General features: G+C 57.4%; 4 protein-coding genes across 10 annotated transcripts; 1 reads left to right on the top strand and 3 right to left on the bottom strand.

The window, feature by feature from the left end:
- The first annotated feature begins 35,309 nt into the window (after positions 1–35,309).
- On the top strand, positions 35,310–68,324 carry COL6A2 (collagen type VI alpha 2 chain). 3 transcript variants are annotated; one of them, XM_082719766.1, is made up of 28 exons: positions 35,310–35,444; positions 52,004–52,139; positions 52,297–52,892; positions 53,088–53,108; positions 53,456–53,521; positions 54,203–54,256; positions 54,342–54,386; positions 54,646–54,672; positions 54,875–54,901; positions 54,984–55,028; positions 55,492–55,545; positions 55,918–55,980; positions 56,511–56,573; positions 56,846–56,935; positions 57,547–57,609; positions 58,336–58,398; positions 58,554–58,616; positions 58,995–59,057; positions 59,321–59,371; positions 59,702–59,737; positions 60,014–60,076; positions 60,170–60,232; positions 60,426–60,461; positions 60,638–60,683; positions 60,881–61,033; positions 61,243–61,695; positions 61,847–61,885; positions 67,164–68,324. In XM_082719766.1, the coding sequence occupies exons 2-28, from the start codon at positions 52,013–52,015 to the stop codon at positions 67,760–67,762; spliced, it is 3,069 nt and encodes a 1,022-aa protein (XP_082575892.1). In that variant the 5' UTR covers positions 35,310–35,444; positions 52,004–52,012; the 3' UTR covers positions 67,763–68,324. The 3 variants fall into 3 exon arrangements, with proteins under 3 accessions (XP_082575892.1, XP_082575891.1, XP_082575893.1); XM_082719765.1 differs by having other exon boundaries at positions 52,255–52,892; XM_082719767.1 differs by lacking the exon at positions 67,164–68,324 and adding an exon at positions 64,899–66,009.
- Positions 68,325–72,138: 3,814 nt separating this feature from the next.
- On the bottom strand, positions 72,139–89,163 carry FTCD (formimidoyltransferase cyclodeaminase). 2 transcript variants are annotated; one of them, XM_082740141.1, is made up of 14 exons: positions 89,045–89,163; positions 88,123–88,306; positions 87,303–87,431; positions 86,481–86,569; positions 86,167–86,346; positions 85,069–85,206; positions 84,770–84,901; positions 78,853–78,914; positions 78,332–78,461; positions 78,083–78,244; positions 74,833–74,876; positions 74,474–74,612; positions 73,488–73,583; positions 72,139–72,400 (listed from the first exon to the last, which is right to left on the bottom strand). In XM_082740141.1, exons 1-14 carry the CDS (start codon positions 89,096–89,098, stop codon positions 72,314–72,316), a joined length of 1,626 nt encoding a protein of 541 aa, XP_082596267.1. In that variant the 5' UTR covers positions 89,099–89,163; the 3' UTR covers positions 72,139–72,313. The 2 variants fall into 2 exon arrangements, with proteins under 2 accessions (XP_082596267.1, XP_082596268.1); XM_082740142.1 differs by having other exon boundaries at positions 72,139–72,380.
- Positions 89,164–91,442: 2,279 nt separating this feature from the next.
- On the bottom strand, positions 91,443–110,204 carry SPATC1L (spermatogenesis and centriole associated 1 like). Of its 3 annotated transcripts, none has more exons than XM_082720227.1 (4): positions 106,483–110,204; positions 99,382–99,732; positions 92,455–92,606; positions 91,443–92,020 (listed from the first exon to the last, which is right to left on the bottom strand). In XM_082720227.1, the coding sequence occupies exons 1-4, from the start codon at positions 106,682–106,684 to the stop codon at positions 91,694–91,696; spliced, it is 1,032 nt and encodes a 343-aa protein (XP_082576353.1). In that variant the 5' UTR covers positions 106,685–110,204; the 3' UTR covers positions 91,443–91,693. The 3 variants fall into 3 exon arrangements, with proteins under 3 accessions (XP_082576353.1, XP_082576351.1, XP_082576352.1); XM_082720225.1 differs by lacking the exon at positions 106,483–110,204 and adding an exon at positions 101,133–102,314 and having other exon boundaries at positions 92,455–92,624; XM_082720226.1 differs by lacking the exon at positions 106,483–110,204 and adding an exon at positions 101,133–102,314.
- A 507-nt stretch (positions 110,205–110,711) lies between these two features.
- LSS (lanosterol synthase) lies at positions 110,712–137,814 on the bottom strand. 2 transcript variants are annotated; one of them, XM_082719890.1, is made up of 22 exons: positions 137,701–137,814; positions 137,336–137,504; positions 136,972–137,110; positions 134,474–134,582; positions 133,453–133,574; positions 133,087–133,183; positions 131,155–131,290; positions 130,773–130,881; positions 130,105–130,223; positions 129,182–129,279; positions 128,626–128,653; positions 126,795–126,851; positions 126,069–126,140; positions 125,700–125,750; positions 125,029–125,178; positions 124,320–124,416; positions 123,188–123,293; positions 116,280–116,345; positions 115,702–115,782; positions 114,997–115,167; positions 113,968–114,046; positions 110,712–113,425 (listed from the first exon to the last, which is right to left on the bottom strand). In XM_082719890.1, the coding sequence occupies exons 1-22, from the start codon at positions 137,712–137,714 to the stop codon at positions 113,294–113,296; spliced, it is 2,202 nt and encodes a 733-aa protein (XP_082576016.1). In that variant the 5' UTR covers positions 137,715–137,814; the 3' UTR covers positions 110,712–113,293. The 2 variants fall into 2 exon arrangements, with proteins under 2 accessions (XP_082576016.1, XP_082576017.1); XM_082719891.1 differs by having other exon boundaries at positions 125,029–125,091; positions 137,701–137,792.
- Positions 137,815–138,503: the final 689 nt, after the last annotated feature.

The following is a 138,503-nucleotide window of genomic DNA, read 5'->3' as shown; positions in this document are numbered from 1 at the left end:
CGATGTCTCACGCCCCCACGCGACTGCGAGTCTGTCCAGTCTGGGGAGGGGCAGACAGGGCAGGGTGGGGAGCCCCCCAGACTGGTACTGCCTGGGCCGAGGGAACCCTTGACGGGGCGCTGGGTGACCAGGGTGGTCCTGGACATCCGGAGGCCGGGAGAAGCAGAGCACACTCTGGAAACCAGCCCCCAAACCCCTGCACCTTCTTCGTGCCCTGAAACCTTGCTCCTGTCTCTTCTCCCCAGGGACCTCAGCCCTCAGGGACTGCTTCGTGCTCTGTGACTTGACCTTCCATGTGGCCCTCTCCTCCCTGCCCAGTGCTTGTCCAGGGCAGCAGAAGGCGTAGATAGGGCAGGAACCGTCCTCCACAGCCTGAACACCCAGGAAGGGGACTCAGGCCCAAGGAGTCTTCTGTCCTTCTCCAAGCTGTCAGCTAAAATGCAGCCAATTTTCTCCCTTTATGTTAAAGGAAGGCGTTCTTTCCTGGTCTCTCCATCTAGCTCCTAGACGGCACGCCGCACGAGAGCTGGGTCTTCTCCCTGAGCCAGATGCTCAGTCGCGGGGCGGGGCCGGCAGGGGAAGGACAGGGACAGCCTCACAGATTGATGCGCTTTTGAGCATCAGTCTCCTTCAGAGACTTACTTTTGTACCTAGAACCAACACTCCTTCCTGGAAAGAACAAAGCGTTCCTTTTTGGGGGCTTTCCTCATGGAAGTCTGACCTGCCGTGACCACCTGGTAAGTCCGTGTACCTCGGAGACATCCAGACGGCAGCTGGCAGGGCCCTCTCCACTGCAGGCTGCTTCGGGAGCTCCTGTGGCACCCGGCCACGTGGGCCGGCCGCTAGCATTGATCGCTGCCAAGGTCCCACACGGACTTCCACATTCTCCCTGTCGAAATATGGCTTTCAGAAAGTTAAAAACGTGCTTCTCACACAAGTATGGGGTGAAGACGAGGCAGAAATTCTCTCCAACCCATTCACGAGTAGCCAGGGAGATGGTAGGACCAGCTCCGATGGGCCTCAGAGGAGCGGGGACAGTCCACCCATCAGGAGGACTTTCTGAGGCAGGGTGCTGAGTCAGAGACAAGGTGTCCTGTCCCACAGAGGAGCCCGGTCATGACCTGTCCAGTTGTCCTTTCTGCCGGGCGGATTACTCCCGTATCTCCCAGGAACAGCCGACCAGCCAGCGTGGAGCTGCAGGGAAGCTGAGCCCTTAGGCCAGGGTGATGTCGAGCACAGTCCCCGTAATCCCTGGGTGGGCTGGCCCAGCCGTGCCCCAGGATGACGCAGAAACAGCATGTCGGTCACCTTTTGGTCTTAGTGCCAAGACTGAAATGACCAGAGGCTACAGGCGAGGCTGTTGGGCCATCCGGGTCTGCCTGACGTGCGTCTGTGGGGGCTTGTGCCTTGGCTCCTGTCTCCCTCCGTCCTCTCCCCGGCGGCCGTCTCAGACACACCGACATTGTGGTCATTCACAATGTTTGTCTGGCGCAGCTGGAGGTCGCGTTCTCTGAAATTTGAAAAACTAACAGAATGTCTTGTGTTTCTAATTAAAGGGAGTGTCTGATGGTGATCCGTTGAAAATCAGGTCTCCCCGACCCCCAAGCCCATCAAGGACACAGCAGGGCACAAACGGGCCCAGAGAGAGCAGAAGTGCCGCGAACTCTCTGAAGGTAGGAGGGGTCGCACGGCTAAAAGCATTTGTCAAGGGGTGCCTGGGTGGCTCAGTGGATTAAAGCCTCTACCTACGGCTCTGGTCATGATCCCAGGGTCCTGGGATGGAGCCCCATATTGGGCTCTCTGCTCGGCAGGAAGCCTGCTTCCCCCTCTCTCTCTGCCTGCCTCTCTGCCTACTTGTGATCTCTGCCTGTAAATAAATAAATAAAATCTTTTTAAAAATTTTAAAAAAATAAAAGCATTTGTCAAAAACTTGGTCACACTCAAGAACTCATTGTGACATGACGCTGTGGGAGAAGGAGCAGCTCCCTGCCCCTGATGTGCCGGCGCATGGCTGAGAAGGAAGAGAACCCGGTTCCAATCCCAGACTCACTGCCCACGGTCTCGTAGCCTGGGGCAAGTTCCCCACCCAGACTCCTATTCCCATTCGTCACGGGACCTGCTCTTCTATGAGAGAAGACAGAGGAAACTGTTTTATTTGAGGGGGAAGAGCCAGGCCGGGAATGCCACAGCATTGAGAGACCTGCCTTTCCCCTTCCAATTCCTTTTTTCCACCCTCAGAAGCGACTTGGCGAAGCTCCCTGTTTCCAGCTCACCCTTCTTTTAGCCGCTCTTTCAGGGATGAGGTGACCGTGGAAAAAAAGAAGCATCATGAGAAACCACTCAGCAAAGCTCACAGTGGAAAATGGGTCACAGGGTGACCACAGTGAGTCATTCTGGATGGGGTACAGCACACACACAACCACCCCACACTGCCTGGGTCCTTGGGAATTTCCAGTGGGAAGTCTCTGCTTCTGACCAAGACAGATGGGACAGCCTGTCGCAGTGGGAACACTTCAGGAAGTCAATGTTACTCAATTCAATTTAAAATAAACATTTATTGAGCTTTATGAATCCATCTTTGCCAAACACTGTGCTTTATCTCAAAAGGGGAGCCACATAAATCTGGGTGGGATCAGGAAAAGGCTGAGAAATCATTTTAGGTCTTGAAAGTTGGTTGAATTTGGATAGACAGAGACTGTAGGAGAGGCATTTCAAACATCAGGAAGAACCTAAGGGAACCCAGGGAGCGGGACTCGAGTACCATCCCTGGGGAGTGGAGAACATGTGCTGATGGGAAAAGTCCAGCCCTGGATGTCACCAGCTCTCAGATTTGGGCTGCTCTTGGGAGGGGGCCATCACCCCACAGTCTGCTCTTTGTGTCAATGCTCTCCCTCCTTCCTGACCCTCCTGGTTCTGCCCTGATTCTACCATAATCCTAGTCTCAGCCTCGGAGCCATCCGTCGGAGCTCAAACCATCACCCAGCTGTCAACAAAGACCCTGCCTCCGTGGGGCCGCTCATCCCCACCCCTTCTCCCTTCCCATGCCACGGTAGGCTCTCGGCATGACCCTCATGTTGGCTGTTGCAAGACATCCTCACATTTTTTTCCCAACTCGGGCAGGAAGTGCTCTAACTCCCAGCTGTCGTGATCACTACCAAAGACTCTGGCTCTGGCTTTCCAGAAAGGCACACTGTCTGAGAACTGGGTTTGAAGTTTGGGGCAGTGGGGGTGAAATGTGACAACTCAGCTCCTGGGCACCAGGGAAATGCAAGTGTCGCCTGTTTGGTGAACAGACGTGGTCCTGTAGACAAGATGTCCCCCCCCCTTTAAGTAGTCAGAGTGTGGCAAGTTCTAATGATGAAAGCTAGAGTGACATTCCGTCTTGTGCCTTCCCTCGGTCCCCTCTTTCCCCGCCACCTTCAAGCAGCATCTACAACAAAGGAAAATGAAAATTTGGAGGAAAAAGAACCAAGTGGAGCCAACAGTTCAGGAGTAAGAACCACTCATTGGTTGATGAAAGCGTCACTAATCCCGCTGCAAGAAGAGCACAGAGGAATGACCAGGCACTCGGAAACATGCCGAGTCCCTGGTTTAGGGGGTCTAAGTCTTCAAGGATAAACCCTTAGACCCCTTAGAAGCCACCAGCAACAGCCACGGCTCCTGTTTTCCGGCCGGCCTGCACAGCGCTGGTTGGACACGGGCCCTCCTCCTGGCCCAGTAGACGCTGCCTTTTCCTTTCCTCATTTTTTATAGCTTTAATGCCCTTTATTTTTTTCAATTATGCGTCGTAATGAGCCCCACATGGGCAACCCATCTCTACCCCGGGCTCCAGAGCAGGAAGTGGGCCGGCGTCTGGCCTGAGACTCTGGGACAGAGGCACCTGCTCCACGCCTGTCACCCAGCTTGGGACCCACGTGTCCCCGCCATGCCCCAGGACCTCCCATCCTAAATATGCTCCATATGAGGCCAAGAAAACAAGACCTCCCACCGGGATGGTGGGAGCCTCATCCCTGCAGCTCTCACGGGGAAGCCCAGTGTGTGTGCCCAACTGTGCCCAGTGGCGGCGGCAGTCCCACCCCTCCCCAGAAGGCACGTGGGTGCTGAGCAGGTGAGGTTCATTGGTCCGCACAGGGACTGCAGATTTGGAGGAGAAAGCCCCGTCCTGGAAGTCACATGGGCCTGAGCCGGGCAGCACCCCCACCACAAGTTCTACGGGTCTGGGACTGCGATTTCCTCGTTGCTGGCCGTGGCCCCTGCCGTGGGTGCCGAGAGTCCTGCCAGAGAGCTTATCCAGGATCCTTAGTGGGAACAAGAGCCCCACTCCCCATCTCTGCTTTCCCCCCACATGGAATGGGGTAGAGACACTCCTTTCTCAGGATTCTCGAAGAAAGCGGGGCCCTGGCAGCATCCGTCACATCAGTCAGAGAGGAGGAACAGCCCAAGAGCTCAGCGGAGGTCAAGTGGGTAAAGAAAATGTGGTATATCCATGCAGCGGAATATTAGCAGTTGTTAAAGGGTGACATACTGATACACACTGATACACACCACAACATGAGTAAACTCCGAAGCGCCACACGAAGAAAACCTGGATAGAAAAGGCACATGTTGTATGATCCCCTGTACATGGATTTCCCAGAATCCACCAATCCACAGCGATGGAGACCGGACTGGGGTGGGGTGCTGTGGGGAAGGGAGCTACTGCCTAATGGGTACCAGGTTTCTTTTGGGGGTGATGAAAGTGCTCCGGAACCACACAGGGGGTGGTTAGGCGACATTGTAAAGGTACTCGACGCAATGCACGGTGTACTTTAAAATCGTTAAAATTACAAATTTTATCCGCAAGTATGAAGTGGGCCACAGGGAGGGAGAGAGGGAGACGGGCCTCAGCAGTCTGTCTCCACAGTCCTGGGGTGAAGCCCGGGGGCATCGGAGTCTTTCTGAGGAGCACTCCCCTGCAGGGCATCAGGGACAGTGTTGGTGCAGAAGTGTGCAAAGTGCTGAGGCCCACAGGGGCCACTAGCCGCTTGACAGCCAGTCAGGAGCCCAGGGGCTGCCCAGGGTGACCAGCTAGCAGCCAGGCTGAGACCTGCTCGCGGGCACGCTTGCCTGGCACTCTGCTTTTGTGGTGCCCTTTACTCCAGGTCCTAATGAGGACGCGGTTCCCACCCTGTTCTGGGCCTCAGAGACAGCGTTGGCCAAGCCTGGCCTCTCCACTACTCTGCAAAGACCCAAAGCTGCAACAGGGCCGTCAGGACCTGTGGGAGGGATCGAGACACCCCCCTCCCCAGCCGGTTGCGTTTGGCTTGCTGCCTTTTCTTTAAGTTCACAGCCGCCTCCTTTCCGTCTCCTGATCCTCAGTGTTCAATAGCTAATAGCAATCCCTCCCTTCCTATTTATAACCACCTAATAATGCCCAGCGTCTCTCTGTGGCCCACTAACCCGCCCACTAACCCGACCGCTGACAGTCAGGGCAGTGTTTCTCCTGGGCCTGGCTGAGGCGGGCCTCCTGTGGCTGGCACAGAGACCGAGGGGCAGCCGCTCCCTGCCTGGAAAAACCAATTTTCTCTTCCACTTCCCGTGAGTGAGTGTGTGTACGCCCGGGCGTGGGTGGGTGTGGGCCGCCGGCCGGCACAGAGCACACCATTATTGGGACCCACTCCCCGCTCCCTGCACACAGACGTTCCTGAAGACAGTTTGAATTTTTGTGGAAAGTTCATTTTTTAATTTTTCCCTCTTGTTTCTCTGGTAACATCAAAAACAAACACACACAGCTGCGTCAAGCTGGCTCCCAGCTCCATCTTTCCAGCAGACACCTACGGCGGGAACGTCAGCAAGACTCCAGATCCTCCAACTGACTCTCGCTTAACCCCCTGCTGCCCACCTCGCTCTGTTCTCACCCCGCCGCAGAGCCCGCTGCTAACGCCCGTCTGCAGGGCACCAAGGAGAAAGGGCCGCGGCTTCCTTGCCCGCCGTAGGACAAGCTTCTTCTCAGACCTGCGTGGTGGGGAACATCTCTGCTCTGGCGTCCCAACTCTGCTCACGATTCTAACATAAGAACAACAACAACACTGCCTTTTCCTCATCTCTCAACCAGAGCTTCTGATGGCCGAACAGGCTCTCTGTGCCTTGAAGCCTGGGATTCCTTGTCTCGAGAAATCACAGAATTTGGTCGCTAGAAAAATATTGTTCCTTTATTCCCAGTGTTTCATTGTAAAATGAAGAAACCAAGGAGCTAATGGAAAGCCGCACAACAAATTAGTGGCAAAGGCAGAAGGAGGAACCCTCACTCCTCTGCCACAGGCCACCCTTCGCACCACTTGGCTGGTCCCCACTGGCCGCGAGCTGCTGTGCGGAGGGTGTGGAAGCCCCCCCGGCTTCCGAGAATTAGCTGCCTTACCAAGGCTGGTTTTTGCTGACTTGTTCTATTTTTGTTCAAAATAAGGAATTCCAAATCTCTGCCCAGTTTTGAAACTCAAATATGTAGTCTTGACAACACAGAAACTTTGCTAACATATATGAGCCTCTTAGTGAAATTCCCCCTTTTACTCATTGATTCGCCAAGGGTTTATTCAACACCTACTATGAGCAGAGCACCGTGCGGTGGCAACGGAGCGTGTAAAAGACCAGGTCTCCGCCCTCAAGGGCTGGAGCAGGTCCTGGCCTCCCAAGGCTGCAGACACGGCCGTGGACAGGCGGCCTGAGCCGTGCAGGCTGTGAGTGCAAACAACAGGTTCACGTGGAAATTTGCACCCCTTCTGCAAGATTTCACAGGGAAAGAGAATCTGTTGCTTTGGCTTCTTGGCAAAACAATTTATTTCTTACATTGCCTCAGCCACCTGGGTGGCTCAGTCGGTTGGGTATCTGCCCCTTCGGCTCGGGTCGTGATGCCAGGGCTCCCTGCTCATCGGAGAGCCTGCTTCTCCCTCTCCCTCTGCCCACCGCTTCCCCTGCTTGTGCTCACTCTCTCCGTCAAATAAATAAATAAAATCTTTTTTTAAAATGCTTACATTATTTTAGTCCTACCCGGAGGAAACAAAACAGTAAACCAATTATAAAAACTCCATGTTTTAAAATCCCTGGTGCAATCCCTGTTCCACGCCCCTCGCTAGGCCTGTCCAGTCGGACAAGAACAACAGGCTGTCAAGGTATCTGACTAAAGGTTTGCTAAAGGACCCCCGACCGGCACCTACCATACATTCAGTGGCGGTGTAGACCTAGACAAGGCCCGTGTAACTCTACTGTACAGCTGACAGCGAAGTTTGGGGAAAGAATTTCAAGCAAAAGAGTAATTTGAAAAGCACCGTCTGAGGCTCCCAGTCAGGAACCCTATAAAATATCTGGGCTCGAAATTCCCCACCCCCCTCAAAAATGTGTTCAGGCTGGAAGCCAAGGGAGGGGCTGGGCTGCTGCCGGGAGCCTGTTGTATGGACGGCAAGCCCGTCAGGACCAGCTGAGGCTCTCCTCCCGAGATGGGCCCAGGCCCAGGACCCAGGGCCAAGGAGGGCAGGCCTGGAGGAGCTAGGGGGCCGCGATGCCACCCAGGCTCTCCTATCTGTCCTATCAGCTGCGAGGGTGGCCCGGGACTGCTCCTGGACTAGCCGCCTGGCTGCACGCAGTTCCTGCTCCCTTCCAGAGCCCTCTGCCGCTTTTCCTGCTCTGGGTCTCCTCACGGGTCCGTAGTAAATCCTCCTCCCTTCATCCGGCTGCGAAGAAATTCCAGCAGGGCCTACGTCAGTCTCCACAGGCTCCATCCAGGTCCTGTGTGACCCTAAGCAATGAGCCACTTAAAAACTTCCTTTATAAACACCGAATAAGAAAATCATGGGCTCAATAAAAAATGTTACCATCATAAGAATGTCCTTCAAGAGGCAGATGTCCTGTCCCGGTACAGGCCCCCCATCAGTGCTCCGGGGGGCCCGGGGAGGGAGGTGTCGATCAATTCTGCTTCCCAGGCAGCACCCGGCCGGCGCTGCGTCAGCGTCGGTCTCCTCCAGGGTCAGCGGTGGGACCACCTAGGCAGGTCTCCATGATTTCCCAGAGCGTGACTCGAACCTTCATCCTGGAGGAGTGGCTGACGTCGAACCTGAGACCACATTCTGCAGGTGTTCTCCCACAGGGGGGGCGGGGGAAGGGGAGGCCTTGGGCACCCTGGGAACCTCCTGGGCTTCACGGGTGTCCTTCCCAGCCCCCCAAACCTCGAAGGCCATCCTACCTCCTGGCGATCAGAGCACTTGCCCCAGTAATCAGCAACTCCCCTTCTCCTCTGTCAGCCCCTGGACATGGGAGTCTACAGTCCTGTGTTGTCAGCGGTGACTTATGGTCCAGTGGGACCCTTCAGGGACCAGACCTTCAACCCTATAGAGCCCGGAGTTGCAGGAACAGGAAGCCCAGAACTCCCCATGGGCCACCGGGAGTGATGGAAGGTGGGACTCTTGGAGTCCTGGACCCATGTGGCTTTCTGCTGGGGATAGAGCAGCATCTCGGTGGCTCCCCCTACGGCAGCACAGCATTCTGCAGGGGGCACCTGCCTCGCGGCTTTGCCTCCTCACTGGGGCCTCAGATCTGCCTTTAAAAGAGGTGAGGCCGGGCGGCTCTGGTGCTCCAGGTATGACTCGCAGGCCCCGGTCACGAACCCGCTGCCACGCTCCTGCGCTGTGACGCGGACCCGTGGGACCCCGAGTTTGTGAGAGGCCGTGGCTGCGTGCCTGTGGGTCAGGCGTTCCGCAGCCCCGCAGGCTGAGGCTCCGTGGATGGTCCCCCTCTTCTGGAACATCTGTCCACCCAGCTCTTCCAGGGTAGCTGACTTGCCACCAGTGACCCAGCTGGTGTCCTTGAGGAGCGACGGGCTCAGTGCTGGTCTCTGCGGCTAAGCGTCCGGACACTCCAAGCCGGATCTTTCTTCGGTGGCAGTCCGTACGCTTGGACCCCTCGCTGCCGCCTCGGCCCCTCCGTTTAGATGTCCGTCGCGCCGGTCCTGGGCACTGGTCGTGCAGCCTGGCGGATATCCCTGGCCGAGACATTCTGTCAGCTTGGTGGTTTAGGGCCCTTCTGTGGTGAATGGTTCTCGCGTTAACAAGTGCTGAAAAGCATCTTTGTGTCCACTCACAAGTGCGCGCGCGCATGCCTCTCCCCCAGAATTCCTCTCCCGGAGCTTGTAGTTTTTCCGTCCAGCTCCCTGGCCACACAGCCGGGCCGGCCACGTCGCCCGCCCCCCCTTCCACACAGAGTGGGCGACCAGGTGCTCGACGCACTGCCCTGTGGGCAGCTTTGCTCCTTCGTGACTGTGGGCGGAGCGCGACAGCCGCCCGTTTCCAGCGTGTTCTCCTGGCAGGCTGAGCCCATCTATGAACCGAGCTCAAGGGCTTCCTCATGTATCTGGTCAGACCGAGCCTTCCGCATGGCCACATGTGAGCTGGGAGAGAGGCCACTGGTGTCACCATTCTGGTGACCAAGGGGTCCGGGCTACCAGCTTGTAGCTTCCTCACACACTCTTTTCCAGCGTTTGAAACACTGCTGCTGGACCTATGTGGCTTCATGACATGGTGAATCCAGAGGACTCTACCCCAAAATGGGGAGTTTCAGATATGTGGTCACTTGCTGTCCCTGGTCGATGCGCTGCCCATCAAGGCCCTGTTTGTCCAAGAGCCTGCGGTTCGCTGCTATGGAGGGCAGGGCTCGGTGCGGAGACCCTCTCCCTCCTCCCACCTGACCAGCATGAGACCAGCGCCGTGTTCCGAGCGATGTCCCGGCAGCCCAGATCTCCTTGGACTATATCATAACAGAAGAACCTGAGACGAAAATGTAAATATATATTTTAATCCATCCCACACAGTCGCAGACGGATTCCCATCGTCTTTCTAGTCCGAACAGAAGAGAACACATGCACCAAATCGTACATCCCATGTCCCCGAGCTCTTGCCTATCTGCTCTCTCAGCAATGCCGGATCCAGAGCAGCGGCTGCCTTTGACTTCCTGCTCGGTGACTCCTGCAGCAGGTCACAGTCACGCTTCAGGACACATGCAAGTGCTGACTGGGTGAATTTAGCAGTGCCATGGTAGGATCTACATATTTTGTGTTTTTAATGGCACTATTCTCTGTCATCCCTCCAGAACATGATACGGTTTCTGTTTTACTGTCTCACCTGGAGGGAGGGAGAAATTTCATCGGTTTCCAATATGGCCTCCCCATCGTTATCGCTTATAACCCACAGGTCCACAGTGTGGAGCCCACCCCATGCCAAGTGTATCCATCGCCATCCCCTCCTCCGGGAGCAAGGACATGACCACGAGGTGGGCTGGTGGTCCCAGGGACCCATGGTGAGCTGGAGGTCAGTCACAACTCTATTATCTGAAAACCCTCCACAGTCACAGTTTAGGTCTTTGAGTAATAATGTAAGCTCAGACTCTGTGCCCATTTGTCCTCAAAATATCTGAGCCTTTTCTATTTCCCAGTGTCCCAAGAAAATGGCTGTGAATGAACTTTCTTTCCACTCATCTGACTGCACGCACGCACGCACGCATGTGTGTATGTGAAGCTAAACTTGACTTCATACCAATGCCTCCGACTCCAACCCCATACTCCAGCGTTCATTCTAGTCTCCCTTTCTAATTTATCTAGAACTTCCACCCCCAAAGTAAGAAGAAATCTTGCTCCCACCACCCATCATCATTTACTTGTTTGTTCAATCCTAATATCCACCTAAAGCAGTTTCAGAATTGCTAACCTGTATCCTACGAGGGACAAATTCACCCAGGAAATGGACCTGGACTATATTCCATGGGATGACCAAGAGGACACCACATCCACCAAGGCCATCCTAAAGGAACGAATAAAGGGAACCTGTGCCACCCGAGTTCAGCGGTGGCTCCCTTCTGTGGGCCAGAGCAGAGAACATGATCACAGAGCTGGACTTGTTCATCCCCAGGGAATGGTGAAGTCCAAAATAATAGAGGCCAAGGGTCAGGCTGCAACTATTTGAATGACTAGAAAGGCTGTCATTGCAGTCAAAGTGCTCGAGTCACAGGGAACTAGGGAGGTGGCCAGTAGCACAAGGTGTCCCTCAGAGAGGTATCGCAGACGGGAAGGTCAAGAAAGTTGCAGGTGAGCTCAGAGGAAGAGGAATCTCATCCATGTTGCTCATTGATGTGTCTCCAGGGCCCAACACGGGCCCAGCCCGGAGCAGGTACTCAGTTATTGACTTTTGATTGTACGATAAATAAATATAACACAGGCATCAATAAATGTTTATTCATAAATTTAAAAAATCAAGTGACTGGAAAATTCATAGGCTTGTTGGCTCTCTGTGTGTTGGGAGATGGGTGATGGTTTGGGATATAGTTTCAGACATCAAAAATACTGGATTAATTGCATGAATGTGCCAAAGATTGATCCAGTGACTTTACTGAATGATGCCGAAAAGTGTTAGTAAGGGTTCCTTCAGAGCTCTGACTTTCTCTTGGCCACTCACATGAGATCTCAGTACCTCTAGAAGTCCCTGACAGTTTTGCATCTGCAACAGAAGGCTTGCTTGTTAATTGCCAACCTCTTTGAAAACAGAGTCTCCAACCATCTTTCAAAGGGGTCATTTATGGTCGTGTCTCCTTAGGTTGGCTTTGTCCCTCCTATTTAAGATACTTGTTGGTGGTGGTGGGAAATTAATAGTTTTAGGACTAGATGAGTTTGCACTTAAATAAAACTGTAGTGTGGGGTGTAAGAGGGTGCCAGGGCTACACAGGCTGATGAGGCCTCAGAGTGTGCTCTGTCACCCAACTAAAAGTCAACTGCCTTACCTGACACATGCCTGAGACCCATCATCCTCCCTGGGAATCCCCCTTAGTCCCCCTGGGGACTAAGGCACTGATAACATGTGCATCTATTTTCTGGGTGCAGTGACACACTTCTCCATTGTCTCACGTCAGCAAGAGACCCTGGGGGCCTAATACCTAGGATAGCAGGCCTAGGGTTGCAGGCCGTGGGGTCCAAGCTGAGTGTGGTAGTAAAGCCCCAAGGAGTCCAGAAAGCAGGAAGTCAAGTGCTTGGAGATAGGCCCCTGAAAGACAGAGGTGAGTGCGGTGGAGTAAGAGTCCGACTGTCGGGCTCTGCATGAGGCCCTGGAAACCTAAGCATCTGGTATCACAGCTGCTCCAGCTACTCAAAGGAATACAAACAAAGTTAAGAGAGTCCTAAAATCAGAGTGAGATGTACTGGGCTGTGGCCACAGGTCCGCCATTTATGGAAAAAAGGGAGAGGAATGGAAGTTACATTTAAAAAGAAACAAAGGCCTCAGCTGCAGCAGCTTCTTCCTAGGAACATCGCTAAAGGCAAGGGCAGCAAAGGCAAAAATGAACTATTGGGATTTCATCAAGATCAATAGCTTTTGCACAGCAAAGGAAACAGTTAACAAAACCAAGACAACTGACAGAATGGGAGAAGATATTTGCAAATGACATATCAGATAAAGGGCTAGTGTCCAAAATCTATAAAGAACTTACAAACTCAACACCCACAGAACAAATAATCCAATCAAGAAATGGGCAGAAGACATGGACAGACATTTCTGCAAAGAAGACATCCAGATGGCCAACAGACACATGAAAAAGTGCTCCAAATCACTCAGCACCAGGGAAATAGGAATCAAAACCACAAAGAGATACCACCTCACACCAGTCAGAATGGCTAAAATTAACCAGTCAAGAAAGGACAGATGCTGGCCAGGATGCGGAGAAAGGGGAAACCTCCTACACTGTTGGTGGGAATGCAAGCTGGTGCAATCACTCTGGAAAACAGCATGGAGGTTCCTCAAAAAGTTGAAAATAGAGCTACCTTATGACCCAGCAATTGCACTACTGGGTATTTACCCTAAAGATACAAACGTAGTGATCCAAAGGGGCACGTGCACCTGAATGTTTATAGCAGCAATGTCCACAATAGCCAAACTATGGAAAGAACCTAGATGTCCATCAACAGATGAATGGATAAAGAAGATGTGGTGTATATACACAATGGAATACTATGCAGCCATCAAAAGAAATGAAATCCAGGGGTGCCTGGCTGGCTCATTGAGTTAAGCCTCTGCCTTCAGCTCAGGTCATGATCTCAGGGTCCTGGGATCGAGCCCCGCATCGGGCTCTCTGCTCAGAAGGGAGCCTGCTTTCCTCTCTTTCTCTGCCTGCTGCTCTGCCTACTTGTGATCTCTCTCTCTCTGTCAAATGAATAAATAAAAGCTTTTAAAAAGAAAAGAAAAGAAATGAAATGAAATCTTGCCATCTGCAATGACGTGGATGAAACTAGAGGGTATAATGCTTAGCAAAATAAGCCAATTGGAGAAAGACAACTAGCATACGATCTCCCTGATATGTGGAAGTGGAGATGCAACGTGGGGGGTTTGAGGGGTAGGAAAAGAATAAAGGAAACAAGATGGGATCAGGAGGGAGACAAACCATAAGGGACTCTTAATGCCACAAAACAAACTGAGGGGGGCCAGGAGGGGGCAGGGTAGGGAGAGGGGGGTGGGGTTATGGACATTGGGGAGGGTATGTGCTATGGTGAGTGCTGTGAAGTGTGTAAACCTGGCGATTCACAGACCTGTACCCCTGGGGCTAATAATACATTATATGTTTAATTAAAATTTTTTTAAATTTAAAAAAAAAGGAAAAAGAAACAAAGGGAATTGCTAGAGCCAAAAATAAAATACCTGACATAAAAGATCATTGGTTGGTTTTTAAATAGATTGGGCATTAGAGATGAAAAGATCAGTGAAACAGAAGAAACAGGAATGGAAACCACAGACTGAAATACACAGAGGCAAACGCATAAGACAAAGAGCAGAGTGTCAGAGACCTAAGGGATGTTGTCAAATGAACAGGCATAGTTGTCACTGGAATTCTGGGATGAAGGAAATCCGAAAAATATTTGACAAAGCAGTTGATTTTTTTTTATTTGATAAAAACTATGAAGTTACAGATACAAGAAACTCAACAAGCACCAAACAGTATAAACAAAGGAAATCAATGCTAGGAACATCATAATCAAATTGCTTAAAAACAGCGGTAAAGAGAAATTCCTTAAAGCAGTAGTAGAGAAAAAGACAGTAACATTAAGGGCTGGGGGAGACGTCTTACATCCAGGGAAGCAGACTTCTCGACAGCAGCCATGCAAGCCGCTGACCATGGGACAAGATACTAACATTACTGAAGGGAAAATCATTAACCTAGAGGTCCATTATCAGCAAAATCAGCTTAAAAAGTGAAAGTGGAATACAGACATTTTCAAACAAACAAAAGCTAAGAGAATCCTTGTCTAGCAGAATTGCACCTACAAGAAATGATAAAGGAAGTTCTTTGGAAAGAAGGGAAATTGTACCAGATGGAAACGCAAAGCTACATAGAATAATAAGGCGTATTACAGACAGCTATGTAAGAGTTTGTCTCATTTTAAAATAACTTTGTAAGATAATGGTTTAAAATGAAAATAATACCAGTGTACTTTGGAGCTTATAACATATGTATAAATAAAACACGTAATAGCAATAGCACAAAGGATGGGAGAGAGCCATGGAAGTGCAATATCATAAGTTTATTAAATTTTATTTTATTTTACTTTTTATTTTTTTAAAATTTATTTTCAGCATAACAGTATTCATTGTTTTTGCACCACACCCAGTGTTCCATGCAATCCGTGCCCTCTCTAACACCCACCACCTGGTTCCCCCAACCTCCCACCCCCGCCCCTTCAAAACCCTCAGATTGTTTCTCAGAGTCCGTAGTCTCTCATGGTTCACCTCCCCTTCCAATTTCCCTCAACTCCCTTGAAATTTAAAAATTTATTAAAATACAGAAGTAGAATATTAGAAGAAAGTGAAGGATGTATCTTTTTTACCCTAGAGCAACCATTGGAAAATCAAAGCAAAGAGGTAGGGCTAATAAACAAGTAAAGGAGGTAAAATAGAACACTAAAAATACTTGATCCAAAATGGCGGAACAAAGTGGAGACAGAGCAAAACATAGGCGGGGCAAATGAAAGCAAGGAGCGGACCGGCGCATTGAGCCTGGATATGTGGGTGACCACCGTAAACAGGAATGGTCAAAGCACCCTTAGTGGAAGGCAGAGATGTCAGGACGTATGACAATGAAAGATCCAAAATATTTAAAGAAACATAGTTTAGGGCCACCTGGCTGGCTCAGCCTGTAGAGCACATGACTTTTGATCTCAGAGTCTTGAGTTCAAGCCCCACTTTGAGTATAGAGATTACTTAAAAATAAACATGGAGGACAAGGGGAGTTAGAGAGGAGAAGGGAGTTGGGGAAACTGGAAGGGGAGGTGAATCATGAGAGACTGTGGACTCTGAAAAACAATCTGAGGGTTTTGAAGTGGGGGGGGGGGGAGGTTGGGGTACCAGGTGGTGGGTATTATAGAGGGCACGGATTGCATGGAGCACTGGGTGTGGTGAAAAAGTAATGAATACTGTTTTTCTGAAAATAAATAAATTTAAAAAAATAAATAAATAAACCAAAAAAAAACAGACTTTAAATACAAAGACGCACAGGTAAAATCAGAATGATAAAAAAGATAAGCCATTTAAATGCTAATCCTAAGAAAGCTGGAGTGGCTACATTAAATCGGACAGAGTAGACTCCGGACAAGCAGTATCATGAAGAATAAAGAGGAGCATTGCTTCATGCTAAGGTTGTCGACTCATCAAGGAGACAATTTAAGTGGGCATTCACCTAGTAAAAGACTCTTCAAAACACATGAATCAAAAACATATGGAACCGAAGACAGAAATGACAAATACACAATTACAATGGAGACTTCAATGCTACTCTAAGTAACCAATAGAATATAGGCCAAAAAAAAAAAAAAATCAGTAAAGATGTAAAAGACTCAACCAATTTCCTAATTGACGTTTATAGAAATCTGCATTTAACCACAGTAGAACGAACACACTATTCAAGTGCATACGAAATATTCTGTAAAATAGACCATTTACTGGGCCATAAAATGAGTCTCAATAAATTTAAAAGGGACAAAATCATACAGAACATGTTCTAGGACCACAATGGAATGAATCTAGAAGTCAATAACAGAAGGTATGTGGACAATCCCCAAATACTCTGAAATTAAACAAAATTCTTCTATGTAATACTTCAGTCAAAGAAAAGATCAAAAGAAAGTAAGAAGATATTTTTTACTGAGTGAAAATGAAAACCCAGTATATGCAGTGGTGCGGCTAAAGCAGTGTGTAGAGGCAGATGTATACATAATGTCCTTATATTACAAAAAAAATCAGGAGCACCTGGGTGGCTCAGTCGTTAGGTGTCTGCCTTTGGCTCAGGTCATGATCTTAGGGTCCTGGGATCAAGCCCCATGTGGGGCTCCCTACTCAGTGGGAAGTCTGCTTCTCCTTCTGTTCCCCGCCCCCCACGACAAACTCATGTTTTCTCTCTCTCAAATAAATAATAAAATCTTTAAAAAAAAAAAAGGAAAGAAAAGAAAACAGACCTAAAATGAAAGATGTAGGTTTTTGTATTCAGAAGCTAGAAAAATTAAAAAGTAAGTTGATTGAAGAAAAATAAAAAGAAAAAAGTAGATATCAATGAAACCAAAACTGGTTTACTGAAAATATCAATAAAATTTCCAGAATTTATCTAGAAATATCCAGATAAACCGATTAAGTTAAAGAAGAAAAACCTCAAATTATCAACATCAGGAGTAAAACAGGAGGGCAAAACTAGAGATCTTACAGACATTAAAAGGACAGGGACTAGTATAAAGACCTTTATCTCCCCTAAGTTGACAACATAGAAGAAATGGAAAAACTCACCGAAAGACATGGATAACCAAAGTAAATCAAGAGGAAAAAAAGAAAATCAGATTATATGTATAGATTAGAGAAATTAAAATCATTTTCTAGAACCTTCCAAAATGGAAACTTCAGGCCCAGATGGCTGCTCTGGTGAATTATGCCACACATTTAAGGAAGTAGTATCACCAATCTTCACAGACTTTTAAAAAATAGAAAAGGTAAACATTACCAACTTGTGTTTTGATGCTAGTATTACCTTTGCATCCACAACAGATAAATAAATTATGAGGACTGAAATCTATAGGCCACTATCCCTCATGAGCACAGATGAAAACATCCTTAACCAAAATCAACTCCTTCAATGTTTTTTCAAATGCAAGTTATCAGACAGGATATATCCCAGAAAAGTTAGATTCATTTAACATCCACAAATCAAACAATTCAAGTCACCATATTAATTTTTTAAAGAAATTTGATTGTCTTAACCAATAGAATGTGAGAAGATATTACAAATGACTTATCAGATAGAGGGCTAGTGTCCAAAATCTATAAAGAACTTACCAAACTCAACACCCAAAAACAAATAATCTAATTAAGAAATGTGCAGAAGACATGAACAGGCATTTCTGCAAACAAGACATCCAGATGGCCAACAGACACATGAGAAAGTGCTCCACATCACTCGGCATCAGGGAAATACACATCAGAACCACAGTGAGACCCCACCTCACACGGGTCAGAACGGCTAAAATCAACACGTCAGGAAACGACAGGTGCTGGCGAGGATGCGGAGAGAGGGGAGCCTCCTGCACGGCTGGTGGGAAGGCAAGCTGGTGCCGCCGCTCTGGAAAACAGCACGGAGGGTCCTCGGGAAGTTGAAAATAGAGCTGCCCTACGACTCAGCAATCATACTGACGGGTATTTACCCCAAAGATGCAGAGGGAGTGATCCAGAGAGGCCCCTGCCCCCCAGTGTTCACAGCAGCGACGTCCACAACTGGCATCCACAGACTGCGGGAAGAGCCCGGATGTCCACTGGCTGATGAATGGGTAGAGAAGACGTGGTTCATATGTACAGTGAAGTATTACTCAGCCATCAGAAAATGAAATCTTGCCATTTACAATGATGTGGTGGATCTAGAGGGTATTATGCTAAGTGAAACAAGTCAATCAGAGAACGACAATTACATGATCTCTCTGATATTTGAAATTTAAAAAACAAAGCAGATGAACATAGAGGAAGGGAGGGATAAATACAACAAGACAAAATCAGAGAAGGCAACAAACAACAAGAGATTCTTAATCATGGGAAACAAACTGGGGGTGGCTGGAGGGGAGGCAGGTGGGGGACGGGGTAACTGGGTGACGGGCACGAAGTAGGGCACGTGATGGGACGAGCGCTGGGCGCTGGATAAGCCTGAAGCCTATCTCTGAAACTGATAATACACTATACGGTAATTAATTGAATTTAAAGAAATTTAAAAATTAATGAACTTTAAAATATTATTGTCTTTATAGATGTAGAAAAAGCATTTGTCAAAATTCAACTGCTATATGTAAATTGAAACTCTTAGAAATCAGGAATGGTGGGATTTTCTGAGACCTGGTGAGGGACGTTGACAGAAAATGTTATAGCTGATGTCAGTTTAATGTGAAAGGCTAAATGCAATCTTCGTAAGCAAAGGAGCGAGGCAAGAATGAGACGGCTGTGCTAGTCTGAGACGGAGGAGACCCACAGCGCCCACCCAACATGGCACTCAATGTGCTCGCCTACACGTGGCGCTACCATAAGCCTAGACGCGGAAGGCGTGCAGATCGGAAAGGAAACGTAAAATTGTCTCAGTGTACAGACAATGTGATTGCACACATAAGAAATCTTAAGGAATTTACTAAAAAGCTACTAGAGTTAACATGTGAATTTAATAGTCACAGAATGCAAGATCAATACACCCCCCCCCAAAATTAATTGTATTTCTAGATTCTGGCAACAAGTAACTGAACACTACAATTTTTAAATGTAATTTACAACAACATAAAAAGAGGAAGAAAAGCTTAGTGATACATTTAAGAAAATCTGTTTGAGACCCGTGCTCCTAAAACTACGAAACACTGCTGAGAGAAATTAAGACCTACATATGTGGAGAGGTTCACCATGTTTATGAACCAAAAAACACAATAATGTGAAAATAAAACTCTCCCAAGACAATCGACACTGACCGTGGGCCACCAAGCTACCCTGTGGCCTGAGCTGCCCATCAGTGGCTGGGTGTTAACCGACTCATAACGCCATGACATTGGCCCTGCACGGGAGCACGCCACCATCACACGGACGCAGTGTGCACGTGACCCACGCAGGCCCCACGGCACAAGCACACTAAGTGAACCAGTGGCCCAGATGCCCATGGCCCGCACTCCTGCTACACGGCCCTCTGTCTCCCAGGCTGCTGCTCTGCTCAGGGGGCGCCCTGAGACCAGCTGGTGGACGGAGAGAAGATTCAGCCTGGTTTACAGGTGGCTCTGCCCAAAGTACCGACTCCACTCAGAGCAGCAGCCGCCACATGGTGGCCCCGCTCTGGGACATCCCTGAAGGACAGCGGTGATGGGAAATCCTCCCAGAGGACAGAACTTGAGGCAACGCACCTGGCTGTCCACCTTACTTGGAAGTAGAAATGGCCTAATGTGCAATTATTCAATGAATGGGCTCTGGCCAGTGGCTTGGCTGGGTCATCAAGGACTTTGATTAGATTAGGACGTGATTACAAAATTGGGGACAAAGAAATTTGGAGAAGAGATTTGGGGACAGCCTTCTCTCTACAAAAGTGAGGATATCTGTGTCCCATATGAAGGTCCACCAGGGAGTGACCTCAGAAGAAGATTTTAATAATCAAGCAAGTGAGACACACTGTTCTGTGGCTTCTAGTCAGCCTCTTTCCCCAGCCACCCCTGTCATCATCCAATGGGCTCACGAACAACGCGGCCGTGGTGGCCGGGACGGAGGCCATGCATGGGCTCAGTGACAGGGACTCCCACTCACCGAGGCTGACCCGGCTGCGGCCCCCACCGCATGCCTGGTCTGCCAGCGGTAGAGACCACCGCGAAGACGGATGAGGCACTCTCCCTTGGGGAGTCAGCCAGCCCCCCGGGCCAGGCGATTACATTGACAACTTGGTCAGCCTTTTGCCCTCCCCGGAGTAGACACTTACTCTGGGTATGGGTTTGCTTTCCCTGCGCACACCGATTTAACAAAACCGCCGTCCCCGGACATACAGAAAGCCTTTCCAGGCATCACAGCATTCTGCACAGCGCGGTTTCCAATCCGGGAACTCATTTCCCAGTGAAAAGAGTGTGTCCGAGTGTGCCCATGGTCCCCGCTCATAAGACTCATTGGCCTCCCCATGCCCCCCCCACCCCATCCCAAAGCAGCTGTTTTGCTAGAACGGTGACACGGCCTTGGGAAGTCTCAGTCATGGTGCCGGCCAGGGCAGCAGCACCTTCCAGAGCCAGGGCGCGGCTGTTCCGAAGGTTGCGTGCGCTCTGGACCAGCATCCGGCTGTCGCGCCGTCTCTCCCGCAGTCAGGACTCAGGCGTCCAGGAACTGCGGGGTGGAAAAGGGGGCAGTGCCACCCACTGGCACCCACAGTGACCCAGCAACAGAAGCTTTGCTTCCTATTCCTGTGACTGTGTCCTGCGGGCCGAGCACCCTTAGTGCCAGAGGGAAGAGTGCTTCCCAGGAGCACGACTCCATCGAGTGGAAGTTAGGACCGTGCCCGGCCACTCTGCAGTCCTCACGCCTGTGTATCAAAGGCAAGGAAGGGGGTTCTGGTGCTGGCTGGGTGACTGCTCCCGGCCACCAAGGGGGGACCAGACTGCTCGTCCACAGTGGGGGTGCGGAAGAGTGTGTCCGGACACAGGAGATCCTTTAAGGCCTGTCTTGGTATCTCTGTGCCCTGGGATTCAGGTTGGTGGGCCAACCACAAGAGCCCAATGCAGGCAGGACCCAGAACGACCTATGGACCCTGAGGAGTGAGGTTCGGGCCACCCGACCAGGTAAAGAACCACGACGAGCTGAGGTGCTTGCTGAAGACAACGGAAGGCAGGAGGAGTAGAAGGTAGTTATAGACGCCAGCTACCGCGTGACCTGCCCCGTGGCTGCAGTCCCTGTTTCCTCCGTGCCCGGTGATGCGTACGTGTGCGCGCGCGCGCGTGTGAACACATATGTTAAGCAGATGTGTTGGTTTTCTTTCCCCTCTACTCCCTTATCATATCATACGGAAGGTTTCGGCTTCGCTTCAGCATTCAGTGCGTCAAGTGTCCACCGGAGGCTTTAAGCCACTGGGTGTCAAGGAGAGGGCCGCAGGCATCGCCGACGACCTCCCCCCTCTTCTGGAGAAGGGTTCATGCGTTTTCAGTTGTATGCAGGTGGTTGTGTCATGCTGGGCAAACTTCTATATGACTTTTTATCATCTTTATTGGAGGCTGAGTATGGTTTAAGGAGATACGCATGGGTACCAAGTAGACAAGGGGTAGACTCGTGGAGGTTGACCTTCTGTGTCAGCTTGCCAGGGGTCAGTGCGCCCTGATAGCTGGTAAGACATGATTTCTGGGTGTGTCTGTGGGGTGTCTGCAGAAGACGTTAGCGTTTGAACTGGTGGACAGACCAAAGATCCCCTTCCCCCGATGGTGGACTTCACCCAACCCTCTGAGGGCCCGGGTAGAACCAAAAGGAGGAAGAAAGGGCGAATTCTCTCCCCGTTCTTGAGCTGGGACACCCGTCTCATCCTGCGCTCACACAATGGAGCCCCCGGTTCTCGGGCCTTTGGACTTGGACTGACCAACACCACCCGCCTCCCTGGGCCCCCCGCTTGCCGACAGAGATCCTGGGGCCTCGGGCCGGCACAGCCCACGGAGCCCATCCCTGTAACCCATCTCCTCACACAGATCATAGAAGATGGTGGACAGATAGACAGACAAACAGGCAGAGCCAGTAACAGGTCAAGGCCCTCAGCCTCCTTCCTGATGCTCCCTGGACCAGAGCAAGGATCCCATGCCTCCCTCCTCCCTGACAGCCACCACACTGCCCTGATGGCCCCATTGGCAGGCAGAGGGCGGGGGGGGGGGGTCCTACCATTGTCCAAAGAGTCACCGATGGTTCCTGTGTGTTGCTGGCTCCTTGCTCCCCCAAACCCCCATTAGATGCACCTCCTGGCCCTCCTGCCTCCAATTAACACAGAAAACAGAGAAAATGGGCTTATTTTTACTTTTAAGTTTCAAAATCTTAGTCCCTGAGGGGCTAGAAGGACCTCAGGGAGTGGAGAGTTCCAGAAGATCCTGCATCAGAGGCTGACCCTGGAAGGCACCTGAGTGTGAGAAGTGTGAATGGCAAAAAGACAGGGTCTCCGGGGTGGGGAAGGGTCTCCGGGGTGGGGAAGGGTCTCCGGGGTGGGACAGGGTCTCCGGGGTGGGACAGGGTCTCCGGGGTGGGACAGGGTCTCCGGGGTGGGGAAGGGTCTCTGGGGTGGGGAAGGGTCTCCGGGGTGGGACAGGGTCTCCGGGGTGGGGAACGGTCTCTGGGGTGGGGAAGGGTCTCCGGGGTGGGGAAGGGTCTCCGGGGTGGGACAGGGTTTCCGGGGTGGGACAGGGTCTCCGGGGTGGGGAAGGGTCTCCGGGGTGGGGAAGGGTCTCCGGGGTGGGGAAGGGTCTCCGGGGTGGGACAGGGTCTCCGGGGTGGGGAAGGGTCTCCGGGGTGGGACAGGGTCTCCGGGGTGGGGAACGGTCTCCAGGGTGGGGAAGGGTCTCCGGGGTGGGACAGGGTCTCCGGGGTGGGGAACGGTCTCCAGGGTGGGGAAGGGTCTCCAGGATGGGCCAGGGTCTTCTGAGTCAGTGGGGTCTCTGGGGCAGGTCGGGGTCTCCAGGCCCACCACCTCCTGGGATTCCCACAGCCCGCCCCAGGCCCACGGAGAAAGGGCGTCTACAGACCCTGAGCAAACATGCTGACGGCTGGGGCCTGGGGGCTGAGGCAGGGGATGCTGCGGGCCGCGGGGGAGAGGACACGGGCCCCCACAGGGCCGGAGGAGCGCATGGGGCTTTGCGCCGCTGCTCTCCGATTCCAGCTTCCACACACGGCGGTCTCTGCGCCAGGGACGCGTAATTGGAAACAGACCCCGCGTGTGAGTCAGAGGAAGCCGGCGCCCCCTCCCCCTCCGGCGCGCACAGGCTCTCTGACAGCGGCTTTCCTTCCTGTGAGCTCCCGGCTCCATCTGGCTAACATGTGTGGGCCACACAGCTAATCCTAGCCAGCGGGCGTGTTCTAGAAGGTTCTGCTCCCAAGCATGTCTGCCCTGACTCCCACATACATATACAGAAAAACGCAGGTCCACGCACGCACACGTGCCCACATGCATGTGCGTGAGAGCACATACGCACACGCGTGGGCACGCTCATCGCGCACACGCGTGCCCACAAGCACACAGCTCGTGCCATCCGCTCCTCCAGGACGAGGGATCGGGCCCAGCCGCAGGGACCCCGGCCCGGCCCCGCCCGCTCCGAGATGCTCCCTCTGGAAAACGCAGCCCAGCAGCAGCCTTCACGGGGGAGGTGAGGGGCCGTGAGGGCCACTGCGTCCCTCCGACAAGCCACACCGCTCTCCCCCATCGAGAAGCAGCCCCGTGCTCGCAGCAGATCAGCCCCTGCTTCACGCGTGTGCAAGGCTTGATGTGCTGTGAGGCGTGTGCCGTGGCGCAGGTACCGTGGAGGGCACCGCGGGCCGGGGGCACCCCGGAGCGAATTCCTGGGGCTCCGCGCCTCTCAGGCTCCTTTCCTGCTTCCGCTCTGTGAGGGCTGGGCCACCCGGTCGCGCCCACCCCAGGCACGTCCCCCTGAGGTCAGCAGGTCCCCCTGAGGTCGGCAGGTCGGCTTCATCACACCTGCGGGCGCCACGTGGCGGCCCGGGGCGGCCGAGGGAGGGGCAAGACCCAGCTGCACACCAGGGCCGGGGGTGGGAGTGGTGCACACGCCCAGGCCCCCAGGGACCTCCGGGCATGCAGTGGCTTCTTCGGGACACAGGCGTGGGGGAGGGGACTCCCAGGCACCAGACTCGGAGGGTCCGTTAAGCCGCAGCCTGGGCCTTGTTCCCACAGTTACTCACCAACAGCCACATTTCTTTCTGATAAATTGGCTGTGACACATTCACCTGGACCGACCACCTTCGGAACATTTTCTCTGAGTGACTAATGCAGCTCAGCGCCTGACTCTGGAAAGTGTGTCATTCCAGGAATCGCCGCGGCCAACTTCACCGCTCGGCGGCGGGGGGGGGGACGGGACTGTGGCCACGTTTCCCCGAGCAGTGGGCTGGGGACAGAGGGGAGGCTTCCTCCAGGCCGCACAGGACCCCCAGGCCCCAGCACAGGGAACGGAGGGGCAGGCCCAGGGCAGGGGGGAGAGGAGCCCCGCCTTGGGGTCTCCGCTGTGCGCGGGGCCCGCGGGCCGGCCGGTCATCCCCTTTCTGGCGCCCAGGCTCCCCGCACTTCCGGGGCCACCAGCGGCCGGTTCAGAGCCCCAGCGCCTTCCAGCCCCAGATGGCGGGGACACCTGTGCTCGCGAGTGACACACATGCTACCTGACATCCAGGGGGCCATCAGAGGTCACTGTCGGCGCCACCTCGGTAACAGGAAGGAAGAGCCTCCCCAAGGACATTTCTGCAGGGTCCAGTGTGTCCGGGGAGGGTGGGGAGGCTGTGCACCCTGACCAGAATTAGAGCACTAAACGATAAGGCCTCCCGCTGGCCACACGCTGACTGGGGAGCCGTCTCTCCTGCTCTTCGCGGGGACGAGAGGACCGCTGCGCACAGCCAGGACCACCCGCTCCGCCTCTCAGTCTCATAGGACATGCTCGCCTACTGTACAAGTGGGGAAACTGAGACAACCAGGAAGCAAGCGGCCAGCCTCAGGTAGTGCAGCAGTTGGACGGGGCCCAAGCACCTGGCTTCCCAGGCGGCACCACGCGTGGGTGGAGAGCAGAGGGTGCAGGTACTTAGACTGGGCTGTGGGGAACCCTGGGAGGCTGCACTCAGTCCCGGAGCGACAGGCTGGACGGGGCGCCGACCGCTTCTCCCGTAGGGACTGACCTTCACCCACTTGCTCCAGACCCACCACCTCCACTTCCATGTCCACCATGGACAGGACCACCATGTCCTCCATGCCCACCAGCAGCCGCCTGCCCCTCTCACCCTTGTCTGACCTCCAGTCCAGGCCACCCAGCTCCCCAGAGACACTCTGCGCCCACCCCACTCGTAGGCCAGGCCCCAACGGCAAAGCCGGGCAAACCAGTGGGTCCTCTCACCTTGGGTCCCTGGTGCTGACCCCGGGACTGCTGCTGAAGGGGCATGTGGGGACGGGCAGGGAGAGAAGGCTCAGGAGGACCCAAGATCCAGGAGGACTCCACGGCCAGGGCCTCCACAGGCAGACCTCTGCGCCCACTCAGAGGGGAGGCTGTCAGCAGACACAGGCTGAGAGAGAGGCCGGGGACCAGGGTGCCCACCGACAAGGGTGTGATAAGGGGGTGGGATCTCAGAGCCGGCGGCAGGTGTGCTCCAGGAAGAGCCGGCCAGAGCGGGGATTTTGCCGTGGTCCAGGCTCAGACTTAGTGATGGGCACAGGCCAGGGTGCTGCTCCAAGGGGGGCGGGGCCGCCGGGCCCACGGCCCAACTCCCCGGGGGACACACAGGCAGGGACCCTCAGATGCTCACCAACAGGACCGGAGCTTGGAAAAAGTGACCTGAGGGCCGCTGGGCTTCTTCACCCGTCGGCCCCCCGGGCGGGAGAGTGTCGCCCCAGCTGAGGCTGCTCCCTCGGGAGACCCTGCCTCTCCTGCAGACTGTCCCTCCCGCACGGGCCGCCGTGTAGATGCTCGCGGGGGGTTAAGTGTGTGGCATAGTTGGGGGGGCGGGGGGGCAAGCGACACGTTGCTGGCCTCACCTCAGCCATGTCCACGCGGCCCTTGCTGGTGACCAGGCAGGGCGCACTCAGCCGCGGCTGGAGGCCATGCAGGGTGTGCAAGGGCGGGGAACGGCCACGACTGCGAGCCCCTCCTGGCCTGGGAGTCCCCAACCCCGAGGAGAAACTGACAGGGCTCTGCAGCCTTCCAGAAGATCCCACGCCGGGGTTACCCGGAACCCGGAGTCAAGGCTCCCCGGAAGCTCCCTCCAGCTCGCAGACCACAGCGCCAGCCCCGCGTGCGGGCCGGGCGGAATCCACCCGCACGGCTCCTTCTGGGTCTCGGGACCCTTAGTCTTCAGGTAAGTGGGTTCCGCTTCGGGCTTGATCTGTGAGACAGTTCAAAGTGTTCTGCTGGCCAGAGGAGGTCCGTCAAAGGGCAGTGACCCTCCTGTGGCTGGTGTTGAGAGCCTCCCTCCCAGCAGCCGCCCGCAGAGCAGGGGGGCGACCACAGGTTGTGTGAGTGCAAACCAGGGAGGGGTCCGTGGCTCCCACAGGGGAGTCAGCCTCCTTCAGAAGCACAGCAGGACACAGACCCCTGCTACAGCCCCCCTTCCTGACCACAGGGAGCCTTGCCCCAGTCCTGGTGTCCTGGCCAGGGTGAGGGGTTGTGCGATGGGCATCCCTCCCTAGGTGATTCCAAAGCCCCTTACCAGGAGGGTGATCCTAATCCCCAGGGAGCATTCCATTTATGGCCAGCTGCGTGCACCTGCTCCGGGCGCCCAGGGGGCCTCTGCTTCCCAACCCCTCCCCGCTGTGGGCACCTTAGCAGCAGCAACCAGACTCGCCATCTCTTCTCTGGGTCTGGACACACGCCAGGTCTCCTTTGGCCTCAGGTCTCAAACTCCAGCTCTGGCAGAGGACCCAGTGTCCTATCCTGAGCCTTGTGACATCCCCTCCCAACTGAAACTGGAACGAAGCTCGGACTGCCTAGGCTCCCACCACCCACAAGCAACGTGTCACCACTCTGCTGCACGGCCCTCCCTGTGGCCGCCAGCACTTCTGGGGCTTCTCGTGGGAGGTGGGGGCGCCATCCACTTCTGTGTTCCCGGTTCTCTGCATCTGCAGCCCTTTGCTGTTCTGGGGGGCCAGGCCAAAGCCACGTGGGAGGAGTGGGGGGCATGTGGCTACCACCCAGATGAGCCTCTGACCCTGAGGCTAACATAGCAGAGCTGGAGGGGGTCACGGACTCAGGAAGAAGAGCGGAGATAAGCCCCAGTGGGGACAAGTCCCATGCCAGGTGGGAAAATGAGGAACATATAGGAAAGCACCCCAGATTTTGCCACCAAGCGTGAGTGGACACTTCTAATAATGTGAGAATAAGTCCGCCAGAAATGGACATTAGGTGTTGTTCACGCAGTCTGGGCCCCTCTTCAGCCGCTGCCAGGTTTTCTCTTCTGGCCATATAAGACACTTGGACACTGCCCCGGATCCTGCTGGACAAAGTGTGCAAAGTGTGCACGTGATCGTGCCAGTGCACCTGTGTGATGCCTGAAAGCACGAGACACAGAGCATATCGTCCCCACCCTGGAACCCTGCAAAGTTCTTACGTGGGAGAGCTCACTTGGCAATATGCTACGAAGCCAGCATCCCAGAGCCCCAGTGTGAGCTCTGTGCCGCACCCTTTGCAAGGGGTCACTCGGTACCTTGAGAGCACCATCCCAACCGCTGTCATCACAGAGCAGCCAGGGGCACGGCTCTTCCCAGACAGACTGGCCAGGACTGGCTGGTGCCTGGTCATCATCCCAGATGGAGACAGGCCCTGCCACCCAGAGAAGTCAGGCAGAGATAACTTCATCTGGTTTGGGTACTGGAGTAGTACTGGCCTCATAAAATGTGCTGGGAAGTGTTCCCTTCTCCTCTGTCTTGTGAAAAAGTTTATACAGGATGGGTGTTAACTTCTTTCCTAAATGTCTGCTGGAGTTCTCCAGTGAAGCCTTCCCAGATAATCAATTCAACCCCTTTAATAAACATAGGACTATTTCTTCTCAGATTAGTTAGATAATTTGTGTATTTCAGGGCATTTGTTTATTTCATATAAGTTGTCTAAATATTGGCATAAAGTTGATCATCATATTCTTACTTAATTGACGAGAACACAAGGAACCATCAGCAAATCCAGCAGACCTGATGTTTGTTTTATTCCTGATTCTTGAACAATTCTATATGAAACATCCAAAAAAGGCAAACGTATAACGACAGAAAGTAGACTAGCGATTTCCTGGGATGGAGGATAGGAAAGGGGGTGAACTGTGAGGGCCACGAGGTGTCTTAGAAGGTAAAGAAAAAGTTCTACGACTGATTATGATTTTAAAAATTCAGTAAATTTACCAAAAATCATTCAATTACACACCTGAATAGGCTGAATTTTGTTAATCAAACTATAACTAAGTCTTTTTTTAAAAAAGCGTACCATGGGGCACCTGTGTGGCTCAGTCAGTTAAGTGTCTGACTTGACTTTTGGCTCAGGTCATGATCTCAAGGTTGTGAGGTCGAGCCCCCTGTTGGGCTCTGCACTCAGTGGGGAGTCTGCTTCTTCCCCCATCCCTCCTTCTCTGTTTATGCATGTGTATGCTCGCTCTCGCTCTCTAATAAAGAAATAAAATCTCAAAAAAAAAAAAAAAGCATAGCTTAGCTTTCACCATCTCTCCATGGTAGGGAGAGTAACACCTAGAATTCAAGACTGTCAAAGGAACGAAAGCCTTGATTAAACATAAGCATCTCTGGCTCTCAACTGGGTTCCTTCGAAGGTCATGTTCCAGGAGAAGGAAGGACTGGAAACAGCCCAGTCTTCACAGAGACAAACCTCGATTCGAATCATATCAACCCCTGACTGATCAAGAAATGGAACCACAGAGCTCTATGGGGAAAAAACAAGCAACAGAAACAGACCCACAGGTGGCCCTGAGTTTGGAGTTAGCATACACAGTGTTTAAAGTAAATGTGATTACTCTCTCGGGAGAGTGGAAATGAGGCCGACAGCTGAGTAAGAGAACTGCAGTCTGTAAGCTAAAGGGGAAATGGAAATGCTAAAAATAAAAAAAATGTAATAATTGATCGTTAAAATTCAAAGGATTTTGGATTACTAGCAGATTAAACAAACCAGAAGAGAGAATACGTTCATTGGAAAATAGGTCAGCAGAAATGGGCAAGATTGAAGGTCAAATCAAAAACAGATATTTTTTTAAAGATCTTATTTATGTATTTGACAGGCAGAGATCACAAGCAGGCAGAGAGGCAGGCAGAGAGAGAGGAGAAGCAGGCTCCCCGCTGAGCAGAGAGCCCGATGCGGGGCTTGATCCCAGGACCCTGAGATCATGACCTGAGCCGAAGGCAGAGGCTTAACCCACTGAGCCACCCAGGTGCCCCTAAAAACAGATATTTAATACAGAAAAGAGCTTAAGATATATATGGGGGTCTTCGACAATGTCTGACATATGTGAACTTTGAGGCCCAAATGGAGAATACCGAGAATGGAGTAGAGGCCGTACCTGAAGAGACTTTCTAAAGGATTTCGAAGACTGATAAAAGACATCTTTCCACAGGTTTGAAAGAGAAATGTACCCATGCCGAGCAGGACACACGCAGAGAGCACCGCGGGCAGCTACAGCACAGTAAACTCTCCCGCGCCAGAGAGAACGGGAAATCTTGGCAGCAACCAGAGAAGGAAGGCGCATCATCTTCAGTGGAATGAAGGAAAGACAGATTTCCACGACTCTGGACGCCAGAAGACAATGAAACGTCGCCTTTAGAGACTCAACAGAAAGTAATGACTAAGACAGAATTCTCCCCTCGGGAAGTACCCTGCAAACCTGAAGGCTACATGAAAAGTCGAGACGGGAATCCTGAAATCTGTACGGCCCCAGACCCACACTGACGAAATAATCAAGGGAATGATGGTCAGCAGTCTCGAACATGGCCTTCACGACATGACGTGGTGTGACCCCTCCCCTGGAGTGCCGGCTGGACCCCCAGACTCTCTTCCAACAAGCAGATCATGGCAAAAGTGATAGGTCAGTCCTGAGGTCAGCTTACAAAAAGGGGTTGGCTTCTCTCTTGATGGAACTCTGTCTCCTTCTCTTGCCGTCTCTCAAGGCCTCTTCCTCTGTCTCTCTCACCTCCCACTCCAAGGGAATTGAGCTGCCATGCTGGGGGGGGGGGGACTCTCCCAGGGGAAGGACTAATGTCTGCGGCCACAGGAGCTGAGACCCGCCACGGCCACGTGAATGAACGTGGACATGATTCTTCCTAGTCAGACCTTGCCGGCAGGCTGAGAGAGAAGTCTGCTTTTCACCCCGTGCACCGTGGGACCTTATGAATTTTGAACAATGAACATGCATTATCTGCTCCCCAAAAACTAAATATTACAGAAGTTTAATGCCAACCATTAGTAACATTTTAAAATTAGCAAAAACTTAAAAGGCAAAGAAAAGCAAGCGGAACTGACAAACGGCACTCTTGCAGGTGGCACCGTCCTGTGCGGCGTCAGAGCCCCCCTGCCTGCCTCACGACGGGACAGTCCCAGACGCCGGGACCTCTGCCCGCAGGTCTCCCGCAAGGGTTGGCGAGTGTGAGCCCAAGGACGGCCTTACCGCCTTTCCCATTCCACTACTTGCCGTCACGAATACGCCTTTTACCTTCGTCTGCAGACAAGACCTCTGAGCACAGAGACCAGATCTTCCTAAGATCCTAGCCCTGCAACAGCCACTGCCTGCCTGGGAGAGGAAGGGGGGGGGAGGTGGTGGCGGGGCACAGGGAGAGGGCAGGGGCTGTGGAGGCAGCGGGGTAGATGGGCGGTGGTCCCGTGATCCCGCAGCTCGCTCCATCCAGAGCCAGAGTCTAGGTCAACGTTCCCCGAGTCGTGGCTGACCTTCGTCTGGCTTCGACCCTCAGACTGTGGCCAAGCCATGGCGTCCCTCCTGAGCCCAGACCTCAAGAGCGCGAGCTTCGGTTCTCAGTCTGCGGGATGTTGCCTGCGCACCAGCGGGGCTGAGCTTCCAGACGCCACAGCACCGCCCGACCCGGAGCCGGCCCCGGGAGGTCTGTAGGCAAGAATGCCGTCCCAGATGGCCCCTTCCGCGACCCTTCCGCGGACCTGTGCCCCCTGAGTGAGCTCAGGGCACCCACTCGGAGAAGCTCAGCCCCAAGTGCCAAAAACGAGCCAACGAGGCAGTCGTTGTCTGCCCCACTGAATGTAGGGAGGGTTCTTTAAGAGAAACCCGTAACAGAGTGGGGCGGGGGTCACAAGGCGGACAGCCCCAACCTCTGAAGCCGCCACAGGAACGTCCAACAGTGTGATCTGTGTGCGTGTTGTGTCCCGGGTCACTGGAAATGTGTGACACGTCTGGAACCCTGCGTACCTTGGAGAATCCAGAGACCCCCCCGCCCCGCCCGGTCTCTTCCCAGGAAAGTGCGCACAGGCACGGTGTCACTGCGACCTGCGGGGTGGGGACCCTGCCTCCCGGGGTAGGGCTGCCCCGTGCTCTCACTCCGAGGAGGGCCAGCCCCTGAGGTGTGTCGGGGTGGCCCTCCTGTGCCAGCCGGGACGGAGGTGCGTGACGCTCTGGGGACCCTTTCCATTCAGCGACGGACAGCTGGGGACGAGAGCTTTCGGGGAGGCATAAATATTTTGAGACGTTTGGTAAACACGTTTCATGGAGTTTACATGAAACTTGTTTACAGCTGGAGGTGGCTGAGGCAACAAGCCACTTCCTGGGCCAGCAGCTCTTCCCCGTCTCCCCTGTGAGGCCCCCGTGTCCCGTGGGAGACTCACCCACAGGGGTCGGTCAGGTCAGGTGTGGGCGGGAAGCTTCACACGCTTCACCGGGAAAGCGGCTGCCCTCGAGTCGGGATGCCCGGCAGGGGTAGGGTGAGCCAAGGGCCCGTACCCCCTGCTGCTCAGAGCCACCCCACCTCGGCCCGCAGGAACACCAGGGCTGGACCGAGGGGACAGCGTGGGCACTGGTGTGGCGGTGGGCAGAGCCCTCCCCAGGGAAGGACGGCCTGAGGGGCCTGGGAGGGGGAGCTGCCCGAGCCCACCTGCAGCTGCAGAGTCAGCAGATCAAGGGAAGCTAATCTGTGGCGGACACGGGGAGGGCTCCTCAGGCCCAAGAGGCCTCAAGAGCAGCGTTCCCACCCTGCGGAGCCGTCTCAGTAAGGCCACAGCCGGGAGACCCTACTGGTTCTCATGGGGGAATGGACCATGGCTTGAGCCCAGGCGGCACCTCCCAGCATCTCAGTCCCCTCGTGATGCTCCACAGAACCACAGGGCCCTGTGGAGGCTGCACTTCAGAGGCCCTGCCGGGACCCACTCGCAGACTCAAAGACAGGGCGAGTCCTCCCCCCGGCGCCCGCCCCTCTGCCAGGGGGCCACGCGGTCCTGGAAAGGGAGCCGCCGCTCTCGGACCGTTTCCTCTACGGTTGAGGGCAATGGGGGGTTCCTGAGCCACAGAGGCAATGTCTGGCCTGTGACACGCTGGTCGGGAGGCGTGACGCTATTGTCATTACCACTTAGGGGGCAACCAGGAACTCAATATGGCGGGCGCCCCGGCTGACGGCCGCTGCGGAAGGACCCAGCACAGAGGGCAGGCCGTGTCCCAGCAAGGCCCCAGAGGGCCTCCGCAGGGCGTCTTTTCCCTCACAGGCATTTCCAGTACCACATGGTGCCAGTAGGGCTGCCTGCACCCAGCCTGGGCCTGCTGCATAGACATTTCCTGCTCCTAAGCCCCCCACCCCGCCCCCAGTGCCAAAGCAGGCTGAGATGTGTGTTGTGTCACCTGAGATGGGGGTCAGAGGGGTACTCCTGCGAGGGGGACGTACGGCCTTCAGAACCCAGAAGTCCTGCCAGGCCCGTTTTCTTCTTTGGGGCAGGAGAGACAACACGAGGCACCCTGTCTCTTCATTTCAGGGGGCTGTCCCGGCATGCCCTTGACCACTGGACCCCTAAAAACCTCCCGAAGTCCAGACCTCTGGGTTTTCCCAGGGCTCATGAGCTGCCTCCAGAGCACGCGTGTCTCGAGGCCTCCCGCACACCAGCCTCCACTCCCCAGACCAGCCCTGTCAGCATGGTGTCCTGTCCTGGGGCTGTCCAGGCTCAGCCTTCCAGACACATGAGGACAGAGGGTGGGGTAACGTGGCTGAGCCCAAACCACAGGTGTGTGTCATCGCCCCTTGCACTTGGACGCAAACTGCTCCTGCCTGTCCCTCCTAATCGGGGTGGAGAATAGTGCAGTCGTCAATTATTGGCCTTACTAATCTGCTATCACTGAATCCCAAGCCCAGCCCAGCCGGGGAGGTGGGGCTTGCTTAAGCCTCAGTGGTCTACAGACTCTCATCAGGACCTGTCAGCCTCTGGCCTCACGAGGCCCACCACCCCCACATCCTCCAGGTCTCGACCTCCAGGGACCTGAGACAGTCTGTGGTTTGCTCTCTGGGCGGGACAGGGGCAGCATCCAAGTTCTCCCTGGATTTCCCCACTGCCATGTCCTTGACCACACAGGCCGGATCCCAGTCACTCCGATGGCCAGTGCTGGGAGTTACGATAACCCACTGGGGACCCACTGTGACCGACACTTTAGCTAAGACCTCGTTTAGGACCTGGCCGCACGAACCTCCCTCCAACACGGAGGCCGTGATGGCACTCGGGGTGTGACTCCCTTCACACAAGGAAGTGCTGTAGGTCTCCTTGGGGGAAGACCGCCCCCAGGAGTGGTGCTGACAAGTGCACACAGATACACGCTCGCACACCCTCCCGATGGCCCTGCCTCAGGGCACCCGCTGCACAGAGGAGAAACACTGTGTTGGACGAGCAGAGAGACTGGTGCCACCTGGGGAATGCGTGGGAGGCAGAGTGGGCGAGGGCAGTGGCCAGACCAAGGGGGCTCTCAGAGCCAGGAGCAGGTGGCGGGTCATTTGCTGGGGACAGGGCACAACTTGCAGGCCCCCTGGACATGAGAGCAGGGGTGTCCTGTAGTGCAGCCTGGGGTGGCCTCTCCCTCCTCATAGGAGACATTGCTCCCTTCTGCTTGAACACTGTGGGTCTCGGGCTGGGCTCCCTGAAAACACAAAGATGCCTCCTTAGAACCCTGCCCTCGGCCTCCCTATAGCCTGGGCAGACCACGGGAGCTGCGTGCGTCAGACTCAGAGTGCAGAGGGAAGTGGTCGGAAAGATGGGAAGGCGTGCGTGCCAAGGGGCAGCCCCTGGGGCACACACAGGAGACTGCGGAGCTCTGCCATGTCTCTCCCCCTGCAGGGGGCGGGGGCTAAACCAGAGATTTGCAAAACTGCTCCTTTTAAGCTGGGGCCACCCCTCCCCACTGTCCCAGAGCCCAGGGACCTCTGCCCAGCCCTGCCGGCACTCCACCTGCATGAAGAACCTGGTCCTGGGGGTCTGCCGCTTTGGTTGGGGGGGTGGGCAGGGGTCCCCACCACAGCTCTGCCCCCCTCACCCCTCTCACCCTCTCCAAGGCTCTGCTCAGATAAGGACATCACAGTGGCCTCGGGGCCCAGCACCAGGCCCCTCTGTGCAGTTCTTGCGAGGAGCAGGCACCTCGGCTGCACCTCCTGACCCTCAGTCCTGCCCATGGTACCTGGGGCCCCCACTGTCCTGGTCCTCCTGCCCTTTCCCAGCCTGTCCCCAACTGACCTTGACCCTCTCAGGCCCAGGGGAGCAGGGAGCCCAGGGCCCAAAGTACATTCTTTTTTTTTTTTTTTTTTTTTTAAGATTTTATTTATTCACTTGACACAGAGAGAGATCATAAGTAGGCAGAGAGGCAGCAGAGAGAGAGCGGGAAGCAGGCTCCCAGCTGAGCAGAGAGCCTGATGCGGGGCTCGATCCCAAGACCCTGAGATCATGACCTGAGCTGAAGGCAGAGGCTTAACCCACTGAGCCACCCAGGTGTCCCCAAAGTACATTCTGACGTGCAGGGTCGCAGGGTTGGCCTGGGCAAGGGGCAGGAGGACCCGCGGCTCCACCCGGGGTCGAGTCCCAGGGGCACGAGCTCGCCAGTCCAGGCGCAGGGTGCGATGCCCAACATCCCAGGTCAGGTCTCCCTGGAAGCGGGGCAGGAGCAGCGGCCGGAACGCGGTGCAGGGAGACCCGATAGGAAGCGCGCGCCAAGGGCTGGGGGACCCGCGGCGGGACGCAGGACCCACTGCGGCCGGAGAAGTGGCAGCGCCCCGCTTGCCGAGCCTCCTCGTCCCGCCCGGTCCGGTCCCCGGCCGCGTCCCCCTCCGACCTCACCCCCCCCCCCCCGAGGTCGCGCTCGTCCTGGCGGCCTCCCTCCGTCCCCCGCACAGCGCGTCCGACCCGCCGCCCCATCCACCGCCCCCGCTTCCGCCCGGTCGCCCACCCCCGCACCCCGCCGCCCCACCCCCGCACCCCGCCCCTCCGCCCCGCCCCGGCGCCTCACTTTCCGCCCCGGCCCCTCGCCCCCTCCCGCCCCCGACGCGCCATCCGCGGGGCCGCAGCGCCTCCCGCTGGTCCCGGCTGTCGGGGCGCGGCCGGGGCGGGAGGCGGGCGCGGTATAAAGTGGGCGGCCCCCGCGGCGGCCCCCGCCCTCCTGCCCGCTCGGAGCCCGCGTCGCGGCCGCCCGGACCCTGCGCTCCCCGAGACGTGTCCGGCGAGGGCGCCCCGCGCGCTCCGGGGTCAGGTAAGCGCCGCCGGAGGCGCCCGGAGCCGCGGCCCGCGCTGCCGACGTGTGACCGCGCGGGGGTCTCCCTCGGCCGGGCCGGTGGTCTCCCCTGCGGCCGCGAGCTCCCCGCGGGGGGCGGGCGCGGGGTGGGGGGGGCACGCCGGCCTGGGGGCCCCGTGTCAGCCCCTGGCCCCCTCTCAGAGCGCCCGAGTCCGCTCCCGAGGGGCCGCGTAGGGACCGGGGCCGCCGAGTTAACGGTCCGGCCGCCCCTCCTTGGCCCCTTCTCGGGCAGGGCTGGGGCGGGGCGGGGCGGGGGAGGGGGGTCCTCCCTGTTCCTGGGCTCGGTGCGAAGGCTCTGCCGCTCTGGCTGTCTTACGGGACCGCTGGGGAGCCCTCGCGGTCACCGCCACCGCCACCGCCACCGCGGGTCACCAAGTGGCCTCGCGGGCCTGGGCGGTCACGTTCAGAGGGCGGAGGAGCCCGAGTCACCGCACGGGACGACCAGCCCTTTCCACGTGGAACTGGGCACAGGGTCTCCAGCGGTGCTGGCCCTGGGCTCTGGAGGGGAGGTGGTGCCCCCTCCTCCCGGGCAGAAGCCCCCGCTGGAGTGAGGTCACCAGGGCCGCCCAGGCACTCTTGGGGTGACAGAGGGTCTCTGACACCGTAGGGAGAGGATAGCTCACCCCCCACCTTACCCCCACCCGGGAATCAGCAGGCACCCCACTGTCCACCTTACCCCCACCCGGGAATCAGCAGGCACCCCACTGTCCCCCATTCCTCTGAGGCTGACAGTGGCCCACGGGGCATCACCCCCCAAAGTCTGGGGAGGGGGGTGAAGCAGGGGACGGTCTGGTGAGCATCCCGGTGAAGCAGGGGCCAGGCTGATGGGGCATGTGGGGGCTCCCCAGCTAGGCCAGACCCCACACCCTCCAGGCTCCCCACTCAGTCTAGCAGAAACCTGGGGGCCCAGCAACCTCAGAGCATGGCTTTGGGGTGGGAGCGGCTGGATCGCCCAGGAGAGGTCCCTGCTGATCCTAATAACGACGAGAAAGGCCTTTGGGGGCTATCCCAGGCTCATCTCACCACGGTCAGGAGGCAGGACGGCGTTGGGGACTCTAAGGAGAGACGCTGTCTGCCCGTCTTGCTGTCCTCCGTCCTGGCCCCATCCAGAGACGGGAGGGCCTGAGCCCCTAGCCTAGGTGACCGCAGACGGACCAGACTGGAGCGGGTGAGCACAAGGGGCCCAGAGGGTCCCTGCGGCAGGACTCAGGACTTGATGGGCCACTGAGCCCTTCTGGCCACCGTGAGGCTCCGCCCTCCGCGGAGGAAAGCTCCCTCGGTCGCCAGAGAAGCCCATGGGGGGGGGGGGGGGGCTGCTGCAGGGGTGTCTGCTGGGAAGCCACAGGGAGGGCAGCGTGCAGAGCCGGGACCGACCGCAGGGCCCCCCAGCTGGACAGAGCGCGGGCCCCTGCCGCGGGCAGGGCCTGTCACACCCAGGAGTGACTGCGTCGCTGGCCGGCGGGTCAGCTCTGTTTCCTGCGGAGCTGTGGGCCGCGGGGTGGCCTCCAGACGAGCTCCCTGGGGTGGGGGGCAGGTCAGAGAAGGGGCAGAGCTGGGTCCTGGCAAAGGGTGTGGCCCAGCCGGCACCTCCTCATCTCTGGAGCCGGGCCAGGTTACCCCACCGGCCCTTTCTACCTGCCAGTCCCGCTAAGGATCCCAAAAGGCACAGGGAAGGCCATGTTTGCACCCACAGAAAGCTTCATGACTCAGGAAAAACCCGAGTTCTTGTCATTTTTTTTTTGTAATTATTTTTTTTAGGATTTTTTTATTTATTTGACAGAGAGAGAGCACAAGCAGAGGGAGCAGCAGGCAGAGGGAGAGGCAGGCTCCCCACTGAATAAGGAGCCCGATGCGGGACTCGATTCCAGGACTCTGGGATCGTGACCTGAGCCCAAGGCAGATGCTTAACCTACGAGCCACCCAGGCACCCTTCTTGTGATTATTTTAAGAAAACCACAAATAGCTTGATTTTTTTCCGCATTTCAGTGGATCAGCCCTTTCTCTGGCTTCTTTCACACATTTGTGCAAAGCCGGTGGGGGGTGGGGGGGAGGCCTGGGGTGGGGCACACCTACAAAGAAGCCAGGGTCCCGGGATGCCGGGTCCGCCCCAGGGCTGGCATTGGTGTGGCGTTGGGCCATGTCATACAGCGACAGTCTCCGCGGACTCTCAGCACGCCCTCCCCGCGGACCTGAAACAGGTCAGCACTCCCCGCCACACAGGGGGTCAGCCTTGTGGTGGCCCATTGCAGTGGCTGGAATAAGCATGGGGGACAGACATCCAGCCGCGGGGGACCCCTACCGCTAGAAGGGCAGAGTCTGGGTCTAGAGCTCCAGGAAGTGTCACGCCTTCATGCCTGGGCAGACAGTCCCCCGAAGAGTGAAGGGGGGCGCTGGCACTCTCCACACGGGCCCTGCCGCAGTCTGCGGGTCCTTTCCTCTTTCTCGTGTGCCAGTGTCCTGGAAGAGGAATGGTTGGTCTGTTGGTCTGTCCACACGTCCTTGATTTTTGTGCATTCAGCGTTTTTTGCTCACTGACCATTTGCCTGCTTCTGATCTCCGCTGTGTTCCTAATGAGTGCTCAGTTGCAGTAATCTGTAAGAACTTTACCCCCCAGTTCTTAAAAATGGTGGTAAAATACAGGCAACATAAAATTTTTTTTTTAAGATTTTTTCTTTATTTATCTGACAGAGATCACAAGCAGGCAGAGAGGCAGGCAGAGAGAGAGGAGGAGGCAGGCTCCCTGCAGCGCAGAGAGCCCGATGTGGGGCTCGATCCCAGGACCCTGGGATCATGACCTGAGCCTAAGGCAGAGGCTTAACCCACTGAGCCACCCAGGTGCCCCCAGGCAACATAAAATTTATTATCTTAAGCATTTTTAAGTGTAGACCTCAGTGGTGTTCATGTTGTTGTGCTGCTATTTTGTCCATCTGCCTCTGAAATTCTTTTCATCTTAAAAAACGGAAACTCTGTACCCATGAAGCACTGACTCCCTGCTCCCTCCTCCCCCAGCCCCTGGCAGCTTCCATCCTACTTTCTCGCTTTCTGATCTTTTAGAGAGTCTCAGCATCTCATATGGTTTAAATGTCATGTGGTCTTTTTGTCACGGCTAATGTCACTGAGCCTCCCATCCCCAAGGCTCAGCCACACCGGGGCACGTGTCAGAACGTGCGTCCCCTTCGAGGTGAACCATACACCGACAGCCCAGTGGTCCGTCAGTGGACACTGGGACCCTTCCATGTTTTACTTGTTGCGAATAATCACTACTGGGAACAACGAAGATGGGTGTATAGATATCTCTTCGAGGTCTTGCTTTTAATTTGGGGGGTAAATAGCTAGAGGTGGAGTTGCTAGATCATATTGTAATTTTATTTTTGGTTTTTTTTTTTGAGGAACCACTGTACTGTTGTCCACAGAGCCCCTACCTTGGTACATGCCCACCAACACTCCCAATTTCTCCACATCCTCCAACTTGTTACTTCGTGTGTGTGTGTGTGTGTGAGAGAGAGAGAGAGAGAGAGAGTTGTATTAACCATCCTAATGAGTGTTAGGTGATATCCTTACAGTTTTGATTTGTTTTTCTCTAATAATTAGTCATGTTGAGCATCTTTTCATGCGTTTCTTGACCATTGGTGTGTCTTCTGTAGAGGAAGGTCTACTCAAGTCTTTTGTCCATTTTTGAATCAAGTTTTTGTTGTTGAGTTTTAGGAGTTCTCAAAAATTCCGGACACTAATCACTGATCACATCTGTGATTTGCAAAGACTTTCTCCCATTATATAGGGTTGTCTTTTGACTCTGGATAGTGTCTTTTCATACACAGAATATTTTATTTTTCATAAAGTTCAGTTTGCCTAATTTTTCTCTAGTTCCTTATGCTCTTGGTGTCATATCCAAGAAATCATTGCTAACTGCAGTGTTGTGAGGTTTTGCCCTACACTTCTTCTGAAAGTTTTATAGATTTAGGTCTTCCATTTAGATCATGGATCTACTTTGGTTTTTTGTTTGTTTTGTTTTGTTTGACTTTATTTTTTTAATTTTAATTTATTTTTAAAATTTCTTTTCAGTGTTCCAGAGTTCATTGTGTATGCACCACACCCAGTGCTGCATGCAATCCGTGCCCTCCACAATACCCACCACCAGGCTCACCCAACTCCCCCACCCCCTTCTCCTCCAAAACTCTGTTTGTTTCTCAGAGTCCACAGTCTCTCATGCTCTGTCTCCCCCTCCGATTTCCCCCCAACTGCCTTCTCCTCTTCATCTCCTAATGTCCTCCATGTTATTCCTTATGCTCCACAAGTAAGTGAAACCATATGATAACTGACTCTCTCTGCTTGACTTACTTCACTCAGCATAATCTCCTCCAGTCCCGTCCATGTTGCTACAAAAGTTGGGTATTCGTCCTTTCTGACGGAGGCATCATACTCCATAGTGTATATGGACCATATCTTCCTTATCCATTCGTCCGTTGAAGGGCATCTTGGTTCTTTCCAGTTTGGTGACTGTGGCCATTGCTGCTATGAACATTGGGCCCTTCTGTTCACTACATCTGTATCTTTGGGGTAAATACCCAGTAGTGCAATTGCAGGATCATAGGGTAGCTCTATTTTTAATTTCTTAAGGAATCTCCAAACTGTTTTCCAAAGTGGCTGCACCAACTTGCATTACACCAACAGTGTAAGAGGGTTCCCCTTTCTCCACATCCTCTCCAACGCACATTGTTCATGGTCTTGTTAATTTTTGCCATTCTAACTGGTGTAAGGTGGTATCTCAATGTGGTTTTGATTCGACTCTCCTGATGGCTAGTGATGATGCACATTTTTTCGTGTGTCTGATAGTCACTTGTATGTCTTCATTGGAGAAGTGTCTGTTCATGTCTTCTGCCCATTTTTGGACATGATTATCTGTTTTGTGTGTGTTGAGTTTGAGGAGTTCTTTATACATCTTGGATATCAGACCTTTTGAATTAATTTTTGGGTATGGTATGAGAAAGGGGTCCAACTTCATTCTTTTGCTTGTGGATACACAGTTTTCACCACACCATTTGTTCTAAAGAACGTCTTTTCCCCCACTGAATGATCACGACACATTTGTTGAAAAGTGCTTGAATGTATATGCAAGAGTTTATTTCTGGACTCTATTCAACTCCGCTGGTATATATATATATAAAAACAGATATATATATACGCTAGTACCACTTTTTTTCATTACTATTGCTTTGTATCAAGTTTTGAAATCAGGAAGTGTGAATCCTCCAGCTTTGGTCTTCTCTTTTAGGATTATTTATGCTATTCAGGGTCTCTTGAGATTTCTTATGAATTTTAGAGTGTCCTTTTCTATTTCTGTAGAAATCATCATTGGGATTTTCATAGACATTGAATTACACCTGTAAATCACATCGGGTGGTACTGACAGCCTGATCCTGTCTCATTCATGGATGTGGACTATCTTTCCATTTGTTTGTATCCTCTTTAATTCCTCTCAGAAAGATTTTCTAGTTTTCAGTGAATAAGTCTTTTGCCTCCTTGGTAAAGTTAATTCCTAAATGTTTTATTCTTTGGATGCTAATGTAAGTGTAATTGTTTTGTGATGTTCACTGTTAGTATATAGAAATGCAACAGATTTTTGTGTTTTGAGTTTGTATTCTACTACAAACTGCTCTGTTTGTGAATTCCAACAGTTCCTTTTATGGAATCTTTGGGGTTTTCTACATATAAAATTATATCATCTGTGAACAGGGATAATTTACTTCTTCCTTTCCACTTTTGAGTGCATTTTATGTCTTTTTCTTGCCTAATTGTTCTGGGTAGGACTCCCAGTATTATGTTGAACAGAAAGGATGAAAGTAGGCATCTTGGCTTTGTTCCTGATCTTAGAGGAAAAGATTTCAGTGTCTCACCATTGAGTATGATGTTTGCTGTGGAATTTCCATATATGACTTTTATTATATTGAGGTGGGTTCTTTCTATTACTACTTTTGGGGTGTTTTTATTATGAAAGGATGTTAAATTTTATCAAAAAAATTTTTTGAGCTCATGTTGATTATTTTACATTGATCAATTTTCATAAATTGAATCATCCTTGCATTCCAGGAATAAATGCCACTTGCTTGTGGTGTTTAATATTCTTTTTTTTTTAAGATTTTATTTATTTATTTCACAGACAGAGATCACAAGCAGGCAGAGAGGCAGAGACAGAGAGAGGGGGAAGCAGGCTCCCTGCTGAGCAGAGAGCCCGATGCGGGGCTCGATCCCAGGACCCTGGGATCACGACCTGAGCCGAAGGCAGAGGCTTTAACCCACTGAGCCACCCAGGCGCCCCGGTGTTTAATCTTTTTATCATCCTATTGAATTCTGTTTGCTAATATTTTGTTAAAGATGTTTGTGTCGGTGTTCAATAGGAATATTGGTCTGTAGTTTCTTTCCTTATAGTGTCTGTCTGACTTTGGCATTAGGGTAATGCTGACATCATAGAGTGAGTGAGGGAATATGCCCTCCTCTGCAACTTGTTTTGAAAAGTTTGAGAAGTATTGATGTTAGTTCTTTAAATGTTTGGTAGAATTCACCAGTGAAGCCATCAGATTTAGGGTTTGTTTTTGTTTTGTCAGGAGATTTTCCGTTACTGATTCAGTCTCCTTACTCGGTAGAGATCTGTCCAGAATTTCTCTTTTTTCATGGTTGGGAGGTTTTGCATTTCTAGGAATCTGTCTGTTTCACCTAAGTTACTTGTTGGTGTACAGTTGCTCAGAGTTCTCACTTATAATCCTGTCTATTTCTGTGGAATTAGTAGTAATGTTCCCACATTAATTTCTGATTTTGATCATTTGAGTCTTCCCTCTTTTTTTCCTAGTTCATCTCACTTAAAGTTTGTCAATGTTGTTGATTTTTTGAAAAACCAACTTTTGGTTTCTTTGATACTCTGTTGTTTTTGTCATATATTTCATGTAACTCTGCTCTAATCTTTATTATTCCCTCCATTCTGCTAGCTTTGAGTTTCATTTGTTCTTCTTTTTCCAGTTCCTTAAGCTGTACAATTAGGTTGTTGATTTGAGCTCTTTCTTGCTTTTTTAAAAAAAAATTTTAAAGAGATTTTAAAATTAGTTTAGAGAGAGAAAATGTGCACGCTGCACCTGTGTAGGAGCAGGGAGGGGGGCAAGGGAGAGAATTTCAAGCAGGCATCCTGCTGAGTGCAGAGCCCAACTCAGGGGTAAATTTCACAACCTTGAGATCATGACCTGAGTTGAAATCAAGAGTTGGACTCCTAACCACCCAGATACCCCTGAGCTCACTCTTATTTTTGTATGAAAACATGTATAGTTGTAAATTTCCTCCTAAACATGACTTTGACTGTGTTCCATACATTCTGGCATGTTTGTATTATTTCATTTTTATTGGTCTCTGAGTATTTTATAATTTCCCTTGTGATTTATTCTTTGATCTAGTGGTTCTTTAAAAGTGAGTCTTTAACTTCTGCGATTTTGTGAATGTTCCAGTTTTCCTTCTGTTTTGGACTTCTAACATCATCCCACTGTGATCAGAGAAGATGCTTTCTATAATATTTTCTTCTTAAATCCATGGAGGTTGCCATTTTTGTTTTACCTTCTCCCATTATTGCAAGCCTCTCCCTTTCTTCTCTGGCTGAATTTAATCCAGGAGATTTAAAGTATTGGCAGCCTCGTGCTCGCTTCGGCAGCTCATATACTAAAGTATTGGCAGCCTTTTTCCCTATTCATTTTTATCTTTTTTGGGGGGGAGCTAGACATTGAAGACTAGAACATTCTAATGCAACTGCATGTACGGGGGAAATCAGATGTGCACTGCACATGTTCAGGGAAGATATGTGCTCAGGAAACACCTAAGAACACCTTAGACTTAGACTTCAGGCTTATCCTTGTCACAGAGAAACCCTACAACAATAAGATAAGTAAATAAACAAACAGCAAGCCTTAGAGAAGAAGAATCTGATTTCAGACATGCCACTATTAGATTCCATACTACTACTGGATTCAGATTTCCAGTTTTCAACAAAAGAATCACAAAGCAACAGGAAGTGTGTGTCCTGTGTGGTCATTCAAAGCTGTGTGTGTGTGTGTGTGTGTGTGTGTGTGTGTGTGTGTGTGTGTGTGTATCGATATATATATCAACAAAACTATCCTGGAAAAAGACCTGATGGTGGACCTAGCGGCCACAGACCTGAATACAACCATCTTAAAGATGCTCAAAAAACTAAAGGAAAGCATTAAAGAAGTCAAGAAAACAATGTCTGAATAAAATGAAAGTATCGATAAAGAGAACTCACGTAGAACTCAAAAAGAAATAGTGGAGCTGAAAAATAAAATAACTAAAATGGAAGCATCACTAGAGGAATTCAAAAGAAGATTTGAGCAGACAGAAGAAACAACCTGTGAAGTTGGAGATAAGACAATGCAGATTATTGAGTCTAAGGAACAGAAAGAAAAAAGATTAAAGAAAAGTGAACAGAGCCTACAGAACTTGCAGGCATGGTATAGGAGTCCCAGAAGGAGAAGAGGGAGAGACAATGACAGGGAAAGTATTTGAGGAAATATTGGCTCAAACCTCCCAGTTTGACGGAGACATGAACATCAAATTCAAGAAGCTCAATGAACTCCAAGTAGGATAAATTCAAAGGCACTCACACTGAGACACGTCGTCATCCAACCATCAAAAACCAAGACAAAGAGGGAACTGAAATCAGCGAGTGAGATGGGACTCGCGATATTCAAGGAATCATAACTAAGATTATCAGCAGAGTTCTCTTCAGAAATTTGGGAGACCAGAGACAGTGGGCTGATCATATTCAAAATGCTAAAAGAAAAAAGACCTGTCACCCAAAAATTCCATATCTGGCAAAACTGTCCTCCAAAAGTGAGGGTGAAATTGAAAATTGCCAGTTAAACAGAAGCTGAGGGAGTTTGTTAATACAAGACCTGACCTACAAGAAGTGTTGAAGGGGGTCCTGTGTGGTGAAGTAGAAGGACACTAGATGGTGGCTCAAGGTCACACGGAGGAATAAAGGTCTCAGGAAAGATCAACATACGAGCAATTATAAAAGCTGATTTATCATGATAATGTTATGTGATTCCACTTTTGTTTTCTACATAATTGAATAAACTAATGCATTACAAATAATATTTGGTTATGCTTTGAACATACAATGTATAAAACATGTATATATACACGCATTCTGAATTTATACCAGCTTTACATGTAAATTCAGACTAGAGTGCTAGGACTTTAGGATGTTCACTATTACCCCCACGGTAACCACAAAGAAATACCTAGAGATTATACACAAAAATAAATGTGGAAGGGACAGAAATGTTTCACCACAAAAATCAACAAAACACAAAAGAAGACAGTAATGCAGAAAATGAGAAACAAAAAGCCGTAAGGCATATGGAAAACGAACAGCAAAACGACAGAAGTCTCTCCTTATCAGAGTTTTTTTAATTGTAAACAATTAAAAAACACTGTCCAACCCAGACGGAGACTGGCAGAACAGCTTAGGAAAAAACACCATCCAACGGCGGCTGAGCCTCAAACGGCACGAGTCTCAGCGTACAGATCTACGTCTGTGCGGAGTTTTTACATCACAGCGCTGTAAACGTGTTTGTCCTCGGCGTGCTTTCCCTCTAGCTTACTCGACTGTAAGAATCCGTGACGTGTGCACACGGTACGTGCCCATCAACTCCACTGTCGTCAGTCAGGCTTCCGCTCAACAGTCGCCTCTTAGCAGTTACCTTGTGGGGGAGTCGAAAGTTATATGCAGATTATCGGCTGTGTGGGGAGGGGGTCGGCACCCCGACCCTCGCGCTGTGCCAGGTCAGCTGTCTACAAGAGACTCACAGTCCATCCAGAGACTTTATCTGTACAAATAGAAGCAGAAGAGAGCAGGGTAGCTATACTAATACCAAATAAAATGAACTTTAAATCAAAAACTGTTACAAGAGGGGCGCCTGGGTGGCTCAGTGGGTTAAGCCGCTGCCTTCGGCTCAGGTCATGATCCCAGGGTCCTGGGATCGAGCCCCGCATCGGGCTCTCTGCTCAGCGGGGAGCCTGCTTCCTCCTCTCTCTCTCTGCCTGCCTCTCTGCCTACTTGTAATCTCTCTCTGTCAAATAAATAAATAAAATATTAAAAAAAAAACTGTTACAAGAGACAAAAGACATTGTATGTTAATAAAATTTTTGATACCGCAGGAAGCTATACCAGTTATAAACATTGCACACCTAATAGCAGGCCGTCAAAAATGTTAAACCTTAAAAATATGAAATCTTGATCCTATACTGGAAAGACTATTATCTGGCTCTTGGTCTGCTTCCAGGCTGCTCCTGCTGCCTTTACTGTAAGGAACTGTTATCCGTGGGGGCCCAGGTGTCAAGACTGAGGGCCCCAGGCTGCCCGGGTGGCTCAGTCAGTTCTGCGTCTGCCTTCAGTTCAGGTCATGATCTTGGGGTCCTGGCATCGAGCCCCGCATCGGGCTCCCTGCTAGTAGGGAGTCTGCTTCTCTCTCCCTCTGCTCCTCCGCCCCCCACTTGTGCTCCTGAGCACTCTCTCTCAAATAAATAAAATCTTTAAAAAAAAAAAAAGCCGCCGTGCAGCCTGGCTGCTAGCTGAGCCCCGGGGCAAGCTGCACGCACAGGGTCAGTGTGCCCCTGTGTGAGGTGGGACCCGCCACGGTACCAAAGCCCGAGGTGGTGTGGCCTCACGGGAGGAGGCTGGTGGGCGTCTGGGGCAGGGGAGCCACGGCAGACGTCTCCCTGTCGCCTCAGCCACCTGGTCGTGATTTGCACTCCCTTCTGGAATTCACGCGGGTGCGGGTGAGGCAACTCCTGTCTCTAGCCCTGTGGCGACCCCCGCCCCCCCGTCACTGTCCTGAGGGACCACCTTCCTCCCCCCTCCGTCCCGGGTCACCCGGCGGCTGTTTGCTGTTCACCACGAAACCACCGACGCCTTGTTGCCCCTGAGAGCACCGGCGCCCTCAGCACCGCAGACTCCGGTTTTTCTCGGCTGCTCTTACTTACGCCTCTTTAGACTCATTCTGTCCACGTGTACAAGAAACACAAAAATATTTCTTGAAGGTTCTGATTAAATTTCATTCAATTACAGATTCCCTTCGAGATAACTGATATTCTTAAGTATTGGGTTTCTCATCCAGGAACAAGTTTCGTCTCTCCGAAGTGTTCCTTAGAAAAATTTTGAGATTTTTTAATAAGTCCTGCACTTTCTTAGATTCTTAACTTTACTCCTTAACTTTATGTCATTTTTGCGGTAGTGTAAACAGTATTTTCCCATTAAACTTCCTAATTGGTTGTTGCTGATAGAAGAAAACCTGTAGCTTTTTGTATGTATTTTTCTTATCATTGTCCCACTGAACCCCCCCTTCCTGTGAACGTTGTGTGGCCGAGTTTGTTGGGTTTTCGAATTCTCGTCGTTAGGGAGGACGGTTTCCATCTCTTCCCGTTCCGAGATTCATGCTCTGTTGCTCTGCGCAGTCTTACTGCTTTGGCCTCCAGCACGACTCGGAAGCACGGAGCGAGCCGCGCTCCGCCTCGTTCATGGGTCTCTTTCCTGTGCGCTCGTGGACTTTCTTGGAGTGCAGGAGTTTTTAACACGGCGTCAGACACGGCGTCAGGCCCACAGTAGACTCCCTGAGTTCAGGAAGCTGGGATTTCAGTATATGGGTGTGTTGGTGTTGGTGTCAAGTGGAACAGTCCAGATTCCTGAAGGAAGTACCCCTACTTTAGTTTTTGTATAAAATATGATCTTGGTTGTAGATTGAAACACACATGCTTTATAACACTAATTCAACTCCTCCATTTCTTATTTTCTTTTTTCTCCATCAGCAATGGTTGTTTCAGGTGCCATTAAAATAGTGACATGATTTTCTTTTGATGTTCATGTGCCCAACATTAATGTACTGTGTAGGATTGTATCATCATTGTATTTCCCAGCTGACTTCGTCCAGTTCTGGGGCAGTTGTCCTGGATATGCCATTGGATCGTACTTTCTAGCATCTGTTGGGATGTTGGCATCTGTATTCCGAAGTCGGAATTGCCCGCAGAGTTTCTGTTACGGATCCCTTTTATCAAGTTTTGGTCTCAGGTTTTTCCCCGTTTAATGAATTGAAAGCTTATCTTTTTATGTTTTGCAACAGGCTAAAAAGTAGAGAAGTGTTTGTCCTCGAAGGTGCAGAAGAACTCTCCCACACCCATGTGGGCGGGCGCTGGGGCGTGCCCTGCCTGCGTGGCCCGCCCTTCCCCGGCAGAGCCCGGCCAGTCCTCCCCTCTGCTCAAGGCTCCCCAGTCTTTCCTGGTCGTTAGCTGAGGGCTGCACTCGGTGTGCTTCTGAAAACCTTCTTCACATGGTGTCATAGTATTTTACTCATTCCTAGATTTGTGTTACTATATTTGGGCTTCATCCTTTTCCTTTTTGATAAGTTTTTTTACTTTACTGGCTCTTTCAAAGAACCAGCTCTTGGGTTTATTTATTTATTTATTTATAATTCTACCGTTGTTGTTTTTTTAATCAGCTGGTTTATTTCTTATTTTCTTTCTCTTGTTTTCCTAGGTTTCATTGTTGTTAATTTATTTTTGTCCCTAGCTTCTTCAACGATATGCCTAATTTGTTACACTTATTTCCTATCCTATGACATAGAGCATCTAAGGCTATATATATATATATAGCCTTATACTATATATATATATTGTCCTCTAGTTACAGCTTTGGCCTTCTCATATTTGTTTTTACGTATAATTTTGTTGTCACTAATTCCTATGTAGTTCTAACAAGAGAGTTTTTAAATTTCCAGGTGTTTTATTTTTTTTTTCTGTCTTACCAGTGACTGCTTTTGTATTGTAGTTTGGAAAATTTCATGTAAAATTTCTGATTTTTAAAAAAATTAATTAAACCTGCTTTTGTGGTCACCTGGAACTGAATTTTGTAAAATTTTCATGCATTCCCTACTTGCAGGTTTCAAAGGTAGATACAGCTGATAGCTAGGCAGTGTGTGCATGTGTTGCATGCACATTATCCAAATCCAAATGTTCAGAAAATACATATTCCCTACTCCTTACTATCAAAGTTTTCTAAAACAGGACATTCATTTCCTCTTTGTTGTTGTTTATGTGATCTCTCAGGAACTTTCAAAGGTGAGTTAAAGTCTTCTGATGCTTTGTCAGCTTTTTCTTCAAGTTTTCACCACTTTTGCTTTAAATACTTACTATGACATCCAGCACATACAGGCTCATGACCGGACCCTGAGCAGCCTTTCCCTTGTCCTTGGCCCCGTCTCTCGCCCTCGCATCTCACCTTGGATGGCCTCCACCGTCCCACTGGCCTCCCTGTCTCAGCCCGTCTTCCTTCTCTCTGCACTGTCTGTGACATCCTCCAGTGTGACTCTCATGGACCCCATCCAGATGGCTTTCACTTTTTGATCTCATTTAGGAATATTTATGGTTTTTTCTTTCTTTTTTTATTGCAGTATAGTTGGCATATAACATACTGATGTTAGGCATGCAGCATTGTGACCCAACCGTTCTGTACCTTCAGCTGTGCTCGGCACCGTAAGTGTCGTCACCGTGTGTCCCCACACAATGCTAGTGCAACACGACTGACTGCGCCCCCTGCTGTACACTTCACCCCCGTGGCTCATTTCTCGATGGAACCTGTGCCTCTTCATCCCCTTGTCTGCTGTCACCATCTTCAACTACTCCCACCTTCCCACTGGCAGCCACCGGTTTGTTCTCTGTGTGGATGAATCTGTTTTTGTTTATTTGTTCATTTGTTTTGTTTTTTAGATTCTATGTACAAGTGAAATCACATGGTCTATGTCTCTGACTCGTGTCTTCAGCATAATATTCTCTAGGTCCGTGTTGTTGCAAATGGCAAGATCCCGTTCCTTTTTATGACTGAGTAATAGACCACTGTGTGTGTGTGTGTTGTGTGTAGACACACATACATATATACACCATATCTTCTTTATCCATTTTTTAACATTGACTCCTGTGGGGTTACGTACGGTGCTTTATTAGTTTCAGGTGTGCAGTATAGTGCCTCAACACCCCCTGCATCACCCGGTGCTCATCACAAGGGCCCTCCTGACGCCCCGTGACTTACTGCACCCTTTTCCCCACACACCTTCCCTCTGGTAACAATCAGTGTCTTCTCTATAGTAAGAGCCTGGGTTTTGGTTTTTCTTTTTTTTTTTTTTTCCCTTTATTTCTTACATTGCACATTTGAGTGAGGTCATAGGGTATTTGTGTCTGACTGACTGATTTCACCCAGCATAACACTCTCTAGCTCCATCCACGTCATTGCAAAGAGCAAGACGTCATTCTTCATATGGGTGAGCAATATTCCACTGTATACACCCCACATCTTCCGTATCCGTTCATCAGTCCATGGACACACGGGCTGCTTCCCTGTTCGGCCACTGTAGCGAATGCTGCTCCGAACATCAGGGCACATGGGAACATTTGTCTTCAACAGAAGAATCTACAGCGTTCACATATATTGTCACAACTCATCCATGTGATATTAATTGTGCTTTCTGACTCCTTTTTTCTTCATTTTTTATATTTTACTGTATTCCTCAAGTTTCTTTGCTTTCTTACTTACTTTTATTCATTTCTCTGTTTGCTGCAGAATTTTTTTGGAATGGTATGTAGGTGAGCCCTTTTACATCTGAGACTTTTATCCTTTACATGAAAGCTAAGTTGACAAGGCAGACATCTTTGGGTTATTTTATTCTCCCCTCAAATTTCTCCAGTTACTTTCTCCTTGTTTTTCTGTGTACAATATTATGGAAGAAAAGTCTGATGCCTGAACTGGTTATCTATTGCTATGTATAAGTTATTTCAGAACTTAGTAACTTAAAACAATAAGCGTTTACAATGTCATAATTGATTCGTGTCAGGAATGGCTTGACTTGGTGGCTCTGGCTCAGGGTCCCTGATGAGGTGCCATCCCAGTCGGGGGGATTGGCCAGGGCTCCGCTCACCTGATGTCTGGCCTGGGCTGAGGATGGGCTTCTGCGATGGCTTCCTCACCTGGCTGGAGGCTGGTGGCTGGAGGCCTCGGTCCCTCTCTCCTAGGCTTCTGAAAGGCTGCCTGAGGGCCTTCACACGACAGCAGTCAGCTTCCTCTCTGAGGACCCAAGACAGGGCCAGACAGCGCCCATGATGTCTTCTGTGGGCTTGTCTCGGAAGCCACGTCATCACCTGATCTTTTGGTCATACAGGCTGGTGACAGTTGAGTGTGTGAGGATTTCGTGAGAGGGTGACACCAGGAAGCAGGAAGAAGTGGGCCCACCTCAGAGACTGCCCGTGACAACACCAAAAAGATTCTTCGCTTTAGGTGTTTTCTGTGTTTTGTTTAACTTTGTTGCTGCTATTGTGTTTTCTCCCATGTAGATTATTTTTAGAATTCTTCATTTCATTTGAGAGTGGCATCTTTCAACAATACACTTCATTATGGGGGCCTCCTTGAATTGACGGTGTGTGTGGTAGTGTGTGTGAGGGTGGGTGTGAAACGTGTGACTGGTGTGGTGTGTGCACACGTGCAGGGAGTGGTGCCGGGGGGGTGTGGGTTCCCTGGCCTTCGGCACCCCCCTCCCTCCCATAGCAGACGGGACAGGATGGGGCTCACGGCTCCCCCACTGGGGGCAGCAAGGTGATCGGCAGTGGAGGACAAAGCTGCACCCACATCCCAGTGCTCAGTCCTGACCGGCCCCCACCCTGCCCCGCCAAGCTCCTGCGGTCCCCACGTTGGCTGTCACATGTGGTTGATGGCTCTGAACCGTTGCTCTGACTGTTGCCTCCTGACTTCCTCTTGGCTCCCAGGTTCTTTGGAGTCCCCGACTTGCTCCCCTGCCGTCTCCTCAGTCCCCATCCCCAGCCCTCCCTGAATGAACCTTCCCTGAGCCAGGCGCTCCCCTTCCTCTGGACAGTCCCCTCAGTCTGGGCCTCCATCACCTCGTGCAGGAAGCCTGCCCGGATTCCCTGGCACACCCACTGGGCTTGCATTCGTCTGGGCAACCGTCACCGCCTTGCTGGGTCACAACCCCTACTGCAGGGTCATGGCCTCTTAACCTGACCATGTCCTATCCTGGGGAGGCAGGGCCCAGTCCTGTTCACCTCTAACCATGCCAGGACTTGCTCCTCTAATCTGAAACGTAAGCGATATTGAACCTTGAATCTGCCTGCCAAAACCCATCCACCTCCTCTCAAAAATGCATTCAGGGGCATCGCAGGGAAATAGCACCAAAGTGCGCCAATGCCTCTGCTTGTCCCCAGCCGCCACCCCCCAGGGCAGAGATGGGCTGTGCCGACCGAGACTCGTCCAGAATCAAGGCTCTGCATCCCCTGAGTGTGTGCGCGCGCGGGCTGCCTAGGGCGAGGGAGAAGGGCGTCTCCCCGAGCCCATGTGCCCTCTGCCCCACGGTGTGCTGCCCCTGCTGTCCGGGAGCCCGCACCGGCGACAGTGGCTACTTCTCCCGTTGCAGGACGTCAGCATGGGTGCTGCGGGGATGCTCCGAGGCCCCTGCTCTGCCCTCCTGCTCTGGGGACTCCTGGGGGCCGTCCACGCCCAGCAGCAGGAGGTCACCGCCCCCGGCCTCTCTGAGAGAAGCAGCTGCCCAGGTATTGGCCAGGGGCCTGCGACCCCGTGTGGGTAGGAAAGGCGGGGGGCCACCGTGAGGGTGGAGCCTGGGATTCCCCCACGTGCACGACGCCTGGCAACGGGCTCGTGCCGCAGGCCCCCGCCCTGGGCAGGCCAGTGACGCCCCCGCGCCCCCAGAGAAGGCCGACTGCCCCATCAACGTGTACTTCGTGCTGGACACCTCGGAGAGCGTCACCATGCAGTCGCCCATCGACAGCCTGCTGTACCACATGAGGCAGTTCGTGCGGCAGTTCATCAGCCAGCTGCAGGACGAGACCTACCTGGACCAGGTGGCCCTGAGCTGGCGCTACGGGGGGCTGCACTTCTCCGACGTGGTGAGGGTGTTCAGCCCGCCCGACAGCGACCGAGCCTCCTTCACCAAGAGCCTGGAGAGCATCGTCTCCATCCGGAAGGGCACCTTCACCGACTGCGCGCTGGCCAACATGACCCAGGAGATCCGGCAGCTCAAGGCCAAGGGCGGGGTCCACTTCGCGGTCGTCATCACCGACGGCTACGTCACCGGCAGCCCGTGCGGGGGCATCAAGCTGCAGGCGGAGCGGGCTCGCGAGGAGGGCATCCGGATCTTCACCGTGGCCCCCGACCAGATCCCGAACGAGCAGGGTCTGCGGGACATGGCCAGCATGCCGTTCGAGCTCTACCGCAACAACTACGCCACCGTGCGTCCCGACCTGGAGATCAACCAGGACACCATCAATCGCATCATCAAGGTCATGGTGAGGCGCTGCCTGGCCACGCCCACCCACTGGGCACCAGGAGCAGGGGTGGAGGCCGGAGCCCTGAGACCTGCTCCCTCACTGGGCAGTGCCCTGCTCTGGGGCTCAGTTTACCCCTGTGGGAGGGTGAGCTCCCCATTCCCACCCAAATCTCTGGCTCTGGCTAAGTAGCATTTTTTTCTGTCTTTTCCACAGAAACATGAAGCCTATGGAGAGGTGAGAGGCGTTTTCCGGTCCTGCCGCCCCGGCCGGGTGCTGCCCGCTGGGACTCTGAGGCGCTGACCTGGCAGAGATGATGACCGCCCCAGCCCCTGCTGCCCCCGGGGGTCTAGGACAAACGGGAGGAGGCCAGGAAGCAAGACCCCTTGGTCCGCCCAGAATCGGACGAGGGCCTTTGGGTTCGGGGCCTCCTGGGCGCCTCCCAAGTCTGCTCCTCCGTCGGGCCCCGTGCTCCCGATGGCCCACGGCCCAGGGGTCCTCGGCGCGCACCAGCTCCCTCCCTGGCCCCCCACCTGGGGCTCTCCCTGCCAGCCTTCCCCAACACCGCTTGCTTCTTGTTTCAGTGCTACAAGGTGAGCTGTCTGGAGATCCCCGGGCCGCTCGGCCCCAAGGGCTACCGCGGACAGAAGGTAAGCCGCCCGGCCCAACCGCGGGGTCCCAGCGGCCAGGAGGCCCCCGGCATCTCTTCAGCTCCAAACCTGGGGCCACATGCGCCCAGGACAGTCTCAGCCCTCTGAGCCTGGGAGAACTAAAACCAGTTTTTGTCTCCGTCCTCTTTAATGGCGTTTTGAGAAAAGCAGGAATGCGTTTTCATTCTTAGCTTTGCCGTGGCAGCTCTGGTGTAGGGAAACTCGCCGGGGCAGGAGACCTGGAACAGGGTCCTGCCAAAGCACCCGGAGCTCCCACTCCCACACTCCTTACGGGGCCCACTGCCGGGGCGTCAGACACCCCGCAAGTTCGGTCAAAGGTCGGACGTGATGGCAGAGGAGGGGAGAACCTCTGGGCAGATGAGCCCGTCCCTACGCAGCTCCGTTTCCCTCTAGACCAGTAGGAGTGTAGATGCCCACCCCCAGGTCCCCAGCTAGATGCCCCCCCCGTGACACTGCCACCTGCCACAGCCCAGGCATGGAGGTCCCCGAGGAGGCAGCTTCACAGACGTGGCCCTGCCATGAGGGAGGGGCGCGCACGAGGATATCTGAAGGGACACAAAGGAGCCCCCAAAACAAAACAGGACACACCAGCTCCGAAGCCTCTGCCCGCCTACCTGCTTCCTGCTCTAGTTTACTCCTTTCTCCGTGATCTGCGTTTAGGGTGCCAAGGGCAACATGGGCGAGCCAGGAGAGCCTGGGCAGAAGGGACGACAGGTGAGTGTCCTCCACACCCCTCCCCCGTAGGCGCCAGGTTCCCAGGACTGGGGCTCAGCTGTGGCTCTTTGTTCTTTCTCCATAGGGAGACCCAGGCATTGAAGGCCCCATTGGATTCCCAGGACCCAAGGCAAGTCGCTGCCAGCCCTGCGCCCGTGACTAGGGGTCAGGGGAACAGGCCAAGGGCTGTCTGTGCCGGGTGGGGACTGGCCCACAGGGTCAGGTTGTCTCCAGGCCACCCACCCCCTTCATTCCCAGGGCAAGAAGCCAAGAGCCTCGGGATCTTGAATGTTGTCCCTGAACTGAGCCGGGACGGCTGCCCCTGCTCGCCCCCGATCTGGGGCGCACACACCCCCAGTAACGCCGCTCTTCCTTTCTTCCGACCTCAGGGTGTTCCTGGTTTCAAAGGAGAGAAGGTGAGACTGTGACGTGGTCCCAGAGCCCAGCAGCGTCCGTCAGCGCATCGTGGCCCCGATGGGGCGCCGCATCTGGCGTCACGGAGGGGCGCCCTCTCTGGGGTCCTCTGGCCTCTTGCTTGGTCTGAGGCAGACCTGGCCCCCGGAGGCAGAGGCGTCTGTGGGACTCCAAGCTAACCGGCCTCCCTTTCCTCCTGCACAGGGTGAATTTGGAGCCGACGGGCGGAAGGTGAGCAGATCGTCTGGGCCGGCGGGCGGGCACCCCACCTTCCCGCCGCCCCAAGGCTTGACCATCACACCTCTCCCTCCAGGGGGCTCCCGGCCTGGCCGGCAAGAACGGGACCGACGGACAGAAGGTAGAGCGCGTCTCGGGCCCTCCCCAGGCCAGGGGCACCGCGTTTCTGGCTTAGGAGGGAGCAGAGCCTCCCCGAGACCCTTGGGTCCTTACCTGGGGCCTTTGGGGCCCCTGGCCACTGCCCACAGCCTGTGGCTGGACGGCCCCCACTGTCACCTAGCCAGGGACACAGGACAGATAAGAGCATGGCTCGAGCCAGCGTGGACATTTGCTTCTGAGGACGGGCTCTCGGGGGTCTCCAGCCTGGGCTCTGGAAGCCCAGATCCGGCCAGGGGGGGGCAGGGGGGGCTCATGCTCCAGCCACATCCCAGGGACCTGGTCTGCCACCCGCAGAGAGGCTGCCGTGCCGTCCAGCCCCTGAACACACAGCTGGGTGCCCGCTGGGAAGGACACAGAGGGGACCGCCCCCGCACATTCGCCCGTTGGTGCGCGACCCTGACCTTCTGCTCCCTCTTCTCCTCCAGGGCAAGCTGGGGCGCATCGGGCCTCCTGGCTGCAAGGGAGACCCCGGGAGTCGGGTAAGGCCAGCTCGGGCTCCAGGAGATGCAGGGTCTTGGCAGGGAGTGGCAGGGCAGGGTGGTGGCCAGCCCCTCGAGCTGCAGTGAGGAAGCAGGGAGCCACTTGGCGTGGCCCCTCTCTGCAGCCTCTCTCCTGCCCGTCCCGTGTCCCCACCCAGGGTTCAGCCAGAGCTGCGGCCTCATGATGAGGAAATACTCTCGGGGCTTCTGGGGCAGGCTGGGGCGGGGCTCCCGGGCGTCCTGACGGTGGCTTCTGGAAGCCCAGACCCAGGGGAGCACTCGGTCCACCGGGCTTCTGCTCATCGGGCCCCAGGAAAGCCCCGCACAGCTCTGGGCAGCAGCCTGGGACAGCCCTGTCACTCTGTCTTGCAGGGCCCGGACGGATACGCAGGGGAAGCCGGCAGCCCTGGGGAGCAAGGGGACCGGGGCATCAAGGTAGGCTGAGGGCCAGGTGATGGCCCTTTGAGGGCAGCGCCAGGCTCTGGGGGAGTGCAGGGGCCAGCCCGGCCAAGAAGCCACTCAGAGAGGGCCTGTCCCTGCAGAGTGGCCCTCGGGAGTAGGAGGCCTGGGGACGCCCTGCCTCAGGGGTGCTGGGGCGCTCCCTCCCAGGGGCTGCGGGTTCCTTGCCCAAAAATGCCAGTGTGTGGCCAGCTGAGGACCGTGTGTCCGGTCAGGCAGCTCTGCGGTGCCCACGGGGCCCCAGCCATGAAACCACCGTCCTCCAAGGCCTCGTGGGGTCCCTCTGCCAAGCTCTCAGGCGCCGTGGCTGTTCCGCGTCCACCCTGCTGGCTGCCCAGGCCTCTGGAGGAGCAGGACGACAGCCCCTCCCAAGAAGGCAGCCCCGTGGACGGGCCCGGGTCTGATGAGCTCCCCATGCAGCCACGCGGGCCCAGCCCCTTGCAGCTGGCTCCTGCCTGTTGCCAGCGTCTCAGGGATGGGAGGCTGATCTCTCCAAACTCTCCCAGGGAGATGCTGGCCGTCCGGGACGCCGAGGACCCCCAGGAGACAACGGGGCCAAAGGGAGCAAGGCAAGTGCCCCCGGCTGGTCGCTGCTCCCCCTCCCCCACCCCAAGCCACATGCCAACCGCGTGCACCAGCACAGATGGGGGAGGAGCAGTAATACAACGGCACCTTGGCCAGCCCTGGGCTCTAAGCACGCGGCCAGGCCCTCCGCTACTGGGGGACCCCGGCAACCCCAGTCCCTGAGGCGGACTCGGTCCCACGCAGCGGCAGCGGGGCTGGGGGTGAGGACACTCCGCAGGGCACTTCCTTGTGGGGCTGACATGGCTCCTCCCCCCAGGGTTACCAAGGCAACAACGGAGCCCCGGGAAGTCCTGGCGTGAAAGGAGCCAAGGGTGGACCAGGGCCCCGAGGACCCAAAGGCGAGCCTGTGAGTTCACACTCTGCCCCCACCAGTGCCTGGGGCCCAGGGCTCCGGGCGGGCTGGCCAGGGCGGGCTGTCCCTTCTGGGCCTGGCCCACCTGCCTCACCCCTCCTGCACACACCCTGCTCTGGGCATCACCAGTGAAGCATTCCGGGTAGGGCAGAACCCCTGCTGGCCGGGCCCGGGCTCAGCTGCTCCCCTGCCTGGCGACCGGCCTCGTGCCCCCACGTCGCCCTCCCAGCAGGATGCTCCGAGGGCTGAGCACAGACTCGGGCGCACACTCTGTGGGTCCCCCACGGCAGCCTGTCCCTTGTCTCAAGGCAGGGGGTCCCTCGAGGGGGAAACACCGTGAGCCCTGGGGCCCGGAAGTGGACGGAGTGACCATGCTGATTGCTGGTCCAGGCAGGGCCCCGGTCACATCAACTAAAACCCCTAATTGACCTGGTCTCACACGCTGACTAGGAGCCCCTCACGTCCTAAATCCTTGGTGGCAACTTAACTTACCCAACAGAGGAGCAGGCCCCTCCCCCAAAGCCCGTGTCCGAGAGAGGAGACCCGAGCACGGGGTCCCCACGTGGCCCCACCATCAGGCCCCCCCACATACCTGTTCTCCGCAGGGGCGCAGAGGGGACCCAGGAGCCAAGGGCAGCCCAGGCAGCAACGGCCCCAAGGGGGAGAAGGTGAGTGTCTGGGGGGTGCCGTCGGCTGTTTCTGCACCGGGGTCTCCCCGTGGGGTCAACAGGGTCCTGGGACGAGGGGCCACCAACAATGTCCCCACTGTGGTCCACCCGGAAAACAAAAGAGACCCCCAGGGGTGCCTGGGTGGCTCTGTCGGTGAAGCGTCTACCTTCCACTCGGGTCTTGATCCCAGGGTCCTGGGACAGAGCCGCTGCTCAGTGGGGAGCCTGCTTCTCCGTCTGCCCTTCCTCCGCTTGTGCTCTCTCGCTCTTGCTCTCCCTCAAACAAATAAAAATCTTTTTTAAAAAAAGGACCCCTGGTACCTGGCCTCTGCTGGGGGCGGAGGCACCCCCCGCAGGTTCTCAGACAGTGACCCCCAACCATACTCCCTGCTGAGGGGCATGGGCAGGGTAAGGCCGTGAGGGTTGTGCATGGCTCCCTACATGAGGGCCATGCACTGCTGGGCAGGCTGCGCACTGCTCCACCCAGCAGTTCCTCACAGTAGCTGGCTCAGGATGTCTTTGTCTGTGGTAAATCTGAGGCCAACAGTGCCCACCGGATGTGGGTCGAGGGCTTGAAGGAGGGGCTGCCCCTCCGGGAAATGCATGGCAGTCCCTTCCCTGGTGCAGGAGACCACGTAGGTGTCACCCTTTCCAGGGAGTTAAATGAGCCCCTCCCCTCCCCTGCCCCTCCACATGCCCAAGACTGACTCTGCCCCTTCGTTCTAGGGAGACCCTGGCCCTGAGGGTCCCCGGGGTCTGGCCGGAGAGGTTGGCAACAAAGGAGCCAAGGTAAGTGAGGCCACGCGTCCGCGGGGCAGGGAGCCACCCAGCTTCCCGGCTAGTGGGGGCTACCGAGGACCCCTGGCCCCTCCCTGCCCAGCAGGGACACCCCCCTATTCCCGCCTAGTTTCCAGTGATTGACAGCGGGCTCTCCTTCTTTCCAGGGAGACCGAGGCTTGCCTGGACCCAGAGGCCCTCAGGGGGCTCTCGGAGAGCCCGGGAAGAAGGTCGGTAGCAGGACACCCGGGAGGGCCCTGTGGCTCCGGGGCCCAGGCCCCTTCCTGCCCTTCAGTCTCACACCCCCCCATAGTGCTGCGTGGGTCTCCCGTCCCCAGGACACGGTTCCCATGACACACTTGGGCATTAGTGCTGGAGGTGGGGGGGGCACCCCGTGCACCTCACACGGTCATCCTGCCCTGAGGGGTCCAGCCGCATCAGGAGGGGCCGCAAGGGGGAGGCGAGGCGCGGGGCCGGGGAGCCAGGGCGGGGCACCTAGAGGAGGCGAACCCCGGTAGCCCAGTCCCCAGAGGACAGCAGGGACAGTGGTAGCATTGCCTGGAGTGGTCCGCGCTCGCCTGTGCTGACTCGGCGTCCTCGGCCCTCAGGGACCTCGGGGAGACCCCGGCGACGCTGGTCCCCGTGGAGAGTCAGGACAGCCTGGTCCCAAGGTACGTTCCCTCCCGCTCTGGGCAAGACCGGCCTCGGGGACTGAGCCCTGCTCGGTTCTCAGGTAAGGCTGCCAGGAGCACGGCAGGCCCAGCTCCCTTGGCACCGGGAATCCGGGGGGCCGGGCAGCCCCTCTATTCTCTGCACACGGAGCCGCCGACCAGCAGCCCAGCCCCGTCTGTCCTGGTCCTCGTCCTCGGCGCAGGCCAGCCTGGCCCCTTCCTTTCCCACTGGACCCTCCCTGACCAGTTTCCCCACCCTGCAGGGGGACCCCGGCAGGCCTGGATTCAGCTACCCGGGACCCCGAGGAACGCCCGTAAGTCTTGGCAGGAGTTGGGGGGCCCTGGGAGGCCCTGACGGTTCCCACTAGTTCCTGCGAGGGCCTCGCTCCTGGGGCATGGGACGAGGGCGCGTGGGCCTGGGGTCACTCATCGGATGCAGAGCCCCAGAAATTGTCCCAGACACGGGCCAGTGGTGTGGTGTTCACCCACAGCACTCACGGCTTCATACGGATTGTGAAAACTGAGACCACCCAGGGGGCAGGAGGGGCTTCCAAAAATCTCGGGTCCCCCGAGAGCTGGCTCCCGCCCCAGGGCAGCCCTTCCGGCCCCACGCTGAGTTACGGTGACCTGTGCTTGCTTCCCAGGGAGAGAAGGGGGAGCCCGGCCCACCCGGTCCTGAGGTACGTCTGTAGAGGCCTCCGCACCCACGGGGGCGGCCTGCACGCCCCTCACCCACCCTTGGCCCCAGAGAGCTTCCTGAGCCGAGCCCTGAGCCTGCTGGCCGCTCTCCTGCCGAGTCCCCCCAAACCCTGCCGCGTACCCCATCCGGCTGCCCGGCGCGGGCTCTTCTGACCGAAGCACGCCCGCCCCGGACTGACTCCCTAGAGGTCTTGCCTGGGGCAGGGGGGGCCTTGCCAAGCACCCTGCCCCAGGCTGACCCGTGTCCTGTGTCCCAGGGGGGCAGAGGTGACTTTGGTGCCAAGGGAGAGCCCGGGAAGAAAGGCGAGAAGGGCGAGCCTGTGAGTACCCGGGGCGGAGGGCGTGGGGGCCGCGGGGTGTGCGGGAGGGTGCGGGGTCGAGGCCGCCGCCCACCGGCTCTTCTCGCTCCTCAGGCAGATCCCGGTCCCCCTGGCGAGCCTGGCCCTCGGGGGCCGAGAGGATCCCCAGGACCCGAGGTAGGTCCGCTGCTGGTGCCTCCAGCCCTCCGGTCTAGCCTCGCTGAACCTCAGGGTCATGCTGCGGAGGGAGGCGGGGTCAGTGCGGGGCGGGGGTGGGGGGGGTGGGGGGGGTGGGGGGGGGCAGGGGCGGGGCTGCCCAGCCCAGACACCAGACACAGGCCGCTTCTCAGCGCCACCCTTCCTCCTCCAGGGAGAGCCTGGCCCCCCTGGAGACCCCGGCCTCACGGTGAGTATCGGGCAGGGGTGGAACCCGCGTCCCCGTCCCTCCCAAAGTAGGGAAGCAAGGGCAGCCCTGGGAGCTCGGCGGCCGAGGCCAGCAGGAGCGCACAGACTTCCCGAAGCCCCTCTCCGCCCGTCCGGGGCTCGCTTTCCTGGCTTGGGCCTGACGCCCCCGTGTTGCAGGAGTGCGACGTCATGACCTACGTGCGGGAGACGTGCGGCTGCTGCGGTGAGTCTCGGCCCCACATGGCGGCGGAGCTGGAGCCTCGTGTCCTTGGGGGGCTCCCGTCCGGGGGTCGGGTCGTCCCTCTGCGTCACGCCCTCCCGCTCCTGCACCCGACTGTGGGCCCCGGGCGTGTGTCCCCAGGCCGGGGGTCCGCGCACACCGCCGCCTCTCCTCGCCCTGACCCTGCACCCGGCCCGCAGACTGCGAGAAGCGGTGTGGGGCCCTGGACGTGGTGTTCGTCATCGACAGCTCGGAGAGCATCGGCTACACCAACTTCACTCTGGAGAAGAACTTCGTCATCAACGTGGTCAACAGGCTGGGGGCCATTGCCAAGGACCCCAAGTCAGAGACGGGTCAGCTGTGCCTGTGGTGGGCGGGGCGGGGGGGCGGGAGGTCCACGCATGGGAGGGGGGCCGGCGGGCGGACAGGTGTCAGCTTTGCTCAGAGCCACAGGGGTGCAGTGGGGGGGTGGGGGTTAGGGGCGCAGGGGTGGGGGCCGGCGTGCTGGGGGTTGGAGCCGCGGGGGCCGCAGCCGCACCCTCATGCCCGCCCTCGGCCGCAGGAACCCGCGTGGGCGTGGTGCAGTACAGCCACGAGGGCACCTTTGAGGCCATCCAGCTGGACGACGAGCGCATCGACTCGCTGTCCAGCTTCAAGGAGGCCGTCAAGAACCTGGAGTGGATCGCCGGCGGCACCTGGACGCCCTCAGCCCTCAAGTTCGCCTACAACCAGCTCATCAAAGAGAGCCGGCGCCAGAAGACCCGGGTGTTTGCGGTGGTCATCACGGATGGCCGCCACGACCCCCGGGACGATGACCTCAACCTGCGGGCCCTGTGCAACCACGACGTCACGGTGACGGCCATCGGCATCGGCGACATGTTCCACGAGGAGCACGAGAGCGAGAACCTGTACTCCATCGCCTGCGACAGGCCCCAGCAGGTGCGGAACATGACCCGCTTCTCCGACCTGGTGGCCGAGAAGTTCATCGACGACATGGAGGACGTCTTGTGCCCAGGTGAGCGGCGGCCTGTGCAGCCCGGTCCGCGCTGCGGAAGGAGGACCTGGGGAGGGCAGAAGGGGCGGGGGGGGGTCGCTGAGGGCGTTCGGCCCCTGTTCTGGCCAGCGGACACTGACCGGTACCCCCCGGCCTCTCTCCTTGCTCCTAGACCCTCAGATCGTGTGCCCAGACCTTCCCTGCCAAACAGGTAACTCGGACGGTGCCAAGCCCCCCACCCCAGACTCAACCAGCCGGGGCTGGAGAGGAGGGGCTGCTGCGGGACCCCCCCCCCAGCGAGAAAACTTTAGATGGGCGACTCAGCCCCAGGACCCTGGCACGTCTGCGGAGGGGCTGGGAGCGAGGTTGGCCGTCCTGAGCCCCCCAGCCCCTCCGAGCCCAGCGCACTCTGGACAGGTGCGCTCCTGTCCGCACCTCAAAGCCTTGTGGTGTCCCTGACCACGGCCCGGGAGGGACAGACATCCTAGAACCATCTCAACCACCCCCGGTGGGAGCCCGGGACGTGGCGCACCAGGTGACTGGGGACGTGGCGCACCAGGTGGCTGGTGAACGCCGTGGAGGGAGGGAGCGTGGCCTCCGTGGCCACCGGCAGACGCTCACTCCCAGCCTCCGCGGCCCAGAGCTGCGGTCTCTGAAGCAGAGCCTGGTGTGTCGGGGGCCTGGGCCCCTTGCTCGACACGGCTACTTCTGGGCTTAAGGCTGCTGGGGACACGCGGAAGCTGTCCCTTGGTACTGTGGGTCAGGGAAGGGGGCGGGAGGCTCCGTGGGCCCCAAGCCGCCGCCCCCAAGGCTTTGTGGCACAGGGGCTGGGGCCACGGGGCCCGTGGAGCTGCCGGTGTGAACTGGGAGCTGAGGTCTCCCCTCAGCGACCCCACCCCGCCTGCCGGGGTCCTGGGACCAGCACTGGGCCCTCCGGCTGGGACATGAGCACCAAGCCTGGGTCCTCCCAGGAGCTGGTGTGGCGTCGGCCACCGTAGCAGGCAGGCCAGGCTGTGCTGGCCAACCCAGGGGGGACACAGATAAGAACCGCGAGGCCCGTGCCCACACCATCGCCTGCCAGGCGCAGTTGACATTTCCGGGGCCTGCATGCTGGCTCCTCACGGAGCATCTGGTGGGCCCCCTGGGCAGGTACAAAGGAGCAGAGGTGGCTTGAGGGAAGAACTGTGTTGAGTTGGGGGCAGGGGTCCCCACACTTGTCCTGACAGAGAATTTCCCAGGAAATGGTCATCGCGGTGGTCCCACACCATGGCTGCTGTGAGCTCTGCTTCAGTCTGCGCACTGCCTGGGCCTCGGGCCCCTCGAGTCCTCCGAGGATGGCTGTCTGCAGTGCCCAGAGCTGCCCAAACCCCAGGTGCCGGCCTGAGATCTGGGCTGGGAGGTCTCTGCTGGAGGCCACACTGAGCAGCCATACACCGGCCCGCAGGACACCCCGGTCACCCACAGTGGGTCCCACAGTCAGGCTGGCCCCCGTGGACAGACCAGACCTTGTCCAGGGCCCAGCAGGGGCCCAGTGTCCTCAGCCCAATCTCGGTGGGGAAGCTTCCAGTTTCTGACCCCTGAGCTCAACGTCAGCCAAGGTTTTCCACCGACGAGCCCTGTCAAGTTGCTAGTCCCCCTCTTCTAGTTACGGAGGACGCGTCCTGAGTGAGTGTGGGCTCGGCCACAGGCTGCCTCCGCGGTTAGGGTTAGGACACTGTGGTTTTCCGCTTTGCCGTGTTGATGCGATGGAGGACGTTGGTTTCCGGAGGCTGAGCCGACCTTGCCGACCGGGATAAATCCTACTTGCTCGCGGCGTGTAAGTCGTTCTGTGTGTGGTGAGGCTTGATTTGCTCGTACCCTGCTGAGGACTTCGGTGTCTATGTTCCTGAGAAGGGTCTGGCCGCAGCTCCCTTTCCTGTGACGTCTCCGTGGGGTCTGGCTGTGAGTCTGACGCTGGGCGCTGGCGAGCGACCTCGCTTCCCCCGAGCCTCCAAGACCCGACAGTGAAAGGGAGTGGCCTCCCAGGAGACCCTGGCCCACACTCACAAGTTTACCCTTTACAGTGACAAGAATTTCCAGGTTTCTTAGACGTTGTGACCAGGGAGGAAAAAAGCAGAGGTCGCTGGGGAACGAGATGCCGCAAACCTGCCCCTCGGCGGCTTGGTGTGCGGCTCCCCATTTCGAGACCACAGACAGTGCCCTTTGCTGGCTGGGCACGACCCTGACCTTCTGGCCACTCGGCCCCGTCCACCCAGAGGCCCAGCCGACCCCAGGCTTGGATCCGGCCACTGGGCAGCTTGCTTGATTGAGTCAGAGCCATGATAGTTTCGGGGAGCCACAGAGCTGGCCGGCAGCTGAGGCCGTGAAGGCTGGTCCTGGAGCGTTGCCGTGGGAGTGGGGAGCCCCCGGGTGACCCGAGCCCCGCCTCCCTGGAACAGAGGCAGAGACTCTCCGGGGCGGGCGTGCAGAGGAGAGGCACAGACGGCGGCGTGTGGGCCGGGGTGGGGGGTCCGTGCCACCAGGCTACCTGGCTTGGCTACCTGCCACCCCCCAGAGGAAAAGCAAGCTCTGGGCCCCTAGGGCAGAGGCCGTGGTGCACTGGGAGCAAGGCGCCCGCGGGGTCCGGCCTGCGCTCCCAGGGGGACCGGAAGAGAGAGCGGGAGCCCCGAGGGTGGGAGGCACAGCCGCTCCTGGGTCCTCGAGGGGCCAGTTCCGGGTGGTGGACGGAGGGCGTCTCGAAGAGCAGAGAAGGACTCATCATTGTAAGCTTTCTGGAAACTGTTCTGAGGGGGGCCCAGGGACCTACCTGCCCGTCTCGAGGTTGGGGCTGGAACAAGCCAGGTTGTCCCGGCGCAAGCAGTTTTCCTGGTCAGGTGTAGTGAGGGGGCTGGGGTCCCCCGGGGGCAGAGCCTTGAGCTGCTAGAAGCCGACCCCGAGACCGGTCAAGTCTCAGTGCCACCATGTGTGCCAAGAGTCTTGTGGGGACGCCGAAGGTGCTGCTGGCCCCCACCCCCGCTGTGAGCTCTGGCCCCGCACGCTGACGGGGCGCCGAAGCTCCCCGCCCCCACACCCTTGCTGAGCCTCACAGCCGTCCTCGCTGTGGTCCTAAGTCATCCTGGAAGAGAGAGGCGCCTCGGCTCTCAGTACGCTCAGCCCAGGAGGGCGGCGGGAGGCCCACTCATGCCAGCTTAGTCCCTTAAAGCCTTCTCTGGATGCCCCCGCAGATGGACCGCGGCCTGGCGGCGAGCCCCCGGTCACCTTCCTCCGCACGGAAGAGGGCCCCGATGCCTCCTTCCCCAAGACCATCCCCCTGATCCAACAGTTGCTAAACGCCACGGAGTTCACGCAGGACCCGGCCGCCTACTCCAGGCTGGTGGCCGTGATGGTCTACACCGCCGAACGAGCCAAGTTCGCCACAGGAAGCGAGCGGCAGGACTGGATGGAACTGTTCATTGACACATTCAAGCTGGTGCACAGGGACATCGTGGGGGACCCCGAGACGGCACTGGCGCTCTGCTGAAGCCGTGGAGGCTACCCGCGGGCAGGACTGGCCCGAGCTACCCCACCCAGCCTCTTAGCGACCTGGGGCGGCCGACCGCACACGAAGGGGCTTGAAACAACAGAAGTCTATCGTCTCTCAGTCTGGGGCCAAGAGTCCAAGGTCCGGGGGTGGTGGAGTCACACTCTCTCCAGGGGCTCTGGGGAGGACCTTCCTGCCTCCTCCAGCTCCTGTCTCTGCCGCTGGTGTCACGTGGTCCCTCCTTGGAAACCTGACCCTCCACCCCTTTATAAGGACCTTCTGGTAGCGCTTGGGGCCCACTGGAGAATCCAGAGTAGTCTCAGGCTCGTAATTAATTCTCCCCGCGTCTTTCTTTGCCCTGTAAGGTCATATTCAGTCTTGAAGTTTAGGACACGGCATCTTTGGGGAGGCCATTGTTCAGCCAAAACATAAGAGAGACGAGCAGAGCCTCCCAATCCCCGAACTCCCGGCTTCCCCTGCAGCTCCTGTGCCTGCCGCCACCCCTCGTGCATTTTTTCTCGGCCTCCCTGGTTTTTGCATTGAGGAAATCTGCCCCGAGGCCGGAGCCCCCAACGCGTATCTCTGCTGGTGGTGACTGAGCGCGGGGGCACCCAGCTGGCTTGCTAGACGTGGATTTAAAGCAGAAGCTGCTTTTCATCTGCACGGCTGACAAGATAAGCTACGTCATTAATATAAGCTTCTTTAAAAAAAAATCCTGCCTGCCAGAAGTGTGGCTCTGCCCGCCAGTGGCCTGGCCACCCTCAGACGCTGTGACATCCTAAACATGCTATAAAAGCTGGAAAAGTGTGAAAGCATTGCTGTGGTCCCGTGGCGTGCGAGGGTGACATGCTGCGGCTGGGGCCTGGGCTGAGGCCCTGCTGGTCAGTGCCGGGAGTCAGGACTTCCTCCTGGATGGGGTCCACACCCTCCTGGCCCCAGGGGTCAGCCAACTGGGCCCCATATCCCAGATTGGGGCCCGCAGGGCTGAGAAGCCGGACGCCAGCAGGACGGCCAGTTCCGTCCTCCCCTAGCCCAAGCCGTGGTTGGAGGTGTGGTCTCCAGCACGGCCGCGGCGGAGGGGCCGGGCGGCATTCTGCAGAGGGTGGACCACAGCCCACATATGTGAGGAGTGGGTTTCCAGGCTGTGCTGCAGCACCCACGTCCCCCAGATGCTTGGCCCCCGCCTTGGCTGCAGCCTTGCCCCCAGCACTGCCTGGCAGTCCAGGGCAAGTGACCTCCCAGCGGGAGCAGGGCTCTCCTCAGCTAACAGGGAGTCACGGGAGCTGCTGCCGGGGTCGGGCCACGCCCGTGCTCACCGCCCACCGGAGAGATGTCCAGTCACGGAGAATACAGGCTCCACTCCCCACTGCTTCCAAAGCTGGGACAGACACGGTCCAGCCAGTGTCGGGCAGCTCTGGGACCACACGGAGGAAGGGGGTCATGGCCAAATGTGGGTCTTGGCATCCTGGGGGTTTCAGGACTGGAGGTCTTATGAGATCTTTTTAGTGGATTACAAATGCAAAGACAGCTTCCCCGATCCTCCGTCCCACCCCTTCTGTGGACTGTGGCCCTTTTGGGGTCTCTTTCCTGCCCAGAAGGGCCTGGAGGAGGTGACTGGGCAGAGAAGGTGGAGGGTGGAAATAAGCCTCTCAGCCTTCAGGTTTGGGGCAAACCCTGAAGAGAGCAAAACCAGCAGAGACAGGACAGGCTCCCCAGACCTGGGGCCCACCCCTGGCCCACTGTGGTGGGGGCTCCCGATGGTGGGAGCCTTTGGATGCAACCCCACAACCCCGGGGGGTTCTAACGGCTCCAGTGGGAGGGGTGTGCACAGAGATGGGCGCAGGGCACGGCCAGGGCGGGGTACCAGACGGTGCCAGGGCCTGGAGTGGCCAGGAAGGGGCAGCAGGGGCAGGGCCCGGACGTGGGGCCTCACCCGGGTCACCCGCCCACCACCCCGTTTTGCCCCCAGAGCTGTACGTGGCCCAGTGCACGCAGCGGCCGGTGGACATCGTCTTCCTGCTGGACGGCTCGGAGCGGCTGGGCGAGCAGAACTTCCACAAGGCGCGGCGCTTCGTGGAGGAGGTGTCCCGGCGGCTGACGCTGGCGCGCAGGGACGACGACCCACTCAACACGCGCGTAGCCCTGCTGCAGTTCGGGGGCCCGGGCGAGCAGCAGGTGGAGTTCCCGCTCACCTCCAACCTGACGGCCATCCACCAGGCGCTGGAAGGCGCGCGCTACCTCAACTCCTTCTCGCACGTGGGCGCGGGCATCGTGCACGCCATCAACCACGTGGTGCGCGGCGCGCGGGCAGGGGCTCGCCGCCACGCCGAGCTGGCCTTCGTGTTCCTCACCGACGGCGTCACGGGCAACGACAGCCTGGAGGAGGCCGTGCACTCCATGCGCAAGCAGAACGTGGTGCCCACCGTGGTGGCCGTGGGCGGCGACGTGGACTCGGACGTGCTGTCCAAGATCAGCCTGGGCGACGCGACCGCCGTCTTCCGCGAGAAGGACTACGACAGCCTGGCTCAGCCCGGCTTCTTCGACCGGTTCATCCGGTGGATCTGTTAGCGCCTCCTCCCTCCTGCCAGGTGACCCGGCTTCGGGCCCCCACCTCGCGCTCCCAGCCCCCGGCCCTGCCTGCACCCCGGGCTCCCCAGGCCCGCGGGCACCACCTCCTACCCATGGTGCTACTCAGACTCACCCAGAGGTCCCGCGGGCTGCAGGCTCCATCTCCAGGTGCGGGTGTCAAGTCGGGAAAAGAGGACCCGCCCCACGCGTCCCCAGCTTCTCCAGAGAGCCCCGCCTCCCTGCGCTCCGGTCTGTCTGTCCACACCCTCCCCTCCACGCCCTCCCTGGACCCCAGAGGCTTTGCAGGGGCCTTGTGGTGGCCAGTGCTCCAGACCCTCAGGGACAGCCTCCTGAGGCCTTCCTCAGTCCAGCCTCGTCCCCGGACTCCGCAGCCCCTCTGGTGCCCTCCAGAGGCTCTCTGTGGGCCCCGCCGGCTCTGCTGGGCTTGCTCCCAGGTCCCTGCCTGGCCTTGGGAGGTCCCCTGCCCAGACTGAGCTGTGACAGCAGGCCCTGCATGTTCCTGTCTGCACACGCCCCAGTACAATAAAGGCTTTCAACTGCCGCCTGCTCTCAGCCTCCTCGTGTCTGTGCTCACCAGGGAACCCCACAGGCGCCAAGGAGCCATTGAGACCACTCATGTGCCCCCGGGACTGCTCACGGTGCCCCACCTGACCCGCTGTCCCGGGGACAGGCGCTGGCCCCCGCACCACCCCAAGTGTCAAGGCCGGACGGCCTCAACTGTGGGACCCACGGCTGTCTGGCTGGCCTTGCGCTTAGAACGCTGTTGGGTCAGTGACGGTCCCTCTAGCCCCAGAGTAAGCCAACGTACTTTCAAAATGTTTGTGGGGGGAGGAGTTACGGTGGAGGAGTAGGGGACCCTGATTTCCTCTGGTGCCCCGAGTCCAGCTAGACAGTTTTCACATGGTTCTGAGCACCTGCACGACCAGTGGAGGTCAGAGAAGGACCTGCTGCCACCCTACAACCAGGAAAGGAGCCTTTCCAGAGCCGGCGGGAAGCTCCCCGGGAGCAAACCACCTAGTGCAAGCGCGAGCCGCTCCACAAGCCCGAGCCCCCAGAGTCCGCCGCCGGGAGGACACCTGAGACCCAGCGCAGCGCCCCTCCCGCAGAAGACCAGCAGGAACCGCGGACAAGGTCACCATCACGCAGACCGCGGGTTGGGTTCTTGGGGAAACCAAATACAGCATTTGTGGTTTTATTGTTCTCGAGTCTTCCAGCTTTATTTCAGTTATTATTTTATCAGTTCTTTTTTAATTTTTATACTGTTTTTAATTTTTTGTTTCCTTTCATTGTATTTTGTTTTTGTATATACATACATTTTTCTTTCCTATTTTGGAGTCTAGTTTCTTTTAACAAACAGACCAAAATACACCCAGGATCTAGCTTACTGTTTTGTTCTTTTTTATTTCTTGTTTGATTTTTTCTTTTGTTTCTGTTTTCTTCTGGTTTGTTTTGTTTGTATTTTTCTGTTGTTGCGATTTTTGTCATTTCTTTCTCCTTCATCTTTTCTTTTCTGGACATAATGATGAGATGGAGACTCTCACTCCAAAAGAAGGAGCAGGAGGCAGTTCTCACAGGCAGGGATGTGGCCAACATGGAGACGAGTAAGACGTCAGAATTCACAACGGTGATCACAAAGATACTAGCTGTGCTTGAGAAAGGCACAGAAGAGAAATTGCTGGAGAAGTAAAAGAACTAACATCTAATGAGGCTGAAATTAAAATGCTGTTACTAAGGTACAGTCAAAATGGAGGCTCTTACTGCTGGGGTAAGAGAGGGTCAGTGACCCGGAGACCACATGATGGAAGAGAAGGAAGCTGAGAAACAGAGATAAACAACGACAGGATCACAAGGGGAGAGTTCGAGAGATCAGTGATACCCAAAGTGAAATAGTATTCGAATAATAGGGGTCACAGAAGAGGAGGAGGGGGGCGGGCAGAAGGCTTATTTGAACAAATCATAGTGGAGAACTTCCCTAATCTGGACAGGCACTCGAATCGAGGAGGCACAGAGAACCCCCTCAAAATCAATAAAAATAGGTCAACACCCCAACATATAATAGTGAAACTTGCAAATCTCAAAGACAAATAGAAAATCTTGGAAACAGCTTAGGACAAGAGGTCCTTAACCTACATGGCTAGAAACATAACTTTGGCAGCAGACCTTTCCACAGAGACCAGTTGGGACAGAAAGGACTGGCATGATACACTCAGAGCACTAAATGAGAAAAATATGCATCCAAGAATACTTTATCCAGCTAGGCTGTCATTGAACATAGAAGGAGAGATAAAGAGCTTCTGGGACAAACAGAAACTAAAAGAATTTTCAATCACCAAAGCAGCCCTACAAGAAATATCAAAAGGGGTCCTGTAAGCAAAGAGAGAGCCTAAAAGTAACATAGACCAGAAAGGAACAGAGATGAGTAACAGTCACCTTACAGGCAACGCAATGGCATTAAACTCGTATCTTTCGATAGTTACCCACAATGTAAATGGGCTAATGCCCCAATCAAAAGTCATAGAGTAACAGTAAATAAAAAAGCAAGACTCAAAGAGATTCATTGTGGACCCAAAGACACCTCCAGATTTAAGGTGAGGGAGTGGAACACCATTTTTCATGCTAATGGACCTCAAAAGAAAGCTGGGGCGGCGATCCTTATATCAGATAAATTAGATTTTAAACCAAAACTGTCATGAGAGATGAGGAAGAACGCTATATTGTAATTCAAGGGTCTATAAGATCTAACAGTTGTAAATATCTCTGCCCCTAACATGGAAGCAGCCAACTATATCAACCAATTAATAACCAAATCAAAGAAACACATTGACGATAATCTTTTAACTGTAGGCGACTTTAATGCCCGCCCTCACCAAAACAGACAGGTCATCTAAGCAGACCAGCAAGGAGACGAGGACTTTGAATGACACGCTGGACCAGAAGGACTCCGAGGTCAGCAAACCGCCATGCTTGCTTCTCCCAAATGGGCCAACAGGAAAACAGGGTTCTGGTCACCACAGAGCAGGTGTGGGACTTGGGGGGATTATGTGACGGGGGAGGGTCACCCAGGACGTGGTCATAAATCATTGAGCTGTTGGTCATGGTTTCTGAATGTCTCTTACATTTCACAGTGAAATGGTTAAGAAAATATGGGAAAGGATGAGTGAATAAAACCCATTTTGAGCAGGAGTCTCTCTAAATGCCGTTAAGAGAGGTGCCCCTGAGAAGTAGAAACGAAACCCAGCCCGGAGCCTGCTCTCGTTACGCGTGAGGGAGGAATTAGGGATGTGCGTTCGCATGTGCTTGTGTTTGCTTGCCAAAACGTGGAGTCGTACGAAAGAACACAGCGACCGCCGGAGGAGGGGTGAAAAGCCCGGGGGGGACGGGGTGGCGAGGTGTCCCCATGGAGCCCGGTCAGTCCTGTCTGGGAGCACCTGACACGTTGTCTGTTTTGGAAGACTAAAGCGGGAAAACCTCAGCCTGCGGCTGGCGGTGGCAAGGCCCTCCTGGGGCAGAGCCTACCCACACTCACTCAGGGCTCAGAGCCCCCGGGGTGGCATTGCCTGGGGAACACGGCACCTGCCCACAGCCTCCTGGGTGCCCCCGAGGGGGCCAGACCCAGCGACCTCGTGCCCCACCCCCTGCTGCCCTCCGCCTCCTGGAGCTCCTACCCCGGACCTCACGGGCCTCTCTCAGCCACATGGTCAGCTTCGCAGCAGCATCTGAATCTGGAGCGGGGGGCTCCCCCAGCACACCCCCTCCCGTCCTGGCCACCAGGCCCTGTGGGGGGTGCAGGAGAAGGCAGAGGGGCTGTGGGCTGGGAGACAGGGGAGCTGTCCTACTGGGACCCACATCGCTGGGTCTTGGCCCCCGGACTTCTGCTGAGAGAGAAGCCTGTGGCCGGGGTCCATTCATCCTGTGAGCCCCAGGTCTGATGCTTTGTCCCCTCCCAGCCGGTCAGGGGAACGCGTCCCCTCTGCAGGAATCCCCAGCGCCCCCAGAGCAGCAGACGCCGGCCACAGCCCCCCACGATTCAGGCAGTACCGGCCTCACCTCCTGCTGCAACTGGATGGGGAAGCGCTGCCGTCAGGCGGGGGCTTCTGTCCCCTGCTGACCCCAGGGCTACCGAGCCGCAGGCGCCTGCCCTGAGCCCGGGGTGCTCCCAGTGACGTGGGGCCCGGCTCAGGCTCCAGCAGCATGTCAACGCGTCTGTGGGACCCTGGAGCCGGTGTGTCACCTCGTGCCACGCCCCCATGTGCCTGACCACCTCTCCCCATGCTCACTCACCTCGGGGTCCCCGAGCTCCTGCCCACGAGCTCAGCCCTTCCCTTCCTCCAGCCCAAACACACCACACAGGCACCGGTGGGTCATGACTTTACTAAAAGCAGCAAGTGACGAGGGGTGAACCTGCCACCCCAAGGGGACCCCAACCCCTGCCTCCGCCCACTCTGGGCCCCAGAGGGACCGTGTGTGGAGGCTTCCAGAAAGGGGGGGACACCGAGGGCGGCCGAGTCCACGCAGTCTCCCCGCCTGCCGTCACTCCTGCCGGGCCTCCAGGCTCTCCAGCACCAGCGCTGCCTGGGTCTTGGCTTCCTGCAGGAGGCCGGAGATGCGCCGGCGGGTCTGACAGACACAGGCCCAGGTGTCAGTGTGCCCCCCCATGTCCCACCCCCAGGCCCAGACCCAGGCCTCAGTCAGTCTGCCCCTGCAGCCCACCACCTCCTGCCAGCCCAGGCCCCCTGCCAGCTCCCTGTGCCCTCTGGCCATGCTCCCTGGCCTATCCGCTCTGGGATGACCCCAAGCCCCCGACCTGGGGACTCCCCAACTCCTCACAGGCCTTTCAGCAAGGACGGGAGGGTCCCTCTCTCTGTCCTGACGTGGGAGGACCACCAGGCCCAGACCCCCACCCTCCTAGTCGTCCCACATTAGCCACTACTGCAGAGGGCTGGGCTGTGGCCTCAAGCCCAGAGTGGATTCTCGCAGCCCGTCTGTTAAGTCAGTCCCCAGTGGTCTCCTGCTGGACAGTGACTTCCCTAAGACCCAAGCTCAGTCCCAAAAAGGCCTTCACTCTGAGCCGTGAGTTTTTCAAGATTGTCACAAAACCAGAGACAGGTGAGTGGTGTCTGAGGCTGGGGAAGGAACGAGGGTCCTCTAATGGGGGGAGGCTTCCTTCGGAGCAAAGAGAATATTCTGGAACATGACAAAGGTGGTGGTCCCACGTCGTGAGTGTGCAAGATGCCCAGCTGTACACTTTAAAATGGAGACTCGCCTACCCTCACAGTCACCTCCACAGCCATTCATGGCAAAACCCTAACAGCTGCTGGAGCTAAGGCCATTTCGTGGGTTGGCCCCTGTTCTCGGAGGGCCCGTGCTGCCAGCACTCAGGGCCTATGCTGGGGGACCCAGCCCTGGGGGGCCCTGCTGGGCAGTTGAGCATGGTGGACAGGCTTGAGCTGGCCAGGGTGCGGCTCCGGTGAGGGCATGGGGGCTCCCCAGTCCCCAGCCAGAGCCCCCCAGGAGGGGAGGTAGAGGTACAGATGACAGCTGCCCCCCCCCGCCTCCAGCAGCCCCAGGAGGACAGCAGCCCCCGCAGAGGCCAGAGGAACGTCTCATCAGATGGACACGCTCCCCGGAGCCGTACTGCAGAGCCGCAGCCCTGAGGCACGCCCGGGTCCCACCACGGCCCGGCCCCCATGCCTCACCCACTCACCTGGTCCTTGAACGCGTCGTCGGTGACGTCCTTCAGGTTGATGAGCACGTTGAAATAAGCCCCAAACATGCCCGTCTCCAGGGCCTTGGCCGCCACCTGCAACAGGCGCCAGGAACGGAGCTGGCCGGCCGCACCCCGGACTCACCGCACCCCCTCCGTCCCCCAGGGCCACGGCTGGGGCCTCACGCCTCATCAGTAATGCCCCAGGGGTCCCCAGGAGGCACAGGGCCAGCGGAGGCCCCGGCAGGGACGTGCAGAACGGCGGGTTCCAGCCCAGCCCTCCAGACACAGACGACAACCCCAGCCTGACGTCCTCCTCTGAGCGCAGAAAACGGGGTCCTGAGGGAGGTGAGGCCTCCCGGCTTCAGGCCTGGGCTACAGCCCACGTTCCTGGGGTCTCCTCCCGGCTTCCCACGTGCGGGCCACGGGTGGGGAGAGCCGGTGGGAGCACGGGGCCAGGGACAAACCCCCAACGGCAGGAGCCACTCGTGCCCAGGGAAGGAGGGGACCCTTGTCTGGAGCCGCGGGACCAGACCCGGCGCACAGCCGTCCTTCTTGGGAAGCCCCACAGCTGCGGTGTTCCGCACGGGCTGAGAGGTCCCCCGCCCACTCCATGTCCCCGACGCACAGGCTGTGCCCCGGGTGCCGTGTGCACATCTGGGGGCCGGCTTCGGGTTTTCCGAAGGGCAAGGGACCATGAGGAGGGAATGCGAGAGGCCAAGGGAGCGGGAGGAGGGGAGGCCAAGGGAGTGGGAGGAGGGGCGGCCAGGAGGGCCTGAGGGCGGCGCCTGGTTTCTGAGTTCTGCCTCTGCCACGCCGCAGGCTCAGCGGAAGCCCTTGCTTCCCACTCTTGAAACTCCTCAAACGGGATCAACAAACGGGCTCTGCTGGCTGAGACTGGCCAAGACCCCCTGGGAAGCGCTCCAGTCCCACGACCCTCCCCGCCGCTCCCCCGCGGCAGGAGCCCGACCCCCTCCGCCCCGTACCTGCAGGTCCGACCGGCAGGCCAGGTTCCCACACACGGCCAGCTCCTGCAGCGCCGGCCACAGCGAGGCCACCGTCTCTGCCAGTGCCAGGGGCACGGCGACCGCCCGCCTCAGCCCCTCCTGCAGGGCAGCCGCACGCCTGAATCCAAGGGGTTGGTGGTCAGGGTGCAGGACACCCAGGGGCCACGTGGACTGCCCCCCAGCTCCACCCAGACAGACAGAACCGGGGTGGACAACAGGGCCGTCATTCTTCCATCACAAACACACCGCCACAGCGGGGGTTAGGTGGCTCCAAGGTCAAGGCCCTGGGCGTCCACCGTCCGGCGAGGCGCCTCCCCCCCAGCCACCGCGACACTCACCTGTCCCTTTCCTCAGGTGTGCTCTTGGGCAGCTTTGTTGCTTCCTGCCAGGAGAGATCATAGAACCCGCGAGGTGAGCAGTGGCCATGGCCCGGAGCCACACGGAGAGTCCGGGCAGCATCCACACCCCCACCCCGGGGTCAGCACTTCTGCAGGGCAGGGGTGCTCCGAGCAGCCCTTTGCAGGGGCCACAGTTTCCAGCAGGAACTGCAGGGGGACGCCCTCAGGGGCCGGGCTCCCGTCACTGCTTGTGTCAGACGACACCACCCTCACGGGGCCTCGGGGTCAGCGGCGTGTCCCCTGTCCCCTCTCACCTGAACAGCTCAGGCCTCCTCCCGCGAGTGGTCACGTGGGCCCCTACACGGGACGGCCCCCCGGCCACGCGCCTGCGTCTGTCCAGGCCTCTCCCTGACACTCTGAAGCCCCATCCTGCCCGTCTGCAGGGGCCCAGGGCCTGGCGGGGGGGAGGGGGGGTGTGTCCTTTCTGGATTTGGTTAAATGTCAACGTGCCTGAGAGCAAGGGAGCCCCGGCCCCGCCTGGAACTTCCCTGATCAGCACCGTAACCACTCCTGCTGGTGGACAAAACCATCCGAGCCTCCCAGGGGCTGCCCGGGCCTCTGCGGCGGCGCCCACCTCCCTCCAGGCCGTCCTCACCCACGCGGGGTGTTAGTCCTGTCCCCGTGAGGCCGCCTCAGCCGGGTCTCCAATGCATGGAGCCGGTCTGGTTTCCGCCGGCCGTCCTTCCACAGTCGCGGCGGCATCCCTCGGACGACGGCTGTCCAGCCGCTCTTAGGTTACCCCGAGCTTTGCTTTCCCCCATCTGGAAACCGCTTCTGCCTTTGGCACAAGACGAGGACGCTTCTGTGTTGTTTTCCAGATCTGTACCTTCCTGTTGGCCCGGGAAGGGCAAAGCACTGTGTCCCCTCACGCGTGTCACTGTCCACGGTGCGTCTCCACGTCGTTCTGAACAAGACCTTCGCTGGCCAGCCTTCCCTTCTGATTAGATTTCTGCTTTTCTACTTCCCTCCGGGGGGTTCCTACTTATCCCCCCGTTTCTAATCTGGGGCGGCCAGCCTTCCATGTCCCCTCGAAGCCCTCCACATCCGCCAGTCACCAGAGCACAGGAGTCTGGGAAGCGCTGCAGGAGACACTCAGTAAGCTCAGGCCGGGGAGGCCCCATAAACCACGACACGTGCCCCGGGAGGAGCAGGGAGACTCCGGGTTCAAGGACAGAAAACTCAAGGCTGCTCCGTCGGGAACGGCACGACCCGCGTGGGGGGCAGCCAGCCCGAGTCCCAAGTGGAGCCTGGTCCCGGTGCAGCCCAAGCCCCAGGTGGCGCCGGCAGTAAGGGAGGTCTGAGAGGGAAGGGAGCCTTGCTCTCCCGGAAGGCACCCAACACCACTGGGCAAAGTGCAAGAGAGGCTCCTGCCACGGTCAGGGAGCAGTGCCACCGGGGCCACCAAGACACAGACCGCGGCGCGACTGCCACGTGCATGGCCTGGGGTTCCGGGAAGGAATCCTTCTACGAATCACCCCCACAGGCTGCCCCGTGACGCCCGGTGACAGACGTCAGAGGCGTGCACAGAGCAGCGTCCCCGGTGCTGACGAAGGGGCCCATGTGTCCCGCTAGGGCTGGCCGGGTGCTGCGACCCAGACGTCCACACATCACACACGGTCCGGGACTTACACAAGTTCGACGGAGGGTTTTTGACTTCATGGTGGCGTGAAAGTGACATGTGTTCAGGAGAACCGGTGCTTGGAACTTGGGATGTGGGTCTTTGCCCAGACTAGTGATGGGCGGTCCTATCCCAAGACTAGGCAGCTGCACGGTCACACTGCTGTTCTGTGGGTCACTCTGGATGTGGTGTTTGGTCAGTACAGAAGCTTTTCAACACTTCCTCATAAGATAGGCCGAGTGCAAGGTGGTTGTGCCCAGCTGTCGCAAACGGAAGTGTTCTCAGCAGCTGAAGGCGGACAAACTGTGATGTGCTGCGTACTGGGTGTCGTAAATGCATATCTGCCTTTCAGTATTTTCAGCTTATGGAGGGTGTATCTGCCGCTACTCCACTGTAAGTCAGGGTAGATCTGTGTGTGTTGTGTCCAGCGCCCATATAGAGAGATCTCTAACAGAACGTCAAGTGACAAGCCCAAGAGGCAACCTAAGAATGCATGTGATGCCATTTGTGCAAGAAATGAGGAGAAAAAGGCAAATTGGATCTATGTCAATACAATAAACATCTCAGGGTGCATGCCCTATGTGCCTGTTTGGGGCATGCAGGGGTGCGGCCGGAGGCAGGACCCAGGAGCCCTCATCCGCTCTCCTCCCGTCCTTGTGAATTTGGAACCCCCTGAAGGTTTGGCCTACTTTAAATAGCAAATAAATGAAATTTAAGTCTAAAAACACAAAAGGTGACCAGTCTCTCTACCTCCTACCCAGAGGCCGTGGGTTTTAATTTAGTTCCAGGCAAGACTCTGATGGTTCCTGTCTGGATACAGCCTTCCCTTGGGGGTGCACGGCATGCCCTGGAGGTCACCGGTGGTCGTCAGAGCCCTGACTTCCCTTTAGTGAAGTCCGGCCCACGAGGCAGCTCTGCCTGTGGCCTGGGGTGCAGCTGGTGGCCCTGAGCTCACGTGTCTCCCGGAGCCTCCCACCAGAACGGCTCTGGGACACAGACGCACGGCGGGGCTCGGTCCTGGACTCGCGTCTCGGATCCTCCTGAGCTACCCCCTCCCTGTCGCCCACCGCCGGACACGCAGCCTCCCTCTCGGGTGGGAGAGCAGGTTCCAACCTGACCGGCCTGTCGCGTGCAGAGTTCCCAGTTCTCCCCGTGTCCTCTCTTTGTCTGGTGGCTGGAAAGTCTTCTCCAGCCTCTGAGACCGTCAGTCACTGGCGCTCCCCTGAGGGTCTCCGCGGCTGGTCCAGCCGGGGTCGTGAGGTCCGGCCGCCGGCCCAGTGCGGGACTCAGAGGCAGCTGAGGACGGGGCACCGTCGCTCGCTCCCACCCCACCTGGCCGCTGCCCTGGAGGACCGCGCGGGCCCACGCCCGGGCGTGGAGGGGTGGAAGGGGGGCGAGAGCAGCCGCCCGCGCTCCACTCCGTGCAGCCTCCCCTGCTCCCCACACCCCTGTGCCTGCCACGGCGCCTGCCCTCCCGCCCGCTCTCCATGACCCCGGGGGACGCCCCCGCCGTCCGCTGACCCCGTCTCCCCCAGACCCCCGCGGGCTGGTGGGGTCCCTCTGAGCACCCACCAGGTAGGCCTGGAAGGCCCGGGCGTCGACGTCCACCAGCGCGGTCAGCTCGGCCGCGGCCGCGTGCAAAGGCGGGATCAGACGCCGCATGGTCGCGTCCAGGTGCTCGAACTGGCGTCGCCCGTAGGTCATGAGGCCGGCCATGGAGGCCAGCGCGGCGCCCTGGGCAGAGAGGAGCCATGCGTGGGACTCGGGACCCCAGGCCAGGTGCCCTCGGGCCGTCCTCGGCCGAGCCGCCCTCGCACTCACCATGGCTGCGCAGGCTGCTGCCACGGAGCCGCCCCCTGGGGCCGCGGAGCGGGCGCCCACCTCACGCACAAAGGCACGCAGGGGCTTGTCCGCCAGGCTCTGCCCAGGCCCGCCCTCGGGGACCAGGTACCTGTGGGGAGGGGCCGGCCCAGCGAGGCTCAGGAGGCGTGGGCGGCAGGGCCAGGGGATGGGGCTTCGGGGGACAGGGAGTAGAGGGCGGGGCCCAGGGTCACTACCGCCAGGCAGTGAGGGCAGGGCTGGCTCAGACCCTGGCCCCTGACCCCACGCCTCTTCCCGCACATGCCCTCTCCAACATGGTGGAGGGAACACGGTCCCAGGGTGCAGAGTGGCCACGACCACGCAGAAGCCCCATGATGATACGTGTCTCACTGTGTCCCCCCAACTGGCCCCCAGCCTCGTGGCTGGCACAGACACCCTGGTGTTTGCTGATGAAGAAGTGACCACACAGAAGGCTCTGGGAGGGCGGCAGCAGGTCTCTGGGGAGGGGGGCAGATGCTCACTCGATGATCCGCTCCTTAGGGTTGAAGGGGGACAGAGAGTCCAGGCCCAGCCGGCTCACCACCTGGAAGGAGGGGCTGGTGATGAAGAGCCCTGTAGCCCCCCAGCCCCGAGGCAGGCCACTGCACCATGGGTCCCACCTGAGTCACGGTGGCGTCCCTGCTCTGGTCCCCCGTGTGTGGGGAGCCAAGCCCAGCAGGCCGCACGCCCACCCACCAGGAGCTTGTGAGCGCCCGCTTCTGGGAAAGCCCCCAGCCCAGGGCAGGCCGCCCCTCAGACTGCCCCCACATCTTCCCCACAGGGAAACCGACCCAGGGAGAGGAGGTGCCCTCATTCCTTGCCACAGGCGTCCAACAAACAGCACCGCACACTGAGCCCATCTCTGAAAGGGACCTACAAAACTAGCCCCTTGGACAAGATTCCTTATGCTTTGGGGGTCAGTTCTCACAACTCTTAAAGCCCTGGAGCTGCCTGACTGACCTAAACATAAGATTTGTTCTATGAGGCAAAATGGATTTTACCTAAATTCAAACTAACATTGGAACAATCTCCATTTGAGATTAGAGTTTTTTCCACCAAAACGTGCTCAAAACACTTTACAGAGCTGTGGGCCAGCAGCCTGGTCCAGCACATCCTGCGCCAAGCAGGCTGTTCACAAAACTGGCAAGTGGCAGGTGCTCCTTGACAGAAACAAGCCAGCAGAGTCCCCAGGAGCGGGGGTGGCCCGCAGGTCTCCCCGAGGACACAGAGGTGGGTAAGAGCACCTCCCCAGAGCCCACCAGAGGTCTTCAACAAGCAATAAAGCAAAGCCGTCCTGGCCCAGAAGACCTCAAAAAGACAGACATTGAAACATGAATTTAAATGCCTCGCTAAGTTGGCAGAAAGTAAAAGCGCTTGTTTAAGGCCAGAAATGACCCAAAATGGAACCAGACAGGCCTGCTCACGCTACGCTGGGCCCACCCTGGGACATCTGAGAGCCTCCGCCAGCCCCTCATGAGCAGGGAGGTCTCGAGTCCTGAAGGATGAGGCCAGATTGGAGGCTCCTAAAAGGTGACCCCAAGGATGAACTAGGATTTAAAAAAACAAAAACTACTGAAGGATACTTCTCAGTTTCTGCCTTCCCTTTGGCGAAATAGGAAAAACACTTCCTGGGAATTCTAACCACAAGCCACGCTGAGAGGTCCACACAGAACTCTCTACCTGTGTAGTTCCAAAGCTCCAAGCTGAGTCTGGGGGCCCCTGTGTGATCAGGTGCCCGAGACCTAACAGAGGCAAATCCAAACTTAAAATCCAAGTGTCCAAAATTACCACAGATAAAGTTGCAAAGAATATGCACCCACAATCAAAAATCACAAAATCACAAAGAAGCACATCACTGTGAGAAAGTCAACAGATGTAGCAATTGGCAAAATCAGACCTTCAAAAACTGCACATATCAGAACTATCAGGGAAAGAATATAAAATGACAGGTTAAGAAATATAGGAGAGCATCAAACACATTAAAAAATAATAAATAAATGTGGGAGAGATAAAGGCTTTTTTTTTTCAGTATGGTACTGGCACAAAAACAGATGCATAGATCAATGCAACAGAAGAGAGAGCCCGGAAACGGACCCTCAACTCTATGGTCAACTCATCTTTGACAAAGCAGGAAAGAATGTCCAATGGAAAAGAGTCTCTTCAACAAATGATGTTGGGAAAATTGGACAGCCACATGCAGAAGAATGGCTTTGGACCACTTTCTTACACCACACACAAAAATAGATCCAAAATGGATGAAAGACCTAAATGTGAGACAGGAATCCATCCAAATTGGAGAGGAGGACATAGGCAGCGACCTCTGTGACCTCAGCCACAGCAACTTCTCTCTAGACACGTCTCCAAAGGCAAGGGAAGCAAGGGCAGAAATGAGCTATTGGGACTTCCTCAAGATCAAGAGCTTTGGCACAAAGCAAAGGAAACAGTCAACAAAACCAAAAGACAAGTGACAGAATGAGAGAAGATATTTGCAAATGACATATCAGATAGAGGGCTAGTGTCCAACATCTATAAAGAGCTTATCAAACTCAACACTCAAAGAACAAATAATCCAATCAAGAAATGTGCAGAGGACATGAGCAGGCATTTCTGCAAACAAGACATCCAGATGGCCAACAGACACATGAGAAAGGGCTCCACATCATTTGGCATCAGGGAAATACACATCAGAACCACAGTGAGATCCCACCTCACACGGGTCAGAACGGCTAAAATCAACACGTCAGGAAACGACAGGTGCTGGCGAGGATGCGGAGAAAGGGGAGCCTCCTGCACAGCTGGTGGGAAGGCAAGCTGGTGCCGCCGCTCTGGAAAACAGCACGGAGGCTCCTCGGGAAGTTGAGAATAGAGCTGCCCTACAGCCCAGCAATCAGAATACTGGGTATTTACCCCAAAGATACAGATGGAGCGACCCAAAGGGACATCTGCCCCGCAGTGTTCACAGCAGCGACGCCCACGACAGCCGGACTGCGGGAAGAGCCCGGACGTCCGTCGGCAGATGCACGGACAGAGAGACGGGGTTCGTCTACACGACGGAATGTGACTCGGCCATCAGAAAGGGAGACGTCCTGCCCTTGGCATCGGCGTGGATGGAACCGGAGGGGACTGTGCTGAGCGAAGTCGGTCCGTCAGAGAAAGACAATTCTACCATCTCACTCGTATGTGGGTTTAAGAAACAAAGCAGATGGACACAGGGGAAGGGAACCTCTCTGGTTAGAGAGAGAGAGACAAACCGTGAGAGACACTTAACTCCAGGAAACAAACTGAGGGTTGTTGGAGGGGAGGGGGTGGGAGTTGGGGGGACGGGGGAGCATTGAGGAGGGCGCGTGATGGGAAGAGCACTGACGAATCACTGAATTCTACCCCAGCAACTATTAATACATATATGTCAACTAAATTGAATTTAAATAAAGAATTATTTAAAAATACATATCTGTAAAGGCAACGCATTGAAACTAGTCAAGGCATTTTTTAAAATTTGTAACATAAATAAAAACATGCATTGCTTAATACTTGTACACGTTACTTGTTAAACTTTGTGAATAAATTGTGTTTCCTGAGGGGGGAAAATGAAAGCATTTTCTTTAAAAAAAAGGGTCAAGTTAGAAAACCGTTACTGGCTGGAATGTCCAGAGAAGCAGGGCGTCTGCATATCTTCCAGGTCGGTCCCCAGAGCACTCGCTACAAAAGGAAAAGCTGCAGGAGTAACAGCATCTTGAACCAAGGACCTGGCAGCAGGGAGAGGACCGGCCTGACCTGGGCTCTGAGGACGGCACATCCCACCTCCTCCCGCCCCCGCCAGGAGCCCACAAGCCCAGAAGTCGTCCGACCTGCGCAAAGCCACTTCCTTTCCTTTTAAACTACTTCAAGGTCATTGAAGGGCAAGGGCAGAGGGAGCTGCTGGCAGCTAAAGGCAGCAGAAGTCAAGGCAACGAAAGATTGCCGTGGGGCTGGGCCCCGGGCGGGAGGGTAAGTAGCTCCGTGGGGGTGAGGGAGACACGGGCGAGATTTGGTTCTGGTCTGCAGATTAGACGGCAGAACTGTACTGATGCTGAATTTCCTGATCTTGATTATTGTACTGGGGTTGTGCAAGACGAATGTCCTTGTTCTTAAGAAATAAAACCTGAACAATTGGAGGTAAAATGGTACAATGCCTTTAACCACTCTGAAGTGGTCCAAAAAAATACATGACAATGTGTGGTTACAGAGAGAATGAGACAGTGAACGGGGGGATGCAAACCAGTGGACAGTGGGGAGCTCGTAAGGGGGCTCCCGGCACCGTTCCAGACCCCGGTACTGCTCCTACACCTTTGCCGCAAGCAGAGAATTACAGCAACATACAAAATTCACACAAAATTTTGCAACAGCTAGAAGGAGAACAGACCTGGCCGTGAACCATATCAGCAGCTTAGAAGCGAGGCTGGAGAAAACCACAGGGAGTGTCTGTGAGAAGTTACTGGACTCCGAGGACACAGAAGAAGTCCTTCAGGAATCAGGGAGTAAAACAAGCCCCTGGAGATTGGGGAGATAACCAGGCAGACTTAGACCTCTTACAGGTCATTTGATTCCAGAAGATGGTAAAGATGTGTTTGCAGGAGTGCTTGGGGGGCTCAGTCAGTTAAGCCTCTACCTTCGGCTCAGGTCATGATCCCGGAGTCCTGGGATCGAGCCCCGCATCAGGCTCTCTGCTAGGCGGGAAGCCTGCTTCTCCCTCTCTCTCTCTTCCAGCCTCTCTGCCTTCTTGTGATCTCTCTCTCTGCCAAATAAATAAATAAATTTTTTCTTTTAATCTGCTTGACGGTGAGGTTCAGGCAACATACAGTAGGAACAGAGATGACCTCGACTGTGTACAGAGCTAAGGTTCCATGTCTGCGGGTATTTAAGACATGTGGGACATTCACAGAAGGAAAATGTCGTACAACTGACCTCGTGAAAATAGTGACACAACAATGTAAGTCTAGAGCAGAGACGATGACCTCTCACAGGACTGCACTGATAACCTCGTCTGTCTTCCCCAGGAGACAACAGACACTGTCGACGTTCATAAGGAGCAAAAGGATTGAAGTATGTCATTTAAACTTCATAATTTAACCTCCTAGAACTAATAAATGAATTCGGCAAGGACGCAGTACATGAAGTCAACACACAGAAGTCCGCGCATTTCCATGCACTAAGGACAGTTCTCTGAAAAGGAATTGCAGAAAGCACTGCATTTACAGTAGCGTCGGGAAGAGTAAAATAGTTGGGCCTTCATTAACTTAACCAAGGAGGTAAAAGACTTGTACAATAAAATCTATAAAACATTGCTGAAATAAATTAAAGAAAATGTAAATAAACAGAAAACCCATGCTCATGGATTGAAACACTTCCTCTGTTAAGACGGCTCCCCAAAGCGATGCAGAATCAGTGCAGTCCTTCTCAGAGCCCTAATGGAGTTTTTGGCAGGCACAGAAAAACCCATCCTGGGCTATGACGGCTACGTAACATTATGACATACTTAATATCAACAACCGCATGCCTAAAAGATGGTTAAGATGCCAATTGTGTATTTTACTACAAAAGAAAAAAATCTAAAAAAAAATTTAACCACCAAAAGAGCTGCCCATTCCCACTAAAAACTACTGTAGCTAAAAAAAAAAAAAAAAAGAAGAAGAAGAAGAAAGAAAAGAAAAGAAAAATCAGGAAATAGAAAAGAAAGAAAATATGTAAGTCGATGCTAAGTAGGTTTATCTTCTCATTTCCATAGCAGGCTGTCAGTGCACTGACAAAAATTGATAGATTAAATTATATATTTGAAAATTCGGGTGAATTTTTTTTTAAAAATTTAAAACCAATAAATCAAAAACAGGAGTAAGTATATTACGTTCTTAAGCTGGAGACCAACCACGCGCGACAGCGTGGAGGCCGAGAAGCACAGATGTGTTTGCTGAATCAGGAGACACAAACCCACGCACCAAACACTTTCAGAGAAACCCATCCCGAGCGCGTTGGGGAGGAATGCCAGCTAAAGTTGGGACAATGGCACCAGCTTCTAAATCACCCGTCACTGTCCGCGGACGGACCCACACAGCAGCATCCCAGAGTGGGCACGGGGCGGCCGCGGGAGTCAGGCACACCCCCCGCCTCCAGCACAGACACCAGAAGGTCCGGGGGCAGGTGGCATGCGTCCCCTCCACGGAGCTTTGGCAAGACCGAACATCTTCTAGAGGACGGAGAAAGCTGCCACTGTCCCCTTACGGTAAGAGCGCGATGTCATCTGAGCACCGGCGCTAAGAGGAGGAGGAGTGGGGCCCGGCCGGCAGACAGGGTGCTCCAGGCCTGCCCCCAGAGCCTCGGGCTTGGTCCCGTGTCCCCACTGGCCCCCACCGGGACCCCGCTCACCAGCCTGATGCGGTGCTCCTCCTCCAGGAGGAAGAGGTTCTCCTTCTCGCAGTAGAAGGCGGCGGCATCCAGGAGGGCCTTCAAAGGCACCAAGCCCACCAGCTGGGAGCCCACCACCGGAAGGCTCAGCTCCTGCAGGGGTCCAGTGACATCCGTGTCTGCGGGAGCTGGACTTCAGATGCCCTGAAGGGTGTCCTGGGGACCCGCCCTGCTCACCTGGAGGGACTTCACCCCAGCTGGCAGGGACACCCACTCTGCTCCCCTGCAGAGGGACCCCGCGACCAGCATGTCCTGCTCACCTGGGCTTCTCTGCAGGTCTCCTCGTAGACGGTATGCAGTGCTGTGACCTCAAAGTCCAAGAGATTTGTGGACACTTGGGCCACATTCTTCTCATCCAGGTACCAGCCAATGCCCTGAACCTTTTTCAGGCGTCCTGGCTACAAAGGAAAAGTCTTCCTCAGCTCGGGCCCTGCCCAGCCCCTCCTGCCGCCTGCATGGAAACCCACTTGCACCCTGCCCCGCAAAGCTGGCTGCACGGGTCCCTCCCCGCACAGACGCCATGGCCCGCGGGTCCTGCAGTGCTGCCCAGCCGGCCGACTGGGGGCCCTCCTCACGCTCCAGAGTTGTCTTCCGTGCCAGCTGGAGGGAGACCCGCCCACCACAGGGAAACTGAGGCCCCCGCACAGGCACAGGCCAGCATCTCGCCCCCACCATGCCCTGGGAGCCTGCCTGCGCCACCCCCCCCCCATAAACTCCTGGGCTCTGTCCCTGCCTTTCCTCCCTCAACCCAGGGGCTGGCTTTCTGCTCCTCACTCCTGGGGCTGGCGCAGCCCACCTGAGCAGGGACCTCCCGCCCTTGAACTCCGCAGGAACCACAAGAAGCCTCTGGGTTCTCCCTCCTTGTAGGTCGCGCTTACACACCACTGCCCGTGCTGCCAGGAAGCCAGGCTCCTGGGGCCTCAGCTGTCTGGCAGGACCCAGGTCCCTGGGGCGGGCAGGGGAGTGCAGGGGGGCGCTGACAGGCAAGACGTCCCCCTCCACCTCCTTCACCAGGTGTCCCTGGGTCTGTGTGTCCAAGTCACACTTTCTGCAAGACCAGTGCTCAAACTAGGGGACAGCCCGTGGTGGGTCAGGGCCCCGGGCCCCGGCGGTTGGGGGACCCTGGAGTTCCTGGGGGCACCTGGGGCTCAGCAGCCGTTTTCCTATCAGAATGGGAATACCGCAGCATTCCACCCGGAGTTCCAGCCACGCCTCCTGCCGAGGGCATGCCCCCTCGAACGCCGGAGCCCCCCCTCCTCACCCACTCGTCACGGGCCTCAGGCTGGGCTGGCCGGCAGGTCCACACCAGGGCTCTGTCCCGGGAGCCCCTCAGCTTCCTCGGGGCGCAGGCTGCTCACCTTGTCGTTCCCACGGCCCTGCTCCCGAAGGTTGAGGGCGATGCGGTGGGCCTGCTCCTTGGTGCTGAGCAGGTTGATGTTGAACGCAATGAGGAACTTCCGCGCCCCCGTGACAGTGGCCCCCCAGCTGGGGACGAAAGAGCTGGGGCCGAAGTCGGGTGCCCATTCGGCCTGCTTGAGCTGTGGGGAGACTCGGCCTAGGCTGCGGTGTCCCCCGCAGGAGGGACGCCCCGCCCAGGTCAGGAGAGGAGGGGGGCGCCCCCCCTTCCCGGGTCTAGCCCTGCCCCCGCCCACCCTGGTGAGGAGACGCGCACCTTCTCAGGGAGGGCCTCATACTCCCCAGCCCGGATGGCCGGCAGGGTCCGGCGACTGGCTGTCCGCGCCGCCTCCCCGTACAGGTACACTGCAAGGGGTCTGGCCAGTCAGGGTCCCAGCCGGCGGGCTGCCCAGAACCCCCACTCCCAGCGGAAAGACGAGGCAGCCGCTCCTGCCAGCCCCAGCCTGGGCGGCCACCCTCCCCCCCATCAGGTCCATGGGATGGGGGCGGGTGATCACGGCTGGACACTCCTCTGCCCACCCAGGGGCAGGGCAGGGCCCCCCACTGCTCCCCTGCCCAGATGTCCCCCCTAAAGAGATCACCGAGATTTTAAGAGTTAGAAGTAGATGTTTGGGATGGAAGCATGTTATTCTGTCTTTCTAAAGAGTATCTTCATTGTACGATAAATAGGACCACAAATTAAGAAGCACAGAGAGAAGAAAACAAAACTCACCACCAACTCCCAGTGTCCCCCCGACAGCGGTGACCGCGTAGGGGACACTGGCCTGTAACCGCAGGGGTGGGGTTTGGGCCGGTCTGCCCGAGCCCGGGCCCCGCGAGTGTAGACCCTGCGCTGCGCACACACCTTGTCCCCCGCTTGTCTCCGTTTGTGTCAGGTTAATAATTTCCTGATTCGGTTAATTCCCCGAAGGGAGCTCAGTCCACTAGGAAGCAGGGACTCAGCTTCGCACGGCACCTGGGCCTCCCCCGCGGCCGGGAACACCGCACACCGGGCCCGCCCTTTGCAGAAAACTCGCGGGCGCCGCCGGGCGGTGAGGGGGAGCCCCTGCCACGGCGGGGTTCCCTTTCAGGCTCTCACCTGGCACAGCCAGCTCCTCCGCCAGCCGCTGGCCGAAGGCCTGGGCACAGAGCACACAGTCGTCCATGCTGACGCCCCTCACAGGGACAAAGGGGCATACGTCCAGGGCGCCCATCCGAGGGTGCTCCCCTGCACAGAATGGGGGCTGAGGAAGGGTGGCCGGGAGCCGGGGGCCCCGGGCAGGGGATCGGGGGGCTCGTGGACCCCGGCCTCCCTGCCCCCAACCTGCCATCCATGCCCACAGCCGGCTGGCCCCGCTGACCCCAGGGCCCAGTGGGGGAGCAGCCGCCAAGCCCTTCGGCCTCAGTGGAAAGCCCCGTCTCCCCTCAGAGCCATGCAGCCCTGGTCAGCGCGGCCGAGCTGAGAGGCCGGTGCGACCGCCTCCTGCCACCTCCCTCCCCCGCAGCCTCCGGAGCGTCCTCCTCACACGCTGACCCTCCCCCGCCCCGGGAGCTCTGGCTCGGACACAGGCTTTCTGACCCCCACAGGGGCCTGACCTCCCCCGCCCCCAGCGGCCAGAGCCCCTGCCCTTTGGCCTGTCCACCGACCTTTGACCCCACCTGCCGCAGCAGAAGTGTTTGGTTCTGCAGCTGCGGACAGGCCGGACTCCGAGTCTTGCTCCCTGACCCCCCGGCCCCCCAGGCCCGTGCGGGATGGCTGAGCCTCACTGCCAGCCGCTCCTGGGCACCCCGAAACACGGAGCGGGGCTCCACGGACCTCAGCCCGGCCCCGTGACCCTGTGGGCGCGCCTGACCGGTCTCCAGAGTCCTCCAGGGCAGGCTCACGGCCGGGCCCCACCCCCCGTGCGGAGGACCCTCACCTCTGTGCTCGCTCATGTCAATGAGCCGGAAGGCCGCCCGGGCAGCATTGAGGGCGCCCTCCACCACGTCCTCGGGCGACCCCACGAACGTGTAGACAGTGCGGTTGGTGGAGGGGCCGGCGTCCACGTCCAGCAGCACACAGCCCGGGGTCTGCGCCACGGCGCGGGAGATGGCATCGATCACCTGCGGACGAACGCCCGACCCAGTGCCTCAGTTTCCCCACGGGAGGAGGAGCAGGAGCTTCGGGCGTGGCCGTGCCTCTCCTGCCGCCCCCAACCTCCGCCCAGACGTGGGCCTCAGGAGCTGGTGCTGAGCATCTGGGAAACCGTCCAAGAGCACAAGCCCAGGGAGGCCCTGCACTGAGCTGTGCTCAAGAAAAGGGAAGCAGGCGGCACCGTCCGGGAGAAACTGAGGCAGGGATCGGAAGCTGGGTGGAGGGGCTGCTGGTGCTCCACGAAGGCCACCCAAGGTCACAGAGGGTCAGCGCCCTGGCCCCCCACGTGGGCCCCAGTGGTAGCAGCTGCTCTAGGGGAGGGGCACAAAAGGCCCAGAACCTTCTGAGGTGGCCGGACAGCCCCGTGGTCGGGAGCAGGGGCTCCGTGGCCCTCAGTGGCCTGCACCAGCTCCATAGGCCTCAGCATCCTCCGAGATAATGGAGAGAATAGCAGAGCCCACCCGATAAGTCTGGGGTTCAACAGCCCTGTGACCCAGCCCCATGGCCAGGACCCCTGCCCAAATGTGCACCCCACAGTCTCTTCCTCACCCCTGCGCAGCCGCTCTGAGCCCCTGCGCTCTTGGGGCTCCTCCCCGTGGGCCGACCACAGGAGGCAGTTCATTCCAGAGAAGAGACCCCCAGCCCCAGGCCAAGCACATGCCTTCCTCCTCGCCCCAAGCCCTGTGCCCAGCTGCCCCTGCACTCACCTCCTGGTTGTTCCCCTCTGAGAAGTTGGGGACACATTCCACCAGCTGTGACATGGTCTGGGCCTGGGTCCTGGATCCTCTCCCAGGGCGGACGCAGGGGGGAGGAGCACTGCCCACCGGCGCCTTTATCCGCCCTCCGGGCCCTCCCACCGGCTGGGCTGCTGATTAACCACCGGTCACGGCAAGGAGGGACCGGCCCCTGTCCCCGTGCAAACACGAGCAGAATAGGGAGCGTGCCGGGCCCCTGTGAGCCAGACCATGGAGGCGGAGGGACCCTCCCACCCGGCTGGGGCCGGCTCCCTTGAAAGCAGCACAGGAGATCAGGACCCTCGGTGGGAGGGGGAGGGGGACGTCCTCCGGGGTGGAAGACTCAGGTCAGCCCAGGCTCCAATCCCGGGCGACTCAGGGCCTGCTGGTGGTTCTTCCTATGACCCTCCAAGTGACCCTGAAGTGACTCTCCTTGTCACCCTCCAGGGACCCTCCATGTGCCCCTCCAGTGACCTCCTAAGTGACCCGCTGCAGCTCTCCATGTCAGCTTGTGAGCTAGAAGTGGCAGGAAGATGAACGCAGTCAGGTGTGAGGCCCGCAGGGGACGCGGCTCTGGGCAGAGGTCAGCTCGCCTCAGTCAGGCAGGAGAGTGGGGGAGGGTCGAATCTGTGCCGCGCGTGGCTGGCCCTGCAGGGTGAGTGGTCTCCCAGCCGCTGGCCACCCTTCCCTGAGGACACAGGTCCTCCCAAAGGGCTGATGTGCCCAAGCCAGCAGCCCAGGGCCCTGCGCCCAGAGAGCCCAGCTGGGTCAACACTGTCTTGAATGGGGTGGACGTTCCCGGTCTCAAAGCTTCCTAACCCAGCAGGGAACGGACGCCTCAGACCCAAGTTCAGCTCCGTCCCGCCTCTCGGGCGCTCTTAGTACCCTGCAGGACCCGCCGGGAGGCAGACCCTTTCCCCGTCGGTCGTCCTCCCCGTACAGGCACCCAAACAGCCGTGGCCACAGGGGACCCCCCAGCCGTGTGGGCCTTGGGACCCCGCCCCCCGGCAGCCGCCACTGCAGCAGCCAGATAAGCCCAGAGACCCTCGAAGGCTGGGGCAGCCGGGTCCTCTCTCGCCGGCCCCCGGGAGAGCGCAGGACAGCTCTTCCACTTCTAGGGCCCACAAAGGGGTGGGGAGCCTCAGCAGGACCTGGCGGACAGCAAAGGCCCCACAAAAGTATTCTTCCAAACCCGGGTTGCAACACCGAAGCTCACCACAGAGAGCCTGCCTCCCAGCGGCGTCCAGAAGCGCCCACTGGCCTGTCTCCGACAGACAGCCCTGGTGCCAAAGTTGTGCGCTCCCCGCAGGCCGCCCGCCTGGCAGAGTCCCCCAGCTGGGGGCTGGCATCGGCGGCCGGACAGGGAGAATGGTGCCGGTCATGGGTTGCGTGGTGCCCAACCCCACAATCGTATGTTGAAGGCCCGACCCCCAGCACCTCAGAATGCAGCTATATCTGGAGACAGGGTCTTTAAAAAGGTAATAAAGCTAAAATTATGTCTGTCATAGGGTGACCTTAATCTCCTCCGACTGGTGTCCTCATGATGAAAGGAAATCAGGACCCGGGCTCAGGGACAAGCATGTGAGGACAAAGGAGAAGGCGGCATCCACACGCCCAGGAGACGGTCTCAGGAGGACCCGGCCATGGGAACGCCTCGACCTGCGACATCCAGTCTCCGCCATGTCACCTGAGCCGCTCCGGCTGCCCAAGCTGACGAGAGCATATCCTAAGGTGCTGGGACCCCTGGGACACACGAGGCGGTGAGGACTGAGGGACAGGTTGCCCCAGCTGGAGTCGGTCCAGACACCCCAATACTTTCATCCTCACACACACAGCAGAGAAGCGACCAAAGACCCTGCAATCACAGCCAAGGCCCAGGAGGGTGCCAACGCCAGGCCCTCGGCTTCACTGTGGGTCCAGGAGGTCACTAGTCGTTCTCAAGACCTCAGGAAAGGTCTTGAGGTCACCACTGATGACTCCAGTGGTGGTGGGGGGACATCAGACCATCTCCCAAATCAACAGACTCCCCAGGAATCCACAGCAGCACGGGCCCTCCTCTCTATGCCCTGGTGCTGCCCTCGCCATCTTGAAATTCCTACTTTTGAACAAGGGACTTGGGTCTTCATTGCACACCGGGCTCTGCAGTTTCTATAGCTGTCCTGCCTGCAGGATCCTTGCCTCAGGCTCTGCGTTTGGGGAAACCAGCTGCTGGCCCCTTCGGGCAGCAGGAGATAGACACCTCCCCTAGGAGGTCCGAGGGCTTGAGCCACAACCCCTCCCCTTGAGGCTCTGGCTAGGCTTCCTTCCACCAACACCCACCGTCACCTCCCATGGTGCTCTCCCTGCCCTCAAAGAGCCAAAGGGAAAGGTACACAGGTAAACAGATTATTTTAATAAAGTGCGACAGTGCCGCGCGGGTGTGGGCGGCGGGCGGGCTGGGCGCCTGGGGTGCACGGCCCCGGGCCGAGAGAGGCGCCTGTCACGGTGCCTGCGGCCCTGGGCGCTCTGTCGGTGGACGCGGCCCTTCCCCCGGCCGGAGGGGACACTCAGGAGGCACAAGGCCCCCGGGGTTTGGAACAAACACGTTTATTGCAGGAAAGGCGTGGCGGGCGCCGGGCGGGCTCACCAGGCGAAGAGCGGCTTGTGGTCCTCCTTGGAGAGCTCGCACAGGCAGGTCAGCAGCAGCAGCGAGTCGCCCAGGAACTTGGGGGGCACCACGTCGATGACCAGCTTGCGCAGCGCAGCTGGGCTGCTGTGCAGCGGGTTGGCGCGCAGGTCAGGCCGCTGCTTGAGGATGCCGTAGGTGTTGATGAGGAACTCACTGAACACCGGGTGCACGTCGCGGTTGTAGCCCAGCCTCTCCAGGCGCGCCGTGAGCGTCAGGTAGCGGTGCGTCAGCTCGCGCAGCTTCTTCTCGTCCACCGACCCGTCCAGGGACTTGATGGACGTCTGCGGGTGCAGCGACCGGGCTTCCTGGGGGGCACTGCGGGCACCGGGATGCACACCCAGAGCCCAGCCCCCAGCCCCGTGGAGCACCCCCAGGACAGAGTCGGAGTTGGGAGGAGCGCGGAGCTTCGCCCCTAGCGCCTAGGAGGCCTCTGCTGGAGCTGTCCCAGGCCACCCAGCAGCTGCGGGCTCCTTACGCCCTGTCCCATGGGGACCTCCACAGCCCTCAGCCGCCCTCAGGCCCTCAGCCGCGCGGGCACCACGGTGATGAGGCATCCAGGGGACCTTCCCCCAGGGCAGCAAGGAGGGGGGACCTGGCAGTGGAGGACCGAGGGCAGCGAGGGGACAAGAGCAGGAGGGACCCTGGGGGAGTGAGGGGCCCCCACGGCAGGTCAGGGGTTCTGGGCAGGGAGGGGCCCCAGGGCATTGAGGCCCACCTGCTTGATCTTCTCAGGGATGTTGGACACGGTGAAACCGTACAGCCGGGTCACCCCTGGGAAGACGTAGGCCAAGATGCGCCGGTCCAGCTGGAAGGCGATCTCCCCGACTACGCGCCCGTCCTTCTCCGTGCTGGCGAAGCTCGGGATCTCTGTGAGGAGCGGAGCTGCTGAGACAGGCCGAGGGTGCCAAGACACGGACCGTCAGGGGCCACCCTCTTCCTCCCGCTGGCACCTGGGCGTCCATTTTAGCAAAAGGACCAACCTAAGCGCAGCCCGCGCAGGTTTGGGGTGAAAACACTGTGCCCCTCCTCTGCTCCTACCCTCCCCCAACGGCGAGGACTATTACAAATGGAGAAGAAAACTTTGACTCCCCTGTTGCCAGAAGGGAGAGGGACCTGTCTTCTTCTCTTAGAGCAACCTGAGTGACCTGTGAGCCTACGTCCTCTCTCTCCGCCCCTCTGATGGACGGACGTGTCCTTAAAAGCTTGTTCCTACAGCCCACGACTGTCTTGTGCCCCCACCCCCACCCCCGCACCCGCGGAGGCTGCCCAGGCACTGGGTCAAAGGGGACCCCTGCTTATCACAGAGGTCCCACCCCCACGCCCAGATGCACTCAGTGGCCCAGACGGGCCCCCTCTCTTCCTGAGGACAGGTTCCCGTTAGCTTGGGAACGCGCAGAGCCCAGCTCTCGGGCCCAGGCAGGTTAAGGAGCCTGGCGCCCCACGCGGGCTTCGGGTGTGCTCAGTAACACGGGTCCTCCCCGCCTGTGTGGAGAGGGTGCCGGGCCGGCGGGGCCCGTTTTCAACCCGTCTCCCCATCACCAGCCTCCCATCCGCACCTGCTTCCCAGCCTGGCCCCGCCCAGCGGCCTCTGCGCCCCGAGCCGGGGGCCACGCCAGCACCCTTCAGAGCGTGCGCTCCCGCAAACACCTGGTCGGGGGGTGTGACAGCGAGACACCGGTGTGAGCCCAGCCTGCACGCCAGAGCCCCTCCATCGACGGCGCCCCAGCCTCCCGCGGCCTCCACCGTCCTCTCTCACCCCACGAGGGACAGCAACACACCCGTTTGCAGAGCCTTTCAAGCCCCTGGGCCTTTCCAAACCCGAGCACGAGGCCCACCCTCCAGGGCGCAGACCGGGAGCCGCCGGCGGGGTCCAGCCAGTGGGCAGACCGTGCGTGCACAGACCGGGTGACCCAAGAGGCTACAGCCCAACACTTAGGACGCCCCACGCAGCCCCGGAGAGGCGCCCGCACAGCCGTCTGTGCCGTGAATGCTGCGGGGCCAACCGGCTGTGCCTGCGGCCACGGCAGCTGCTGCCCTCCTTGGCCTCATCCAGGGCCGGGGGCCGCCTAAGCACCGGCGCCAGCAGGCTGCCCGGCCAGTCGCACCCCGGGAGCAAGGGGGCCCCTCCCAGCAGCTACCAGCCCGCAGCCCCAGCTTCTCACCCAGGGGAGGCGGCTGACCCAGGGCCGCTGGACGGCCAGGGAGGATGAGGGAGAGAGAGGAGCAGGCGGAGGAGTGGGAGGGGCTCCAACGGTGTGGGTGCCGTGGGCGAGGGACCCACCAGAGCCGAATGGCCCACAGCCACGCGCGGCGGCAGGGGTGGGGGGTGCTGAGGATGAAGGGTCCCCGGGTGGGGGAAGCCGGCGAGGAGCTGAGGCTCCTGAGGGCCGAGGAAAAAGGCTGGTGTGACGTGCTGGGGACAGGGCCACAGCCTGCAGCCGCAGGACGGGACGCGGCTCCCGACGCAGCCTGGCACCTCCCCGAATATCGTTTCTGAGCAACAGTTCACACAGCACAAAATTCCCTCTTCAAGTGTGCGATTCAGACGTCCTTCTGCACCCACCGCGTCACACAGTGGCCACCCCGACCCAGAGCCGAAACAAAACCGGCACCTGCCGCCGTCACACGACACCCCCAGCCCCTGAGAACACTGGTGTGCTTCCGGTCCCTGGGGGTGCGTCTGTGCCGGACACCCCACCCGTGTTGTCACACAGCGTGTGGCCCCGAGTCTGACGCCCATGCTGTCCCCAAGCTCCGTCCACACGACTGCCCCCGAGTCCGTCCACACGACTGTCCCCGAGTCCGTCCACACGACAGCCAGGACAGCACTGCGTTCCCGTCTACGCTGAGGAACGTCGCGTCGTGTGGCCGGACCCCATTCCGGTTATGCATCTGTCACCGACAGGCTCGGGGGGACGATGACAAGGCCGCTAGACCTTCATGTGGAAACCTCTGCGTGGTCAGACGTTCTCAGTGCCTCTGCATACACCCCCGGGACTGGATTCTGGGACACGTGGTGATTCTACGTTTAACTTTTGGTGAAACGGCAAACCGCGTCTACAGCAACAACGTAGGTGCGTTCCAACGTCGCCACCTCGTCACCGACGCCTGCGTCTGTCCCTCGCTTTTGTGGCAGCCCCTCGGGTCGTGCGGCGGCCTCTCACGGCGCTGCGGTCCCGCGATACCTGGCGTCTCTTCATGCGCTTGTCCTCCGCTCGCGTGTCCTCTTTGGGGACATGTTCCGTCGCAGTCTTGGCCCATCTTTAACTGCATTGTCTTCCTACCGCCGGACTGCGGAGAATTCTCACGTGTCTGGGATACCAGCGCCTCCACCTCCGACTGGCAAGTATCTTCTCCCGCTCTGCGGGTTGAATTCGCTTTCACGAAATGTGTTCCTTCGAAATTTGTACGTGTTTGCTTCTGGTAAAGCCCAGAGTATATACTTATCCTTTTTTGGCTCATGCTTTTGGTGTCACATCTGAAAGTCTCTCGCCAGATCCAAGGTCGCAGGTTTTGTCTCTGTGTTTTCCTCTAAGAGTCGTACGGCTTTGGCTCTTCCAGATCTTTCAAGTCTTCGACACATTTTGAGTTACTTTTCGTTTGTGGAGCGAGGGCCGGCGGCGCTCTCGTGCGTGTTTGCTCACTCGTCCCAGCACCGTTTGTTGCAAAGACCGTCCTCTCCCCGTGGCACTGTCCTTCCTGCACAGGAAGCCTGCGGGTGCTGGGCTGGTTTCTGGACTCGGTTCTACTCCACTACTCCACGCCGGCCTTCGGACGCCCGCTGCCGGCATTCCCGAAGCTCTGCAGCAAGTTCGGGAACTGGAAAGTGTGGCTCCTCCAGTGTCGTTCTCCTTTCTCAAGACTCATTAGCCTCTTCTGGGTCCCTTACCTCTTACCTCTCCAACTGATTTCAAGATGTTTGTCTGTTTCTGCAAAGAAGCCGGCCGGGATTTTGACAGGGATTTCTGCTGAGTTTGCAGATCAGTTCGGAGAGTGCTGCTGTCTTAACAACATGAAGACTTCTGGTCCGTGAACACGACACGCATTTGCACCTACAAGTCCTCTTCGCTGTCTTTCAGCAGGTACGTTGCAGCTGTGGTGTGCTCCCTCCGTAGTCACTTTGCAAGGCTGCAGAAGCTTCCCGGGAGTTAGAGCTGAGAACAGGCTGACGGCACAGCAGCACATCAGGGCGCAGGAGGAGCACGGCGGTGCGGGCTGCAAATTCCCTTCCATGTTAATACGTGTCGCCCACCAGGAGCCAGTCTCTCTTCCCAGCCCTGTCTTGAAAGTATAAATTAGACGGAAGAAGTGCTCTACACCTGAGATGTTCTAGAAATCATTTCTAGTCCAACCTGGGTCTTCCAATATCCACCCAAAAATCTATTCTTCAAAGAAAAAGTCAGCAACATTAACAAACCTCTAGCCAAGCACATGAGGGGAAAGAGAAAGAAGACAAAGACGGGTGCTGTCACAAACTGGAGATGGCTTCACCGCCGATCCTACAGATGCTAAAAGGGTAATAATGGAACATTAGGAACAATTCTGTGCTAAAAAAATTTGACAAGATGGATGAAATGGACCAATCCCTTAAAAATAAAAGTTCACTATTGTGAGTAAACTGCCGAAGCTCCTTCGAGAAGAAATCGATCATTTGAATAGCTGTGTATCAACTAAAGAAACTGAATTTGCAGCAGGGGAAACATTCCTACAGAGAAAATTAAAGGCTCAGGTGGTTTCTGTGGTGAGTTTCACCAAATGTCTAAAGAGTAAATAATATGGGCGCCTGGGTGGCTCAGTGGGTTAAGCCGCTGCCTTCAGCTCAGGTCAGGATCTCAGGGTCCTGGGATCGAGCCCCACATCGGGCTCTCTGCTCAGCGGGGAGCCTGCTTCCTCCTCTCTCTCTGCCTGCCTCTCTGCCTACTTGTGATCTCTGCCTGTCAGATAAATAAATCAAATCTTCTAAAGAGTAAATAATACCAAGTCTATATAAACTCTCCAGACGACTGACGAGGTTGGAGTCCTTCCCACCCCATCCACTGAAGCCAACATTAACCCAGTACCAAATCCAAAAAATGACATTAAAAGAAAACTGTAGGCCAGTATCCCCCATAGATAGCAAAAATTCTCAAAAAAAGTTTAGGAAAATTAAATCCAACAATACAAAAAAGTATAATACAGGATGACCAAGTGGGGTTTATCTCAGGAATGCAAGTTTGGTTTATGATTCAAAAATCAATCAATATGGGTAGCCTGGTTGGCTCAGTCAGTAGAGTATGTGACTCTAGATCTTGAGGTTGTGAGTTCAAGTCCCACATTGGGTGTAGAGATTATGTAAAAATAAAAATCTTTTTTTAAAAAAATCAATTTTAATTAACAATATTACAGAAATAGACTATAAATAAAAACAAATGCTCATCTTATTAGATTCAGAAAAAGCACTTGACAAAATCCAATATCCATTCATTATAACTCTTAGGAAACTAGGAATTAAAGGGCACTTACTCAACCTGATAAAGGACGTCTACAGAGACCTGAGCTAACGTCACACTTAGCAATGACAGACTGAATGCTTTCCGCCTAAATGAGGAAAACACAAAATGTCCACTGTCACCATTTCTATTCAACATGTGCTAGAGGTTCTCGTCAAAGCAATAAGACAAGAAAAAATGAAAGGAATACAAACTAGAAATGAAAATAGAAACTTGTCTTTATTCCCAAATGACACAGTCATATATCGTAAGGAATCCACGAAAATCTAGAACAATAAATCTAGAACATATAAATGACTTCAGTAAGGTTGCAAGATACAAGGTCATATTTTGTCAGGGTTCTCCAGAGAAATAGAAACAGAACCAACAGGGTGTGCGTGTGTGTAAGGAATCAGCTCACATGATTATGGAGACTAACAAGTCTCAAGGTCTGCAAGATGAGTCAGCAAGTAGAGATGTGGGAGACGGAAAGTGCTGCTTTAGGCTAACTTTGTAGGTCTGAGAACCAAGAGAACCAGAGGTGTGATTTCAGTCCAGAGTATCGCAGGCTTACAACATCAAGAAAAAGTGATGTTATAGTTCAAGTCCAAAGTTAGTCAGACAGGAGGGATTCTCTCTTCCTCGGGGTAGAATCAGCCTTTTTGTCCTAGCCGACCTTCAACTGATTAGAAGAGGCCCACCCACACTGGGAGGACAATGTGCTCATTCAGCCTATTCAAATAAGTGTTAAACTCACCGAAAATGCTGTCACAGAAACACCCAGAATGTCTGACTAAATATCTGGGTACTTCATGGCCCAGTCAAGTTGACAAATAAAACTAACCACCACAGGAACAGATATGAAAAAATCAATTGTGCTATTATATACTGAAATGAACAATCAGAAATTGATAATGATAAGGGCAATACTATTTCCTATAGCATCAAAAATGGGAAAATACTAAGGGGCCAATTTAACAAAAACGTGCAGGACTAAACTTAGAAAAATATAAACATTGTTGAAATTTTTAGACAACAGAAACAGAGAGATATACAGTATTCATGGTTCCAAAAGTTCAATATTGTAAAGGTGTCATTTCCCTGAAAACTGACCTAATCAATCTGCAGATGCAAGGCAACCCCAAACTCTCAGCAAATTTTTTGTAAAAACGGACAAGCGGAGGGGCACAGCTTGAGGGTGGCTCAGTCAGTTGGGCATCTGACTCTTAATTTCGGCACGGGTCTGACCTCAGGGTGGTGGATCGTGTCCCACAGCGGCTTCTGCATGCAGTGGCAATGAGTTTCACTCTCCCTCTCACTCTGCCCCTCCCCACTTCTAAAAGAAGGAAAGAAATCTTAAAGAAAAAGAGTTGATTCTAAAATTTACGTGGAAGTGCAAAGGACCTAAAATAGCCAGAACAACTTCGAAAATGGAAAGCAAAGTTGCGGGACATGGACTACCTGGTGAACAGTCTCGTGCTCCAGCTACAGTAACGGAGACCGCGCGCTGGAATCAACACGGACGGACAGACAGGACGGCACGGAGGACCCAGAGATACACATGCACAGACATGGACAGAAATGGGAGGCGATTCAGTGGAGAAAAAGATAATCCTTCTGAACCCCGGTGCCGGAAGCAGCCGCCGTCTAAGGGGAATCCCGTGCCACGTACAAAACGGACTTGAAATTGATCAGAAACCTAAATGTCAAACCTGAACCCATAAAACTTCTAGAAGAACACACAGGAGAGAACCTTTGTGACCTTCCGCGTGACAAAGATTTCTTAAATAGGACAGAAAAAGCATGAACTCTATAAAAGAAAAAAACCAATAAACCAGACTTCATCAAATTAAACAGTTTTGCTCTTCCAAGAACACGTGTGCAAACGGAAAAGCCACGGACGAGGGGGCCGCGGTTGCAGCGCATGTGCCCGGAAAAGGACCAGTGTGCAGACTCTATCAAGAGCACGAAGACAGCAACTCCATTTTTTTAGAGACAAAACATTCTAACGGAAGCAGCGCCAGACCCTGACCTCCCAGCCACACTCCTCTCCCTCTGCTGCAAAATGGAGACGCTCCGGCCGGCGGGCCACCAGCCCCTCCCCCAGCCCCCGCCAGCTGCCTGCCACCACACCCCGGTGCCCGCCCCGGTGCCCACCCCTCGCGGCGCCGTACCGTTAAGGTAGTAGCTCCTCCTGGTCCTGTCCCCAGAGGGCAGGCTGCTCTCCGAGAAGCACACTTTCTTGGGCCGGACCATCTCCCTGGGCTCCAGCAGGGTCTTGTCCGCCAGCGGGTCCTGCAAGGGGCTCAGGAGTGGGGACAGCTTCCTGTCAGCGCCTCGGGGCGCACGCAGCTCGGGGGAACTGAGGAACGCCTTGAAGGGCACCTGGCCGGAGGTCGCACAGCCGGGGGAAGCGTCGTCCTCACTGGAGATGGGGGCGTGTGAGCACAGCAGGTCCTCCAGGGAGGACGTCTGCAGCTGGGAGCGTGCGTCGGGGGCACTGGCGAACCTTCCAAAGTCTGCAACTGGGGTGGGGGGGAGGGGCGGTCAGGCTGTGGTCCTGAAGCATCCCTGAGGGGGCGAGAATACGGAAGACCTCCCGCACGCCCAGCCTCTGGCCACGACAGCCACCCCGTGCCTCAAGGCCCTCCTCTTCCCCCTGGAGAAGACGGCCCGCGTGTGCGGGCCTGCGTGCGCTTCCTGCCCACCCGTCCGTCCACACACAGCCCCGAGGGACTCGGATCTGCTTTCAGAAGCTCATGTAAGTGGTGCCGTCCTACGCGTGGTTTCTTCTGCCACGTACCCTCTGCCTCAGCTTTGTGGGAGTGTATCCGTGTTGAGTCGCCAGGCAGCTTACCTGATACGGGTAACCGGTTCCTGCCAATGTGTCTCTCACACACACACACACACACACACACACACACAGCCATTCTCATATCTGTTGCTCTGGGGATAGACATGAGAACAATTCCTGGTTTTCTCGAAAAGCAAAGCTGTGATCAGCATCCCCTGATGGCCTCTCTGCTCCAGAGCACCCTGCCTGGTCTACACTTGGCTCAGGCGTGCCCGACACTTTCTCTGGGTTCCGCATGAGTGGAAAGTAGAACACTCCCGCAGCTTCACGGGTCCTAGGTTAGCAAAGACCAGGCTGACGGCATCACATGGCCTTTCCCTAATCCCCAGGGGACTGAGCACCTTGTCGAATGCTTATTAGCTCCTTGCGTTTTCTTTCTTTTTTTTTTTTAAAGATTTTATTTATTTATTTGACAGACAGAGATCACAAGCAGGCAGAGAGGCAGAGAGAGAGAGGAGGAAGCAGGCTCCCCGCTGAGCAGAGAGCCCGATGCGGGACTCGATCCCAGGACCCTGAGATCATGACCTGAGCCGGAGGCAGCGGCTCAACCCACTGAGCCACCCAGCGCCCCCCTCGCGTTTTCTTGAGGGGAATCCTCTCTGCCTTTTCTCTGCTCCTCTTAGCTTTGGGGGGGCAGGTAGGGCCCGGAGTACTCTAGTTATTTGTAGCAGCTCATGTGGCTCCTAGTTGACGGAAGTGCTGTCAGCGCCTGCTTGTATTTTCATGTTTTATACGGACCTGTCGTGCAGAATTTTTTTTAAATTACGATGTAATCAACTTTAACTTATTGATTCTTTTTGTGATTATAAAATCCTTCTCTATTCCCATATGACAAACGTGCTCTCCTAGCAACAAAGCGAATATTTACTTGAAAAACAGCGTTTTAGGAGCTGTGATGAAAAATTATCAAGGCGCCGGCTGGCTCATGGAGGAGCGTGCAGCCCTTGGTCTCGGGGTTGTTGGGACGGAGGTTACTTACATGAACAGAACTTCAAAAAAAAATTGTATCTTAAAAGCTACCTCCTTGGGAACAACTAACCCACCTCCGGCAATGTCCTCCCAGGAACAAACCTTTGAGAAAAAGAACCGCCGTCAGGATGTCTTGCCTTCCGTCTGCCCGCCTGGCCAAAGTGTTCATTCCTGCAGGCCGCTGAAGGGCCTCAGGGTGTCCTGGCCAGCGCAGAAGCGCCCACCGAGCAGCCTTCAAGAGCTCCCCGAGCGTGAGACAGGAGAGCACCCCGGGCGGCCCCAGAGCCCGGGACTCAGAGCCCTGAGGGCAGGCGGCCTCCCCACACAGGGGAAGGGGCTGCCCGACCTTCCAAAGGGCCTGTTCTAAAGGGACTTCCGCTGTGCTCAGCCGGGTCTGGGCTTCGTTTCGCTCCTGTTTAGTGAGCGGCCATTCTCTCTGTCACAAGCCTCCAGTAAAGTTGGGTCAATATTAAAAAAACAGTTTTAAACTTCAGTCAAGTCCAAAAAGCAGGCACATTTGCAGGCTACGTTTTAATGAAGCTATAAATGACTAAGAAGCGTCGGCACAAAATTCCGTTTCCTCAGCAGCGAAAGCACTCCCCCCGTAATGATCACATCGAGGAAGAAACGAAGAGACGTCGCTGAGTAACGAGGGAAATAGAACACCGTGATGACGGCGTCAGTGCACTTAAAACTGTGTTTGCATTGAAATTAGGAATGTAAATGCTTTAATTACTTTTAAAAATCATCAAAAAATTTAACATTCAGACCAAGACATGAAGAGGAGCTCCTAAAACAGATAATCTAGAAGCAGAATACCCCGGAGGGAGCTCCACGGAGTGTCCACAAGGCCGCACAGCTGCGGACAGTGACTGCGGAAACGGAACACACGGCGGTGAAACTGGGGAGGAGAAATCGGCTTCAGGAGGGCGAGAGTCGCCCCCCCACCCCTGGGACCCCAGGAACGGGAGAGCTCCAGTGGGACGGTGCTTCTCAAAGACTCAGTAAGAAGCAGAAAATCTCAATGGACCAATAGGCGAAGAAGAAAAATCTGGAAGTTACAAAACCATTGTGCTCCAAGGGCACGGGCCTGACAATAAGATCTTTCGGGTTCCAAGTGACTCCTACTCCCCGCGCCGCAGGAGCAAGGTCGGAACACTGGAACATGAGAGCGTGACTGATGGAGGGTGTAAACGGGTCGCAGCTCGGGTGCCGAATTCCCACCCAGAAAACCACAGACGGAAAACCCAAGCGCAGACTCCCGTAGGAGTGGAGTCGGAGATCCTGAGTGAACCCCGTCCCGGCGGACTCCAGGGCACCGCCTGAGCTCCCAGCCCCAGGCTTCGGGCTGGAGCAGGCCAAGGGCCACAGCCGAGGGCACCCCACCACGGCCACACTAGGGTCGGTCTCTGTTGGAAGCAGGCCCCTGGCCAGGGCGGCCTCCGCCATTAAAAGATGGCGCCTGGCTAGTTGCCAGGTTAAGATTGCCTCGTGAGACTAAGCGGAACGCCCAAAGAGGAAGTAAACAGCATTGGTTGCTAGCGAAGTTGTTCGTTTAGGTACACAGCCTGATTCGCTCCCTCTTGTACCCTGCTCGCTGATTGGTCATGTAAGCGTATATAAGTGTGTAGACTTGCGGAGGGAAGAGAGAGAAGATGCATCCGAACCAGGGTTCTTGTCGTCCTTGCGGGCCGAGGGCGATAAATGGCGCCGGCACCCGGGAAATAAATAAAGGAATCTTGTAAGGTAATCCGCAGGAAAGTGGGGAGTAAAGGTCCGCAGGTAAGCAGGGACATTAGCCACCTTCAAAAGTGGGAATTCCGCAGTAAAGCGGGGAGTAAAGGCCACGTTCAAAAGTGGGAATTCCGCGGTAAAGCGGGGAGTAAAAATAGAAAAACCTTGCAAGGGAGAATTCCGCAGGTAAGCGGGGTAAAACCATGACAAAGGTGGTGGGATTAAACTTGTACAAGTCCGCAATAAGAAGCGGGGCGGCCTTGAGCCGGGATTAAACTTGTACAAGTCCGCAATAAGAAGCGGGGCGGCCTTAGAGCCGGGATTTAACGAGTCCGCAATAAGAAGCGGGGCGGCCTTGAGCCGGGATTAAACTTGTACAAGTCCGCAATAAGAAGCGGGGCGGCCTTAGAGCCGGGATTTAACGAGTCCGCAATAAGAAGCGGGGCGGCCTTGAGCCGGGATTAAACTTGTACAAGTCCGCAATAAGAAGCGGGGCGGCCTTAGAGCCGGGATTTAACGAGTCCGCAATAAGAAGCGGGGCGGCCTTGAGCCGGGATTAACTTCTCCTAACAAATGCTAGCGAGCTGAATGATACGTTGAATTGCACTAAGAATTGCTGTCTTTCCCAGTGCTGGAATGTTTGGGCCTTCAAGCTGGCTGTGATTATGCGTATCCCTACCCATGTTCCTATCCCAGTTTCCATTCCAGAGGACAAGTTACCGGTGGTGCTATCCAGAAAGAAGAGAGATTTTGGTATCACAGCCGCCGTTGTGACAGCATGGGCTATATCTACAACAGCTGCCACGGCAGCAGCAGTCTCGCTTGCTGCAACTATACCCACTGCGGAAGCTGTGAACATCCTTACAGAAGGAACGGTGGCTGCCCTTCAAACACAGACTCAGATCAATGCACATCTGCAAGCAGGAATCCTGATAGTCAACCAGAGAGCGGATTTGGTTCAAGAAAAAGTGGACATATGGGGGGCCCTATTGGGACTGGGATGTATAGTACCCTTCCTGGCAATTTGTGTAACTCCCATAGCCTATACTAATATGAGTGACTTACAGAATGTCTCCCAACAGCTCTCCCAATACTTGCGGGGGAATTAGTCCGCAGAATTCCAAAACTATACTTAGCACCTGGTACTAGGAATAACAAGGATAAATAACTAGCACCTGGTACTAGGAATAACAAGGATAAATAACTAGCACCTGGTACTAGGAATAACAAGGATAAATAACACCAGAGTTGAGCTTGCAACCCTCCCAGAGATAATCAAAACATTGCAAGATGTGTTAACCTTTACGAAACAATGGGCTAGCATAATTGGTCTGATGATAATCCTCGTAGTGGGCCTGATTCTGCTAGTATTTGGAGGCGACAGCAACATAGGCAACAGCAAGCCATGGTGCAGGCCTTGTTAGCCATCGAGGCTGGAACATCCCCCCAGGTGTGGCTAAGTATGCTGGATCGGTAGTCAACGACGGGTAAGATTGGTGGGGGAAATATACCAACCTAAGACAGGACGCAGATCATTGATATCTGCCGTCTGATGACGGGTAAGGATATTCCCCGCCACTGACAACCTAAGACAGGCACGATCCCTGCCATAAAAGAAAAAAGGGGGAGATGTTGGAAGCAGGCCCCTGGCCAGGGCGGCCTCCGCCATTAAAAGATGGCGCCTGGCTAGTTGCCAGGTTAAGATTGCCTCGTGAGACTAAGCGGAACGCCCAAAGAGGAAGTAAACAGCATTGGTTGCTAGCGAAGTTGTTCGTTTAGGTACACAGCCTGATTCGCTCCCTCTTGTACCCTGCTCGCTGATTGGTCATGTAAGCGTATATAAGTGTGTAGACTTGCGGAGGGAAGAGAGAGAAGATGCATCCGAACCAGGGTTCTTGTCGTCCTTGCGGGCCGAGGGCGATAGGTCTCAATTTTTCTTGCTCTTCAGAAGGGTCTAGAAGCGTCCTCCCAGTGCCCAGCCTGGGAGCCCCCCACCCCCAGGCTCCCCTGCCGGCCGCTGATGCCAGGGTTCTGAGTCCCAAGAGCAAAGACAAAGGCCTAATTAACCAGCACACACCATGACCTCCTCTACCGTGGTCCTGGGCCCCCGGTGTGGGTGTAGACTCAGAGCAGAAGAGACCGAAAAACCGAGCGGCACACAGGCAGCAGCTGGTGCGGGAGCGGGCACCTTCCCGGGAGCACGGGGTGTGTGGCTGGGGGTCGCGAGGGGCCCGGCGGTGTCCAGGGTGCGGGGCTGCAGGCTGGCGGAGCGTGTCCAGCAGCGGCCACTTCAACAGTTCAGTAGTCCCCGGCCCTGACTCCAGGGTTTCCCGCCGTGACCCCAGCGGCAGGTCCGCCGTGCCCTGGCTGTCCTGTCGGGGACCGTGGGGGCATCGACGTGCGCACAGCTCCACCGGGCTCAGGGAAACCCCAACAATGCCCGACAGGCACGCGCACGTACCCACCATGCGTGTCAGAGAGAAACCCAGGAAAAGGCGGGCCGTGGCTGCCGGTGGGAATGGGGCAGGACCCGGGCCGGCCTGGATGCTACAGCCTCCCGGGACGTTGGTACCTTTGCCACGGGTACATGTGGCTGAGCACAGAGAACAGGCTCTCAGAACGTGCCCTGCTTTGAAGGCAGACGCTAAGGGACCGTGAGAGACGACAGCTGTTGCTGGGGCCTTGAACACCCTGTCGTGCACGCGTACCTCCAAACTCCAGTCCTCCAGCAGGCTGAGGGCCAAGGCCAGGCCTGGAGGCCACGTCCCAGAGCCCAGGGCTTGGGGTGACCCCTCCCTGAGGCCGGTCAGGGCCTCCCAACCTGGGAAGGCCTAGTGGCCTGAGGAGCTCCTGCTAAGACTGGTGTCCTGCAAGGTCTGGGCTTGTTCGGGGTGACCCATGGGCAGGGGTGCTGGCTGCCACCCCAGAGAGTCCGCCCCGGTAAGGCCCCGACCAGGGTCCCCCCAAGGGACCCGGCCAGAGTCAGAGTCCACACCTCTGCCGACCAAGCGCCCGGGGGGTAAGGAAGGAGGCCCTGGGGCTCCTGGGGCTGCGGACGCAGGGTCTGAGTCGTCAGAGGAGGCCACAGCCTGACCTCATTCTCAGGACAACGCCACCCAAGGGCATCTCTGGTGGCCCCAGAAGGCAGCACGGACCTCCATGGGGGGATGTCAAGGCCCTGGGAGGCCAGTCGGCTTCAGCTTCTGGTGACAAGCGTGCGCCTGGGCTGCTGGTGGGAGCCAGGACTGGTGGGGACCAGGGGTTTCTCCAGCTGCCCCTCGGGGCGTCACTGTCCCCTTCCCGCCACCCCCACCACCTCCGTCCCCCACCGCCACCCTCTGCTTGCCCCGAGCTCCATCCCCAGGTCCCCCTCGAGGCCGAAGGAGTCCGGGTGCCATGAAGGACCCCGGGGACGCGCTGGCTCATGGGGCTTCGCACCCACGCGCTCCGTGCAGGGGACCGGTGCGTGGCAGCCCGATATGAGGGCTAACCCCCCACCCTGTTTCCTGGATGCGGACTTCATGGCCAGAAGGGCCTTACCCGAGGACGTGCAGCAGAATGGGGAACTGGGTCTCGGCTTGCTCAGACCTGAGGGAAGGAAGTGGGCCCGAGACCCCGGGCGTCAGCCAGCCAGGCCCTGGCCCTGAGCTGCGGCCTCCCCTCGGCGCCCGGAGCCCAGCAGCCGGCCGACCCCCGCCACGCCGGCCCGCGGCCTCACCTGCGCTCCCGGGGGAGCTGTCCTCGGGGTAGGCGGGCCCTTTGGTGAAGAGGAGGTCGCGGCCCCCGAGGCCGCAGCGGTCGGGGCAGCTCTCGCTGAGCAGGCGCTTGAGCATCTGGTTCTCCTTCAGGAGGCGCACCTGCTTCTTCAGGTCCGCATTCTCGCTCAGGAGCCTGTGCATCAGCTCACTGCCCTCGGCCATGGCCACGTCCTCGTGTGCTCACGTGTGGGCCCGCGGCCCCATGGAGGTGGAAAGCCAGAGCCCGCAGGCGCTCCAGATGCGGCCCGGCCCCGGAGCTCCAGGGCGGCCCGGCCTTCCGCAGCCTTGTGATGTCGCCCGCCCTTAAAGAGCCGGTCCCCGCCCCCGCCAGGCCACCCACTTCTCCGCAGACCCTGCCCCTGGGGCCAGCGCGGACACACCAGGACGCTCAGCTCGCTACGGGACTGTGCCGGCACCTCCTAGGAGCAGCCTGAGGCCCGGGCGGAGGGGCCTGTCGGGCCATCCACACCCCGGGGCACGGGCCTCAGGGGGCCTCTGCCTTCACCCCGCGTGACTGGTGGCGTCCCTCCCCATGAGCCCTCAGCCCCCAGCACAGGTCTCGGGCGGCTCCCTGCTCTGCGCCCCAGAACCTGGGCCGGTGCCTGGTGCACGGGCACGCGTATTGGGGTGCACCCCGGGACGCACACTTAAGGAAGGAGGGGCAGCGGGAGACAAGCTCGGAGCCCCCAACAGGCCCCGGGACTCCAGGCCGGCTCTGCAGGGCTACCAGTTGGAGGCCGCCCGCCACCCACACTGCCCACTTGTGAGGAAGGCTCCGGACTGGGGCCGAGTGGAACACGGGCCGTTACTGGACCTAACGGAAGGCTCCCCGGACCAGGCACAAGCGCCATGCAGACCCCACGCAGACCCGAGCTCCCAGAGCCCCGCCGGGGGGCAGATTTCAGACCCCGGCTGGTGGGAGCACGGCTGAGCCCGCCCCAATGCCCGGTCCGCCCGGGAAGTGCCCAGGAGGGTACGTGAGCTCTGCTCCCAGCTCTAGAGCTCCCGCTCGTGCTTCTTGGCAGCTGTGAGGCCGCAGACACGTTGTCTCCTGCTCCTCCGGACTGGACACAGTCTGACCAAGGAGGCAGCACGCCCTCCAGCCCCGACAGCCCCCACAGCCCCGACAGCCCCCACAGCCCTCCGGCCCTGACAGCACGCAGCATCAAGGGCCCTGGGGTGCGGGTGCCGGGCCTCCAGGCTGAACAAAGCATCGTCTCCCCAGACTGCCAAGTTAGCAGGAGGGAGCAAGCAGAGAATCCTGGAGTCGGGTTTGTGGAAGACAGGACTGTACCTTACACAACCTGAGAAAAACCCAGGGTCTGGACTCACAGCCTCTCACGTTAGACAAGGACCACGGAGGCGCAGACAGGGCCCACGGCGCACGGGTGCACGGGAGATGCCAGCACTCCCAGGGTGGAGGCCTCTGTCCCCAGCCGAGAGAAGGCCTCCCCTCCACTGGCCCCTTCCCATGACCCTAGAAAACCCTCAGGACATCCTACCCCCTCCAGTCACAGGCCCATCACCCTCTGCGATCAGGACGCGCCATGCTCTCATCGCTAGGTTCAACTTACTGCTAGTCTGTGAGGGACACTGATCTGTTCACCATTTTCCGGGAGGGTCCTGGTCTGCTTTTGCTCCCAAGGCCATGCTGGCCTTATGAAAGGAGTTGCAAAGTGCTCCTTCGTCCTCTAAGGTCTGGGTACTTGTGTTGGGTTTTTTCTCTCTTCTATTTTTGAGAAAATTCACCAGGAAGCCATCTCAGCCTAGAGCTTTCTTCTGGAAAAGTTGTAAATTTCAAATTCAATTTCTTTAAAATAGATATAGGGCTACTTAAATATCCCCTTTCTTTTCCCAACCACCTAGATGACGACTCGTCCTTCGGGGAGCCGGTCCGTGTCTGTGCCGGGGCGCACCGGCGAGCCGCCCACGACAGCCCCTCGCACTCACTCTGCGGTCTCACGCCTCTGAGGACGCACACTCTGTGTGTGTGTGAGAACACAGAGCAGCGGCGTCGGCAGGTGTGCGAGCAGGACGTGAGACTCCGCGAGCAGGGCGGTGGGAGTGCGGACGCAGAGAGGGGCAGGATGGCGCACTCGGGCTGACCACAACGGGTCGGCGGGTCGGACAGTCGGCTCGCGCCTGTGGGACCCACGGCCATGCGCCCCGTGGGCACCCACAGCAGCTTTCCTTCCTTTCTGGTCAGAGCAGAGGCTTGTTAGCGTTCTCCAAGCGTCAACTCGTGGTTTCACTGACCTCCGTTGCGCTTCATACAGCATTTGACTCGTCCTCTCACCTGCATTTCCTCCCTCCTAAGCTGGACGCTTACATCGCTGATTTGAAACCTTCTTCACAGCACGAACACGTAAGCCTGCGACCATTTCTGTAAGCACGGCTTGACCATATCCCACAAACTCCTAACTCATTTTTTCTTTAGCGTGAAATACTTTGTTTCCCTCATACTTTCATTTTTGACCATTGGTTATTTAGAAGTATATTATTTAATTTCCAAATATTTGGGATTTTTATCCTAGTTACCAATTTCTAATTTAATTCCATTGTGGTTAGAGAATGCACTGCTCACTTCAATCCTTTCGTATTTCTCGAATTCCTGACCATTTCCTGACTCATTTCCTAACCACTGTGTGGTCTTCGTGAGTGGTCCGTAAGCTCTTGACAAGAATGACACGGAGTGTCCCATAAATGCCCATTACTTCAGGTTGGTTCAACCCCCCGGCCGCGTTGCTGAGACAATGTTGAAATCTCCCACTCTGTGTTTTACTGAATTCCCTCTCCGGCTGCACGTTTTTGCTTTTCATATTCTGAAAGGTACATATACATTATGGTTATTAAATACCTCTCCATGTCTAGTTCCGTTCCTTCTCCTGAAACGTACTTTGGTACTAATATGATATTTGTCATGATGGCTTTTGTTACATATTTTTCTAAACTTGTACTTTTATCTTGTATTTTTACAACTAAAATTTCTCAAAGACAACATAGCTGGGTCGTGATTTTTCATGCACTGTGACAGTCTGTGCCTTTAGCTGGAGTGCGTAGCCCTTTACAGTGAGTGAAGCTGCTCCCGTGGTTGGCGCGTCCTTCTAGGGCCACAAGGCAGCGTGCACGGGGGCTCACCAGCAGCGGCCGCCCTCCTACGGCTCCGAAGGCTCATCCGCCGTTCTCTGCTGAGCTTCACAGGTCTTGTGCTTATGCGCCTCACCTCAGGAAAAACCGCAGCCATTATCCAGCTGTTTGTCTGCCTCCCGCCATCCCCATTTGTGGGACGCCAATTCTACACGTGTCAGACCACTCAAGATCACCCAATAGGTCACTGGCGTTTGTCTTTAAAGAATCCCGGCCACCACAGGCTGTTTCAACTCAGCTATTCCTGGATGGCCCAAGAGCAGCCCCCACTCCTCTGCCCTCCCAAGAACCAGCATCAAAGACACAGGGTGTCAAGCCCACTGCACCTCACACCCACGAAAGGCCTGGCTGTGGGGCAGGTGTCCGAGGCGGCCTGACGCCATGAAACCAGCTGTGTGTTCCACTTGTCTCAAGCAAGGGCTTCGATGACCCTGGGGCCACCCCTGTCCCTGGAGGAAGGCTGGAAACCACCTCTCAGCAGTCATCACGTAGAAACTAACGGTTCAATTCTTTTCACTGAAGAAAACCTGAAGTTGTCTTGATCACCCTCATCCTCCTGAGTGAGGAAAGGTGGGGGGGGTGCTCTGAGACAGCACCCAAAATCCCAGGTGAAAATGCCCAGGCATGAAAGTCACACATGGCAGAGGGGCCCGTGGCCCTAGTGCCCTCCAGGGGCCTCCTCAGCCTCCTTCCACTGCCACCTGTGCGGGCGGCTATCAGCAGATCCCGCCGTGAGCAGACGCCCTACAGGGAGGCGCTGAGACCCACCCACAGCCAGTGGGACCAGAGGGCTACTGTGGGCAAGCCCCGGCCGCCTCCTGGCGAGCCGAGCACTGGAGCCGATCCAACCTGGCACGCGCCTCACGTCCCATCGACTCCCCTATGCCTTCTGTTTCTACCCTAATTCCTTTTTCAAACAAAGTGAATCATGAATGAAAATTTATACTGCAGATCAAATGAAAATAAACCAAGCTGAGCAATTAACCTACAATCACCCTGTCGCAGAGATGAGAAAGGAATGAGGAGGCAACAGGAGACAGCATTAATCTCTGACACATTTTATTGCCCAATTAGGAAACTGGTATATGCAGCAATGTTGATTCTGTCTAGTAAGGAAAACACTTTCTCAATCTGCACTGTGAATCAAGGGTTTCCAGTTAGAGAATTCCACAAAGGGAAGGTCTGAAGTCCCAGCACGAACACAGAAATCCTGACATGGGTCCAGCAAAACCCTCCCAGCACGATACTCCAAGTATGTGTCCCAGAACCAAAATAATTGGAGTTCAGACATCTTCAATGATTTGCCCCGAAAAGAACTTGATTCTGTTTGATCTGAAGGACAGCCGACACGGGGCGTAGAGCAGTGACTCACAGCTGGCTGCGTTGCCCAGTGTCCCCCACGCGAAGCGCTGTCACCGCCTGTCCCCACACGCCGGGGCTGCGGGGTCACCGGCTGTACTGGCCATGCGCCACTTTCCACCGCTGAGCTACACAGTTCACAACCGGAAGTCCGTCCTCTTAAACCCCTTCACCTACGTCCCTCATCCTCCACCCTTTCCCCTCTGGGACCCACTGGTTCAGTCTGGGTTTACGCGTCTGTTTTGTCGAGAACTTGATTTTTAATGAGGCTGAGGCACACAATTTCCCCTCAGGTAATGGAGATGCGCCCACTCACCGTGAAGCAGCTGCTCTTACCCCTGAAACTGAGGAGGTGGCGGCCCAGCGTCCAACATGGTGCCCAAGTGAGTCTCAGAAAACCCCGGATCTGTGACTGTTCCCAGCAGGAGACACAACACAAGGGAATGACATGTCTGTTTATTAAGGCAGGTGGCCACAGAAGCGACACCATTTTTAGCGGAAGAGCCGATTTCTCACTCCCGATGTTGTCTGGCGCTCTGCTCTGGACGTGGCCGGGAGCCTCCCGAGGGCAGTGGCCACTTCGAGGAGCAGACGGACCAATCACCACCCAGGCTTCGGCTGCCCCAGCGCGGGGAGAACGTAGGCCAAGCAAAGACGCGCGGGAGCAAACCCAACAGATTTCAGAGCGACCCCAACAGTTCCTTCAGCCAAAAGCAGCGCTCGTGTAAACCGCCACGGAGAAGGGGTGATGCTCGGCGGGCATCCACGGAACACCAGCTACGTGCCACGCGGCGTGGCAGCCAGCGGAGCCTTCTACGTGGACATCCAGCCCAGCCCCAGAGGGCTCCGAGCAGAACCACCACCTTGGGGCCAGAGAAGGTCTGCGGAGGAACAGCTTAGACCGAAGCCCAGAACAGATGAGCCCCAGGCAGAGCTACGGCCAGCACACAAGGCCACGAAAGCCGCGGCGCCAAGGCCACACGGAGCAAAGTCTCCGTGAGGGTCCTCCAGGGACCTGAGCCGCGTACGGCAGGAGCGGGGGTGCACGCAGACACCCGGCTGTCTGATGCAGGACGGCCACCCGAGGGAGCAGGCCAGGGGTCGCTGCCAGTCGGGGAGGCGGAACAGAGGAGCAGTGGGCGAGGGGGCCCGGGCGTGGGCGAGTAGGCTGAGCCCAGGAGCAACACCAGGCCTGGCTTTTACTGTCATCAAAGCTCCTGGTGACTCCATGTGGCCACAGTCCTGGGGAGTCCCTGAGCACATGAGCCACTTGTTCTCAAGGTCAAAGGCAAAGCCAGAACCTGGGTTTCTCACCCTGAGCCCCACATCCACGCACATCCCACCAGATTTAGAGATTTAGAGCCAGAGGGAATTCAGAAGTTTAGCACCAAAAAGGCATTGCCTTAGAAACGCGGCCCTCACTTCTGCTCAGAGCACAGACCAGGACATGAGGGTCGGCAGCAGGCATTAGGGTGCCCCACGGCGTCAGGCCTGTCCAGCCGGCTACGCAGACTGCTCCGCTGTCCCTGGCACGCGGCAGCGGCCCACGGTGGTAGCCTCCCAAGCGCGCGGACACTCGTCGCCCATCACGCTGGGCCTCCTGCCTGGGGCTCTCTCTGTCAGCCCCGGACGCTACGGAGAAGGATGCTGGCGCCCACAACCAGCAGCACGGCGAGGCCCCACGGCTGGCAGCACGTCTGGCTCCCCTGTGAGCAGGCAGACGCGTGGCAAGTCTAGTCTCCGTTCCTTCCTGAGCCCAGGGTGTCCAGGTGAACGGGAAGAACCGGCGTCCGCTGGACTGTCCAGAAAAGCTGCCGCATCCCTCAGCCCCACAGACAGAAGACACAGGGACAGGCCCAGCCGAGCTGGCTCCTGGGCAGCACCTGGCAGAAGGCAGTCAAGGCACCATTCCCTCTCCCAAGAACTCAGATATCGGTCAAGAAAGCGCCCCAGCCCCAAGGAGAGGACATGCGCCGTGCCCAGGCACCGGAGAATGTGCCAGGCCTCCCCAGGGCCACAGCACAGCTTGTCCCCATCCTTACCCAAGCTCCACAAGCTTCTCTAACTAAACCTGTCCTGAGGATCAGGTGTCTAAAGGCACCAGCCCCAGCCCCATCCCGTCCTGCAGAGGTGGGTGGTGACGGGCACTGGGCACCCAGGCGGGGCTCCTGCAGCCCAAGCTGCCCCAACGGGAACGCGCGTGCCGGCGGCCGCTTGGAAGCCCCACCCATCCGCCGCCCCCACCCGCCCATGCGCCGGGGGCCCTCAAGGCTGGCCGGCGAGGGCACTCTCAGGGTAGAGGCGGGAGAAGCGGCCAAGGGCCCAGATGGGGAAGACGTTCCTGTAGCTCGTGTAGTTGATGGCACAGGACTTGTTGAAGACGCCAGCGATGTTCTCCTGAAAGAGTACAGGGAAATACACACCAAGGGCTCCCTGAATGGAAACCCCGGCCGGCCCGCTGGACGGCTCCCGGGGAGTCTGCACGGGAGCCTCGGCGGGCCACCCCCTGCGGCCACCCCAGTTCTGGAGCCCTGCCCTGTGGCACAGCCCCCAGCCTGAGTCACCAGCTCCTCACAGCTGTGCCGACCCCACACTCATCCAAGGGAGGGGCTCAGCCTTACATGACCTTGTGAGCTCAGGCCTGCAGGACCGGGGAGGCTGCCCTGCACTCGCTGCTGAGTCAGAGCCGTCAGGCAGAGGCTGAGGCTGCCCAGAACCGGCCCCCGCCCCAACCCCAGCCCAGCTGGTGACTCAGGCTGCAAATAGAGACCTGCTTCCACACACTTCCTTCCTCACTGGAGGCCGTGACGGATCGCAAACCCCCAAGACCCCGCCCACCGGCATGCCGCCAGGGGTCTGGGGGGCATAGGTGTGCGAGAACGACCATGCCAACCGAGGCCAGTATTGGGCCATGGGCTCCTCGGGCCTCCTTGGCCTACCTGGGGCCAGTCGCCACTGGGGAGCTGCTTCCGAAGCAGACAGCTGACTCCTCTCTCCAGGGCCTCCACGCAGGGGTGCCTGGGGAAACGGGAGGCACTGAACACATCTGCCACCAGCCTCCAGAGGACAGTGCCTCTGGCTGCGGCCCAAGCAGCATCCTCGCCCTCACATAGCCAGGCAGGGCAGACATGAAACCCTGTGTGACAACTGACCTGCCCTGCCGGCCACGGCCGCTAGGACGGCTGGCACCGTGGACCATGACTGCCTGTTTCCTGCCCAAATCCCAGACACCCAATCCCTGAAAAATGCAGAACGCAGCATGTGCAGGGGTGAGCAGGCCGGGTGGGCAGCCCCACCCATGGGGCTGGGTAAGGGCCTGGGCTGCTCCAGACCTGTCCTGGGGGCCCCGGCCACCAGGCACAGCTGTGTGCTCATCCCAGGACAGGAGGAGAACTCTCATGCCCACCGGGGCCCACCGGCCTTCCGGATTCTGTAAGGGCCCCAGAAGTCAGACGTACTAATCCTCACTAGTCGTGGCACGAGGGATGACGACACAGTAGAAGGACTGCGTGTGGGGTCAGGAGTGGTGGGAGGCAGACTGCCCTGCGGGGCACCCCCAGACTCGGCTGCTCCGGCTCACACTGACCTAGCCTAACTGAGGGGGTTTTAGGAAGATTCCCCAAACAGCCCCAGAGCCACCAGGGCAGCCCGGATCAGGATACTGTGCACGTGTGTGTGCCCGTACACGTGTGTGGAGCCAGGAGGCCACAGAGAGCGCTGTAGGGACCTGCCTCACCCCACCCTGTGGGCCCGGGCCCTCCCCCTGACTGTCACTTTGGGTGGTGGTCTTCGCAGCGGCGAGCCTCTCTGCGGAAAGCCCGCGTGTGGAAAGACCTGTGCCCTTGTCCTGCACGCCCCCCGCCCGGCTCAGAGCTCGGCTCCCGCACCCACCCAAACTGCCTGCTCCAGGCTCAGCGCCCCTCCTCCTCGCGACCCCAGTACTCGGGCACGGGTCCCACAGCCCCCACCTGACGGCCATCAGCCCCATCAGGGCCCAGCACGTGTTATGGATCTGAGACGTGGCGCTCTGCACGTAGCGCCGCTGCTCGCAGGACTCGAAGTCCTCCCCCCAGCCGCCATCCGCCATCTGCCTGGAGAGCAGGAAGTCGCAGGCCTGGGAGACCGCCGCGCACACAGCCCTACAGAGACCAGCAAGACAGGTGACCAAGATGGAAGGCCCCAGGCCGAATCACCCACTGACCGGGCCTCCCCAGGGTACGGAGGGGGTGTGGGACAGAGCACAGTGGGTGGCAGGGGGCAGCCTGCACTCCGTCCCACCCACCATGGGACGGGGATGGCACAGAGACCCCCCCTCCCAGATGCAGTGAGCAGCTCTGGCACGACCGCCCCCCACCCAAAACACCGGCCACAAAGCTGGGACGGCTCAAACCTGAGGCCGCCTCCCTTCCCTCAACCCAGCCCGGGGCAGTCCCACTGGGGCTGGGGGCCAGGGGAGCCCAGAGGGCCCCGCCATGCACAAGCTACAAGCTGGAAGCCTCCAGAACAGGGAGCCAAGGCCTCAGCCCGGTGTCTTTCAGCTCCAGAGCCAGGAATCTCACTCCTTCGAAAAATACCAAAGATGCCCCAAATCCAACACCAAAGGAAAAGATGCCCCCAGCAGAGCGGCCTGCCGGGAGGAGCCCCACCGAGCAGGGCCAGGAGCCCACACTCACCCGCTGTGGTAAGTCTGCCCCATGCAGGCGAAAGCTTCCAGCCCAAACCAGGTGCCGTAGGTGAAGCAAACCCCCCAGGAGCTGGAGGAAGACAAAGGAGGGTCTCAGCCTCTTCAGAAGGGCGTGAGAGCAACAGGAGCTCTGCCAGACCTAGGGCTCGGGGAAGCTGGGGTTATTTTCAAGAAAACCATCCACATGGCCTCTAGCAAGCCATCAACTTGTGCCTCAGGCTTAGGGCTGAGCAAGAGACCTGCCCAGCCTGGCCCTCACAGGACATAAGACGGACCCACACCCAGGGGAAGGAGGAATCACAGACGCGACCCCGTCCCAGGCCACAGAGCCCTCCCCACCCACACAGGCGGCCAAACTCCTTCAGCAGCAACTGAGCAAAGCCCCACCAGGACGGGGCCGGGCGCTCAGACCCAAACAAGGCCCACCTGCCGCCAGCCGCAGCCCCACAGCCTTCCGGTGCGGCGCGAGGCCCCACGCGGGCACCCGGCGAGCACACTGAGGGCAGAGCCCTCCCATGCCCGGGCACACCCGCGCCCGGGCACACCCGCGCCCCGGAGCTCACTCACCCTTCCCAGGAGCCATCGGCCCGCTGCTTCCGCCGACAGAACTCCAGGCCTTGCTCGAGCGTCTCCCTGGAACACGGGACGAACACAGGACGGTGCTCACAGAGGCTGCGGGGAAACAACCCACCTGCCCCGGTCCACCCGTCCCAAGGCCTCCGTCGAACGGCAAGGTCTCCCTTCACAGACCGGTCAGAACCGGTGGTCGAGAGAAGAAACGCCGAGGTCAGGGAGGAAGCGAGGAGAGGACACAGGACGGAGCAGCCCAGTCGCGGCGAGAAGAAAGCAGGGCAGGAGGAGGGGTGAGCGGCGGCCCCAATCCAGAAGCGGCGGCGGACAGAACCGGTTCCGCAGCCGTCACGTCAGTGACACAGGCTTGAGTAAACAGGCAAAGTGAAATTTTCAAAAGAAGTTAAAAATTAGGAAATGTTAGATTCAGGGATCCAGCCTAAGCCCAAGCGGCTCTCTGGAAGGCTGGGCTGAAGGCACAAGCTCCACGGTGACCCCCACGAGCCTCGCTGGCAGGTCCCACCCCCACGGCAGCCCCCGCGCCTTGGGACTTGCTTCCACACAACAGACTGAAGCCAGGTTGACGGGACATCATTTCGGACACTCGGGCACGGGGACGTCCAGCTTCCGTCTTGCTAGCAGACTCCCTGTCCCCTGCGGGCTCCCTGAGATGGCACCGAGACCCACATGGCCAGAAACTGAGGGTGGCCTCTAGCCAATGCTCAGTGAGGGAATGGGACCCTCGGGCTGACCTTCTGCAAGGAATGGAAATCTGCCAACAGCCATAGGAACCTGGGGCAGACCCTTCCTTAGCCAATGCTCAGAGGAGACCCCAGTCCCCGCCGGTGTCCTGGGTGGCAGAGGACCCAGCTGGGCCACGCCTGGGTTCCCGATCCACAGAAACTGTGAGGTAAGAGACACTGTTGTTGGGAATTTTAGGCATGCTGTCACTCAACAAGTGACAACCAGCACGAACAGTAAAGGGCCAAGCACATAACACCAGCAAGGAAAGAGCGCCGTGACCACAGGTGCAGCAGAAACGGAACGGTTAAGAGAAAACAAGAAAGCTTTATGCAATATAGGTGAAAACTTGGAACACACAAACTGCCGGGAAAGGAGCTTCTCAAAACCACCTCAAGCAGAATGGGAGCCTGGCTGGTTCCAGGAGGAGCAGACCCCACCTTCCCAGAAAAACAAGTCCAGCACTAGAAGTTTTGAATGGTAAATTCTACTAACGAACCAAGAACGATCATTCTAACGTGACACGGACTCTTCCAGGGAACACAGGAAGAAACACGCCCTCACTTATTCTAGAATCACAAAAGACCCTACAAGAGGGATGCGGGAAAGCACAACTGTCAGGCTATCCATGAATGAACACACACGCAAAATTCAAACCTAAATTTGGGGGAACTGAATACAGTAGAGATATGATGATTCCAAGTTAGGCTGTCCCAGAAACAACAGTGTTTCAACCTACAAGGATCTACAATAATCATCTATAATTAACAGACGCGGGATATCACGTTTATCATCTCTACAGAGACAGAAAAGTCATCTTAAAATACAACACCCACAACAGAGGGAAAAAAGCAACTCAGCACATCAGGAAGAAAAAAGAACTTTGTTAACCTGAAAAGGGGTAACTACCACAAAAAACCCTACAGCAAAAATCATTCCAAATGAGGAAAAATTAGAATCATTCCCCTTTATCATCAAGAAATACAAGCTGCCACCTCCACTTCTGCTACACTTCTGCACACGACGGGCCTGTACAAGCAGAAAACCCACAAGAACCCACAATGAACGACAACATACAGAGCTGCCCGGAGGGATTCTCTGGGGATTTTTTTTTTTTAAAGATTTTATTTATTTGTCATAGAGAAGCGAGAGCGAGCACAGGCAGACAGAGTGGCGGCAGAGGCAGAGGGAGAAGCAGGCTCCCTGCCGAGCAAGGAGCCCGATGCGGGACTCGATCCCAGGACGCTGGGACCATGACCTGAGCCGAAGGCAGCCGCTTAACCCACTGAGCCACCCAGGCGTCCCTCTGGTGGTTTCTAACATCCAAGGAGGGAATAATGCCAAGTCTGTACAACCTCTCCCAGAGACCAGAAACAGAGGGCGCGCCGCCCGACTCGCCCCGTGGGAAGAGGGTCTCCTAGATACCAAAAGCAAAGACCTCACGAGAAGGAAACTACAGACCACCTGCCTCAGCAGCACGGACGCGGAAGTCCTCAGACCACCTGCTTCAGCAGCACGGACGCGGAAGTCCTCAAGAGGGCACTGGCAAATCACAACAGCGCACAGAGTGACGTCCGGACTACAGACCAGCGGGCATCATCGTCCCAGGCACGGAAACTGACTCTGCATTCGAAGACCAAGTAACGTGACCTATCGAATCAACAGGCTAAACAGGGAAAGTCACGTGACCACACCAATAGCTACCAAAGTACTGGACAAAATCGAACCCCATTTACGATCAAAAAATTGCAGCCAACTAGGAAGAGAGGGAAGTTCTTCACCTTGAACAAGGATGTCCTCTCAGTATTCCTATTCAACACTGCACTGGAAGTTCTAACCAGTGCAACAGGACGAAAAAGAAAATAAATGGTATGTAGATTGGGGAAGAAAACAATCACGGCAAGGTTGCCGGGTATAAGGCAATTGTAATAATTCTCTTCTTACCAGCAATGAACAATCAAATTCTGAAATTAAAATCACAATATCAATTATGTTAGCACCAAAAAAAAAAAAAACTTAGGTATAAACCTAACAAAATACATACAAGATCTATAAGATGAAAGCTAAAAAATTATCATGAAAGAAATCAACAATATTTGCGACTTGATCTACAGATTCAGTGCAGGCCCAATCAAAATCCCAGCAAGTTACTTTGTAGGAAAGATCCCAAAGTTTATACAGAAAGGCAAAAAAAAAAACAAAAACAACCCAGGATCGCCAACACATCATTGAAAGAAACAAAGATGAAAGTCTGAGTGACCCTACCCGACTTCAAGACTTCCTATAAGGGACGCTTGGGCGGTGTGGTCAGTTAACCGTCCGACTTCTGATTGTGACTCCGGTCACGATCTCAGCGTTGTGAGACTGAGCTCCAAGCTGGGTTCTGCACTGGGCATCAAGCCTGCTTAAGGTGCTCTCTCCCTCTCCCTCTGCCCCTTCCGCTGCTCACTTGCTCCAAAATAAATAAAATCTTTAAAAAAGAAAGAAAAAGACTTGCTATAAAATCTACAGTAATCGAGACAACGTGGCATGGTTAGAAGAATAAACATCAGAATGAAACCCATCGCCCAGAAACAGTCCCACATAAATTTAACGCAATCATTGTGGACAAGGGAAAGCAGTTCAATGGAGAAAGGAAACCTCACCAAACGAGGCAAGTGCGATTACACGCAAAACACAGTCCAGACACAGACCTCACATCCTTCACAAACGGTAGCTCAAGGGAATCACAGACCTGTGTGTAAAACACAAAACTATAAAACTCCTGAAACATACCACGGGAGAAAATCTAGGCAACCTTAGGTTTGGTGACGACATTTTAGACCCAGTCCCCGAGAGGAGACCCCAGTCAGCGGGACCGCATTAAAACAAGCAACTGCGGCTCGCCCAAGGCCCTGCTAACAGAAGGAAGAGACGAGCCACAGACTGGGAGAAACTTCGCGGAACACCTAGCTGACCAGGACTGCTAGTCAAAATGCTTTCCAAATACCCTAGAATGTGACCATGAGACAACAGAAGATCTAAACTCACATCTGACCAAAAAACATACAGACATTGGACAGATACATGACAAAACGTTCAACGTTCTCTGTCCCTAGAGAACGGCCAATTAACACAATAAACCGCTACACACCTATTAGAACGGCTAAAATCCGGGAGCACCAGGAACTCAAGGCTACAGAACACCAGGAGCTCCCAGCCACTGCAAACTAACACGGGCGCTCCGGAAGCAGTTTGGCGGTCCCTTACAAAATCATAAATACTCCCACCGCGTGACCCAAACCCGTGCTCATCCGGTATTTACCCAGATGAGCTGAAGACACGTCCACACAAAAGCCTGCATGGAGTAACTACGGCAGGGTGATTCGTAACTGCTAAAACGTGGAAGATGTCGTTCAGGAGGTAAATGCTCAACTAAGCCCCAGAAACAGGGGCTTCTGGGTGGCTCAGCTGGTTAAGCGACTGAGCCTTGGTCTCAGCTCAGGTCTTGATCTCAGAGTCGTGAGTTCAAGACCTGCGTCGAAGCCCAGTGTGGAACCCACTTAATAAAAGAAAAATAATAAAATGAAAAAATAAAAGCTGAAACAGACACATAAATACAGAGAACTGGTGGGTGCCAGGGGGCAGGGCGTCAGGGGACGGGCAAAATGGGTGAAGGGATGAATGGGAGGCACAAGCTTCCGGTTACAGAACGAATAAGCGGGAGGTGTAGGTACAGCGCGCAGGAGAGTTGCACGTCGGTAGAGCCAGCAGCTCTAGATCGTGGGCGTGCGGGTTTGAGCCTCACACTGGGTTGCAGAGATTCCTTAAAAATAGAGTCTTAATGGGCGCCTGGGTGGCTCAGTGGGTTAAGCCTCTGCCTTCCACTCAGGTCATGATCTCAGGGTCCTGGGATCGAGCCCCGCATCGGGCTCTCTGCTCATTGGGGAGCCTGCTTCCCTCTCTCTGCCTGCCTCTCTGCCTACTTGTGACCTCTGTCAAATAAAATCTTGGGGGGAAAAAAAGAGTGTTGCATGAGGACTACGGTAGCCACGCTGTGGTGAACACGTGCACGTCTGCGGGCCCACTGTGTGTACGCCTGAAATGCATGTTAACGTTGTCTGTCAACTAAAGATTCAGGGGCACCCCGTGGCGCAGTCCGAGTGTCTGACTCTTGGTTTCGGCTCAGGTCACGATCTCAGAGTTGGGAGACTGAGCCCCACATGAGGCCCGGTGCTCAGTGGGAGTCTGCTTGGGACTCTCTCTCAGCCCCTCCCTCTCTGAAAGAAATACGTGAATCTTGAAAGAAAAAACAAGGGCACCTGGGTGGCTCAGTCAGTGAAGCACCTGCCTTCGGTTCGGGTCGCGATCCCGGGGTTCTGGGATCCAGGCTGGCGGCGGGCTCTCTGCTCAGCGGGGACCCTGCTTCTCCCTCTGCCCCTCCCCCAGCTGACGCGCGCACGCACACGCGCTCTCTTGCTCTCTGTCAAACGCATCAACGAATAAATAATCTTAAGAAAGAAGAGGAAAGACAAGACTGACAAGCTGCTGGCGGAGGAGAGGCCCAGGTCGCCCACGTCAGCAAGGAACCGGGGACGCAGTGGGTCGGAGCTGCTGCCGGGGACACTGCAGGCAGCGCCGTGCAGATCCACAGAAAATGGAGCGGATACGGGACAGTCCCCAAAACTGAAACAAACATGAAGAAAAGGAAATCTGCACAGTCCTAGAACAAGTAAAACCGACCCCGTTAAGTAAGAACGTAAAACCTTCCCTCCGAGGAAACTCCCGGCCCAAACGGAGCCCGAACAGTTGAGGCGACAGCAGCAGACGCCCGCACACTCTTCCAGAGAGCCGGGGAAGAAGAGAAGCCTCCTGCTCCTCCCACGAGCCTGCGCTCCTTTCCCGGGAGAGCCAGAGCCTGCAGAGGACACTGGCAGGGGACAGCAGACTGTTTTCTCTGTGAGCACGGGCGTGCAAAGCCTCCGAAAATGCTTTCCGAGCAGAAACCAGCAACGCCGCGAAGGCACAGCGTGACCACGAAGGCACAGCGTGACCGCGAAGGGACAGCGTGACTGCGAAGGGACAGCGTGACCAGGCTGGGTGTGCGCTGGCCCTGCCGGGAGGTGTGAAAACACAAGCTTGCGCCGGGCGGAGGGGAGTCCTCGGAGGCGCCCGTGACACGGCGAGTCAGCTCCCCACGAGAAGTGGGTGCCCCGGCCCCGGCAGACGAGCCGAGGGTTCAAGCAGGTGAGCCACAGGAACCCACCGGAAGGTTCCCGAGGAGCCAAGACGAACCAACGGTAAACGGTGCCCCCGCGCTACCCGGACAGGCCGCGGCACGGGGGACGGCATGGGGGACGGCGGGCCGCTCTGTGACCAGCTGGCAGGGCCCACACACCAGGTGATGGCCCAGGTGCAGGTCAGAGCTGCCCACAGAGAACCAGAAGGGGAGCTTCCGGCACCCGCTGTGCCCGCTGTGCCCGCTGCGTCCCGCTGTGTGCCACCTCATGGCAGTTCCACGTGCGCACGTCTCTCCACGCGTACCAGACGTCAACAGGACGAGCTTGTTTAAAAGCCACTGTTTCTGTGGACACGGGTGCAGCTGGGGATATAGGCCTTTTTTACCAATATTAGGATGTGGAAAAGCTCCGATTTCTGTGTTACAGCTGTGCTGCTCTGAGCCCCGGTACACACTTGATGAAGAGCCGGCCTCAGAACAACACGGACTTGAACTTCGTGGGTCTACGGGTAAGTGGATCTTTCTTGACAAACACCGAACTTCCTCCTTATCGTGCTAACATTTCGCTTCCTCCAGCTTACATTATTGTGCGAGCACGACCACGAAAACCGCAATGCGCAAACGCGTGCTCACCGACCGCGTAGGTCCCGGGAGGGCCGGCGCTCAGCAGCAGGCTCCCAGCAGTCAGGGTTTCAGGGCGTCGGGAGCTCCGTGCAGTCACTGCGCGGCCCGGCCTCCCTGACCCTCCGCAGGGCGGAGGCCTGCAGCTCGAGGCCCCTCCACTGCTACAGGAGTTTCCGTCCACAGTCCCTCTCTGCGGCGAGCCACCCACCCCAGCAACACACGCTCTCAGTGTCCGGTGAGCCCGCGTCTCAGCTCTCGGCTCCTCAACGGGCAGCACGCGTGGCTCAGTGACCAAAGATCCCTGTGTCCAGGCCACCCTTACCTGACCTCCTTGGCCCTGTGGTCTGGGAAGCGCTCGTGGAAAAGCTTCAGTGCCTGCATCACGGCCGAGGTGCACTCCACGTACGTGTAGTCGATCATGATGTCCCCTGAGAGGGAGGGAGGGTCAGCGCGCGCGAGTGTCGTCGCGTCACCCAACCCAGCAGCTCGTGCCCCGCCGTGAAGAGTGAGAGCAGAGCCATGCGGGACAGCAAGCGCCAGGTCACCCTCCAGAGAAAACAAGGAAGGAGTCCCCGCGGACGGGCCCAGGAGACACGGCCACCAGGTAGGAGGGTGGCCCGTGTCTCCACGGTGGCCTGCAGACCCGTATCCGGCTGGAGGACGTTTGGGCCGGTGGGAGAGTGAAGGAGCAGTACAGGGCAGAGCTGCGCCCCACCCCAACCGGAGCACATCGAACAGTTACAGAAGCGGGACAGAGACCCTGAAGCAAGGGCATGGGGGCACGCAAGGGCACACACTCGGGGACAGAAGCTGCCTGGGTGTATTGTCCCTGCCGCAGCGAACAGCAGGGACAATACAGGCCAGTGGGTCCCCCCTGACACCTCCTTGCAATGTGCCTGGGCTCTGGGAGGAGCACCCAGGACACAGGACAGTCCCCAAGGAGGACAGAGCACACAGCAAGAGCCAGCCCAGGCTCAAGCCAGAGAGCCAGGTGTGACTGCCACGGACTCCTCCACCACCTCTGAGAAATAAAACCACAATTTTCCATCCACAACCACTGGCATGATGGCCACCCTCAGAGGCCAAGAAGCACAGACAGGGCTTAGAGGGTGCTCCTTAAAGAATCCACCACTAGGGCGCCTGGGGGGCTCAGTGGGTTAAAGCCTCTGCCTTTGGCTCAGGTCATGATCTCAGGGTCCTGGGATCGAGTCCTGCATCGGGCTCTCTGCTCAGCGGGGAACCTGCTTCCTCCTCTCTCTCTGCCTGCCTCTCTGCCTATGTGTGATCTCTGTCAAATAAATAAAATCTTTCCAAATAAATAAATAAATGAATAAAAAATAAAGGATCCACCACCATCTGCCCGCAGCTTGGCCGGCACCGCTCCTGGCCTGGAGGAAGAACTCCGGCTCTGGTTGGCGTGTCGGGTCCCTGGGTCTGTGTCACCAACCACTCACCAAAGACCTCCGAGGGGTTCAGCAGCTCCAGCAAGTGCCCCCCACGCTTAGTTTCATAGGTGGCAAACCCTCCATCAGAATTCCTCATGTTCAGCAACTAAAACCAGAGAGAAAACAACCTGAGAGTTTACCCGTGTACCTGAGCATAAGGGGGAGCCCACAAGCTCTCGTGGACCTTTCTAGAAACACCCAAAGCTAAGAGCAATGGGGCAGGGTTGGGGAGCGGGGAGCCAGCTGTCATCTTAAACCGAGACCCTCGGTGCCCAGAGCAGCAGGCTGCAGCTTTCTCAAGCAGGTGCTCTGTGAGTGGCCACCTGGGGTCCTGGCACGCACCTGCTCCCCCATTTACAGAGCACACGTGTACTGCCGAGCTATGTGGTCCCCACGGAGAGACACGCACCAACACCGGGTACGCTGAGGGTTTCGCACAAACGCACAGAAGTTCCCATTTTCTCTCCACACAGCCCGTGGAGAACGCCAGTCTGCCCTGGAGCAGCCAGACCCGCGAGCCTCCAGCTCAGGGCTCGGGGTTTCCCCAAACACAGATGCATCAGAGGGTGCGCCACCCGGGCTTGCAGTCTGACCCCAGGGGTTGGGGGGACGAAAGCCATCAGAAGCGCAGTTCACACGTGCTGCTAAGAGGACCCGGGGGTGGGCGGCAGGGCAGCCTGGGCGCCATCGTGCCCCCGTCCAATGCCCAGAGCCTCACCACAGCAACGGCGTCACAGAGCCGCTCACGCGTGACGTGTTTGGTGACAAAGGGACACTTTTCCTGCAGAAGAAGGATGGACTTCAAGGCCTCCGCGGTGCAGTCGGCAACAATCCAGCCACAATCCAGCGTGCTGAAAGGGAAGCCCCCCTGCAGGGCGTGCGGCGGTCACGGGCAGGGCAGAGGGCTGAGCCCGTGTCCTGGTCGTCAGGACCTCCCCAGGTCAGAGCACCTCCCTCACCTGTGCAGCTCCACGCCGCACCCCTGCAGGAGGACCCCCCCGACCTGCTGCGGGAGGCGCACACGCCGTGTCCACGCTCCCACACCCCCAGTGGGGCTGCCCTCCACCCTCCGCGGCAGCCCCGTCACCCTGACCCAGGTTCCTACGAACGCGGTCCCACTCCCTGCACGCGCTGCCATCTGGGAGCGCCCCTGGGGCACGGGCACGTGCGCATAGCCCCCAGCGTGCAGCGCGTGGACGCCTGCGTGGCTCAGCCACCTCGAGCCTGCACCTCCCCAGCCAGGGGAACCTCAGATGCGCTGACGGAAGCTCGCGCCGTGTGTCTATCCGAGCGGGAAGCCCCAGGAAGCCGTGGGAAGAGCCCCAATCAAGGGCAAAGCAGGACCAACCAGACCACAGGACTCCGGGCAGAGCGGGGCGGCCACGGTACCTTGCTCATCTGGCGGTAGTACTTCTGGTAGTCAGGAGGGTTGTCTGGGACCTGGACAGCATCCAGGACGCACATGTGGGAAGCAGAGGAGGCCCCACGTCACCAGCAGACCCAGAACTGGGGCCGGCGGGCCTGGCACGGAACACATCAGGACCCACAGCCGCTGCCCTACGGCACTCTCGAACACTGGAGCCAGAGGCACCCTCCGAGGCCTCACCCCCGTGGCCCGTGGCCCACAGCCCCCATCCGCTGCTGGGGAAACCCAACTGGGCACTACCCTGAGCTGGAGAGGGCAGGCAAGGTGAGGAGGTGGCACCCCTGCCTGTGGGAGCCCCAGCAGCCCCAGCCACAGGCCAGACTTGGCCTCACCTGTGAGAGTCGGAGAAACGCGTGCGCCTGCTGCAGGGCAGACGAAAACTCGGGCCTGTGCTGTGCTCCCGCCTGGAAGAGACAACGGAGGTGCAGCCGCTACAAGCCTGCACGGCTGAACTGTTTCCCAGGCGATCCGGGGACGTCTTGCCGCCACTGGGAAACAGGAGCAAACCCACCCGAGCCTCAGGCCCTTCCACTTCTGCTGACAAGTCAGGAAGATGTGATGGAGAAACAAAGGAGATGAAACAGTCAACACCAAACCCAGCCCAGCCCGTCCTGCGTCCGTAAGACCCTGCCCCATCTAAGGCAGACCCCCATGTGGCCCAGACCCCCTCCCAAGGCCTTCCAGAATGTCACCACCCCCAGTCCCACCGGCACAAAAACACATTCCGGTTTCCCTCCAGCCTGTGCTGAGAAGTATCCACAATGAGCAGTCCGAGTGTTGTGAAAAGCCTAGAGCCCACTCCCCCGCTAGAAGCTTCCTGCCCTGTCTCCCCAGGAACAGACCTTACAAGGCTCCTGAAGCCTCCTGAAGCCTCCCAGCCCACCCACCACCCGAAGCTGCCGGGCAAGACCACTGTCTTGCTGGGACCATCACCAGAGGCCTCGGAGCCCAGGGGGGCCAAGAGTCAGGGTCAGCAGCGGCCATGTCACACTGGAAGCAGCAGTGGACACCCAGAAAGGTCAACTAGAGGCTGAAGATCAAGGAGGCAGAGCACGTACCTCCAGCAGAGCCTGGATAGCGAATGAGGTGTCCCACACCTGCGAGCCGTTGGTGCCCTGCAGGCAAGGACGGGCCGTTAGAGCAACAGCGGCTCCCCCGACCCACCCACCATCGCCCGGGATCTGAGAGGCGCCTGCAGGGCCGAGGAGGAATCAGGGGCTCCCAACAGCTCCTGCAAAGATGGGGGGAGCCCAGCCAACTCCTGACCCCAGGCTCCACGCTCTGTGCACTCCTCAACACCCAGGAGGGCCAGAGAAGGGCTGGTCCTGCAGGCAGGGGACGGTTAGGGAGCCCCGCCTGCCTCCCCCAGGCTACCGGCCAGGACAGAACCCTCTCGGGGCATTTCGAGGATCTGGACGACCACTGCCGGGACGCTCTCTTCCTCGGCCAGGGACCCCTTCACATCTGAGCACACCTGGAGGTGCTGGGGCCTGGCAAAGGCCTCGACAGAGGTGAACAGGACCCCCCGCAAATGCCATCCTAGGAGCCGCGTTCACCAATCAACGCTCTGGTCCCACAAGAAGGCCAGTGGCCAAATCCCACTGAAACAGAGCTAGACGGGGACAGATACTCAGGTAACAGGGACAGGGCTGGCAACACCAGGGCCCAGATCAACCAACAGCCCCGAGAGGGCAACAGAAGCCCTGGCCCTGCAGGACACGGAGCAAGGACACCTATCACCAGGAAACCCTCCTGCCTAAGAGAAACCGTTCAGGATCCAGCCTCAGGGCCTAACCCCCGCTGTCGGAAACGGAGGACACGGAGGAAACCACCAGGCAGACCCAGAAGGTAGCTCTAGAAACCGATCGCCCAGGAAGGAAGGGCACCCAGACCACTGCACAAAAGTGGCTTCGAGGACCAGCCACATGGCTCAAACCCTGACGTCACCAAATGTGCCACAAAACCAAACTGGGGACCATCACCAACCCTGCGAGGCGTCAACACCAGCAGAGCCGTTTCCTGAGAACGCATCAGCTGGGCAGGGAAGGGCTCAGAGGACACAAACAGCCCACACAGGGGCTCTTGGCCCGTAGGAGTCGGGGAGCCGCGGGTAAGCCGCACTGAGGTGAACTCCGCACGAGACGGTGCTACGTCTGTGTGCGCCCATCCTACAGGGCCAGCGGCCCACGCGATCCAAGCACACTGCTGGAGGCTCCAGGTCTCCACAGTGCGCCAGCCGGTCACAGCAGACGAGACCCCCCACAGGGGGACCTGACGGCTCCTGGGCTCACTGCTTCCAAGCCTGGTCAGGAGCAGCCTGCCCCAGCCGCACTGTGGTCAGGTACCTCCACCCCCGGGTCGGGCACAGGAAACCAGCCAGGGGAGAGGCAGCAGCAGAACACCAGCTTGATGGACGGCGCAGAACAGGAAGGGCCAGGTGGGAGCACACGTGGGACGGACGCCCTCCGAGGCAAGGGCGGCTCTGCAGGCGCTCCGCTGGGGCGCACAGCACAGGTCCTGCCCCCGGACGCCTGCACTCCCCCACCCCGTCCGGCCCGGCGTGTGGGCACGGAGGCCAGTGGTCGCAGTGGGACGAGGCGGGCCCGTCAAGAACACCCGGAAATGCTCATCTGCTCCTGACCTACAGCTCTGAACTGTTCCCATGGGCCGGGGTCAGAGGGCAGGGGGTCGCCACAGACCCTCAGCCCTCCCACAAGCCCTGCGCCTGCCGATGTCCCTGCCACTGGCTGTCCCCTCAGATGCAGGGGATGCTCACAGCCACTCAGCACACGCTGCCAGAACTCCCCGCGAGGAGCGGTTACCCTACCAAACCCCAAGATCAGAAATGGTTAGAAAGGAAGCAAGTGGCCATAGCCTTGTAGCCTTTACCTGCATTTTCATGCCATCGAGACCCAGCCTGTGAGAACGAGAAAAGCCCAGGTCAGGGAGTAGAGGGCTAACAGCTGACGTCCGGCGACCACGCGGAGCCTGGCTCACCCCGCTTACAGCAGCAGGCCCACATGGCCGCCGGACGGAAGAGGGCCCCTCGAATGCACGACTCCCTGTCGTGGGACACCGTGGGACACGCTCACCCACAACGGCCCCACCGCGACCAGGGACTGACCCGTTCTCCTTGTCAGTGAGGCCTTCCCGACGTCCCCCCGCACCCACCCAATCTGCTGCAAGCTTCCAGAAGCCCCAGGAGTGAGTGCTTCATGGCAGTTCAACTCCACGCCAACCCTCACCACCTTCCCCAAACCCTGAAATTCCTGGTCCAGGCGTGACTCCAGACTCCAGACTCCCCAGCACCCTTGAGAGGACGCGGAGATATGGGACCCTGCCGCCTGCCGCTGTGCCCAGGCAGGGCCCCTGCACATCTGCCCTTGGCTCTTGGTCAGCAGCAGGAACCTGGTGACAGACCGGCCAGGCCCTTCCCGCTACTCACCAGAGGTAATCAGGAATCCTGGAGATGTGCTCCCGGAAGACGGAAGAGGCCGGTCCATCCACATGCCAGCGCACAAGCATGTTGATGGTTTTCGAGATCTGTGGGAGACACGACCCCGTCAGGACCCTGCTCCAGACACGCGGCAGCTCCCACACATGAGGATGACAGTGCCAACCCTGGGCCCCCAGCACCACCTCCCTCTGAGCCAGACCAGGCCTTCCACTCTCAGCGGAGCGCTCACGCCTCATCAGGCCCTGCCAGAGACCGAGCCAGAGCTGCACCCCACAAAGGGAGGCAGGAGAGGCCTGAGGCATGTGCACGGGGTGGGGGGGAGGATGTGAGCCGAGCCAGCTGGCGAGCGAGCACAGCCACGGCAAGGCCTGGGGGCCCAAGTGACACAGCTCCACTGGACTGACCTGAAAGGCTGCCATCATGGCCCGCCAGGGCACCAAAACAGCAGCCACAAGGCAGCCCCTCGACCCCGCACTGCCCGGGACACCCCTGCCTCTACAAGCGCGTCCACGCTGGGCTTCTGCCGGGCCCCACGGCCTCATGATGCAAAGCCCGCTCGGGAGCCCAGAGCCTCAGAGTGAGAGCCCTGGGTCACAGGCTCAGCAGGAGCCGGGCTGGAGCTCCGAACCCCACAAGGCAAGGGCAGTAGCGAGTTCTGTGGGGAGATAGTCAAGGGAGAAAAGGCATCCCTCCCAACTGGCCAGAAAGATCTTGAGAGGTGGCCCAAGGAGCAGCATTCCAAACACACTGGGTGGTGGGGAGGGTGCTGTCTGCCGGGCTCCCGTGGGAGACCTCACCTCCAGGAAGGTCACACTCCCAGCTCCAGAGACCGGCCTCAAGAGGGCCTCCCACCCCAGCTCCTCCCCCTACACGGCAGGGAGGTACTGACACGGGGCAGCGGGAGCACTGACCGGGCCAATGCTGAGGCACTTGGAGAAGCGGTCGTCTGCCACGATGTGCTCGTACAGCTTCTGGACGGCCCGCTGCCGCAGGCTGGTGCTGTGGTGGCGCTCGTACAGGTTGAGTAATGCTGCAGGGGTGAGGTCATCAGCACAGGATGGCCCCTGGGCCCTTCCCTACCCTGTCCACCCCCCGACCCCCCCCCGACATCCGGATGCGCTGCCCCGGCCCTGCCCCTAGGACCGTGTTTCCTGAATGGAAACCCAGCCAGGGTGCATCTCAGCACTGACGGAGACAGGGAGCCAGCTGCCACCCCGGGGCGCAGCACACAAGACAGGAGCAAGGGGAGCACGAGCCGTGGAACAGGACGCTTCCACACGCGGCCCCCGTGCTGGCCCCCAAGCCATGGGGCTTCCTGCAGGGAGATGGGCCTCCACTGGGCCCCCGAGTCCCTCCCCCGACTGGAAGGAATGAGTGTGCCCTCCAGGCCCGCAGCTCCTGTCTGGGAGCCCCAGCCCCGGGCCTGCTCCAAGGGCGAACACAGGGCAGACTGACTGGACACGAGGCACACACGGCTGTCCTCCTCATCACGACGCGGCCCGCACGACAGAGGGGTGCGAGAGAGGGAGGAGACTCGGCGCCCGCTGAGGTGCCCACCAGGCCTTCGGGGAGCACCCACCGTACACCACGCGGAGCAGCCAGCTGTGCGGCGTGTACAGATCCTCGGGGGCCACGCTGCTCCTGTGCGCCGGCCAGTCGATGCCCGCGTAGTCCTCCACGTAGAGCTCCTGGGGGCACCAGCGCCTCAGCACCCTCCCGCCCACGGCCCTCCCGGGGGTGCACCCCAGTGAGCCCCAAGCCGGCTCTCGGGACCTGCTCCCCCAGGCGGACTCTGCTCCCAGGTGCCCCGAGCCGTCCCCTCGCCCCCGCGGGCCGTCACGGAGGATCCGGCAAGGCGGAGGTTCTGCTCTCCCAACTGGGAACTCAGCTCTGCAAGCAGGATGCGCAATCGGACTCGAGGGGGCCCCCAGGCCTAGGGGTCCCTGCCCAGGAGTTCTGACCTGGCGGAGGCTCTCGATCAGCGGGTCCTCCTTTGCGCTCAGCCGGATGGCGTAGCAGTAGCTCATGGGCAGGTAGACCTGTCGGCAATGGCACCAGAGCGTGGAGGGGTGCGCGGGGACCCAGTCAGGAAACAGCCTGCGGAAGAGCACGTTGGCAGAAGGTCCCGGCCCCCTCCGGCACCAGCCACGCAGCCCCGGCCCACGTGGGCACAGCCACCCACACGTCACAGCCACACTCCCACGGTGCCGACAGGCACAGTCTGCAGGAGTGACAGCCACTCCTCCCACTTCAGCCTGAAGCCAGGAAAGTCGACGTCGACACCTCGAGGGCCGTCTGCCGTACAAAGATGCCATGGAGATGCAGAACGTTAATAACAGACAAACAGGGTGAAGGGTCTACGGAACATTCTGGACTCTCTCTGCGACTTTTCTGGAAATTGAAAACCATCCCAAAATAAAGTTTATCTAAAACCCTTCAGAATGGACTCCCCTTCCCAAGATTGAGGCTTCGAGGGTTATTGTCATCTCCACCAACATGTTTTAGGCCAGACATTTAGCCTGGCCGTAGCACAGCCGCCCGGGGGGGTGGGTACCCGGGGCACTGTCCTCACTTTCCCTCCCAGCCTCCTGTCGGAACATGTGAGGGGCAGGGGCAGGCCAGTCACCAGCTGGGCAGGGACCCAGCCCTGGGCCAGCTCTAGCTTTGGGCCCCACCACTCACTTCAGGGAGTGGCGGACCTTACAAGGGCGTATGTTACAGCTTCTCTGCCGCTGGAGAGGTTCAGGATCTCCGGTCCTCCACCCTGCACACCTTCCCCCCTCAAACTCACCCCTCCAATGCCACCCCAAGCGAGACCAGCAGTGCCCTCACGGCCCAGCAGAGACCACCAGAGCCCCGACACTGGCCTCCCAGCGCTAGCCCGGTGCCCTTCCCTGCCCACGCCTCATGCCCCGCACAGGTCCACGGGACACTAGCGAGCCGCCAGTGAGGACAGCAAGGGTGGCCCCAGGACACCTCCTGACTCCTCCCAAGCACCCCTCCCAGCACCTCACCTCACCACCCTCTGCCCGTCACCCCCCGGCAAGGCTGCAGAGGTTGGGCCCTCAACCCTGGCGTCAGAACCCTTCACCTGGAGGACCCCCGCCACCGAGGTCGCTAACACAACAGCCTCCAACCTCCCTGACAGCTCCCTGGGGGCCACGACACTGCTGACAGGGCTCCAGGGAGCCACGGGGGCTCAACCCAAGCTCCACCAGGGCTCTCAGCCCCTGAAGGTGACACCGGCGGACTGACATGCCCATGAATGTTTTCTGGGGAGATGCCCAAAATGTGAAGATGCTGGCGAGAGTGTTGCAGCGGAAGGACTCCGTGCTGACTCCGCGGAGTGTACAAACGGCACCGTGGTTCTGTGCACAAGGAAAACCTTCTCTTTTAAACTGAGGTGGCCACGGGTGACAATATGATGCCTGGGACCGACCTTCCCAGTCACCGGCAGAGATAAGAGAACAGAAAAAAAGCCCAGCCCAGCCCAGCGCTGAGGCTGGCAAGAGCTGCACGCCCGCTGCCTTCTTGTCTCTGCTCCCACGGAGGCTCCGAGCGCCCATGACGACAAGACACAGCACAGCCTTCTGCAACAACGCCAGAGCTTCACGCTCGCCACACCAGCCGTTCTCCCAGGCTGGAGCAACCTGCTCACCTGCCCAAGGCCCAAGCCCACGGTGTCCCCCTGCTGCCCAACCGGGAACCCCTTCCATCCGGCTGCAGGACTCAGCCAAGCAGGGCCTCCACCGGGAGCCTGATGCAGCCTCCCTCCACAGAATAGGCCACCCCCTCGTCTGTGGAACAGGCAACGAGTGACCCAGGGCCGGTCACCCGACTCAGGAAAGCACTGGTCACCCAGCCCCAAATCAGCCGCAGAAGGACAAGCATACCACATCTCCGGGAACAGAGTGTTGAGGCCTTCCCAGCTGTAAACGTTCAGGACAGCCAACCAGAACTTCCCCCAGGAAGGGATGAGCAGAGCACCACCTACGGAGAAGCAAAGTCCCCAAACATCTGCCCGACTGTGAAGATTAGCTCCTCAGGAACCGCATGTGCCCCCTCGCAGGACCCGAGCACAGTGCTGAGGCTCCTCGAGCCCAGGAGAGAAGCGGGCCCCCGAGCTGCTCAGGACCGCCCAGCGGCACAGGAGCTGGGGCACCAGCGGCTTCCCCAGAATAGGAGTCCAGCCCCAAGACGGACTTTCGCGGCCTCTGCCTGCAGGAAGGAGCACCCAGCAGGGGCTGTGCAAGGAGTACCTTTCTTGTGAAGAAGGTTCCGGGCGCGTACCAAGTCGGGGTCATCAGGCCCGACACCCAGGATTCTCAGAGACACATAGTTGAGTGCAGTCCCGAACACCGTGGACTCACCCTCCACGTGCCTTGGGGAGGAGACAGAACAAGAGAATGCCACACCTCGTTACTTGTAAGAAACTGAGCAAGGCTTTCAGCGAAGTCTCTGGAGAAAAGTCAAAAACGCTCTAATACCTTTCGCTGACGTAACGGGAAAACGTAACCAACACTCCGAACTGCCACACAGCTCCCACACCTGGACCGTCCCCAGCTGCCTGGGCGCGCCCTGCCACCTCCTCTACTTACGTCCCATGCCCAAGTCCACGGGGCCAGTCCCAGGGCAGAGGCCCAGCTCCGGCTCCCTCATCACCACAGCACACAGACCCAGCTCCGGAGGGAACAAGTGGAGGCCCAGAGCCCCGTCAAGGGGCAAACAGAGGCTGGGCTGTCCCCCAAGAATTCAGATGGGGGACCCCTGTGGTGTGGATTTAGCTCACCGGGAGGAACGCCAGCCCTGGGTGTGGAAAAAGAGGTACCAAAGCCCACGACCAGGGCAGGCAGGCAGCTGAGCCCCCTGGGGGAAGGCCCTGCCCCCAGCTGAGCTATGTGTCCGAAAGGCACACTGAGAACTGGGGGGCACCTGGCCGCCTTCGCGCCACCTGCTGCCACTCCAGAGTCAAGAACTTCCTTCTGCCTTAGTGGTAACAGCCGGAGGTTTTCTGTGGGGTGAGTCTCACGAGTCTCTCGAGCAGTCAGAAAGCCGAGTTGCAACACAAGCTAGAGGACCCATGGCCAGAGTGTGCCGCCACCTGTCCTGAGACCCCCGGGACACCAGGGTCCAGCTGACCACAGCACCCAGGCCACGTCCACTTCCCACCCACCCCAGGCCCAGAGTGGCTACAGCCCCCCCCACTCTTGACAGGCGTAGCTCCTGCGTAAGAACACGCGTGCACACGCACGCACACGTGGCAGTAACAAAGCGACTCACAGGCCCCAGCCGCCGTCGGGGAGCTGCACTGACCGCAGGTACCGCACCATCTCTTCTCTACAGCCCGCAGGCAAAGGGATCTGGGCCACGTAGCAGGTGATCAGGAGGCCTATGTGGCAGAAAAGATGTCACCGGGCGCAGACGTTCAGCACTGCTAAGCCCAGGCCCCTTTCCTCCCACCCTACAGGGAGCTGCTCTGGCCCTTTCCTTTCCGTGGAAACGAGCCTGAGACGGCTACTCCTCCCCACATCATCCGGGACGTCGGGAGTGAGGCCCCAGGAGCGGCAGCAACACATGATACCCCTACATGGGGTGTGCAAAGCCCTCCCAGCCACTCGAAGTTCCCACAAGACTGTCTACACCTGCTGGAAAAGAAACACCAAATGGTTCACCCCTGGATAGCACAAGCTTTATTGCTTGTGTTTTTTTATAGGTTTTCTTCTAGGATATGTCACTTTGCAAATTGGAGAGATAGCCAATGGCCAATAAATTTTATCCACAAAAAACCTTTTCAGCCTAGCCCTCCTGAATATGGTCCTCACTGGCCATCCCCATCCCTAGCCTCCACCTCCCCAGCCACAGGCTGTGGTGCCCTGCCAGGGAGGTGAGGGGGCTGGGTGTCTTGGGGTAGGCCCTAGTCAAAATGGACCACGAAACACATGCCTGACTCTGGCTCCGAGGCATCAGAAAGCCTGGAAGACAGACTCAGAAGAATGGCAGCTAGGTTTGGAGATGCTGCAGAGGTTCCGAAAAAAAAAATCACCCCAAATCAAGCCCGTCTCTTTTCATTACAGGTATGACGCTGCCAGGACAAAGACACATCCATGGCCAAGAAACAGAACCAGCATCTTCCCCACTCTACAGGCAAGGAAACTGAGGCACGGGCCCCAACTGGAGCCCGGGGGTGGACCCCAGCATCAGGGCTCACCACAGTGATACACATATGTGCACGTATGACCAAATCCGATTCCCCACATCACATAGGAGGCAGCCAAGGCACAGTGAAGTCCTACCACCTTGCCTGGCGTCAGAGCAGACCAATGCCATGGCAGCACCTTCCCATAGAGACCCATGGGAATAGTCACTGCCACATGATACACTCAATGGGGAGTTGTCTACACAGAACCATGGCCCCCAGGAGCATCTTCCCAAATTAAAGCAGGAAAAGGAAGGAGCGGTGAAAGCTCAGCCAGCCATGGAAAAACCCCGTAGAGTACCTCTGCACAGACCAACCTGAGAAAGAGGGTCTGTCCAGAGTTCAGAAGAGGGAAGGCCAAGGCGCAGCCTACAGCCTGCACGGGGGAGGAGCCCCAGCAGGCGGAGCCCAGAGCTGCAGCAGGAGCACGAACCAGTGCAGCTGTCCCTGGTGCCTCGAATGTATGACCTAGCCTGATTCTCATCAGCCCCATGTCACTGATGAGGTGGCCGAGACACAGTGAAGTCCGGTCACCTTCCCGAGAGCAGGCAAATGTGGTGTCCCTGCCTCCCTATGAAGACCTCCGGCAACCGTCTCAGCAGGCTGCAGCTGGGGCCAAAGGGAAGAAAGAACCCCTTTGGCTGACCCCTAAGGACAGGCCCTTGGGTCCCTGGACAAGAAGCTACAACGCTGCACAGCCCAGTACGGACAAGAGCAGACGGAGAAAGGAGTCCTTCCACATACCTTTACAGGAGGGAATTTCTGACCTGACGCAGCTGAGTACCTACTGAGTGAAAATCCTCAGAACACGACGGTTTGAGCTAGCCGGACCAGTTGAGGACCCAGGAGGCCCAAACGCAGTCCGCCTAGGACTCACCAACTGAACCAGCAGGTTCCCTGCCTGAGCTCCCCCGCCCCCAGGGTAAGTTCGCCCACACCAGCTACTTGGCCTCCCCCAACCTGCCTGGATGGCCTGGTCAGTGGGTAGAGCCAGCAGCTCTAGACCGTGGGCAAGCGGGTTTGAGCCTCACACTGGGTTGCACAGATTCCTTAAAAACAGAATCTTAAGGGGCGCCTGGGGGGCTCAGTGGGTTAAAGCCTCTGCCTTCGGCTCAGGTCATGATCTCAGGGTCACAGGATCGAGCCCCGCATCGGGCTCTCTGCTCAGTGGGGAGCCTGCTTCCTCCTCTCTCTCTCGGCCTGCCTCTCTGCCTACTTGTGATCTCTGTCTGTCAAATAAATAAATAAAATATTCAAAAAATACAATAAAATCTTAAGAAAAAAAAAGATCCCACGCATCACCTGCGCACCTCTGACACCTTCACAGAGGCCAGGTCCCCCGTGTGCAGCGCCTGTCACGAGCCCTGGGACCGGGGGCCCCTCCGCCCTTGCCCCCACCTCCTTCTGAGAACTCGGCGCCCCGCCGCCCCACGCGGGCCAGCGCGGGCACAGGCCACCCCGCAGTCCCCTTCCCCAAAGCTGCTGGGTTCCCACCCGCCCGTCCTGCGCGACGTTCACCGCGCGGAGCCCGGCCCGACCCCGGCCCCGCAGGCCGGCGCCCCCGCACGCCCGCACCACCTACCCGGCAGGAGGAAGAGCGGGCCGCCGTAGTCCCCGGCCCAGTGCCCGTCCTCGGCCTGCAGCCGCACGTAGAACGCGATCCCGTTCAGAGCCGCCGCGCGGGCGCTGTCCGCCTGGGGCCAGGCCTGCAAGGGACTCCCCTGCCGCGGGGGACGGACGGGGCTGAGCGCGCGGCGGCCGGCGCGGGCCCGAGCGGGGACCCCGGGGCCCGAGCGGGGACGCCCACCCGCTCCCGGCCGGACCCGCAGGCTCCGCCGCACGAAGGCAAAGGCCGGCCGCGCGCTCCCGGGAGCCGCCGCCGTTTCCAGCCCGCGCCCCGCGCCCCGCGCCCCGACGCCCCGGCCCCGCGCCCGCGCCGCACTCACGGGGTCCAGCCCCAGCGCGTGCGCCTCCAGCGCGGTGGGTCCGCGGCCCGGCTCCTCGTCCCGCGCCAGGTACGTCCACGTCTGCCGGCCGCGCGCGCTGCACAGGCGCCAGCGGCGGAGGTCGGTCGCCGGCTCCGTCCTGTGGGGGCCGCCGCGGCGACGCAGGCACCTGCGGGCCGGGCGCTCGGGTCAGCCGCCGCCTCCCGGGGCCGCCCCGCCGCCCCCCGCCGCCGCCCGCCGCCCTCCCCGGGGCCTCCCCGCCGCCCCCCGCCGCCGCCCCCCGCCGCCCTCCCCGGGGCCTCCCCGCCGCCCCCCGCCGCCGCCCCCCGCCGCCCTCCCCGGGGGTCCCGGGACGCGGGACTCACGTGCCCTCCGTCATGACCGCGCCGCTCGCCGCCGCCGCTCCCGCCCCAGGTCCCACCGGCGGCCGCGGCTCGGGCGTCTCGGCAGACGTCGCGGGCGCGGTGGGCCGATGCCCCGCAGCCAATGAGAGCGCCGCGAAGGTGGGCCCAGGGCGCGCTCGGCCGCCTCACTGGTCGACAGCCGGACGCCCCAGCGCGACGGGGGCGTGGCCGGGCGGGGTCTGAGCGGGCCGGGCCGGGGCGGAGGCGGGGACTGGGCGGGGCCTGCAGTCGCGACCCGGGCGGTGAGGGCAGGCAGGGGGCGTCGGGGCCGCCCGGGGACAGTCGCGGCCCCTCGCAGGGGTGCCGGGGCTGTGCGGCCCCGGGATGAGTCCAGGGTGGACGGTCTGGACCCCGAAGGGAGGTCGGGAAGGCGGAGACTGAGAGCGGCGGGGCCGGGAGGGGCCGCGGGGGGGGCGCGGCGGGCCTGGGGCGGGAGGCCTCGCCCGCACCGACCCCGCACCTCCGTCCGCACCACCGTCCGCACCGACCCCGCACCGACGCCCGCACCGACCCCACACCACCGTCCGCACTGACCCCGCACCGACCCCGCACCGACGCCCGCACCGACCCCCGCACCGACGCCAGCACCGACCCCACACCACTGTCCGCACTGACCCCGCACCGACGTCCGCACCACCGTCCGCACTGACCCCGCACCAACGCCCGCACCGACCCCGCACCGACGCCAGCACCGACCCCACACCACCGTCCGCACTGACCCCGCACCGACGTCCGCACCACCGTCCGCACTGACCCCGCACCGA

Source organism: Mustela nivalis (assembly GCF_964662115.1).
Source record: "Mustela nivalis genome assembly, chromosome: 1".
Taxonomy (NCBI): domain Eukaryota; kingdom Metazoa; phylum Chordata; class Mammalia; order Carnivora; family Mustelidae; genus Mustela; species Mustela nivalis.
Note: the sequence above shows the minus strand (reverse complement) of the source record. Positions and strands in the feature narration are given on the sequence as shown.

Coding starts and splice junctions, on each gene's coding strand:
- COL6A2 (XM_082719765.1), top strand. CDS start 52,013: ATGGGTGCTGCGGGGATGCTCCGAGGCCCCTGCTCTGCCCTCCTGCTC. Junction 53,109..53,455: donor AACATGAAGCCTATGGAGAG/GTGAGAGGCGTT, acceptor TTCTTGTTTCAG/TGCTACAAGGTGAGCTGTCT. Junction 61,886..67,163: donor AGACCTTCCCTGCCAAACAG/GTAACTCGGACG, acceptor TTTTGCCCCCAG/AGCTGTACGTGGCCCAGTGC.
- FTCD (XM_082740142.1), bottom strand. CDS start 89,098: ATGTCACAGCTGGTGGAATGTGTCCCCAACTTCTCAGAGGGGAACAAC. Junction 78,462..78,852: donor CCTAAGGAGCGGATCATCGA/GTGAGCATCTGC, acceptor CCCTCCCCACAG/GTACCTGGTCCCCGAGGGCG. Junction 72,381..73,487: donor ACGACGCGTTCAAGGACCAG/GTGAGTGGGTGA, acceptor GCGCATCTCCGG/CCTCCTGCAGGAAGCCAAGA.
- SPATC1L (XM_082720227.1), bottom strand. CDS start 106,684: ATGGCCGAGGGCAGTGAGCTGATGCACAGGCTCCTGAGCGAGAATGCG. Junction 99,733..106,482: donor CAGCTCCCCCGGGAGCGCAG/GTGAGGCCGCGG, acceptor CCCCCACCCCAG/TTGCAGACTTTGGAAGGTTC. Junction 92,607..99,381: donor GAGGAGCTACTACCTTAACG/GTACGGCGCCGC, acceptor CGCTCCTCACAG/AGATCCCGAGCTTCGCCAGC.
- LSS (XM_082719890.1), bottom strand. Junction 133,184..133,452: donor GAACCTTCTTCACAAGAAAG/GTACTCCTTGCA, acceptor GCTTCTCCGTAG/GTGGTGCTCTGCTCATCCCT. Junction 125,751..126,068: donor CGTTTCTCCGACTCTCACAG/GTGAGGCCAAGT, acceptor GATGCTGTCCAG/GTCCCAGACAACCCTCCTGA.